General features: G+C 47.1%; 2 protein-coding genes across 2 annotated transcripts; one reads left to right on the top strand and one right to left on the bottom strand.

Moving 5' to 3' along the window:
* Positions 1-31,406: 31,406 nt before the first annotated feature.
* On the top strand, positions 31,407-82,439 carry UBA6 (ubiquitin like modifier activating enzyme 6). The gene is made up of 33 exons (XM_065404743.1): positions 31,407-31,480; positions 39,831-39,893; positions 42,711-42,805; positions 43,968-43,996; positions 45,263-45,357; positions 45,940-46,051; positions 47,170-47,250; positions 49,229-49,351; positions 51,179-51,302; positions 52,862-52,965; positions 54,187-54,249; positions 55,427-55,503; positions 57,319-57,385; positions 59,085-59,228; positions 59,807-59,874; positions 60,268-60,346; positions 61,437-61,517; positions 62,060-62,137; positions 64,445-64,626; positions 65,982-66,087; positions 67,201-67,290; positions 67,423-67,503; positions 69,079-69,207; positions 71,127-71,178; positions 71,282-71,345; positions 72,713-72,782; positions 73,221-73,292; positions 74,297-74,414; positions 75,378-75,571; positions 78,105-78,232; positions 79,165-79,252; positions 79,578-79,672; positions 81,803-82,439. Exons 2-33 carry the CDS (start codon positions 39,853-39,855, stop codon positions 81,936-81,938), a joined length of 3,066 nt encoding a protein of 1,021 aa, XP_065260815.1. The 5' UTR covers positions 31,407-31,480; positions 39,831-39,852; the 3' UTR covers positions 81,939-82,439.
* Positions 82,440-86,714: 4,275 nt separating this feature from the next.
* STAP1 (signal transducing adaptor family member 1) lies at positions 86,715-115,581 on the bottom strand. The gene is made up of 10 exons (XM_065405783.1): positions 115,459-115,581; positions 108,555-108,626; positions 105,423-105,536; positions 103,875-103,931; positions 97,340-97,512; positions 93,622-93,750; positions 92,010-92,079; positions 89,554-89,653; positions 88,950-89,090; positions 86,715-86,791 (listed from the first exon to the last, which is right to left on the bottom strand). Exons 1-10 carry the CDS (start codon positions 115,579-115,581, stop codon positions 86,715-86,717), a joined length of 1,056 nt encoding a protein of 351 aa, XP_065261855.1.
* Positions 115,582-118,917: the final 3,336 nt, after the last annotated feature.

Here is a 118,917-nt window from a genome sequence, read left to right as displayed (position 1 = left end):
ATCTAATGGTCCCCAGAGCCCACAGTCAGAGGTCCGAAGGGGTAGTCAGAGTCTGGGGAAGTCACAAGAATCAGGACTAAGGGCAGAGCCTAGCTAAGATGAAGGAGGATTTCAGTGACTCCAAAAGTAGATTCCTGGGGGGGGGAAATCTGTCATGCGGGTATAAAGTATATTTTTAATAGCAACTCAATGGACTCAGTGAAGCACAGATTATCTTTAATTTTTTAAAAATCTTTATTACAGTTGGATGCTGCTGCTCCATTAATGTATCTCTAGGCTGACTTCTCTCAGTCTGCACAATGTTCTTGAATTGCCTCAAACACACGATATATCCTATTTTGGTGCTTATTGTGCAATAGCAATGCAGTTTATTTTTTTTAAAGAATGGGGAGGAAAATCGGATCGCGGAAAAGATCCCCCACCCTTTTTGTTCAGGCACTCATCTAGATGTTTGTGAAAGGGGAACAAATGCTCACCATAAATTAGAGCTTTAAGTAAAGATATCATGGACAATTCTGAGCCTCCGGCTCACTGAAAAGAAAGACCTGGGTGCTTTGCTTCCTACTGCACTGGTGGATTTATCCCTGCCAAGGATGACCATTATCCTGACTCAGAAGGCTACAACTAAAGGGTCATTTTAAACATTAAGAATAGGCCAGAGGGGACATTCAAAAGGAAATTCCCTGGGGATGACTCCTCTGCCCCAGCACGAGAACTTTACCACCCACCCCTTCAAATGATAATACACTTTTAAAAAAATGCCATGATGCATAACACTGGTAGTAAAGGATCCCAGGTGCATAATGCTCGCCTTCCCACCTCCAAATCCCCCTGGGACTCACCACTGCCATGAGGCACCAAAGTAAGTCTGGTTGCTCCTCCTCCTGTCTCTGGTTGGCCAGGAGAAGCAGCTGGTGGTGTAAAATACAGAGGATCAGCATGGGGATTGAGAGAAGCTGCAAATCTCCTACTGCTGAAGAGCTCTTCAAAGTTCCCTGCTTTCTTTTCTGCCCACATCTTCTCACCCAAGCATCCCAGTGGCCCTTGATGACTGAAGCTGGTGGGAGTTGCAGGGTGCTCAGCACTTTATGATAGGTCAAACCACTCACTTGGGTGTCTAAATATGGATTCAGGAGCCTAACTCTAGGCCCCCATTTTTTGAAAATCTTGGCTTATTTTCAGATATTTTTCACAGTTAATTAGTGTTGAGAAGGTTTTCCTGTCTCTTGAGCCATTCTACTTTGGTCTGAACAAAATGGGTGCAATGAATCTCCACTTTTTAAATGGCGGCATTTCTATTCTGATTTGCCATGTCATTTTAAATTATTTTTCTTTCTCTGCCAGTAAACTACAAAAGATATCTTGGGATATTCAGGGTTGGGTCAAATCCAACAGGTCTGTGACCTTCACTTATTGACAAAGGTTGCTAATCATGCACTTTTCTGTTGCGGCTCCTTTTCAGCTAAGATGTCATTCCGGGCCAAATCCAGTACTCAAGGAAGATATCCAATGGGATTTTGATCAGGATCTCTATGAACAGTGTTCTCAGTCAGTGTGCCCTGACCACATTATTGATAGGGAACAAGGGAGGGAAGGAATTTCTCATCTCCAGAAGGAACATCAGGTTATACAATAAAATAAGGTGGCTAAAAAATCATGAGCCACATTTTCCAAAGGGCAGCCTTCCTTGTCCTTTTTGTGCCTGCAAAATTGTCACCTATTTTTATGGGCTTGTAATTGAACTGCAGGTGCAAATCAGGGTACTTGTCCCTGTAACTACTGGAGTGCAGGTGAGAAGAAGGTGGCTAAAAGGGCAAGGGCTCTGACTTGTACCTGAAAAAAAAATTTTTTTTTTGCCTTCAAAATGGGTGTCCAAGCTCAGCTTATATAACCCATAACCAACTGGTCCCAAACGTATACTGAACGTGACGTGTGTGTGTGTGTGTATCTTTATCTATATCTATATATATTAGGGCTGTCAAGCAATTAAAAAAATCACAATTAAGCACATTATTAAAAAGATTAATTGTGTGATTAAACAATAATAGAATACCATGTATTTAAATATTTGTGGATATTTCTAAATTTTTCAATATATTGAATTCAATTACAACATAGAATACAAAGTGTACAGTGCTTGCTTTATATTTATTTTTATCACAAATATTTGCACTGTAAAAAACAAAAGAAATAGTATTTTTCAATTCACCTGATATAAGTACTGTAGTGCAATATCTTTATCATGAAAGTTGAACTTACAAATGTAGAATTATGTACAAAAAAACCTGCATTCAAAAATAAAACAATGTAAAACTTTAGCGCCTCCAAGTCCACTCAGTCCTCAGTTTCTTCAGCCAATCGCTCAGACAAACAAGTTAGTTTACATTTGCAGAAGATAATACTGCCTGCTTCTTGTTTACAGTGTCACCTGAAACTTAGAACAGGTGTTTGCATGACACTTTTGTAGCCGGCGTCGCAAGATATTTACATGCCAGATGCACTAAAGATTCATATGTCCCTCGATGCTTCAACCACCATTCCAGAGGACATGCATCCATGCTGATGACGGGTTCTGCTCAATAACAATCCAAAGCAGTACGGACTGACGCATGTTCGTTTTCATCATCTGAGTCAGATGCCACCAGCAGAAGGTTGGTTTTCTTTTTTGGTGGTTTGGGTTCTGTAGTTTCTGCATCGGAGTGTTGCTCATTTAAGATTTCTAAAAGCATGCTCCACACCCCGTCCCTCTCAGATTTTGGAAGGCACTTCAGATTCTTAAACCTTGGGTTGAGTGCTGTAGCTACTTTTAGAAATCTCACATTGGTAGCTTCTTTGCGTTTTGTCAAATCTGCAGTGAAAGTGTTCTTAAAATGAACAACATATGCTGGGTCATCATCCGAGACGGCTATAACATGAAATATATGGCAGAATGAGGGTAAAACAGAGCAGGAGACATACGATTCTCCCCCTAGGAGTTCAGTCACAAATTTAATTAACACATTATTTTTTTAACGAGCGTCATCAGCACAGAAGCATGTCCTCTGGAACGATGGCCAAAGTATGAAGAGGCATATGAATCTTTAGCACATCTGGCACGTAAATATCTTGCGACGCCATCTACAACAGTGCCATGTGAATGCCTGTTCTCAGTTTCAGGTGACGTAATTAAGAAGAGGGCAACATTATCTCCCATAAATGTAAACAAACTTGTTTCTCTTAGCGATTGGCTGAACAAGGAGTAGGACTGAGTGGACTTGTAGGCTCTAAAGTTTTACATTGTTTTGTTTTTGAGTGCAGTTATGTAACAAAAAAATACATTTGTAAGTTGCACTTTCATGATAAAGAGATTGCACTACAGTACTTGTATGAGGTGAATTGAAAAATACTGTTTCTTTTGTTTATCATTTTTACAGTGCAAATATTTGTAATAAAAAATAATATAAAGTGAGCACTGTACATTTTGTAGTCTGTGTTGCAATTGAAATAGATATCTTTGAAAATGTAGAAAAACATCAAAAATATTTAATAAATTTCAATGTGTATTCTATTGTTTAACAGTGCAATTAATCATGATTAATTTTTTTGAGTTAATTGTGTGAGTTAACTGTGATTATATATATATATATATTATATATATAATCTCACTTTGGAAGTGGGAAAGGCAACATTTACTTCAGATTTTCCCTGTGAGAAACCAAAGCACCCGAGGGGAGCATGACTCTCCACCTTACTCAGGGACTTGCAAGCCAGACAGAAGCATTGTTCTTCACATGCTACTAGTGAACTGTCTGGCCTGGTTTTGTCTTTACTGCATGCCAGTGTTTTATTTATGAAAGCAGAGTTTATTAGCTGCAGTAGAACAGAACAAAGAGAACCTTGTATAAGTGAAGGAAAGTAGATAAGACCCCTTATAGTATTGTTAAAATTAAGCTATGTCAGAGATTTAAACATGGTAAAATGGTTATATGTCAAGTGTGATTAAATATATTTTAAAAATTCTCTTTTGGTTATTGTCCATTTTTGGTTTAATAGTAACCAAGCCCAAGTTTTCCTGTTTCCAATATTTCACATTAATCTGGTTTAGTCTAGTTTTCCAACTTTTTGTGGCAAAACTAGAGCCTTTATTTTTCTCTCACTGATCTCAGAAAGGTTTGACTTGCATAATGGTTGTCCAACAGAGATTTCTGCAAAGACATAGCCACATAGTCCACAACTCAGCTCAAAAACTAAGAGGTGGATTTGTGGGAGAGATGGAAGAACTACATACACTGAGACTCAACCTGAGCTCCTGTCTGAACTTAGAACATTTTTAAGGTTTGAACAAGTTCAAGTTCAACATATCTTGCTTCTGAGCTTGGAAAAAGCTTGTCCTCATTGTATTTCCAGCTACTCTGCTGTAGGGAGTTTCAAAATTTCACAAGAGATTTCCCAGTTTTACAGTTCCAAGAGGTTTGGCTAAGCTTCCAAACTTTGTGTTGTCCTCTCTGGAATCAAGTACAGAATCCTCCAGCATACACATTGGCCTCCAGCCAACTTGAAAGGGAGCTGCTTCGACACAGAATTTCACCCACGGTGGTGTAAAGGATATTTGCACAGCATCAGCAGAAGTGCAGTATTCTTACAAACCAGCCTTCAGCTATCTCAAAGCAGATTTGCTCAACCCTAATGTGCTGTAAACAAGACTGTACAGTACCTTAAAGTTCTGTTACGTTACCTCAGCAGCTGCTTGATTGACTTTCCAGCAGATGTTTTTATTTACTTTCATGAAGCCAAGCAGGGCCGGCTCTAGGTTTTTTGCCGCCCCAAGCAAAAAAAATTTTGGCTGCCCCCCGTCCCAGCCCTGGGCTCCTCGCCGCACCCCCCTGCCGCCCCAGCCCTGGGCTCTCCCCCACCACCCGCACCCCCCTGCCTCCCCAGCCCTGGGCTCTCACCCCCTGACCCGCACCCCCCTGCCTCCCCAGCCCTGGGCTCTCACCCCCTGACCCGCACCCCCCTGCCTCCCCATCCCTGGGCTCTCATCCCCCTGACCCGCACCCCCCTGCCGCCCCAGCCCTGGGCTCTCCCACACACACACCCTGCCGCCCCAGCTCTGGGTTCCCCCTACCTCCCCACCATTGCCCCCCACACACACACCTCCTGCCGCCCTAGCCCTGGGCTCACCCCCCCCCCCCACCTGCACCCTCCTTCCGCCGCAGCCCTGGGTCACTGGTAACTCGCTCCCACGGCAGGTCATTCAGCAGGAATTTTAGATGTGCACAGAACACAGACAGGATTGGTTCCCATATGGTTACAGAACTGCAGTAAAGTGGAACAATTTTCAGCTTGTGTGATTGGAGGATATCTGGATGCATATTATAAGACTGTCCTACATAAATGAGGAAAAGTTGAGGTGCCTTTATTATTCTTTTGTTCCACTCTTTCTTTCTATGGGGAATTTGCCAATGCAATATCACTGTCTTCCTTTTAAACAAACAAACAAACAAAAGGCAATGGCTGTTGAAAATAGCAATTCCAGTCCTAATAACCACTGAGAAGCATTTCTTGCTCAATTTTATCCTACTTTTTCTACAGCAAGTTACAGTGGATCAGTATAGTTGATTTGGGAGAAATGAAGTAACAGCTGCCCAAACTGAGCTTGAGAACTCCTGAATTTTGAAGTGTTCAAATCTGGAAGGCAGGTCCTGGGGGGGGGGGGGGCAGCCTGTGGCTCCGCAGGGGAGCACGGCAGCATGTATGCAGCAGCGTGTCTGGCGCTGCACGAAGCCAGACACGCTGGTCTGAGTGGCACGGTAAGGGGGCTGGGGGGTTGGAGAAGGGGTAGCGGGTTCCGGGGGGGCAGTCAAGGGACAGGGAGCAGGGAGGGTTGGATGGGGCGGAGGTTCGGGGGGGCAGTCAGGGGCAGGGAGAAGGGGGGGTTAGATGGGTCAGGGGTTCGGGGGGCAGTTAGGGGACAGGCAGCAGTTGGATAGGCATGGGAGTCCCAGGGGTTTGTCAGGGGACAGATAGGGGGTGGGGTCCTAGAGGGGAAGTTGGGGGGGGGTCTCAGGAAGGGGGAAGTTGGGGACAAGAACCAGTGGGGCTTAGATAGGGGGTGGGGTCCTGGGGGGCAGTTGGGGCAGGGGTCCCGGGAGGGGGTGATCAGGGGACAGGGAGCAGGGGGGTTGGATGGGTTGGGGTTTCTGTGGGGGGCAGTTGGAGGGAGTGGATGGGGGCAGGGTGGGGCTACCTCCCTCCCCGTGGAGTGTCCTATTTTTTGAATGTTAAAATATGGAATCCCTACTCACAGCGCAGCTCTCCATTCACGGCAGGCTGCAGCATGAGGTCTCAGCTTCCTCACTCCCTCCCCCTCTTTCCTGTTGGTAGTGGCCAAGGGAATGCTGGGAAATGTAGTTCTTTCCCTGCTCCAGGGCTGGCTCTATAGGCAGGGAGCTAACCAAGGAACTACAGCTCCCAGGGCCCCCTGTTGGTTCTCAGCTCCCAAGCTGGATCCCTGCCGCCCCTGCAAATGGGCTGCCCCAAGCACGTGCTTGCTTTGCTGGTGCCTAGAGCCGCCCCTGAAGCCAAGTGTCTGTTTTGTTGTGTTTTTAAATTAAAGCTAGTGCTAGCCTGTGAAACATTAGCACTTATGTACAAGGATTTTTATGACTATATCTGCTACAGGTTGCATCACCAAAAACATAACATGCTCCACCCCACCCCAGCCCTGCCACCCCAATCCTTTCTGGCATGCCATCCAGGACAGGGCAGTGGTATATAAAGTAACGGGAGGAAAGTCCGATATGTACAGGGTTTTATTAGATCAGTATCAGAGAGCTATAGGAAATACATGTGCAAATGGGATGTAAAATAAAAATGATACAAATGAAGCAGTAAAATGTGTGATGTTTATATTTCAGGCCACACTTGGTTAGTAAATTCTTACAAATGACAAAGGTTAGTGTAATATAATCTGACAAGGATTAGACATAGATCCCTTTCTGAGTAATCAAAGGAAGAAATTAAAGAAAAAAAATGCTGATATTAATGATCTGCTACTTGGTAAATATTCATGCAATTGTCTCTACATGCAAGCGCAGTGTTGCCGTTATATTATTCTCCCATATTCTTTTATTCCCCTTCCACTTAGGGTATGTCTATACTGCCCGCTGGATCGGCGGGCAGCGATCGATCCAGTGGGGGTCGATTTATCGCGTCTAGCCTAGACACGATAGATCGATCCCCAAGCGCTCTCCCGTCGACTCCTGTACTCCACCAGGCCGAGAGGCGCAGGCGGAGTCGACGGGGGAGTATCAGCCATCGACTCACCGCAGTGAAGACACCGCAATGAATAGATCTAAGTATGTTGACTTCAGCTACATTATTCATGTAGCTGAAGTTGCGTAACTTAGATTGATCCCCTCCCCTCCACCCCCCAGTGTAGACCAGGGCTTAGCCATCACCTCGTGTCTAAAGCACTCCCTTTGCACTCTCCTCCCATGCTTGCTTCACCATAGGCCTGAACCCTCCCTGAGGAGTGGGAAGCATCCCAGACTCTCTTCCTTTAAAAACCTCCTCCACTCAGGGCCGGCTCCAGGCCCCAGCGCAGGAAGCAGATGCTTGGGGCGGCCAATGGGAAGGGGTGGCACGTCCGGGTCTTCGGCGGCAATTCGGTGGCGGGTTCCTCAGTCCCTCTTGGAGGGAAGGACCGGCTGCCAAATTGCCGCCGAGGAGTGGAGCGGCGCGGTAGAGCTGCCGCCGATCGCGCCTTTTTTTTTTTTTTTTCCGCCGCTTGGGGCGGCAAAAAAGCTGGAGCCGGCCCTGCCTCCACTTACACTTCTGTGAACGCCACCGGCACAAGTGCTCATATTATAACTTTAAAATCCTGCCTCTCTGGGTGAGGGTTCCCACACTTTGTCACCCAGTGCTTTGTGTGTCTGAGTCATTCATCTCTGGTGTGCCTGTTGCAGTTTGCACAAATGGCACTGACAAATTGCAGTGATGCAACTTGCATCATTTTAAACCAGTGCAACTTTTGTGCGTGCACTTCCTTATATCAGTTTAGAACTGGTTATACCAACGTAGCTGTTGCCGGTAAAATTATAAATGCAAGCTAAACCACTACAAGCCAAGTTTAACCTGATCTGAGTGCCCACACACAAAGTTTCAGCCATCTAATTAAACCAGTATAAAATCACACCTTCAGTTAAACTGGTACAACTTTGTGTGTAGACCAGGACTTAGATTTTAGCATGTTCAGGAGAAGGACCATGTCTCTTTCATTGTGTATATATAAATATATTCACAGTGAGGAAGAGCACCCTGGTTCCAATCCAAAGAACAAAATGTTTTATCCTTGTATTTTCCGTTTTTTAATATATACTATTTGAAGCAAGCAAATATAATTCTTACGTGTACCTTTCATTTCTGAACCTCATCCTGAACAGCTGCATTGCTCTCTCCCTTGCTCTCACCAACCAGTCACACAATTCAGAATTTTGGTGTCCTCTAGTGGTCACACGAAACTTCCTTTCATCTTCCCATTCATTTTGCCTGAGAAATAAAGGGTTTGGTGGCAGGAACTCTGACCCCGATCCTGCAGACTTATTCATGTGCTTAACTGTATCCATTGTGAGTAGAGCAGTTGCAGTCATTGGGATCACTTACAGTGCATAAAGTGAAGAACGTGTAAATCTTTGCAGAGTTGGAGCCCTGGTTTCCCCAGTGGCCCTCTTTAATGTGCCTGCCTTCCAGGCAACCCACTAGAGAAGAAGATGACGACAACCCAGACAGGAAGGGCAGCAGGGGGTCCTGGGCCTCCGGGGAGAGAGCGGTATAAGGTTCCCACTGACTGGGGAAGGTGGATGCCCTGGCCCGTGCTGGAGTTAGAATCATAGAATATCAGGGTTGGAAGGGACCTCAGGAGGTCATCTAGTCCAACCCCCTGCTCAAAGCAGGACCAATCTCGAGACAGATTTTTACCCCAAATTCCTAAATGGCCCCTTCAAGGATTGAACTCACAACCCTAGGTTTAGCAGGCCAATGTTCAAACCACTGAGCTATCCCTCCCGGGTTGGGCTATCATATGTGTTGGGGATTGCAGCATGCCCCTGCTCGCTCCCATGACCGTGTTTGGCCTTGCTGAGCCTCGCAGCTGTCTGGGTTTTTAGACCCTTGGGTGGGCTGATGGTGCAGCTCGGCCTCGCTCAGCAGAGATATCGGACAGACACCCCACCACAGGAAGAGCCGGGCGATCATGCAATGGGTCTCTGCATGGGCCTCATTGCTGGACGAGGGTCTTAGCCCTGGTCTACACTACGAGTTTAGGTCGAATTTAGCAGCGTTACATCGATTTAACCCTGCACCCGTCCACACGACGAAGCCATTTTTTCGACTTAAAGGGCTCTTAAAATCAATTTCTGTACTCCTCCCCGACGAGGGGATTAACGCTGAAATAGACCTTGCCGGGTCGAATTGGGGTAGTGTGGTCGCAATTCTACGGTATTGGCCTCTGGGAGCTATCCCAGAGTGCTCCATTGTGACCACTCTGGACAGCACTCTCAACTCCGATGCACTGGCCAGGTAGACAGGGAAAAGCCCCGCGAACTTTTGAATCTCATTTCCTGTTTGGCCAGCGTGGCAATCTGCAGGTGAGTGCAGATCTCATCAGCAAAGGTGACCATGATGGAGTCCCAGAATCGCAAAAGAGCCCCAGCATGGACCGAACAGGAGGTACGGGATCTGATCGCTGTATGGGGAGACGAATCCATGCTATCAGAACTCCGTTCCTAAAGACAAAATGCCCAAACATTTGAAAAAATCTCCAAGGACATGAAGGACAGAGGCTATAACAAGGACCTGCAGCAGTGCTGCGTGAAACTTAAGGAGCTGAGGCAAGCCTACCAAAAAAACAGAGAGGCAAACGGCCGCTCCGGGTCAGAGCCCCAGACATGCTGCTTCTATGATGAGCTGCATGCCATTCTAGGAGGTGCCCCTACAACTACCCCACCCCTGTGCCTTGACTCCATCAATGGAGTAGCACGCAACAGGGATGCAGGTTTTGGGGACGAGGAAGATGAGGAGGAGAGGTTGAAGATAGCTCACAGCAAGCAAGCAGAGAAACCGTTTTCCCCGACAGCCAAGAACTGTTTCTCACCCTGGACCTGGAGTCAGTACCCCCCGAACCCACCCAAGGCTGCCTCCCGGACCCGCCAGGCAGAGAAGGGACCTCTGGTGAGTGTATCTTTGTAAATATTATACATGGTTTAAAAGCAAGCGTGTTTAATGATTAATTTGCCCTGGCATTCGTGGCCAGTACAGCTACTGGAAAAGTCTGTTAACGTGTCTGGGGATGGAGCAGAAATCCTCCAGGGACATCTCCATAAAAATCTCTCCTGGATGTTCTCCCAAAGCCTTTACAAAAGGTTTCTGGGGAGGGCAACCTTATTCCGTCCTCCATGGTAGGACACTTTACCACGCCAGGCCAGTAGCACGTAGTCTGGAATCATTGCATAACACAGCATGGCAGCGTATGGTCCCGGTGTTTGCTGGCATTCAAACAACATCCATTCTTTATCTCTCTGTGTTATCCTCAGGAGAGTGATACCATTCATGGTCACCTGGTTGAAATAGGGTGATTTTATTAAGGGGACATTCAGAGGTGCCTGTTCCTGCTGGGCTGTTTGCCTGTGGCTGAACAGAAATGTTTCCCGCTGTTAGCCACACAGTGGGGGGAGGGATGAAGCGATCATCCCAGAGAATTGGATGTGTGGGGGGGGTTAGTTGGATTTGTGCTGCACGTTAACCCGAAAACCGCAGCCCCTCCTTTTAAATTGCCAACCCATTTAAAATAGTCTACCCATTATTCTCTAAAATGTGTCTTTTTAATTACCACTCTCCCTTTTTTTCCCTCCACCAGTTGCAAATGTTTCAACGCTCACACTATCTTCTCATTCCCAGAGGCTAGCGAAGATTAGAAGGCAAAAAAAACGCACTCGCGATGAAATGTTCTCTGAGCTCATGCAGTCCTCCCACATTGAAAGAGCCCAGAAGAATGCATGGAGGCAGACAATGTCAGAGTCCGGGAAAGCACAATATGAATGCAGGACAGGTGGCGGGCTGAAGATGATAGGTGGCGTCAGCTTGGTGACCGAAAGCAAAAGGCAATGCTGATGCTACTGGAGGAACAAACTGATATGCTCTGGCGTATGGTTGAGGTTCAGGGAAGTCAGCATGAGCACAGACTGCCGCTACAGCTCCTGTGTAACCAACCGCCCTCCTCCCCAAGTTCCATAGCCTCCTCACCCAGACACCCAAGAACGCGGTGGGGGGGGCCTCCAGGCACCCAACCACTCCACCCCAGAGGACTGCCCAAGCAACAGAAAGCTGGCATTCAATAAGTTTTAAAGTGCAGTGTGGCCTTGTCCTTCCCTCCTCCCCCACCCCTCCTGGGCTACCTTGGCAGTTATCCCCCTATTTGTGTGACGAATTAATAAAGAATGCATGAATGTGAAGCAACAATGACTTTATTGCCTCTGCAAGCGGTGATTGAAGGGGGGAGGGGAGGGTGGTTATTACAGGGAAGTAGAGTGAACCAAGGGGGGGGGTTCATCAAGGAGAAACAAACAGAACTTTCACACCGTAGCCTGGCCAGTCATGAAACTGGTTTTCAAAGCTTCTCTGATGCGCACCACGCCCTCCTGTACTCTGCTAACCATCCTGGTGTTTGGCTGCGCGTAATCAATGGCCAGGCGATTTGCTTCAACCTCCCACCCTGCCATAAATGTCTCCCCCTTACTCTCTCAGGTATTGTGGAGCGCACAGCAAGCAGTAATAACAATGGGAATATTGGTTTCGCTGAGGTCTATCCAAGTCAGTAAACTGCGCCTGTACGCTTTTAAATGTCCAAATACACATACTACCACCATTCTGCATTTGCTCAGCCTATAGTTGAACAGCTCCTGACTACTGTCCAGGCTGCCTGTGTACGGCTTCATGAGCCATGGCATTAAGGGGTAGGCTGGGTCCCCAAGGATAACTATAGGCATTTCAACATCCCCAACAGTTATTTTCTGGTCTGGGAAGAAAGTCCCTTGCATAGGCGTGCGCAGCCCATTTAATTAGGGTGTGCACCCAGGGAGCCCTGCCCTAGCCCCGTCCCCACCCTGCGCCCCATCCACTCCCTCCTACTTACCACCCCCTGACTGCCCCCCTCAGAACCCCCAACCCTCCCTGCTCCTTGTCCCCTGACTACCCCATCCTGGGACCCCTGCCCCTAACTGCCCCCCAGGACTCCTCCCCCTACCTAAGCCTCCCTGCTCCTTGTCCCCTGACTGCCCCAACCCTTATCCACCTCCTCGGCTATCCAACCGCTCCCCGCCCCTGACAGGACCCCCAGAACTCCCAACCCATACAACCCCCCCGCTCCCTGCCTCCCCCAACCCCTCTCCACACCCCTGCCTCCTGACAGCCCCCCCCGAACTCCCAACTCATCCAACCCCCCCAGCTCCTTGTACCCTGACCACCCCCTCCAGAGTCCCCCCCACCCTAACTGCCCCCCCAGGACCTTCCTTGCTCCCTGTCCCCTGACTGCCCTGACCCCTATCCACCCCCCGCCCCGACAGACCGCAGGACTCCCATGCCCCATCCAACCCCCCCTGCTCCCTGACTGCCCCCTCCAGAGACCCCCTGCCCCTAACCACCCCCCCAGGATCCCACCCCCTATCCAACCCACCCTGCTCCCTGTCCCCTGACTGCCCCCACCCCTTATCCAACCCCCCTGGCCCCAGACCCCTTACCATGAGATGAGGCTCCTAGCCTCCCCGCAGAAGCGCACAGCCCCAGCTCCACAGGGGGGATGGGAGAGAGAGGGGCTCAGGCCAGCTCCACACAGAGTGGGGGCAGGGCTTCAGCCCTGCAACTTTTGCCACTAGGGTGGCTGGGGCTCCCAAGACGGGGACTTCAACCCCACATCTTCTGCCAGGGTCCAGGACTTCTCCTCCCTGCCCCAGTGTGGCTCCTCTCCCCCTCCCCGGCCCCCCAGTGCAGCTCCTGCCGGGGTCCAGGCTTCTCCTCTTCCCCCCCCCCCCAGTGCAGCTCCTGCCGGGGTCCGGGCTTCTCCTCCCCCCCCACTCCCTCCCCCCACATGGCTCCAGCCCCGTCCAGGGCTTCTCTTCCCCCAGCCCCGCGTGGCTCCTGCCAGTATCTGGAGCTTCTCCTCCCATTGCACCCAGCCCTAGCCTAGTTGGGCTCCCGTGGGTCACCTGCTGCCTGCTGTGGCCGGAGTGGAGCCTGGCTGGCAGGGAGCAGCCATTCACGTGGCTGCCATGGCCATCAGCCCAAGAGGTGCGGGGCGGCCCTAGGTAAGCAGGGGCTGTGCTGCTGCTGATAGCCCCGCACTCCCGCCCACTCCCGCTAACCCTAAGGCTTTTTTTTTTTTTTTTGAGACTCACTCAGCCCCTGCTGGAGCAGGGAGCAGTTGATCTGAGCCTGCCCCGCAAACAGCTGAGGAGGGGAGGAGGGAGGAGCAGCCTTCCCAGCTGGAGTGCAGGGCATTAGGGTGTGCCTAAGCACACCCGGCACACCCCGTGCACAGGCCTATGGTCCCTTGCTGCAGCTTTTGAAACAGACCAGAGTTCCTGTAGATGCGAGCGTCATGTACCTTTCCCGGCCATCCCACGTTGATGTTGGTGAAACATCCCTTGTGATCCACCAGTGCTTGCAGCACCATTGAAAAGTACCCCTTGCGGTTTATATACTGGCTGCCCTGGCGGTCCGGTGCCAAGATAGGGATATGGGTTCCGTCTATCGCCCCACCACAGTTAGGGAATCCCAGTCCAGCAAAGCCATCCACTATGACCTGCACATTTCCCAGAGTCACTACCCTTAATATCAGCAGCTCTCTGATTGCATTGGCTACTTGGATCACAGCAGCCCCCACAGTAGATTTGCCCACTCCAAATTGATGCCCGACTGACCGGTAGCTGTCTGGCGTTGCAAGCTTCCACAGGGCTATCGCCACTCGCTTGTGAACTGTGAGGGCTGCTCTCATCTTGGTATTCTTGCACTTCAGGGAAGGGGAAAGCAAGTCACAAAGTTCCATGAAAGTGCCCTTATGCATGCGAAAGTTTCGCAGCCACTGGGACTCATCCCAGACATGCAACACTATCAGGGCCGGCTCCAGGCACCAGCTTAACAAGCAGGTGCTTGGGGCGGCCAAGGGAGAGGGGCGGCACCTGCGGCAATTCGGGGGCGGCAGGTCCCTCACTCCCTCTAGGAGCGAAGGACCTGCCGCTGAACTGCCACCGCCGATAACGGCTTTTTTTTTTTTTTTTTTTGCTTGGGGCGGCAGAAATGCTGGAGCCGGCCCTGAACACTATGTGGCCCCACCAGTCTCTGCTTGTTTCCCGAGCCCAGAATTGGCGTTCCACGGCATGAACCTGCCCCATTAACACCATGATGTCCACATTGCCGGGGCCCGTACTTAGAGAGAAGTCTGTGTCCATGTCCTCATCACTCTCGTCACCGCGCTGCCGTCGCCTCCTCGCCTGGTTTTGCTTTTGCAGGTTCTGGTTTTGCATATACTGCAGGATAATGCGCGTGGTGTTTACAGTGCTCATAATTGCGGCGGTGATCTGAGCGAGCTCCATGCTTGCTGTGCTATGGCGTCTGTGCTGAAAAAAGGCACGAAACGATTGTCTGCCATTGCCCTGACGGAGGGAGGGGCGACTTGGCTTACAGGGAATTAAAATCAACAAAGGGGGTGGGTTTGCATCAAGGAGAAACACACACAACTGTCACACAGAATGGCCCCCTCAAGGATTGAACTCAAAACCCTGGGTTTAGCAGGCCAATGCTCAAACCACTGAGCTATCCCTCCCCCCCACTATTCAAGGAGGGAGGGAGGGAGGGAGGGAGGAAGGGGGGAGCAAATGAATACAAAACAAATCTGGTCTCTTTCTTGTTTTGATCCACTCCATCTCTCTTTTATACATCTTAGGCTGGCAGCAGACGGTGCAGTATGACTGCTAGCCATCGTCGTCTCCTGGCTGCTCGCCAGAAGACGGTGCAGTACAACTGCAGGCAGGACTGAATCTCCATGAGACGACACTTAAAAAGAGAAATACCTGGAGTCACTCCCATTTATGTCCAGGTGCCCCTGACAGACCTTACCAAGGTCTGCCAGGAGCACCCATGTCTGCCCAGGCGCCCCGATCAACCTCACCGAAGTCGGCTAAAAGAGCACCCAGGAGACGACGACGACGGCTACTAGTCATAATGCACTGTCTGCTGCCAAAAGGCAATGAGCTGCTGCTGTGTAGCAATGCAGTGGCACGTCTGCCAGCACCCAGGAGACGTTCGGTGATGGTGAGCTGAACGGGCTCCATGCTTGCCGTGGTATGGCATCTGCACGGGTAACCCAGGAAATAAGGCTCAAAACGATTGTCTGCCATTGCTTTCACGGAGGGAGGGTGGGGGGGCCTGACGACATGTACCCAGAACCACCGGCGACAATGTTTTTGACCCATCAGGCATTGGGAGCTCAACCCAGAATTCCAATGGGCGGTGGAGACTGCGGGAACTGTGGGATAGCTACCACAGTGCAATGCTCTGGAAGTCGACGCTAGCCTCGGTACTGTGGACACACTCCGCCGAGTTAATGGTCTTGGCGTGGGGACACACACAATCGACTGTATAAAATCAATTTCTAAAAAATTGACTTCTATAAATTCGACCTAATTTCGTAGTGTAGACATACCCTAAGACTCTAAATTATTCTATTTTTAAAAGTACTTACTATTCCTGCTGGTACATACTCTAAATTCCAGCCTTGCATTTCGGTCAGAAGTATCTTTAAAGGCTTACAGCTAGTATGTAACTTCACACTTTTATGCAATATATTCCTTAGACGTATATGTGCAAAACTAGTTCATGGGAGTTACATGGCTCCATCAAGGGTGAACATACTTCTCAGATTCAGCCTCTTCATCTACATTGGCATTTTGGACCTGATTCTCCAGTGCCGTACACCTTGCGCAATCATTTACATCTGTGCAAATGAAGTACAAAGTAGGGTTATTCAATGGCCTTTCATACTCACGTTACCAAATTATGCCAGGCTACACAAAGGGCCAAACAGTGCAGAACAGGATCCCTGCATTTACAATACCCAATTGTAGCAGGGTGTATTTCTTGCCCTGGAAATAGGTCACAAAAGGAAGAACGATTTCAATCATTAGACAACTTAATAATACTTTAACTCATCTGCAAATAAGCTGTCATGCTCCGGGGCATACTCCAACCACTAATTGATGGGGTTTAGAAAGAACTTCTCCTACGGCAATTATTTCTAAATTATTTGCTATGTGGCATTTTGCAACTTCCACTAAAGCATCTGGTCACCGTTAGTCACAAAACAACAGCCTAGAGTGACCACATGTCTGATATGGCAAAGCAATTCCTATAACCAGTAACTTCAAAGGGAACTCAAACTCCATAACATGAGGGAAGGTGTGAAATCAGCAAGTCTCTCAACTCACTAATACTTTTTCGTTCTCTACACTGTTGGGGGGCTGATGGCTGCTAATACCTCTAAGCAATGTTTTGATTAGACTTACTCTGAGAAGGTCCAATCCAACAAGATGATTAAAGCTCCAACTCAACAAGGTAATTACCCACAAAGGTGCTTAGGTACTGCTGAACCAGAGCCTAAAATAATAGCAACAGCCTGTCTACATTAGTGCTCCCAAAGTTGTTAACAGCACTGGAGGTGAACTGCTGTTAGCAAGCAACAAAGGGAACTTTTTGAAAAATAGACCTAATGTAGGTGAAGACAAACTGAACATGCATCGTGTGTTTATTGGGCAATCCCAGCTCAGCTGTGTGAGAAATGTGTTTTAAAAACCACTATAAATCAAAACAATAATATTGCTATCACTTTTGCTATCTAGGCCAGGTCTACAGTACAGACCTATATCTACAGAGGATGAAGATAGGTGAAAGTACATAGGGGCTCTATGGAGATTGGAAGGTAGGGTATCTCTATGGGGAGGAAGTGAAATGTGTAATGGTGGGGGCTGTAGGGTTGGGTGACGGAGTCTCTGAGGGGGTAACAGATGGGTATCAATGAGGGATGGAAGAGATGAGAGTGTTGGACAGGGCATTTCTATGGGGCAGGAAGGGTAAGGATAGTTCTGAGGAGACAGTGGCTGTGTATTGTTATGGCAAAGCGTAGCAGCTGGGGCGTATCTGTGAGGAGGAAGCTGTGGGATTCAGGTGGCTGTGTAGCAGGTCAGGGGAGGTGTGGCTGGTTCTCTAGGGCAGTGGTTCTCAACCAGGGGTACGTGTACCCCAGGGGTACTCAGAGGTCTTCTGGGGGTACATCAACTCATCTAAATATTTGCCTAGTTTTACAACAGGCTACATAATACACACTAGCAAAGTCAGTACAAACTAAAATTTCATACAATGATTTCATACAACTGCTCTATATATTATACACTGAAAAGTAAGAAAGATATTTATATTCCAATTGATTTATTTTATAATTTTATGGTAAAAATGAGAAAGTAAGCAATGTATCAATAACAGTGTGCTGTGACACTTTTGTATTTTTATGTTTGATTTTGTAAGCAAGTGGTTTTTAAGTGAGGTGAAACTTGGGGGTACACAAGACAAATCAAACTCCTGAAAGGGGCACTGTAATCTAGAAACACTGAGAGCCACTGCTCCAGGGAAAGGCTGATGAGAGGTGATGGCAGCTGTGTAGGATGAGATGGGGAGGTGAGGATGATTGTATAGGGGAGAAGCAGGGACAAGTGTGGCTCTGTGAGGTAGTAGGGATGTGGGTGGTCGCTGTGGAACGTAGACACTGGAGTTCATACACAGGGCTATGATGGAGCATAGGGATAGGGGTTAGGGTTGCCAACTTTCTTGTTGCAGAAAACCAAACACCCTTGCCCCGCCCCCTGCCCCTTCCCTTCTCTGAGGCCCCACCCTTTCTCACTCCATCCCCCCTCCCTCCATCGCTCGCTCTCCTCCACTCTCGCTCACTCGCTCATTTTCACCAGGCTGGGACAGGGGGTTGGGGTGCGGGGGGTGAGGGCTCCAGCTGGGGGGGTGGGCTCTGGGGTGGGGCTGAGGTGTTTGTAATGTAGGAGGGGGCTCTGGGCTGGGGCCAAAGGGTTTGGAGTGTCGGATGAGGTTCAGGGCTGGGGTAGGGGTTGGGGTGCAGGAAGGGGTGAGGGGCTGGGGAAGGGGGTTGGGGCACGGGAGGGGGTTGGGGCACGGGCTCCGGGTGGCACTTATCTCAGGCGGCTCCTGGAAGTGGCCGACATGTCCCTCTGGCTCCTAGGCGCAGGGGCGGCCAGGTGGCTCTGTACTCTGCCCCTGTCTGCAGGCAGCACCACCACAGCTCCCATTGGCCCTGGTTCCTGGGTGATGGGAGCTGCGGGGACGGTGCTTGGAGCCCCCCGGCTAGAGTGACCAGACGTCCTGATAAAATCGGGACTGTCCCGATATTTAACTCTCTGTCCCGCATCCTGAACGATATACAATCGGGACACCATTTCTCCCAATATTGTAGGGTTGCCAGGCCTCCGGTTGGCATGGGGCTGGCAGGCTCCCTACCCGGCTGGCTCTGCGCAGATCCCTGGAAGTGGTGACATCTCCCTCTGGGTCTGAGGTGCAGGGACAGCCAGGGGGGTTCTGCGTGCTTCCCCCGCCATGAGCGCTGGCTCCGCAACTCCCATTGGCTGGGAACCACGGCCAATAGGAGCTGCAGGGGCGGCACCTGCGGGCGAGGCAGCTCGCAGAGCTGTCTAGCTGCGCCTCTGCCTAGGACCCAGAGGGAGATGTTGCCGTTTCAGGGAGCTGCCTGAGGTAAGCGTGCCCAGAATCCCCTCCCGCACCCAAACTCCCTCCCGCAGTCAGCACCTTGAACTTTCCGCTCCCCAACCCTGAGACCCCGCCTTGCAGCGGGGGCCGTAGCCGTATGTCCGACCCACAGCCGTATGCCCCCGACCCACGGCGGGCCTGGAGCTGGGGCAGTGCACCCCCGACCCACGGCTTCTTTCAGGGACTGCAGCCAGGGCCATACGCCCCCCCCCCACCTTGCAGCTTCCTAGATCTGGGCACCCCCTCCCCCATGGCTCCGGTGGGGGCTGTGAGCCTATGGCTCCCGCCCGCCCCCAGCATGTGTCCCGATATTTTACTCTTGCGATCTGGTCACCCTACCCCCGGCCATCCCTGTGGCTAGGAGCCAGAGGGACAGGCCGGCTGCTTCCGGGAGCTGTGTGGAGGTGGCCGCTGCAGCCAACTGGACTTTTAGTGGCCTGGTCAGCAGTGCTGAGCGGAGCCACCAGGGTCCCTTTCCGACCGGATGTCCTGGTCGAAAACCGGACGCCTGGCAACCCTAAGTGGGGTGTCTCCCTGAGGAGGGAGCTATAGACTACAGGTGTGGGAGGAAGATGACAAGGGGGATATAGAGGATAGGCATGGCTGAATAGTGAATGGGAGAGGCAAGGGCAGTTCTCCAGGGTGGGGCTGGTGGGAAATAAGGGTAGTTGGGTGGGGCTGCAAAGGGCATCTGGGGGTGAGAATGGCTCTGTATGGGCTGGTGGGAGGCCAGGGGACTCTGTGGAGTAGGGCTGGCTGTGTAGGGTATCGGGCTCTGTGCCTGGGCTTACATGGAGGGGCACCTGGGGTGCGGCTGGCTGTATGAGGTAGGGGGGTTTCTGTCACTGGGGTTCTGTGTGGGGCTAAGGGAGGCGGGAGGACTCTGGGAGATCCTACTGCACGATGGACTGTAGGGGCTGGGGGGCCCGGTTGTATTGGACTCTGTGTAGGAGTTGGGCTGGCTACAGGGGCCGAGGGGAAAGGGATGCACAGACGCTGGGGCACTGTACAGGGCTGGGTTGGGTAGCTCTGTGTGTGCTGGGCTGGCCGGGAGCTCTGGACAGGGCTCTGTGTAGGAGTGGGGCTGGGTGCAGGGCCCGGGGCTCTGTGCGGGGCTGGGCTGGGTACAGGGCCCGGGGCTCTGTGCTGGGCTGGGTCCAGGGCCCGGGGCTCTGTACGGGGCTGGGTGCAGGGCTCGGGGCTCTGTACGGGGCTGGGTGCAGGGCTCGGGGCTCTGTACGGGGCTGGGTGCAGGGCCCGGGGCATTGTGCAGCGCTGGGTTGGGTTGGGTTGGGTTGGGTTGGGTAGCTCTGTGTGTGCTGGGCTGGCCGGGAGCTCTGGACAGGGCTCTGTGTAGGAGTGGGGCTGGGTGCAGGGCCCGGGGCTCTGTGCGGGGCTGGGCTGGGTACAGGGCCCGGGGCTCTGTGCTGGGCTGGGTACAGGGCTCGGGGCTGGGTGCAGGGCCCGGGGCATTGTGCAGCGCTGGGTTGGGTTGGGTTGGGTAGCTCTGTGTGTGCTAGGCTGGCCGGGAGCTCTGGACAGGGCTCTGTGTAGGAGTGGGGCTGGGTGCAGGGCCCGGGGCTCTGTGCGGGGCTGGGCTGGGCTGGGTGCAGGGCCCGGGGCTCTGAGGCTCGGTACAGGGCTGGGTACAGGGCTCGGGGCTGGGTGCAGGGCCCGGGGCTCTGAGGCTCGGTACAGGGCTGGGTGCAGGGCTCGGGGCTGGGTGCAGGGCCCGGGGCTCTGAGGCTCGGTACAGGGCTGGGTGCAGGGCTCGGGGCTGGGTGCAGGGCCCGGGGCTCTGAGGCTCGGTACAGGGCTGGGTACAGGGCTCGGGGCTGGGTGCAGGGCCCGGGGCTCTGAGGCTCGGTACAGGGCTGGGTGCAGGGCTCGGGGCTGGGTGCAGGGCCCGGGGCTCTGAGGCTCGGTACAGGGCTGGGTGCAGGGCTCGGGGCTGGGTGCAGGGCCCGGGGCTCTGAGGCTCGGTACAGGGCTGGGTGCAGGGCTCGGGGCTGGGTGCAGGGCCCGGGGCTCTGAGGCTCGGTACAGGGCTGGGTGCAGGGCCCGGGGCTCTGTGCTGGGTTGGGTGCAGGGCCCGGGGCTCTGTGCGGGGCTGGGCTGGGCTGGGTGCAGAGCCCGGGGCTCTGAGGCTCGGTACAGGGCTGGGTGCAGGGCTCGGGGCTGGGTGCAGGGCCCGGGGCTCTGAGGCTCGGTACAGGGCTGGGTGCAGGGCTCGGGGCTGGGTGCAGGGCCCGGGGCTCTGAGGCTCGGTACAGGGCTGGGTGCAGGGCTCGGGGCTGGGTGCAGGGCCCGGGGCTCTGAGGCTCGGTACAGGGCTGGGTGCAGGGCTCGGGGCTGGGTGCAGGGCCCGGGGCTCTGAGGCTCGGTACAGGGCTGGGTGCAGGGCTCGGGGCTGGGTGCAGGGCCCGGGGCTCTGAGGCTCGGTACAGGGCTGGGTGCAGGGCTCGGGGCTGGGTGCAGGGCCCGGGGCTCTGAGGCTCGGTACAGGGCTGGGTACAGGGCTCGGGGCTGGGTGCAGGGCCCGGGGCTCTGAGGCTCGGTACAGGGCTGGGTGCAGGGCCCGGGGCTCTGAGGCTCGGTACAGGGCTGGGTGCAGGGCTCGGGGCTGGGTGCAGGGCCCGGGGCTCTGAGGCTCGGTACAGGGCTGGGTGCAGGGCTCGGGGCTGGGTGCAGGGCCCGGGGCTCTGAGGCTCGGTACGGGGCTGGGTGCAGGGCCCGGGGCTCTGAGGCTCGGTACAGGGCTGGGTGCAGGGCTCGGGGCTGGGTGCAGGGCCCGGGGCTCTGAGGCTCGGTACAGGGCTGGGTGCAGGGCTCGGGGCTGGGTGCAGGGCCCGGGGCTCTGAGGCTCGGTACAGGGCTGGGTGCAGGGCTCGGGGCTGGGTGCAGGGCCCGGGGCTCTGAGGCTCGGTACAGGGCTGGGTGCAGGGCTCGGGGCTGGGTGCAGGGCCCGGGGCTCTGAGGCTCGGTACAGGGCTGGGTGCAGGGCTCGGGGCTGGGTGCAGGGCCCGGGGCTCTGAGGCTCGGTACAGGGCTGGGTGCAGGGCTCGGGGCTGGGTGCAGGGCCCGGGGCTCTGAGGCTCGGTACAGGGCTGGGTGCAGGGCTCGGGGCTGGGTGCAGGGCCCGGGGCTCTGAGGCTCGGTACAGGGCTGGGTGCAGGGCTCGGGGCTGGGTGCAGGGCCCGGGGCTCTGAGGCTCGGTACAGGGCTGGGTGCAGGGCTCGGGGCTGGGTGCAGGGCCCGGGGCTCTGAGGCTCGGTACAGGGCTGGGTACAGGGCTCGGGGCTGGGTGCAGGGCCCTGGGCTCTGAGGCTCGGTACAGGGCTGGGTGCAGGGCCCGGGGCTCTGAGGCTCGGTACAGGGCTGGGTGCAGGGCTCGGGGCTGGGTGCAGGGCCCGGGGCTCTGAGGCTCGGTACAGGGCTGGGTGCAGGGCTCGGGGCTGGGTGCAGGGCCCGGGGCTCTGAGGCTCGGTACGGGGCTGGGTGCAGGGCCCGGGGCTCTGAGGCTCGGTACAGGGCTGGGTGCAGGGCTCGGGGCTGGGTGCAGGGCCCGGGGCTCTGAGGCTCGGTACAGGGCTGGGTGCAGGGCTCGGGGCTGGGTGCAGGGCCCGGGGCTCTGAGGCTCGGTACAGGGCTGGGTGCAGGGCTCGGGGCTGGGTGCAGGGCCCGGGGCTCTGAGGCTCGGTACAGGGCTGGGTGCAGGGCTCGGGGCTGGGTGCAGGGCCCGGGGCTCTGAGGCTCGGTACAGGGCTGGGTACAGGGCTCGGGGCTGGGTGCAGGGCCCGGGGCTCTGAGGCTCGGTACAGGGCTGGGTGCAGGGCTCGGGGCTGGGTGCAGGGCCCGGGGCTCTGAGGCTCGGTACAGGGCTGGGTGCAGGGCTCGGGGCTGGGTGCAGGGCCCGGGGCTCTGAGGCTCGGTACAGGGCTGGGTGCAGGGCTCGGGGCTGGGTGCAGAGCCCGGGGCTCTGAGGCTCGGTACAGGGCTGGGTGCAGGGCCCGGGGCTCTGTGCTGGGTTGGGTGCAGGGCCCGGGGCTCTGTGCGGGGCTGGGCTGGGCTGGGTGCAGGGCCCGGGGCTCTGAGGCTCGGTACAGGGCTGGGTGCAGGGCTCGGGGCTGGGTGCAGGGCCCGGGGCTCTGAGGCTCGGTACAGGGCTGGGTGCAGGGCTCGGGGCTGGGTGCAGGGCCCGGGGCTCTGAGGCTCGGTACAGGGCTGGGTACAGGGCTCGGGGCTGGGTGCAGGGCCCGGGGCTCTGAGGCTCGGTACAGGGCTGGGTGCAGGGCTCGGGGCTGGGTGCAGGGCCCGGGGCTCTGAGGCTCGGTACAGGGCTGGGTGCAGGGCTCGGGGCTGGGTGCAGGGCCCGGGGCTCTGAGGCTCGGTACAGGGCTGGGTGCAGGGCTCGGGGCTGGGTGCAGGGCCCGGGGCTCTGAGGCTCGGTACAGGGCTGGGTGCAGGGCTCGGGGCTGGGTGCAGGGCCCGGGGCTCTGAGGCTCGGTACAGGGCTGGGTGCAGGGCTCGGGGCTGGGTGCAGGGCCCGGGGCTCTGAGGCTCGGTACAGGGCTGGGTACAGGGCTCGGGGCTGGGTGCAGGGCCCGGGGCTCTGAGGCTCGGTACAGGGCTGGGTGCAGGGCCCGGGGCTCTGAGGCTCGGTACAGGGCTGGGTGCAGGGCTCGGGGCTGGGTGCAGGGCCCGGGGCTCTGAGGCTCGGTACAGGGCTGGGTGCAGGGCTCGGGGCTGGGTGCAGGGCCCGGGGCTCTGAGGCTCGGTACGGGGCTGGGTGCAGGGCCCGGGGCTCTGAGGCTCGGTACAGGGCTGGGTGCAGGGCTCGGGGCTGGGTGCAGGGCCCGGGGCTCTGAGGCTCGGTACAGGGCTGGGTGCAGGGCTCGGGGCTGGGTGCAGGGCCCGGGGCTCTGAGGCTCGGTACAGGGCTGGGTGCAGGGCTCGGGGCTGGGTGCAGGGCCCGGGGCTCTGAGGCTCGGTACAGGGCTGGGTGCAGGGCTCGGGGCTGGGTGCAGGGCCCGGGGCTCTGAGGCTCGGTACAGGGCTGGGTGCAGGGCTCGGGGCTGGGTGCAGGGCCCGGGGCTCTGAGGCTCGGTACAGGGCTGGGTGCAGGGCTCGGGGCTGGGTGCAGGGCCCGGGGCTCTGAGGCTCGGTACAGGGCTGGGTGCAGGGCTCGGGGCTGAGTGCAGGGCCCGGGGCTCTGAGGCTCGGTACAGGGCTGGGTACAGGGCTCGGGGCTGGGTGCAGGGCCCGGGGCTCTGAGGCTCGGTACAGGGCTGGGTGCAGGGCTCGGGGCTGGGTGCAGGGCCCGGGGCTCTGAGGCTCGGTACAGGGCTGGGTGCAGGGCTCGGGGCTGGGTGCAGGGCCCGGGGCTCTGAGGCTCGGTACAGGGCTGGGTGCAGGGCTCGGGGCTGGGTGCAGGGCCCGGGGCTCTGTGCGGGGCTGGGCTGGGCTGGGTGCAGGGCCCGGGGCTCTGAGGCTCGGTACAGGGCTGGGTGCAGGGCTCGGGGCTGGGTGCAGGGCCCGGGGCTCTGAGGCTCGGTACAGGGCTGGGTGCAGGGCTCGGGGCTGGGTGCAGGGCCCGGGGCTCTGAGGCTCGGTACAGGGCTGGGTGCAGGGCTCGGGGCTGGGTGCAGGGCCCGGGGCTCTGAGGCTCGGTACAGGGCTGGGTGCAGGGCTCGGGGCTGGGTGCAGGGCCCGGGGCTCTGAGGCTCGGTACAGGGCTGGGTACAGGGCTCGGGGCTGGGTGCAGGGCCCGGGGCTCTGAGGCTCGGTACAGGGCTGGGTGCAGGGCCCGGGGCTCTGAGGCTCGGTACAGGGCTGGGTGCAGGGCTCGGGGCTGGGTGCAGGGCCCGGGGCTCTGAGGCTCGGTACAGGGCTGGGTGCAGGGCTCGGGGCTGGGTGCAGGGCCCGGGGCTCTGAGGCTCGGTACGGGGCTGGGTGCAGGGCCCGGGGCTCTGAGGCTCGGTACAGGGCTGGGTGCAGGGCTCGGGGCTGGGTGCAGGGCCCGGGGCTCTGAGGCTCGGTACAGGGCTGGGTGCAGGGCTCGGGGCTGGGTGCAGGGCCCGGGGCTCTGAGGCTCGGTACAGGGCTGGGTGCAGGGCTCGGGGCTGGGTGCAGGGCCCGGGGCTCTGAGGCTCGGTACAGGGCTGGGTGCAGGGCTCGGGGCTGGGTGCAGGGCCCGGGGCTCTGAGGCTCGGTACAGGGCTGGGTGCAGGGCTCGGGGCTGGGTGCAGGGCCCGGGGCTCTGAGGCTCGGTACAGGGCTGGGTGCAGGGCTCGGGGCTGGGTGCAGGGCCCGGGGCTCTGAGGCTCGGTACAGGGCTGGGTGCAGGGCTCGGGGCTGGGTGCAGGGCCCGGGGCTCTGAGGCTCGGTACAGGGCTGGGTACAGGGCTCGGGGCTGGGTGCAGGGCCCGGGGCTCTGAGGCTCGGTACAGGGCTGGGTGCAGGGCTCGGGGCTGGGTGCAGGGCCCGGGGCTCTGAGGCTCGGTACAGGGCTGGGTGCAGGGCTCGGGGCTGGGTGCAGGGCCCGGGGCTCTGAGGCTCGGTACAGGGCTGGGTGCAGGGCTCGGGGCTGGGTGCAGGGCCCGGGGCTCTGAGGCTCGGTACAGGGCTGGGTGCAGGGCCCGGGGCTCTGTGCTGGGTTGGGTGCAGGGCCCGGGGCTCTGTGCGGGGCTGGGCTGGGCTGGGTGCAGGGCCCGGGGCTCTGAGGCTCGGTACAGGGCTGGGTGCAGGGCTCGGGGCTGGGTGCAGGGCCCGGGGCTCTGAGGCTCGGTACAGGGCTGGGTGCAGGGCTCGGGGCTGGGTGCAGGGCCCGGGGCTCTGAGGCTCGGTACAGGGCTGGGTACAGGGCTCGGGGCTGGGTGCAGGGCCCGGGGCTCTGAGGCTCGGTACAGGGCTGGGTGCAGGGCTCGGGGCTGGGTGCAGGGCCCGGGGCTCTGAGGCTCGGTACAGGGCTGGGTGCAGGGCTCGGGGCTGGGTGCAGGGCCCGGGGCTCTGAGGCTCGGTACAGGGCTGGGTGCAGGGCTCGGGGCTGGGTGCAGGGCCCGGGGCTCTGAGGCTCGGTACAGGGCTGGGTGCAGGGCTCGGGGCTGGGTGCAGGGCCCGGGGCTCTGAGGCTCGGTACAGGGCTGGGTGCAGGGCTCGGGGCTGGGTGCAGGGCCCGGGGCTCTGAGGCTCGGTACAGGGCTGGGTACAGGGCTCGGGGCTGGGTGCAGGGCCCGGGGCTCTGAGGCTCGGTACAGGGCTGGGTGCAGGGCCCGGGGCTCTGAGGCTCGGTACAGGGCTGGGTGCAGGGCTCGGGGCTGGGTGCAGGGCCCGGGGCTCTGAGGCTCGGTACAGGGCTGGGTGCAGGGCTCGGGGCTGGGTGCAGGGCCCGGGGCTCTGAGGCTCGGTACGGGGCTGGGTGCAGGGCCCGGGGCTCTGAGGCTCGGTACAGGGCTGGGTGCAGGGCTCGGGGCTGGGTGCAGGGCCCGGGGCTCTGAGGCTCGGTACAGGGCTGGGTGCAGGGCTCGGGGCTGGGTGCAGGGCCCGGGGCTCTGAGGCTCGGTACAGGGCTGGGTGCAGGGCTCGGGGCTGGGTGCAGGGCCCGGGGCTCTGAGGCTCGGTACAGGGCTGGGTGCAGGGCTCGGGGCTGGGTGCAGGGCCCGGGGCTCTGAGGCTCGGTACAGGGCTGGGTGCAGGGCTCGGGGCTGGGTGCAGGGCCCGGGGCTCTGAGGCTCGGTACAGGGCTGGGTGCAGGGCTCGGGGCTGGGTGCAGGGCCCGGGGCTCTGAGGCTCGGTACAGGGCTGGGTGCAGGGCTCGGGGCTGGGTGCAGGGCCCGGGGCTCTGAGGCTCGGTACAGGGCTGGGTGCAGGGCCCGGGGCTCTGAGGCTCGGTACAGGGCTGGGTGCAGGGCTCGGGGCTGGGTGCAGGGCCCGGGGCTCTGAGGCTCGGTACAGGGCTGGGTGCAGGGCTCGGGGCTGGGTGCAGGGCCCGGGGCTCTGAGGCTCGGTACAGGGCTGGGTGCAGGGCTCGGGGCTGGGTGCAGGGCCCGGGGCTCTGAGGCTCGGTACAGGGCTGGGTGCAGGGCTCGGGGCTGGGTGCAGGGCCCGGGGCTCTGAGGCTCGGTACAGGGCTGGGTGCAGGGCTCGGGGCTGGGTGCAGGGCCCGGGGCTCTGAGGCTCGGTACAGGGCTGGGTGCAGGGCCCGGGGCTCTGAGGCTCGGTACAGGGCTGGGTGCAGGGCTCGGGGCTGGGTGCAGGGCCCGGGGCTCTGAGGCTCGGTACAGGGCTGGGTGCAGGGCTCGGGGCTGGGTGCAGGGCCCGGGGCTCTGAGGCTCGGTACAGGGCTGGGTGCAGGGCTCGGGGCTGGGTGCAGGGCCCGGGGCTCTGAGGCTCGGTACAGGGCTGGGTGCAGGGCCCGGGGCTCTGTGCTGGGTTGGGTGCAGGGCCCGGGGCTCTGTGCGGGGCTGGGCTGGGCTGGGTGCAGGGCCCGGGGCTCTGAGGCTCGGTACAGGGCTGGGTGCAGGGCTCGGGGCTGGGTGCAGGGCCCGGGGCTCTGAGGCTCGGTACAGGGCTGGGTGCAGGGCTCGGGGCTGGGTGCAGGGCCCGGGGCTCTGAGGCTCGGTACAGGGCTGGGTGCAGGGCTCGGGGCTGGGTGCAGGGCCCGGGGCTCTGAGGCTCGGTACAGGGCTGGGTGCAGGGCTCGGGGCTGGGTGCAGGGCCCGGGGCTCTGAGGCTCGGTACAGGGCTGGGTGCAGGGCTCGGGGCTGGGTGCAGGGCCCGGGGCTCTGAGGCTCGGTACAGGGCTGGGTGCAGGGCCCGGGGCTCTGAGGCTCGGTACAGGGCTGGGTGCAGGGCTCGGGGCTGGGTGCAGGGCCCGGGGCTCTGAGGCTCGGTACAGGGCTGGGTGCAGGGCTCGGGGCTGGGTGCAGGGCCCGGGGCTCTGAGGCTCGGTACAGGGCTGGGTACAGGGCTCGGGGCTGGGTGCAGGGCCCGGGGCTCTGAGGCTCGGTACAGGGCTGGGTGCAGGGCCCGGGGCTCTGAGGCTCGGTACAGGGCTGGGTGCAGGGCTCGGGGCTGGGTGCAGGGCCCGGGGCTCTGAGGCTCGGTACAGGGCTGGGTGCAGGGCTCGGGGCTGGGTGCAGGGCCCGGGGCTCTGTGCGGGGCTGGGCTGGGCTGGGTGCAGGGCCCGGGGCTCTGAGGCTCGGTACAGGGCTGGGTGCAGGGCTCGGGGCTGGGTGCAGGGCCCGGGGCTCTGAGGCTCGGTACAGGGCTGGGTGCAGGGCTCGGGGCTGGGTGCAGGGCCCGGGGCTCTGAGGCTCGGTACAGGGCTGGGTACAGGGCTCGGGGCTGGGTGCAGGGCCCGGGGCTCTGAGGCTCGGTACAGGGCTGGGTGCAGGGCCCGGGGCTCTGAGGCTCGGTACAGGGCTGGGTGCAGGGCTCGGGGCTGGGTGCAGGGCCCGGGGCTCTGAGGCTCGGTACAGGGCTGGGTGCAGGGCTCGGGGCTGGGTGCAGGGCCCGGGGCTCTGAGGCTCGGTACGGGGCTGGGTGCAGGGCCCGGGGCTCTGAGGCTCGGTACAGGGCTGGGTGCAGGGCTCGGGGCTGGGTGCAGGGCCCGGGGCTCTGAGGCTCGGTACAGGGCTGGGTGCAGGGCTCGGGGCTGGGTGCAGGGCCCGGGGCTCTGAGGCTCGGTACAGGGCTGGGTGCAGGGCTCGGGGCTGGGTGCAGGGCCCGGGGCTCTGAGGCTCGGTACAGGGCTGGGTGCAGGGCTCGGGGCTGGGTGCAGGGCCCGGGGCTCTGAGGCTCGGTACAGGGCTGGGTGCAGGGCTCGGGGCTGGGTGCAGGGCCCGGGGCTCTGAGGCTCGGTACAGGGCTGGGTGCAGGGCTCGGGGCTGGGTGCAGGGCCCGGGGCTCTGAGGCTCGGTACAGGGCTGGGTGCAGGGCTCGGGGCTGGGTGCAGGGCCCGGGGCTCTGAGGCTCGGTACAGGGCTGGGTGCAGGGCCCGGGGCTCTGAGGCTCGGTACAGGGCTGGGTGCAGGGCTCGGGGCTGGGTGCAGGGCCCGGGGCTCTGAGGCTCGGTACAGGGCTGGGTGCAGGGCTCGGGGCTGGGTGCAGGGCCCGGGGCTCTGAGGCTCGGTACAGGGCTGGGTGCAGGGCTCGGGGCTGGGTGCAGGGCCCGGGGCTCTGAGGCTCGGTACAGGGCTGGGTGCAGGGCTCGGGGCTGGGTGCAGGGCCCGGGGCTCTGAGGCTCGGTACAGGGCTGGGTGCAGGGCTCGGGGCTGGGTGCAGGGCCCGGGGCTCTGAGGCTCGGTACAGGGCTGGGTGCAGGGCCCGGGGCTCTGAGGCTCGGTACAGGGCTGGGTGCAGGGCTCGGGGCTGGGTGCAGGGCCCGGGGCTCTGAGGTTCGGTACAGGGCTGGGTGCAGGGCTCGGGGCTGGGTGCAGGGCCCGGGGCTCTGAGGCTCGGTACAGGGCTGGGTGCAGGGCTCGGGGCTGGGTGCAGGGCCCGGGGCTCTGAGGCTCGGTACAGGGCTGGGTGCAGGGCCCGGGGCTCTGTGCTGGGTTGGGTGCAGGGCCCGGGGCTCTGTGCGGGGCTGGGCTGGGCTGGGTGCAGGGCCCGGGGCTCTGAGGCTCGGTACAGGGCTGGGTGCAGGGCTCGGGGCTGGGTGCAGGGCCCGGGGCTCTGAGGCTCGGTACAGGGCTGGGTGCAGGGCTCGGGGCTGGGTGCAGGGCCCGGGGCTCTGAGGCTCGGTACAGGGCTGGGTGCAGGGCTCGGGGCTGGGTGCAGGGCCCGGGGCTCTGAGGCTCGGTACAGGGCTGGGTGCAGGGCTCGGGGCTGGGTGCAGGGCCCGGGGCTCTGAGGCTCGGTACAGGGCTGGGTGCAGGGCTCGGGGCTGGGTGCAGGGCCCGGGGCTCTGAGGCTCGGTACAGGGCTGGGTGCAGGGCCCGGGGCTCTGAGGCTCGGTACAGGGCTGGGTGCAGGGCTCGGGGCTGGGTGCAGGGCCCGGGGCTCTGAGGCTCGGTACAGGGCTGGGTGCAGGGCTCGGGGCTGGGTGCAGGGCCCGGGGCTCTGAGGCTCGGTACAGGGCTGGGTACAGGGCTCGGGGCTGGGTGCAGGGCCCGGGGCTCTGAGGCTCGGTACAGGGCTGGGTGCAGGGCCCGGGGCTCTGAGGCTCGGTACAGGGCTGGGTGCAGGGCTCGGGGCTGGGTGCAGGGCCCGGGGCTCTGAGGCTCGGTACAGGGCTGGGTGCAGGGCTCGGGGCTGGGTGCAGGGCCCGGGGCTCTGTGCGGGGCTGGGCTGGGCTGGGTGCAGGGCCCGGGGCTCTGAGGCTCGGTACAGGGCTGGGTGCAGGGCTCGGGGCTGGGTGCAGGGCCCGGGGCTCTGAGGCTCGGTACAGGGCTGGGTGCAGGGCTCGGGGCTGGGTGCAGGGCCCGGGGCTCTGAGGCTCGGTACAGGGCTGGGTGCAGGGCTCGGGGCTGGGTGCAGGGCCCGGGGCTCTGAGGCTCGGTACAGGGCTGGGTGCAGGGCCCGGGGCTCTGTGCTGGGTTGGGTGCAGGGCCCGGGGCTCTGTGCGGGGCTGGGCTGGGCTGGGTGCAGGGCCCGGGGCTCTGAGGCTCGGTACAGGGCTGGGTGCAGGGCCCGGGGCTCTGAGGCTCGGTACAGGGCTGGGTGCAGGGCTCGGGGCTGGGTGCAGGGCCCGGGGCTCTGAGGCTCGGTACAGGGCTGGGTACAGGGCTCGGGGCTGGGTGCAGGGCCCGGGGCTCTGAGGCTCGGTACAGGGCTGGGTGCAGGGCTCGGGGCTGGGTGCAGGGCCCGGGGCTCTGAGGCTCGGTACAGGGCTGGGTGCAGGGCTCGGGGCTGGGTGCAGGGCCCGGGGCTCTGAGGCTCGGTACAGGGCTGGGTGCAGGGCTCGGGGCTGGGTGCAGGGCCCGGGGCTCTGAGGCTCGGTACAGGGCTGGGTGCAGGGCTCGGGGCTGGGTGCAGGGCCCGGGGCTCTGAGGCTCGGTACAGGGCTGGGTGCAGGGCTCGGGGCTGGGTGCAGGGCCCGGGGCTCTGAGGCTCGGTACAGGGCTGGGTGCAGGGCTCGGGGCTGGGTGCAGGGCCCGGGGCTCTGAGGCTCGGTACAGGGCTGGGTGCAGGGCTCGGGGCTGGGTGCAGGGCCCGGGGCTCTGAGGCTCGGTACAGGGCTGGGTGCAGGGCTCGGGGCTGGGTGCAGGGCCCGGGGCTCTGAGGCTCGGTACAGGGCTGGGTACAGGGCTCGGGGCTGGGTGCAGGGCCCGGGGCTCTGAGGCTCGGTACGGGGCTGGGTGCAGGGCCCGGGGCTGCGCAGGTGCAGGGCCGGGGGCTCCGTGGCTCTGTACGGGGCTAGGTTGGGCTGGGTGCCCGGGGCATTGTGCAGCGCTGGGAACCGGGTCTGGGCGCCGGGCCGGGGCGGGGCGAGCTGCCGGGCCGGGGCGGCGGGGATTGGCGGCGGCGGGAGCCCGGCCCCTCTGTCGCGCAGGCGGGGAAGCGCTGGCTCAGGCACCGGCCCTGCTGCTGCTGCTTCTGCTTCACCTCCCGGTGCAGTTGGCGGCGCCCAGGCCTCGCAGCCGCGGCTGCTGAAACCCGCCACGCGGTGAGAACCGGGCCGGGCAGCGGGCCCCGTTGCCGGGGAGCTGCGGGCAGTGGGCCCGGCCGCGCCGGGGGGTGAGGCGAGGCGAGGCCCGGTCGCATCCGTATCCTCCCCCCGCCGTGCTGCGGCCGGCCTAGGGGAGGGTAGAGGGGTGGGGTAGGGTAGTAGGGGTAGGTGGGGTGGAGTAGGTGGTGGGGTGGGGGTAGGGTTGTGGGGGAAGGTGGGGTGGGGGTTGTGTGGGAGTGGGGGTAGGTGGGGTGGGGGGAGTGGAGTGGGGGGAGGGAGGGTGGGGTGGTAGGGGTGGGTGGGGGAGTGGAGGGAGGGAGGTGGGGTGGGGGTAGGGTTGTGGGGGAGTGGGGGTAGGTGGGGTGCAGGTGTGGAGTGGGGTGGGGGTTGTGTGGGAGTGGGGGTAGGTGGGGTGGTGGGAGGGAAAGGGGGGTAGGTGGGGTGGAGGTAGGGTTGTGGGGGTAGGTGGGGTGCAGGTGTGGGGGGAGGGGTGGGGATAGGTGGGGTGGGGGTGGATATGTTCTGAGAGGTGCAATTGTGGCCCCACGGGAAATATGCTTGACACCGCCCCCCATGGTGGTGACTCAGGAGTGGGGTGGGGGTGCGGGATGGAGGTTCTGGAGGGTGTAAGAAGGGGTGTGTTGGGTGGAGGGACTTGTGGCTGGAGTGTGTGAGGGGTTTTGGGGGGGTGAGTGTTGGGGTAGGTGTGGGGGGTAGAGAGGGAGGAGGTATGAGCTGAGAGGTATAAGAATGAATGGGTGCTGGTGGATGGTCAAGGTTATAGGAATATGAGTATGGGGGATATAGGGAGGGATATGGTTGTATGAGGCACTTATTTAGGTCTCATCTTTTCCATATGGGACATGTGAAGTCATTTATTTTCCATATAAAATATCACAACAGTTGTAGTCCTTTCTCGCTTTTCGTTTCCCATATTTCCCTCCCCCTCCCCCCAACCCAACACTGGTGCTCTTAAATCCCATTCCGTCAGTGGTAGCAGAAATCTTACCAAGTGTTTTACTGTCCTTACAGGTGTGTGCATTACCTTTACAGTCATTGGTCATCTCTGAGGTGTTTCGTATTCATACAAACCACTTTCCCCTTCATCCTTCCTCTCCTTCTATTTCTTGCTGCAGCGAAGCCCTTCTGAACTCTTACCAGCAACCAGAAGTGGCTGAAACAGATCCTGCTGACCTCCCAATATATCCGAACTAACCAAATACCAGAATATTTGTGTGCTCTCCCTTTTGAGTAAGTGCCACAGTTTCATACCACAAATCTTACATATCATTTTTCCTACCAAATGATTAGGATTTCAATCTAATTTGTAGCACATATGTTCATATAGGAAGTGACAGCATAATTGTCTCTGCCTTGAAGTTAGGGTGGATACCTGCAGAAGTCTTTTAAACATTAGGCAAATAGGGTGCTGTTGGGGTGTGAGATTGTGAGCTTAATGGGGCACACATTTCAGTTGTGTAGGACAGCAAAAATCCTGTAACTGGAGTTGACTGGCACCCTTGGTGATCTCAACAAAATGTTCAGATTATTAGACATAGAGACTGAATTACCAATCCTGCCCTGGATGTGATCTAGAATGCGTTAAGGCAAACGGGCTGTGACTTGGCTGTAGTTTTTGTGAAATGGTGTCATTGTTGGTGCATAGCACTGATGCTAGCAATGGTGGGGGCACTAGTGTAGACTAGCTGCAGGTGTTTTTATAAGTCAGGCTGGCCATACCTCTAGTCTGTCTAGTCTAGATGATACGGTGATGATAAACCTAGAAGTCAGTATGTGTTATTGCTTCTACTGTTAGCGCTGGTGTAGTTCTCTTGTGCTGTAATGACTAAGGGAGATATTCACAGCGTAAAAAAAGCCCATTTGTGCAGTGTGAGGGGGAAACATACCAGAGGCAGAGCATTTGTTACAAGTGCCATGTGCATTTATAGTTCTGCATAAATAATAAATGCTCTATGGATTAGATGACCGTAGCCTCTAGAGCTGTCACTCTGACAACTTTCAGGATTGCAAAAGTCAGAGCTGAACTTCTCTCAAAAAAGCATCAGTACTGAACATAAGAACGGCCGTATTGGGTCAGACCAAAGGTCCATCTCGCCCAGTATCCTGTCTACCGACAGTGGCCAATGCCTGGTGCCCCAGAGGGAATGAACCTAACAGGTAATGATCAAGTGATCTCTCTTCTGCCATCCATCTCCACCCTCTGACAAACAGAGGCTAGGGACACCATTCCTTACCCATCCTGGCTAATAGCCATTAATGGACTTAACCTCCATGAATTTATCCAGTTCTCTTTTAAACGCTGTTATAGTCCTAGCCTTCACAACCTCCTCAGGCAAGGAGTTCCACAAGTTGACTGTGTGCTGTGTGAAGAAGAACTTCCTTTTATTTGTTTTAAACCTGCTGCCCATTAATTTTATTTGGTGGCCCCTAGTTCTTGTATTATGAGAATAAATAAATAACTTTTCCTAATCTACTTTCTCCACATCACTCATGATTTTATATACCTCTATCATATCCCCCCTTAGTCTCCTCTTTTCCAAGCTGAAAAGTCCTAGCCTCTTTAATCTCTCCTCATATGGGACCCATTCCAAACCCCTAATCATTTTAGTTGCCCTTCTCTGAACCTTTTCTAGTGCCAGTATATCTTTTTTGAGATGAGGAGACCACATCTGTACGCAGTATTCAAGATGTGGGCGTACCATCGATTTATCTAAGGGCAATAATATATTCTCAGTCTTATTCTCTATCCCCTTTTTAATGATTCCTAACATCCTGTTTGCTTTTTTGACCGCCTCTGCACACTGCGTGGACGTCTTCAGAGAACTATCCATGATGACTCCAAGATCTTTTTCCTGATTCGTTGTAGCTAAATTCGCCTCCATCATATTGTATGTATAGTTGGGGTTATTTTTTCCAATTTGCATTACTTTACATTTATCCACATTAAATTTCATTTGCCATTTTGTTGCCCAAGCACTTAGTTTTGTGAGATCTTTTTGAAGTTCTTCACAGTCTGCTTTGGTCTTAACTATCTTGAGCAGTTTAGTATTGTCTGCAAACTTTGCCACCTCACCTTTTACCCCTTTCTCCAGATCATTTATAAATAAGTTGAATAGGATTGGTCCTAGGACTGATCCTTGGGGAGCACCACTCGTTACCCCTCTCCATTCTGAGAATTTACCATTTATTCCTACCCTTTGTTCCCTGTCTTTTAACCAGTTCTCAATCCATGAAAGGACCTTCCCTTTTATCCCATGACAACTTAATTTACATAAGAGCCTTTGGTGAGGGGCCTTGTCAAAGGCTTTCTGGAAATCTAAGTATACTATGTCCACTGGATCCCCCTTGTCCACATGTTTGTTGACCCCTTCAAAGAACTCTAATAGATTAGTAAGACATGATTTCCCTTTACAGAAACCACGTTGACTTTTGCCCAACAATTTATGTTCTTCTATGTGTCTGACAATTTTATTCTTTACTATTGTTTCAACTAATTTGCCCGGTACTGACGTTAGACTTACCGGTCTGTAATTGCCGGGATCACCTCTAGAGCCCTTTTTAAATATTGGCGTTACATTAGCTATCTTCCAGTCATTGGGTACAGAAGCCGATTTAAAGGACCGGTTACAAACCATAGTTAATAGTTCCGCAACTTCACATTTGAGTTCTTTCAGAACTCTTGGGTGAATGCCATTTGGTCCCGGTGACTTGTTAATGTTAAGTTTATCAATTAATTCCAAAACCTCCTCTAGTGACACTTCAATCTGTGACAGTTCCTCAGATTTGTCACCTACAAAAGCCGGCTCAGGTTTGGGAATCTCCCTAACATCCTCAGCCGTGAAGACTGAAGCAAAGAATCCATTTAGTTTCTCCGCAATGACTTTATCGTCTTTAAGCGCTCCTTTTGTATCTCGATCATCCAGGGGCCCCACTGGTTGTTTAGCAGGCTTCCTGCTTCTGATGTACTTAAAGAACATTTTGTTATTACCTTTTGAGTTTTTGGCTAGCTGTTCTTCAAACTCCTCTTTGGCTTTTCTTATTACATTTTTACACTTAATTTGGCAGTGTTTATGCTCTTTTCTATTTACCTCACTAGGATTTGACTTCCACTTTTTAAAAGATGCCTTTTCATCTCTCACTGCTTCTTTTACATGGTTGTTAAGCTACGGTGACTCTTTTTTAGTTCTTTTACTGTGTTTCTTAATTTGGGGTATACATTTAAGTTGGGCCTCTATTATGGTGTCTTTAAAAAGCATCCATGCAGTTTGCAGCGATTTCACTTTAGTCACTGTACCTTTTAATTTCTGTTTAACTAACCCCCTCATTTTTGCATAGTTCCCCTTTTTGAAATTAAATGCCACAGTGTTGGGCTGTTGAGATGTTCTTCCCACCACAGGGATGTTAAATGTTGTTATATTATGGTCACTATTTCCAAGTGGTCCTGTTATTATTACCTCTTGGACCAGCTCCTGCGCTCCACTCAGGACTAAATTGAGAGTTGCCTCTCCCCTTGTGGGTTTCCGTACTAGCTGCTCCAAGAAGCAGTCATTTAAAGTATCGAGAAATTTTGTCTCTGCATTTCGTCCTGAGGTGTCATGTTCCCAGTCAATATGCGGATAATTGAAATCCCCCATTATTATTGAGTTCTTAATTTTGATAGCCTCTCTAATTTCCCTTAGCATTTCATCATCACGACCACTGTCCTTCCGATATATTTTGTACCCCGGAATGATTGTGTCCCGTTGATTGTCCTCAGTCCACCAGGTTTCTGTGATGCCTATTATATCAATATCCTCCTTTATCACGAGGCGCTCTAGTTCACCCATCTTATTATTTAGACTTCTAGCATTTGTGTACAAGCACTTTAAAAACTTGTCACTGTTTATTTGTCTGCCCTTTTCTGATGTGTCCGATTCTTTATGTGAATGTTTCTGGTCTGATCTGGCCCTTACATTATCCTCTTCCCTCCTCTGCTCCTGACTATAACCTAGAGAATCTCACCAATACTGCTTAATAATTAGCCACGAGTTTGTTGAGCATGATGGATGTTCTGAAGACAGTATGTTATTTCTGTCACATCCTCTTCTTTTAAATATGAATGTATGCTGGAGAAATTTTTTCACTTGACCAGAGCTCAAAACCTGAAGTCCTCTATCCACAGGGAGGAAGGATAGTCTTTTGATTATCACCAGATTGGTTCTCGGGAGATCTGGGTCCAGTTTCTGTTACGCTTCAATTCATGTGTGGCCTTGGGCAAGTCACTCAGGGTATGTCTTCACTACCAGCCAAACACCAAATATGCACATCTTCGAGAGGCTTGCAGAAAGTAATCTTGGTCCAACTGTCCCGTAAGCTTATTTGTCCTTTGAAAGACATTCAAATGAAGACAGGATTTAGTTACAGGAAAATATTTCTCGGTTTGCTTGAAAGCCAGTTTAAGAAGAACAGTATCCTTAAGGTTTCTTATTGAATAAGAGATGTATCTGCTGCTAAATATAATGGGCTTACTGGCAGCGATGTTTTTGCATGGCTGTACAGAAGACACTGGAGGGAAATCTGGAATTTATATGTACACTGAAGGAACAATGTCCAAGTGAGTTGTGTCTGGTATACGTAAGCTTGGCAGAATTCGATTTTTTTTATAATTTTGATGGATAATATCAATGTTTATTTTCAAGCATTTTTTTCGATTATCAATTTAAACTTTCACAGTTGTGCAAAATTAAGGGTTTTTTTATTTTTATTGATTTAAATGTTCATAGTTGCAGAAAATCATGGGGGGTCAGACTATACTTACTTTAGTAATAGATGTTGAGATTCAAAAAATTAAAGCTTTATAACTGTTAAAACACATTGTCAGCATCACATGTCAAAATATATGAAGTAAATATCCTTAAATCGAACTCTAGTAAGTTCTCAAGCAGAATTTTCTTACTTTGCCTATCTGTAAATTTTGATGATTATAGATGGAAATATTTTTTGGCCGGTTTGGGTGTGTATATGGTTAAATTGATGTTCACCTCCATTTACTGATAAAAATTGAATCCTTCCAAGCCTGTATATATGATTCATGTCTAATTCAATCTTACTGTTCAGACAAGACTGGGAATTTACAGGTGGTAGTACGTTCTCAGTTGAATGGTGAGTGACAGGGAGGTGAGTCAGCCACCAGCAGCATACCACTACAGTACAAGCAGCTGGGCTTTCTGTAAAGGAGGAGAATATGTATATATGTGACATCTTGTCCTTAAGGGCTGATACATGAGCCAGCAGGTATAAAGTTGCATGAAAATGGTCCCTGTATACATAAACTGTGGAGCACAGTATACATAAACTGTGGAAACACTTTAATTGGTAAAGCATTGTAGCTCATTTTCCACTATAAACATAGTTTTTACCTCTGTATCTACCCCTGCAATTTCTTAACTTTCAGTAAAAATTCATTCTGCCTGAAATGTGACATGAGTTGTAGCTGGCTATGGGAGACATTTTTTTGGAAAGTTTGAATTGATCAGGCTATTATTTTCTGGGATACTAGATTTTATTTTGCTGGTGTGAGGGGAGAAACGTTTTTTCATTTGAAAAGTCTAACAGTTTTTTGAAAAACAAATATCAAAAAAGGCTTGGCCTAGAAACTTCTTATTTGCTTTATTCTTAGAGGATATCTAGTTTACAGTATCAGAGGTGAGGTAGACATCTTAAATATTACTGACCACTGAACTAAAAGGCCAGATAAAATAGCATTAATGTATATTAGAAAAATAAAAAGCATGAATCAAGAAATGTCTGGATGTTGCAAACAAATGTGGTGATGGGGAAAATAAAAGTTCTGTTTACCTTTTAAAGTATAGTGTGATGCTCATGTATTCTCAGCTGTTTGCTTGGGGGGTTTGGAGCAGTTGGTTTGTTTTTTGAGCAATCTTTTTCTTTTTTTAAAGGAGATATAAGACAGAGTATATGATTTTGTTTGATTTACTTTTGTTAGATGTCATGTTAGGGTGCATTTGATGAGTCAAACAAAAATTTAACCTTTGAACCTAACAACCGTGACAGACATTTCTTTAAAATGAAGCTGTTTCTGCAGCATTTGAATTCTCATCAGGAAAACTGTTCAGACCTTCTGGGCCTCTACCTTCAATGTGTTGATAGAAAGGGCTTGTAGCCTTTCTGTTGGACCCCCTTATCACGATATTCACATCTTGCACTCTTAAGTGCAGTGCACTTTAATCACTCTCAGAGCTTAGGAAATTTGAATTGAATGTGTCATCTAATGACAACTATAGGAATTGCCATTTTGGATCATACCAGTGGTCTATCTAGTTAAGTATCCTGTCTCTTCTAGGAACCACTACCAGATCTTTCATAGGAACATGCCTTGATTCCCAAACTGGACAATTATGGAATAACCTGCCCAGAGGGGAAGTTTCTTCTTAAATTCATCTCTTAGTGGTGAACTTATGCCCCAAATCCAGTGTATTTTTGTTCTGTCTAATGTAACTACATGTTTATATTCATAAAAATGTCTAATCCTTTTTGAATCCTACCAAGTTCTTGGCCTTTACCTTGTGGTTAAATGTGATATTATTAAAAAAAAAACAAAAAACCCTGTCATAAACTTGAATTTATGTAAAGGCATTCAATTTTCAGTATTTCCTATTCCATTCTTTACACATCCTAATATTTTGGGGTTGTTTTTTTTTACTTCTGCTGAGTATTGGCTTTCATTAAGTGGTACAGTATGTTTCCCAGCAATGTTAATGAGGGGTTCAGATAATTCCTTCCAATTATTCTTTCTTATTCTTCAAATCCATCGAACCTACTTTCACAACAAAAATAAAACTGTAAAGCTATTAATATATAGTGAAATTTTACATGCTCAAAGCCAGGAAATTCAAAGTTGTCTCTCTCATCTGGCATAACTTGGACATGTTGCACTAAGTAAGTTAACATGTAATTCTGCATTATGAAGATGTCAGTTTCAGCTCCATAGTTAGGGTTGAGTTTTGCACTTAAAGCAGGGATTTTGTCTCTATTATAAGAGGACAGACTTAAAACGGCATTGAGATCCTTAACTTTTGGTTTCTTGACTCTTGTGTGTTTCAACTTTTGGGTATATAACACTGCATCCGTTCATAGCTTTATTTTTTTTAAAAGCTGGAAGGAACCATTATTATCTTGTTTGACCTTCAAATCAGTATTGTTTTTTGTATTTCATCTATACCTAATTTGTTTCTGATGTGACTAAGAAAACAATAGTAGGTATTTATAAAGTTGCTTCATTTGTAAGCGTGCTCTATTCATTTTGTCATCCTTTTTTTCCCCCCAGCACAAACGAATTATATCCTATCATGGCAACAGACTCTATGGAGATCGATGATGCTTTATACAGGTAAGAATGTCATACCTGAAATATCTTTGATATTACTGCAAATAGATACACTTTGCTGTAGCATTAATACCCGGATTTGAAAAATATATTTGCTGTCTATTAGCCAGAGTGAAAATATATCTCCTGCAGTGTCCTCTGCAGTTTAAAGGAATAAAACATTTCAAAGTACAGTACGCAGAAGTAACATTGTGACTCCACTTTCTATTTAATAGTCTTTCAAAACTTGTAACTTGCTGTTGGGCTAGCTGAATGGCAGACTATTTTTTGTATACTTAATTAATTTTACTGGTACTTGCCATATAATACATTTGTCCAGCTAAAGAACTGATCAGATACTGCAGAGTAAGTGCCAAATTATCTGAACAATACTAGTGAAAATTATTTAATAATAATTGTCAAATTACTGTATGACAGCCATACATAATTACACCCCTTATGTTTTGTAAATTTTCTCTTCCTTCCTGATGTCAATCCACAGTCACTGTTTCTTTCCTAAATAGACTATAGTGTATCTTTTCTTCAATTGTTTTCTATTTATTTCCTCTTCTCCTTCTCTTTCCCTCCACCCCTTATCTTTCTTCTGGCCTTTTCCACATTGTATTCTGTGTTCTCCAAAACATAATTTCTGTCTCTCTTTATTTCTTCCCCCTCCAAACCTGTCTGTACTACACTTCTCTTTTTTCTAACTTACCCAGTCAATCACTGTGCTGAACCCTGCTTGGGGATTGCTGACTAGTTCAGGGTCTGATAAACTTGAAACTCCCTGCCCACCCTGGCTGTTTCAGCTCATGGAGTTTTTTCATCATTCTTCCAGTAGAAATGTGCTCCCTTGGAACAGGCTGGGAGTCTAGTGCACCCAAAATCCTTGTGATCCTTTTATCCAAAGCTTCCTGAGACATCTTAACAAGATGAACAACAAGGAGTCTTTAAGGTGCCACCAGACTCCTTCTTGTTTTTGTAGATACAGACTAACACGGCTACCCCCTGATACTTAACAAGATGGTGTGCTGATGGGCTCATTGAATTTTGCTGTCCCCAAAAACCTCAGCTGTGCCACTTCTTTCTTCCTTGGAGATGAAACTTCTATAATTCTATTACAGAGAGACACAAAGCAAGATATTTGAATTTGATATGTTAGAAGGGTGGGTTCAGCTCCATCACATATACTGTAGAAATTAAAATCCTTCTACTTCATGTTTGTAAATCATGACAAATGTGTTTTAACTAAACAGTTGGTAGATTTTAATATCTTGTTATATATTTTATTATTGTCTTTCACAGTATTTGGTGGAAGTGCTAAAAGTCAAACTTTATCCTCAAATGGCAGAATTGGACTCTAAGACTTCCATTTGCAATTTGTAACTCATAAGTGACTCCTACAGTATGACAATAACAGGACCTGTCTATATTGGAACACCATAGCCCTGAAGATGGTGAAGTAGGGAGAGATGTTTCTTTGGCCTGGTCTACACTAACCCCCAAATTCGAACTAAGGTACGCAACTTCAGCTACGTGAATAACGTAGCTGAAGTCGACATACCTTAGTTCGAACTTACCGCGGTTCAGACGCGGTCCACACGCGGCAGGCAGGCTCCCCGTCGACTCCGCGGTACTCCTCTCGCCGAGCTGGAGTACCGCAGTCGACGGCGAGCGGTTCCGGGATCGATTTATCGCGTCCAGACCAGACGCGATAAATCGAACCCGGAACTTCGATTGCCAGCCGTCGAACTACCGCGGTAGTGTAGACCTGGCCTTTGTTGGAAAGATATAAGTTCTCCGTTAATGATGTTCCATGCACCAAACTTGATACTCTAAACATACTGAATTCCCTTACATTTTAGTGGCATGGTATTTTTGCACATCGTATACACTGACATATTTGCCTTTCTTGTGATCTCCTGCTCATCCCGTCTCCCCCAGGACTTCTCCCTCCTCTTCACCCTACCCAAAAGAAAATGTACGTGACAAATCTTTGGGTAGACTAATTACTGTAGTACTGATATTCGTAGAAGCATATCAAACAAACTTAATTTCTCTCTCTTGCTTAATCATTTACAAAATAAGTCACTGCTCTTGATACAGTAAATGAAATTTAAAATGGTTTAAATAAATGGATATACTGAGTTGAAACCAGATGGTTGGAAACTTTAGAGAGCTGAAGGTCTCTAAAAGTTCAGCAGTTGGATGTACATAAGCTACTTTGAACTCTGATTTGATGAGGAAAATTTCCGGTTCTGAGCATGCTTGTGCCTGCAAGAAATGTAGTTCCAAGTATGCCCTGATGTATCCTGAAGAGATAAGTCTTGAACTACATTACAATGAATACAGGCCCCACAATGCCAGATTTTAGGGCAGAACAGCATTAATTTTTCTTTGTATTGCTCAGATTTCCATATCAATTATGCTGAGTTTGCAACTAAAAATATTTTCTAACTCCCACCCCACAAACTTGCCTTGGCCTCTGAAACTCAGGAGAGCTTTTTTCAATTCATGCATCATTACTAATACTTTGGCTTGCAGAATCTCTGTGTCATTAAACTACTCTGCAATCCCACTGTTTTTAGAATGTCCTTAGTTACATATGTGCAAATCTTCGAATGGCTAATGGGGTTGTATACGTTTTACTGATGGCATCATTTGGTCTGCAGAGCTTTTATCGCTGGTGACAGTGTGAGCGTTGGAAACAAGCTGGCTTGGCTATCAGAATTTGCAGGGCTGGCAATTTGCACGTGATAATACCTGCAAATTCTTAAAATAGTGTGTACTTATTCTATTTGTGTGTTGTTTTGTTACTTATTTTTTGTTTCTTGCTTGTAGTCGGCAGAGGTATGTTCTTGGAGACACAGCAATGCAGAAGATGGCCCAGTCCAATGTGTTCCTGAGTGGTATGGGTGGGCTTGGTGTGGAGATTGGTAAGTTTGGGTAGCACTTATATATAAATTATTAAAGGTATATTTAAAAAAATTAAATTTAGTGTACATGAGTGAATACATGTACAATTTATGTACATAGAGCAGAACCACAATGTGTAATATAGAAATATTTTTGTAGCTAGATGTTGTAAAGCATTTTGAAATACATTTGTAAGGCTATTTATGCTGTTAAATTGATGCAGAAATTGAGTGAAATTCTTTGGCCTGTGTTATGCGGGAGGTCAGACTTGATCATAATGGTCCCTTCTGGCCTTAATCTGTGAATTTATACAATTAAATAATCTGAAACTACAGGCCGTATTCTCACTCGATGAGTGGGGTAAAGTTGTTAGAATTTGGCCCTAACTGGTCATCTGAGAATTCCCCTGGCATAGGGGACCTCTGACCTGGTACCTCTGCTTTGGATGGGAAGGGGCATGTCAGCGGAGTGCTCCTGTGCCTGTCAACTTTTATCCGGCATATGGTCCCTTCTAGTGACTATATTGGGAGTTTTATCTGACACCAGAATTGGGTGCATGGTCTTTTGAAATGGTAATGATAGCCCTTTCTTCGATTAGAGTTCCTGTAATGATGCTTTTTGGGTAGAGGGTTGCCAGAAAATAAATGCAGTTCACAAGTGAGGGATAAAAAGCTCCTTCTGCGTTCTCTGAGATTTCCATTGAGGAGCTGAACTGACTTTTTTTTTAAAAGTTATTCAGAAAGAGATGTGACTGCTGCAAGCTGTTAAATTTTTATGTAAATAGAAGGAATGAGCGATTTCACTCCTGGCAGGTAACTTTTCAATCACTTAAAGCAGGGGTTTTCAAACTTCCTTGCACCACAACCCCCTTCTGATAACAAAATTACTACATGACCCCGGGGGCGAGGCATGGAGGGAGAGGGGGCCAGAGCCCGAGCCCCACTTCCCCGGGTTGGGGGAGAAGGGGCCGGGGCCAGAGCCTGAGCCCTACCACCCCGGGTTGAGGGAGAGCTCAGGCTTCAGCTTCAGCCCTGGGTCCCAGCAAGTCTAATGCTGGCCCTGGCAACCCCATTAAAATGGGGTCGTGACCAACTTTGGGGTCCCGACCCACAGTTTGAGAACTGCTGATTAAGAGCTTTACGTTCAATCCTGTAAATGTTCTTTTTTTTTTTCTTCTTTCAGCTAAGAACATAGTTCTAGCTGGAATAAAGGTATGTAATTTTTTGTTGTTGTAAAAGGAATTGGTATAAATTTCCTTTTAGTTCAGTAACATTTTCATTTTTGCAGTGACTGGGAATGTTCTTGTTCAGGGATCAAATGATTGGGGAGTCGATAGTTTTATCACACAGTGCTGATAAGACAGGCTATACTTGTTCCAATTCTCTCCTTAGTCGTCTTCACATAGAAGGGCCCTTTTGAAAAAGAACTCTGAAATACATACTCCTGGGGGCATTCTGCGCCAGAAAATAAAAAATTCTGCGCACAATATTTTAAAATTCTGCAAATTTTATTTGTCAAAATAACATTACATAATCACGCCAGTTTCAGTTATGTTGGTAATTTATTTCAAAATACAAACATACTTGCTGACAGGTAACAATACAGGCACACACAAAAATTCCCCCAGAAGTATCGAGTTAAAGGAACCTCTTTGACACCCCAGTTCCTGTTTCTCTGTCCCCTTCCTCCCCCAGAGTCCAGCTGGGGGGCCAGACACTCACAACCCCTTCCCTCTCCCAGAGCCCAACTGCTGGCCCCCCCAGCCCAGATACCCGCATCCCCTCCCCCGCCAGAGCCCAGCTGCGGGGCCTCCCCTTGCCCAGACACTTGTCTCCTTCTCCCCCCTCAGGAGCCCAAGGATCCAGAGGGAGAAACAGCCTGATGCTGGGTCCCAGGCTTGCAGGGAGTTTCCTGCGCACCACCCCCTCCTTCTCTCGGGGCATGCTGGGAACTGCAGCTGCCAGGAACCCTCTAGCTCCCTCTCCCTCCCTCTGGAAGTGTCTTCTGTGTGCAACTGGGCTCTGCTGAGTCCATGGCTCCTAATGGCGGCTAGCAGCACTGCAGCCCATTTCTTGGGCGGGGGGGGGAGGGAATCTTCCATTTTTGCAGTGACAGCTTTTACGTATTTTTTACCAGTTACAGTTAGTGGCTATGAATAATCAAGTTTCATACCTTAAACAAGCGTCGTTGTTGCCATGTTATATACTGAGCAAAAAGCTGAAATGCAGACATATTCTCTGATTGAATTATTTATTCAATAGCAGTAGGAAACGGTGTGGAGTCTAATGTTTTTAATTAAAGCAGTACATCTAGCACTTCTATTTAGCTCACTTGGTTTTACTGCAGTATTAGTTCTTCAGAATCTCCGTATTGAACATGATACCTAGGCTGGAGTATATCATGACTATGTGAATTTCTTTCCATTAATGTTCCATGATTTGTCGATTTTAACACTCCCCTCCTGAACGTCTTTGAAGGCTCTTACAGTTCATGATACCAAGCAGTGCAAGACATGGGATTTGGGAACCAACTTCTTCATCTGTGAAGATGATGTTATAAATCTAAGGAACAGGTCAGTACAGTTATTTAGATGTATTTGAGCTATCTACTGTCTGTCACTTGTGTGTAACAAGAATGGTAGTTTTCCACTGGCGGTGACATATATTTTATGTTGTATATTTAGTGTGCATTACATCTTGTTCTATTGGAGTCATTGCCTTTGAGCGCAGTGCCCAGGTATAAAGGGAGAGCATTCTGAAGTGGGATTGAGTCCTATTTGCTCTGCGCGTCTTGACTTCCCATAGCTAGCAGCATGTAAGCAGTGATTGTTTCCTTGTAGATAATGAAAGAGCAGAAATGCATTTATTTTCCATCTTTCCTAGGTTGGCTGAAGAAAGCCAATAAACACCTTATTTGTAGGCTTTCACTCTTCCAAAGCAAATATTAAAAAGTGTTAGCGGTCAGACTCTAAATCTTACTATCTGGTTGATGGAGCCAGAGTTATCAGAGCACATGTGGTAGATTATTTTAAATGTGAGGAAGCATGAGTAGTCATTTGCAGTAAGTGTTTGTCGTAAAAGAAGACTATAAAGAAATAAGCGTTTTGGGAATTGATTGGAAGATGCCATTGAAAACCAGAACGCTATTGTTTCAGAGCTGAGGCCACACTTGCTCACGTCGCAGAGCTCAACCCATACGTCCATGTTTTATCATCGACTGCACCACTTGATGAAACCACAGACATCTCCTTTCTAAAAAAGTATCAGGTATGTAGTATTTATTTAAAGTAGCTGTGCAACATTCTACCTGACCAGAGTGAGTAGTTTCTCCTTTTTGTCTGAAGTGAAACAAAACCCCCAAACTCGTTTTTTCATCATGTTAAAAAGAAGACGAATAGGTATTGTGCCTGGGCTGGTAAAAATTTTAACGATAATTTTGCAAGACTGAAAGAACATGTTCCTGACATTGAAATTAAAGCTATCAGTTCATAGTTAAATGTCCGATTGTTTCACGATTTAAATTCAAAGACAGAGAATGGCAAAGATTACAGTTTCTACTGTAGCGCTGACCTGGCTGTATTGTACAACTTGTATTATATTTGTATACAAGCTGTTATATTTATAACAAGCTGTGATATTATTGAGCTTCATATTTAACCTGAAAAACAGAGGAATGGAAAATGCTACATGTATGCAATGTGATCAAATTAATGATATAGTGGCAACAAAGTAGGTTAGATAAATGTCTATCAGGGATGGTCTAGACAGTATTTGGTCCTGCCATGAGGGCAGGGGACTGGACTCGATGACCTCTCGAGGTCCCTTCCAGTCCTAGAATCTATGAAAGTCCTACATTTTTAAAAGCATGTTTGCATGTTGGTGTGAGTTTGCAGCTTGGACATTCACCAACACTTGAAGTGTGTACAAGTCATTTGTATTAGAACATATAAGACAGTGCACATTTTCTTAATTTTTTTTTAAGCCAATATTGTTTGCATTTCCTAATTTTATGGCTTTAACCTTAAATATTGTATTAACATGGTTTACTTGAATTTGTCTTTTTTCCCCTTTAAAACAGATATTCCTTGTGACTAATACAAGCATTTAAATTGTCTGAGTTAGGCTTTGAACCTCACTACTTGCGGGAGGGGTTATTTGACTGTGCAGGAGGAGTGAATTCTCACCTTTGCTGTCACTGTTTGTCTGGAGACACTTCTGTAAGACTGTGTTAATAGAACAGAAGCACATCTGTTCAAATTGTGATGGTTAAATCTGCACAATAGAGGCTTTCTTACACATGCACTCTAAAAGGAAATGTGCATCTCTATTTCTAACTGGCTTTCAGCAACACCTAGACATTATTTCTTGTACCTTTTTGTCAACAGTGTGTCATATTGACTGAAACGAGGCTATCGCTGCAGAAGAAGATTAATGATTTTTGCCATGCTCAACACCCCCCTATTAAGGTAATGCTAAACTGTGGTGGGCTTATTGGTTCAGATCAGGGGTCGGCAATCTTTCAGAAGTGGTGTGCCAAGTCTTCATTTATTCACTGTAATTTAAGGTTTCGCGTGCCAGTAATACATTTTAACGTTTTTAGAAGGTCTCTTTCTATAAGTCTATAATATATAACTAAACTATTGTTGTATGTAAAGTAAATAAGGATTTTAAAATGTTTAAGAAGCTTCATTTAAAATTAAATTAAAATGCAGAGCCCCCCAGACCGCTGGCCAGGATCCGGGCAGTGAGAGTGCCATTGAAAATCAGCTTGTGTGCCGCAGGTTGCCTACCCCTGGTCCAGATCATCCTGTGTTGATCCATGTGTGGAGGATTCTTCCTTCATCCTCCTCTTTACACAGAAGTGTGAAGGGGGGAATGCTACCTTCACAGCCAGGGCTTTGAAGCGGAGCCCGGAGCTGGAGCGCAGAGCAGCTCCGAAGCAGTGGAGCTGCAGGTTTTTGCCTGGAGCTGGAGTGGAGCTGGAGCACAGCTCCAAAGCCCTGTGTAACACATTGCCTTCCACAATCCCCTTTTGCTGGCATACTATGGGTGCCCCGGAGATGTTACTTTTAATGGTACCATTCCTTGCCCTGCTCCTGGATTTTTGGATAGATGCCCAAGTGGGAGGTAGAAGAACTTGTAGCTGTATTATCTCTTTCTGGGTACACTCCACAGCTTGGTGGAGAGAGCTGCTAGAAAAGGAGTACAAATGTTTTACAGCTTTAAAGTGAAGTGGATGGATATAGACTGTTTTCAGTGGTACCAGATGACAGAACAAGGAGTAATGGTCTCAAGTTTCAATGGGGGAGGTTTAGGTTGGATATTAGGAAAAACTTTTTCACTAGGAGGGTGGTAAAGCACTGGAATGGGTTACCTAGGGAGGTGGTGGAATCTCCTTCCTTAGAGGTTTTTACGGTCAGGCTTGACAAAGGCCTGGCTGGGATGATTTAGTTGGGGATTGGTCCTGCTTTGAGCAAGGGGTTGGACTAGATGACCTCCTGAGGTCCCTTCCAACCCTGAGATTCTATGATTCTATGGTGAATCTGATCCAGAATGAATGTGCTAAGATGAAGTACAAGAGATGGAAAATACCTGTTTCATTAGTTTTGTTGTGTGCTGATGCCATCTCTGGTTCCAGCTGTATGTGCTCATTTAGAAAGATTGATGTAGGGTCAAATTCTGTCTTTTGGCACAGTGTTTGTTGGATTCTATACAGTACACAGGGTGGAATTTGCTCCTAAATTAACAACATTGGATAGGTTTCAGAGTAGCAGCCGTGTTAGTCTGTATCCGCAAAAATAACAGGAGTACTTGTGGCACCTTAGAGACTAACAAATTTATTAGAGCATAAGCTTTCGTGGGCTACAACCCACTTCTTCGGATGCATATAGAGTGAACCATATATTGAGGAGATATATATACACACACATACAGAGAGCATGAACAGGTGGGAGTTGTCTTACCAACTCTGAGAGGCCAATTAAGTAAGAGAAAAAAAACTTTTGAAGTGATAATCAAGATGGCTCAGTACAGACAGTTTGATAAGAAGCAAGTGTGAAAATACTTACAAGGGGAGATAGATTCAATGTTTGTAACGGCTCAGCCATTCCCAATCCCTATTTAGCCCTGAGTTGATTGTGTCTAGTTTGCATATCAATTCCAGCTCAGCAGTCTCTCGTTGGAGTGTGTTTTTGAAGTTTTTCTGTTTTAAGATAGCCACCCGCAGGTCTGTCAAAGAATGGCCAGACAGGTTAAAGTGTTCTCCCACTGGTTTTTGAGTATTATGATTCCTGATGTCAGATTTGTGTCCATTAATTCTTTTGCGTAGAGACTGTCCGGTTTGGCCAATGTACATGGCCAACATTGGATAGTATCCTTAAGTGACAAGAACACTTCTGTTTTGTGCACCATTAAGAATGTTCATAGTTTTCCCTTCTTTTATAGTTTATCAGTGCAGATGTGTATGGAATATGGTCATGTTTGTTTTGTGACTTTGGTGATGAATTTGAAGTGCTGGATGCTACAGGAGAAGAACCAAAGGAAATCTTCATTTCAAACATAACACAAGTAAGAGCTAGTAATCATACTGCCATGATTTGACTTGGTTTTTTATGATCTACACTTAACTTGATGTCGTCTGTCTGTAACATGGTAAATTTTGGATGCTGCATCTGATCAGTTCCAGAATTTCAGGGAATGGTTTAGGCATCAGTGGACAGAATCCTAATTTGATGAAAACTGAAAGGGAGAAGTAAGGGACACATGGAGCCCCTGGCATGTGGTTAGCAGACTGAGCAGTTTCAACTACCTCTGTAATTGTGTATAGATCACAGAACGGGTTGATGGCAGCCACTAACAATGATACCTCCCATCTTAGCTTTGCTCATCATACCAATACAGTTTGAAATGCATGACTGCATGACTTTTCTCCCAGACTGAAAGAAAAGAAATACGAGGGGTGGGGGTAAGGAATGGGAGGGGGAATGGAGGATCCTACTATGGGGGTGGGAGGAAGGAGGGGTGCACAGAGCCCTTGGCATAGAGGAGAGGGTGGGCAGGGATTGCAGGCAAACCCTGAAGTAGAGGGACATGGGAGGGTAGCACGCAGGGAGCTTGTTGCGGGGAGGGGGAGGCACAGGGATGCAAGGAGCACCTGGTGTGTGCAAAGAGCTCAGCCTACAGAATCTATGACCGCCTAGTTGTTTGTTAGGTGTCTGTATTGTGGTATCACCTAGAATCCAGAGGGGCCTCATTTTGCTCCTAGGCACTGTACAAACGTACAGTAGAAGACAGTCTCGGCCTAAGAAAACTTATGGTCTCAATAGCCCAGCAGACAAAGGGAAAAGAATATAATGTATAAGCAGGATGATGGCTTGGCAGTGTCATGTTAATGCCACAATTGTTTTCCTTTTGTTTTGTTTGTTTAAAAATTTGGGGGTTCATTTCTTTTTGTTTGTTTGTTTTTACTTCTCAAACTCCGGTTACGGACTTGATCTGGCTAGAGTTCTATTTTCCAAGTTTTGTTTTTACAAGTTTAAAGAACAGTGAACAATGGTGTTATATAGTGCAACAGAGGTTCATATTGGTGTAATACATATGTTAATACTAGTCCTTATCTTGCAGATGCACCCCTCTAAATAACATAAGATTTCCTGGGGATATGTAAGGAGGAGGAATAAAATTAGTTTGGCCAAGGGAAAACTACATACATTTAAATAAAAGCATTCTGTTTGACCTGGCCAGCGTTCTCTTTCATCTAGTGAGGGTGGAATAGATCCATAATTCTCCTTACATTGTCCATCAGATTAATGCCTTCTTGGACAGGAATTGTTACTTACAAAGTAGAACAGGTAATTATCTTTACATCTGAATGTTAAAAATGGTATGGGTGCGGAGACCAACTTCTTCAAGGAGTCTTTCTGGTTTCAGGAGTGCAGAACTGAAGAAATGAATTAGGAGTGTGGTATGGAGAGGGGCAAAGACCAGGGATTTTTTTAAAATGATGTATTGGTTCCCCAGGTTTATTGAACTCAAGTTTCTGAAATACTGTACTTCTCTCCAGGGATCTCAAGAATTTTTTCCAGCATCTGTTAGGGAATAGTATTTTGATGAATTCAGATAAGTGGTAGTAAGATCAGTTTTGGATACAGAATTCTGGAATAAAGACTTTTTTTAGGGAAAGGAAGGAATGTGTAACAGGTGTCTTTCACGAACTGCTTTAAGACATGGCTCGCACTCTGTAGCCAGCCCTCTTTGCAGTTTGTCTTTAGTAACAAAGATATTAGCAGTAAGGTAACAGAGCCCTGCTCCTACCTCTTCTACGTGTTTAGTTGCTTCTGAGGTTACACTTTCAGGACCGTTCCTTACTAACTTTGCAGTCGATTCCATTTTCAGTCAAACCCTGGGATTGTCACTTGCCTTGAAAATCATCCTCACAAGCTGGAAACGGGACAGTGCTTAACCTTTCGGGAAGTTAATGGAATGTCTTGTTTAAATGGATCCATGCAACAAATAACAGGTAGGCCTTGTATCTATTGTTTTACTTGTGCAAAAGGAACACTTTTTGTTGGTAGATATGTGCATTTTCCCTCACTACAATGCCAGTATGCTTGCAGCAGGAAGAATGTAGATACACTGGTGTAGATCAATACTGAATTAAAGGATCTCCTGTTTGTGGAGCTCTGGTTGGTGGTCTGCTAGATTAGAACACACTGAGATGGTGTGAAAGGATTTTTTTATAAAATGAGTATGAAGAGGTCAGAACCACTGGGTTTGGGACCATCTACAGAGTTTGGACACCTGATATTTTTAGCATTCAGTCATTGATAGTATCCTAGAAACATGGAACTCATATCGCATCTAAATCTCAGCCAGTCTCTCAAATTTAATTATACTGTAAACTTGTTAAAGTAAATTTTGAGGTAAAATTTAAATTCTGAAGGGGAAATTTACTGCACAATTGTGCCAAATTATTTCAAGTCAGTTCTGTGTTCTTTATCACGGACCTCCAAATGATAGTACTTAATTTTTTTTGGTGACATCTGGCTATGTTAATGTCATCATGTAGGTTTTGTAGTGCAAAATTTCTTGGGTAACATCTTATCCTAGCTGTGTTGGAGGTAGGAACTGTAAATCTATAGCACAGAGTCCAGTAATGCTGGTGATGAAATGTCTGTCTTGTTTTGAGCTCTTCTGAACTGAACACTTCTGTTCTTTCCTCCTAACTTCCCTGGTTCTCCCCAAGTCCCTCTTCCTGCCTTTGTTTTCCAGTTTGCTAAAGTACCCTGATGCTTAGGGCTACAATTTTGGCATGGAGGTCATGGAAATCGTGCATTTGAATTAAGTCCTTGAAATCTTGGAAATGAATGTAAAACTACATTTGATTAGGTCCCCAAACTGAGTGGCATTGCTACCTGATGCATGGGGTCATAGCACCACTCAGGTTTGGCCCATCAGCCCCACGGAGATGGAGGGGTAGACAGGCCAAATCTGAGTGGCACTGTGACCCCATGTGCCAAGTCTCAATGCCCCTAGCAGGGAGCCAGGCCCAGCCCTGCAGTGAATGCAGGGTGGGTAGGTTTGCCCTTAAGTGCTCCAGCTGCTTTGCAAAAGTTCCTGCCTCTATTTTCATGTTATTCTGCTATGGTGCTGAGCTTGGTTGATAGTGCAAAAGTGAGTGAGTATTGATTGGGCTAAATTGTGTTGCTCTAATTGTCCAGTCCCAGGGGAAACTAATACTTCATATTTCCTGTTCCTTTACGGCCAAACTGATAACAAAAGTTCCTTACACTTTAAAAGGGTGTGTGTGTGTGTATAACAAATTATTTTAAACTAATGCTATAGGCCCATACCCGGGAGAAGACATGAAATCTTGAAAAATGGGTAAACTGCACTGACCATCATGGTTTTGTCATAGGGTTGAACTATAGCAATTACAACCTGAAAAGAAGCAATGAGAGAGTAGAAGTATTAGCAGAAATAATGTACATTCCTGAGAAATGGAATAACTGTATGTACCTAAGCTGCTTATTACATGACATTGTCACCAAAATAATGGTTAACCTTTTATCTTTTCAGTGGTGTCACCTTATTCTTTCAGCATTGGCGATACTTCAGATATGGAGCCTTACTTACATGGAGGCATAGCTGTCCAAGTAAAGACACCCAAAATATTTTGCTTTGTAAGTGTTCACTTGGTGCAGCATGTTTTTCTTCTAAATGGAAGCGTGTTTTTAAAAAAGTGGAATGAGAATTGAGTGGTTGCGTATAAAGGTATATGTAGAAGGTATAAATAGGATGAATGGACAGGTAACTTTTTGGCTAACGTGGTACCCCATATGCTCAGAAAAATAGTAATTTCATTATTCAATTGCAGAGAAGCCTGAAAACTTCAACTTAAATTTGTTATTCATCAGTCCAGTAAATCTGAATGTTTGATAAGCCTCCTTCTAACCCTAGCACAAGGGAATGCTGTAAGAATACCTCTTGGCTAGGATGTTGGAGAATATGTAATGCTTTCAGCGGCATACTGAGAGAACAAGACTATTGGATTACATTTCACATATGTGAATATGTATAGCATTTCCACTGTTAACTCTTCATGTGGTCGCTTGTATTGTGGCAAGCCCAAATTACTACCCCATGTCTCTAGAAGTGAAAGGTTAGTGCCTTCTCCCCACTGCACTGCCGACATACACACACTCTTCCTTTAAATTGTTTATTTAGTCTGGGTTCTACACCAGATTTTTTGCATATAATCTTAACTGCTCAACTGTTCTCTGATTTTATTGTTTCTGCTCCTATCATTAAGTGTGAAGTGGTAGCTAGATGGTGCAATGGAACAGTGCACTGGCTTATCACCTCTGGAGACCTGAGTTCAAATTTTGGACTTTCCGTTACTTTAAAGTGTTGTTCCCAGGGGATTCCAAGAGCTCCTAATGGACAACCAGAAATAGCATTTCATGTGGTGGGAGGTCCATCCTGTAAGCCACCACTCAATGATACGCAAGTGCATTTATCTAGTCTCTCCTTGTGCACTTACAAAACCATCACAGAACTGGCCGCTGGTGTAGAATCACCAGTAATTAACAGGCAGAAGTATTGCTGGAATAGGTATAGCCAGTTGGATATCTAACGTAGCTGAAAATGTCATTTGTAGGAACTCTTTGAGCAAAAGTAGAAATACATTAACTTCTGTAGCATTAGTGAAATGAAGAGTAATAGAGATGAGAACACCGAAAAGAAGGTATGTGCAGATTTCAGTGCGTCATGTGTGGGGTTAGAGATCAGTTACCATTGTTTACTTACTATTTTGTTGTCCCATTCATTGCCCCACAATAGAACAGGATATGTATGTAAATAGGTGTAATACATTCTGTTCAGGAGATCTTGTTTTCTTCTAGGAACGGCTGGAGAAGCAGTTAAAAAACCCAACGTACCTTCTTGCAGATTTTAGCAAACCTGAGGTAATTAGCATGTGAATTTTTTTAAGACTAAATTTCCCATAATTTTGCAATATGAAGTTGCATATCTATCTAATTTTGTATTGGTTAAATGTGAGTGTACTGGAAAGTATGGAGTAGGAAGGTGAAGGGGGTCTCAGTGTGAAAATGTAAAATGTATGTTTTGTCTTATTGTTGTAAAAGCTCTTGACCCAGAATCCCTGTTCGGGGGTTTGTGGGAAAATATAAGAGCCAAATTCAGTAACCTGTTAAGAATTCTCATTTTTCATATATATAATCTAACTGTAAGGTATATTTTGTGATTGGCTAGGGCTACTAACCAATGATTTCTGCTGCTTGAAATCTGAGAGCTCCCTGGTGAAAATCTTTAATTTCTACCTAACTGAGATATTGAATGTTAAAAACTGCCTTACTAATACTTGAATCTAGTGCTGTTGTCTTCCTACCACTGATTTAGTTACATACTATGGATCTCAGACTCACACAACTGTAATCCCATTTAAATGTTGAATTAAAACGTTTGAGCTGTTGATTCCATCCCACACTCATTTTTTCCCTCTTTTCTTTTGGGGCTTTCCTTTCCTGACAACTAGTGTTTGGCGGTTGTATTGGAGAAAGTAACTATCATTTGCTTTATTAGGTATTGGAAAGCCTTGCATTCAAACTCTTTTTGTTAGGGCTGTAGTGTTAACTTTGACCTTCACCTGTGCTCCAGCAAGAAGATAACTAACAAAACTTTCAGAACACTGTGGGAAAATATTTGCCATCTAGAAAAAGGACCAAAATGTGGGGGGGAAAGGGAAGTTTAATCTTAACTATAAAAAAGTATTTGGCAGTGTCCTCTGAGGGTTTGTGTACACAGTGCGCACCAGAGAGGTGTAAATTCTAGAGTGCTTTAAAGTGCTGTGCTCGAACTATTTTGGGTGAACCCTGCTGATGTGCTCTGAAAGGTTCCTAGTGCATGTTAACGTAGTACTTTTTCAAACGGGACTACATCAACGTGCACTAGGTACGTTTTAGAGCGCATCAGCAGGGTCTACCTAGGGCAGTTAGAGTGCAACACTTTAGAGCATTCTACAACTTATATCCCTCTGGTGTGCATTGCTGCACTGTGTAGATGAGCCCTGAGTTAGCCATGGATTAGTTCCGTGTAAAGCAGACATCTCCTCTTCCTTAACAGGCACCTTTGCAAATTCACGCTGCCATGCTTGCATTGAACCAGTTCCAGGAAAACTTTGATCGCATGCCGAACATTGGGTAATGTGATTTTAATACCGTGTTTATTTTCTGATGCTTAATTTGTTTCATTTCCAATATCAGACTATTGCCGGGGAATGTGATGGATTGTGTTACTGGTGAGGTACCTGGAGTTTTTCATCTCTAGATCATGAGTTCAAATCAAGGCCAGTTTGTTACTTTCTATCATTACTAATCTATGGATATGCCACTGAACAGTCATTAATTAGTTTCGTCTTAGTCCATGACACACTCAAAAACCACCCCGCTATCTGGCACCTCATTGTCAGTCTCACCAGGAGAGGCCAGATCTCTAACTACTTTTTCTTCAGTGGCCATCCCTTTATGTCATGGGGGTTTCCCATTGATGGAGCAGTGTGCAGAAGCTTGCACTGCCACCGCACTATGTGATCCCGTAGCTCTTGCATGGATAAAGAGAGAATTTTAGTCTTCACTTTTCACCACCAATAAATTCATATAATTAAGTCTCTGTACACATACAAACATAAGTAGCCTTTAGGACAGGGATGGGCAAACTGCGGGCTGCATACGACCTGTCAGACCTTTTAATCCGCCCCTTGAGCTCCCGCTGTGGAGCAGGGTCAGGGGCTTGCCCCACTTCGGTGCTCCAGGCGGGGGTCGGGGGCTTGTCCCGCTCCGTGCATGCTGTGACTCCACGCGGCTCCCAGAAGCAGCGGCATGTCTCCCCTCCGGTTCCTACATGTAGGGACAGCCAAGGGGCTCCGCATGCTGCCCCTGCCCCAAGTGCCAGCTCTGCAGCTCCCATTTGCTGGGAACTGCGGCCCATGGGAGATGCGGGGGCAGTGCCTGCGGACGGGGCAGTATGCAGAGCTGCCTGGCTGGCACCACACCTCTGCATAGGAGCTGGAGGGGGGACATGCTGCAGCTTCCACGAGCTGTGGGGGCAGATGGGGCAGCATGCAGAGCCACCTGGCCATGCCTCTGCGTAGGAGCCGGAGGGGAAACATGCCACTGCTTCTGGGAGCTCCAGGGGCAGCACCTGCAGACAGGGCAGCGTGCAGAGCCGCCTGGCTGCGCCTCCGAGTAGGAGCCGGAGGGGGGGCATGCCGATGCTTCCGTGAGCTGCTTGAGATAAGCCTGCACCCCTGACCACCTCCTATGCCCCAACCTCCTGCCCCAGCCATAATCCCCCTCCCGCCCTCTGAACCCCTCGGTCCCAGCCTGGAGCTCTCTCCTGCATGCCAAACCACTAACCCCCCCATCCGCACCCCAACCCCCTGCCTCACCCCGGAGCCCCCTCCCATACTCCAAAACCCTCATCCCTGGCCTCACCCCAGAGCCCACACCTACAGCTGGAGTCTTCACCCCCTCCCACATCTCAAGCCCCTGCACCAGCCCGGAGCCCCCTCCTGCACCCTGAACTCCTCATTTCTGGCCCCACCCCAGAGCCCTCACCCCCTCTTGCACCCCAACCCCCAATTTCGTGAGCATTCATGGCGCGCCATACAATTTCCATACCCAGGTGTGGCCCTCAGGCCAAAAGGTTTGCCCACCCCTGCTTTAGGAGTTTGACTTCAGGTATTGTTCTAAGCTTATATTGTCAGAGCTAAAATACCAACATGAAAACCTTTTGTGTAGATATATCCAGTAAAGACACCTATTTTTGAACTAAATATTACACTTTTAAAACAGATTTTAAGCTGTATTTTCAACACTTTTACAGTCAAAAACTAGACACATTTCTTGAGTTTGCTTCCTGGCTTTTTGCATAGAGAATTGTTCTTCTATGTCCATATTCATGGGAAAAAATCTTTACTATTAAGCTTTCATTGCTGTTTTTGTCCTGGGATTTAGATGCCTTCAAGATGCTGAGGAGATGTTGAAAATAGCAGTATCCATAAGTGAAACACTGGAAAGCAAAGTGAGTAGCTCTTAGCTCAGTTGCAGTTACTCTACAGTGTTATGTAGGTGGTTATAGTATGAATGCTATTAATACTCTTATTATAGATAATTTTAAATACAGGTATACCTGCCTTGCTTTAGTTTCTGGCCCTTGATCCAGCTTTTGTTGTTGTTCTTTTGATGGATTTTAAAAAGAAGAACCTACAACTCCTGCTGCAGGAAGACATGCAGGAAAAGAGGACTATGCATCCTTTCCTCAGGGAGGGTTTGGCCTCATACAGGCTGGACACTCCCTGGAGTCTAATATGAAAACCAGGCTCCGTTGCCCCTGGATCTTGAGTCTTGTGCGGTTCTGGGCTATGTAGGATGCTCTCTAGAAACCTCCTTCCTTCCATCCTGTCTGCCGTTTGCTTTTGCCTGCATGTTTTGACCATGCCCTGTTTGAGGGTAGTGGTTTAGGAAGCATAGCGAGAGAGAGCTATTGCTGATTAAAACATGGTTAAATCCAATAAGGGTTTCCTTTTGGAACTCTGGGTGGCTATTAGATGAACTGGCCTCCCAGTGGCTGTTCCCCTTGGCCCTGGAATCCCCACTTAATGTTCCTGTAGGCTCACTAGGGACACTTACCACAGAACTGCTACTCCACACCTTAGTTGCATCTGTTTTTGCTCCCCTGTATTCATGAGCAGGCAAGGGCTCAAAACCAGGACCATTTAGGAGGGGCTATTGGGTCTGAAAAATGTCTTAGCCCAAGGTCCAGTAGACCATCTATCCCAGGGGTCGGCAGCCTTTCAAAAGTGGTGTGCCAAGTCTTCAGTTATTTACTGTAATTTAAGGTTTCGCCTGCCAGTAATACATTTTAACGTTTTTAGAAGGTCTCTTTCTATAAGTCTATAATATATAACTAAACTATTGTATGTATGTAAAGTAAATAAGGTTTTTAAAATGTTTAAGAAGCTTCATTTAAAATTAAATTAAAATGCAGAGGCCCCCGGACCGGTGGCCAGGACCCGGGCAGTGTGAGTGCCACTGAAAATCAGCTCACGTGCTGCCTTTGGCATGCGTGCCATAGGTTGCCTACCCCTGATCTATCCATTACAGCTGCAACTTGGAGCAGAAAATAAAAGGAAAGCAAAGGAGCAGACAGACATTGAGCAAATAAATCCAAAACTGACAAGCACCTTTTCAAATTCTGTGCACTTTCTACTTTTCAGTCCCTCAGAAAAGTTATCTCATTGTTCTATCCAGACACTTACACTAGGCTTCTCAAAACCACTTTTAGCTCCAAGCAGTGCAGATTTCTTAGCCTTTGAACAAATCAGTTAAAACAAAACTTCTAGCATGTCATGTCCCTTCTTGATGTTGTCTTGACTAAGAGTGGCAGGCCTTCTCCCAGGATTGTAGGGCATACTTCCTTAATCTGTAGAGTTTTAGCCACTTCAGTGTCTCTTCCCCCATAGGAAAACCACATCTGTTGGCTCCATTGTCAGATGAGTTGGATGATGTTAAAAGCCAGAGGTTGAATGGGTCTGAAGACTTGAAATACTGTCACTTCTAGAAGTGCTGGTACCTTCGGGTCAGGGTTGACTGCCGTTCCTGTTTTCTGGATAAAAAGTGCATGTCATTGCCGGATTGATAGCACTATCTCACAAGCACAGAATATTTGTAATTTCTGGGAGAAATTGGTAAAATTGTTTTTATTGTGGATTATCTTTCAGCCTCAGGTGAATGAAGACATAGTGAAATGGCTCTCTAGGACTGCTCAGGGATTTCTAGCTCCCCTTGCTGCAGCAGTAGGTGGTGTTGCTAGCCAAGAAGTCTTGAAAGCAGTAACGGGAAAATTTTCGCCTTTGCAGCAGTGGGTAAGTTTTTTTTTTCTCTTTTTTTGATGTTTAGCTTTATTAATACATAGTTGTTTCCACCTGCTGAAATTGAAGGCAAGCATAGACACTTATTGTTGTCATTGTCTGTGTGACGGTATAATATATGGTGTGTGCTAACTTGAGCTACTGTAGATAAGAATGGTGCTGCCAAGGGTGCTGGGACTGGCCTCTAGAATGCAGTTAGGTTCAAAACAGTCCAAGACTCATTGGGAACTACTTTCAAAAGGACTGGATAAGCGATGTAACTGTCATGGATCAAAAGAGACATCGGAATGCTAAGAACGTACCAGCTTTTCCTCTGGCATAAACGTGTATTTTCAAATTCGTTATAAACTTTTAGTAGCTAGGAAAAATAACTCCCAAGTTAATGATGCTATTTAATCGTATATTGACAGTAGAGATTTAGCTTTTGTCTTTCATCTTTAATTTTCCTAATTTTCATGGCTACATATTGTACACAGAAATTGTGCATTCCTAATTGTCTCCTTCTAAATCAAATACATTTACACATTAATCCGAAATATTTTCACGTGATCAAATTATTTTTTCCCCCTTAGCTGTATATTGATGCATTGGATATTGCTATATCTCTAGACAAGACCAGTTGTGAAGAATTCCTCCCAAGGTAAAGCTGAAATTTTCTAAATGTAGTAGTGTTTTATGTACTGAATCACTTGTGGGCATGCAATCCAATTTTTAAGATTTTAACCTAGTAATACTTCAGTAGATACTTTGCGCATTTTTTTTTAATCTGTTAGAGGAAATGTTCCCTAGGTGGGCATATCGTATTGTTAAAATGATAGGACTGGAAGGGACCTCGAGAGGTCATCTAGTCCAGTCCCCTGCACTCAAGGCAGGACTAAGTAATGAGTCCTGATTCTGTCTGAGTTGTGGGGAAGTTTTCATCTCGTTATCTTAGCTAATATTGAAGCACAATCTATGCCATTTATCATATGTAGGTTAGTATCACTCTTGCCAGTTTACTGTTTTCCCTCTTTACCTGAATGTGTCTGCACAGGGGAGATAAATATGATGCCTTGAGGGTTTGCATTGGAGAGTCGCTGTGCCAAAAGCTGCACAAGTTGAATGTTTTCCTGGTAAGTTTGGCTTATGATATGAAGTCATGTGTTATGTGAACTGTCTTACAATATGGCGCAAGTAATTCTAATTCTCCTCAAATTAGCCAGAGCTGCAGTGGTTACATGAATAACTGGCCAGATAACCATTCAAAAGTAAAAGTAGATTCTCAGTAAAACACACAAATGTCTAAGAGACCCATTGTAAATTACTGAATTGTGTAAATGATGCCTTGAACCTGCAAGGAGCTATGTACAATGAGACACTGCTCATGTGGACTTCCTTGAAGATCAGGGTCTTAATGAGCAAAGGAATAAAAATAAAGTATACAAAGAATGCATTGCAAAATTATAGTTTTTAGAATGACAGTTTGGTTCCCGCTGTGGTGCTTCATAATGTCCTAAATGAAAAGGAACTGTGTCTGTATATAGAAAACAAGTCTTATTAATACAAGATGTATTAAATCTTCGGAGAAAATCTTGTAGCAAGAAGTGAACAGTGATTTGGAGAAAATCTATTTGTAGTTGTCCAAAAAGGTCATCTAACTAGCCTAACTGGGTAAACTTTAATGGTAGTATTTATAAGATGTCCACTGCTTTGGTTTCTGGTCTACTTTTCATAAAACAGCTCCGAACATAGTCTTTCCTGCTTTGCAGTCCATCAAAGCAGCCAACCTAATTTTCCTCAGAGAATCCATGGAAGTAGCTAGAAGCTAGTATAAAAAATGTCAGGCAAGTTAGTGAAAAGCCTGATCAAACAATGTCTTGGATCTCACTCAGAGAGCGACTAGGTTAGGATTTAGTTGTATAATTGGCAGTGAGTTGATGGTGGCTTGCCACGAAGAACATCCTCCCCCTAGTTGTTGAAGGCTTCACCCTTCATTTACATGGTTGGAGCATTCCCTCTGAGTGAAATTGTTGTGGCAGGTCATATGGTGTCTCTGATAATTAGGACTTTTGTAGCTAAACATCTGAATTTTGAATTTCACCTCGATATATACTGTAATTTATATACTTTTTCAGCTAATCTTACGTTATGAAGTCCCCTCCTATTTTTTGAAGTGATAGAAATAAATGATGGCTTTGACCACTTTAATTGTATTTTCTTTAGGTTGGGTGTGGAGCAATAGGCTGTGAAATGTTAAAAAATTTTGCACTTCTTGGTGTTGGTAGTGGCCGAGACAAAGGCATGGTAAGTTTTATGCACACATTGGCTTGTCATTACGTATCTAAACAATAACACAAGACGGTTTATTGTAAATATGGCATGCTTTGGATGTATTGGAGACTATGAGGTGAAAGCGATGATGGTTTACAGAGATGTGTGCGCGTGTTTCATTTTTCCCCTGGTTTAAAGAGGATTGTTTATAATGAAAACCAGTTTAAATACCCTCTTACAGATACATATTTTAAATAAAAATTGTATCCCATTGTAGTCTTATTAAAGAGTTAATCTTGTTTTGGATTGAGTTCTTGGGTAGGAGGAAGAGAGGTACGTGTAAATTGGGATGTTCATGTGTAATTTGGAAGTAGAACTCATGAGCAGCGCTCTTGGGAAATAGTTCGTTTTAAAATCTAAGATGTTAAAATAGATTGTTGTAACAGTCTTAATGCTCATGTTACCATCTGTCAATCTTATTTTGACACTGGAAACTAGATTTTACAAAAAGAGCAGTGCTGAACAGCACACTTAATTTATAATTTCAGCTATTCTCTTTTTCCTTCTTGCTGTAGGTCACAATTACAGATCCAGACTTGATAGAGAAATCCAACTTGAACAGACAGTTTCTTTTTCGACCCCATCATATACAGGTAGACTTTCTTTTTGCATCATAGTGTCTCCCGGCCAGAGTATGTGCTGCTGCTTTTACTCACCGTGAGACCTTAGCTTAATCATATAAATATTTGTGTGCAAAGAAAGGAGTCTTTGAGAAGCCTTGGGGGAGGGGAGGAGGAAATGGACTTTAACAATACTAAATCTAATATTTAGACTTATTCATACATCTAAATTTACTGTTTATATTGACACCAGTTTAATGGACTCAAAGGGCCTGATTCTCCACTCATATACGCCAGTGTCACTCCATAGACTTCGGTGAAGCTATTCCTCCTTTACGTAACTGTGAGTGAAGAATCAGAACCAAGAGCTTTTGCAGGCCACTGAGAGTGATGCGAATTATGAACTTACAAGCAGTAAACGTCTTGCATCAGGTTGCTGTGAGTTGACAATTGAAATGTCAGAATTACTTAACTGAAAACTGTGGTAAAGCAGTATAAAAATAATAGCAGGAATCGTGTGAGCAGACATATTAAAACAGCATTTATGGTAAAATGTTAGTCTGCTTTAAATACTTCAGCCATGACTTTCTGAAATATTGGTATGGAGACCCTGGAGTTATGATACTAGATGTTTTAATTTGCTGTTCATAATAGTCAAATCAACTTGCTTGCCTGTGTGCACCCTTGCTATAAATATACGCTGTCTTAACTAGTCTCTTTTCATTAAGTAATTAAATATTTTGAAAAATGCATGTAATTAATCACTGGGCAACACAAAGCAATAGTTCATTCTTTGAAAGCTACTAAAAGGAGACAGATGGTTGACTTTGCATTGCAACCTGCAGTAGTCTCAAGCTTTGGCAGACCAATGGGAAAAGCCAATTCCATAGCCCAAAGACCTTCCCCTCAGTAATTCAGATGTAGCTGTTGCTAGCAAAGACGGAAATGGCAGCAAATCAGGGGAGAGATGGTGTCTTGCATGGCTAGAACCCAGCTTATATAGGGCTTTACAGACCAATGTCAGCATTGAATTGCACTTATTTCTAGGTGCAAGTCTTTGGAAAATTGGAATAACATGTTCCCCCAGTTAATACTGTCAATTAGGTGGATTATGGCATTTTACTGTGACCTTTGAGGTCAGCCTCATGTAAATGACATTTCAATAATTCAGTTTTGAAATCACAATGCTATTGGCTATTGTTTGAGATCTACTTTGGGTAAGCACTGGTCACATTTTTCTGCCTATATACAATTGAAATAAACTTTTAGCCACAAAAGCTACCTAGGGGCAATAGGGGATTCAGAAGCACCACAAGCAGAAAGCCTACTGGAATAATAGGGGCAGACACCATCTCTACCCTATCCTATAGATCGGGGTGGGCAAACTTTTTGACCCGAGAGCCACATCTGGGTGTGGAAATTGTATGGCGGGCCATGAATGCTCACAAAATTGGGGGTTGGGGTGCGGGAGAGGGTGAGGGCTCCGGCTGGGGGTGGGCTGGGGATGAGGAGTTGGGGGGTACAGGGTGCTCCGGGCTGGGACCGAGAGGTTCAGAGGACGGGAGGGGGATCAGGGCTGGGCTGGGGCAGGGGGTTGGGGTGCTGGAGGGGGTCAGGGGTGCAGGTTCCGGGCGGCACTTACCTCAAGCAGTTCCCAGTAGCAGTGGCATGTCCCCTCTCCAGCTCCTACGTGAATGCGCGGCCAGGCAGCTCTGCGCACTACCCTGTCCACAGGTGCCGCCCCTACATCTCCCATTGGCCGCAGTTCCTGGCCAATGGGAGCTGCAGGGGCGGTGCTTGGGACAGGGGCAGCCTGCAGAGCCCCCTGGCTGCCCTTACGCGTAGGAGCCGGAGTGGGGACATGCCACTGCTTCCAGGAGCTGCGCGGAGTGGGGCAAGCCCCCGACCCCACTCCCTGGCTGGAGCTCAAGGGCCGGATTAAAACGTCTGCAGGGCCGGATGCTGCCCCCGTGGCATAGTTTGCCCACCCCTGCTATAGATGCTTTCTCTCCAATGTCCCCGAACCACTAGTATTGCATCTTGTCTGGATTGGGTTTGGCCAGGCACTCAGAGCAGATCTTTCACAGCCTGTTTTGGATGAATAGGATGATTAAAGGTGAAGTACTCATCTCTTGAGTAACCATAACTTGGTTTCCTGTCTAACTTTTTATTTCCTCATTTTCAGCAGTGGGGTTTCAGATTTATACATTTTATACGCTGAATGGTTGTTTAATCTGCAATCCTGGAGGAACTTTTGTGACCTAAATCTAGCCACCTTGTTTCACTCTTGGTTTTAGAATGAATATTGCAATAAAAGAAACATATTTTTCATTTGATTAGAAACCTAAAAGCTATACTGCAGCAGCAGCAACCCTGAACATCAATCCTCAGTTAAAGATAGATCCGTATCTTAATAAAGTGTGTCCAGCCACCGAGAACATTTACAATGATGAATTCTACACCAAGCAAGACATCATTGTTACAGCTCTAGACAATGTGGAGGCAAGGCGATATATAGACAGGTAAGTGTGGTGAGGTGGGAGTCATATCTGCTCTTCTGGTTTTTCCCCCCCTCTGTTGTTGTCCCCCTCCTCCCCCCCAATCTTTTTTTAAATATGGCTTGACAGTAGTATCCTCAATCTTGTCTTTCAGACCTTGAGAGAAATGTAGGCCACAAACTGGATTGCCTTTAAAAAAAAAAAAAAAAAGGCAGCAAAATCCATCTGAGAGGTGTTGAGAATTGCTCTAGTTACGGCCATCTTTGGCCATCCATTAGTGTAGCTGCACTAATGGAAACACTTAGTGTAGACAAGCAAGGCCTCAATAAACTGATTTGTTCTAGTGTGGCTTCCCCTAGTTTTAAGCAGGAATAAGCTACTCCAGTGCAAATCAGTTCATAATGGCATTGCCTTTATGATGGCATAAGTGATTGAAATCCCCAGTGAGACGAGGCCCAAGACAAGTTCAGGAGCCAATTTCAGTCTTTTTTTTTTTTTTTTTTAAGTCTTTCCTATATCCTTAAAATCCATTTGGACTACTGGATACTTGTGACATCACTGGATAATGCATGACCTTGGAGTTCCTGAAAATGGAGGGAAGCGAGGTCCATTTCTAGTTGCACACGGAATGCCCATCTAGCCTGGATAATGGAAACACTGAGCACAGATATTAGAAACTTGATTCTGGTCTGAGAAGTGACTCTTTTTAAATGTTGCATCATGAGGTTCCCCCTTTGTTGTGGCTCAGTGACTTCCATATTGAACTTGCTATGTGTTATTACCGAGATTATATAACTCCCCGTTCAGCAAAGTATTTAGTGTTGGGATAATAAATACAACATAAAAACTTAAAATACAAAGGGTTTGAGGGTAGCAACTTTAAAGGGAAGTGTAATTGGGAGAGAATAGATAATAAAGGGCCAAGAGTAGACATTGTGAAAACACCTTTATGGGGAAAAAACATGGAGATGCTTTCGAAGAGTGTAGAGAAACACAATGAGATAGGACATGAGTTCGATCATGAATGGTCCACCATAGGAAAAATGAGACCTGCCAACTCCAGGACACTATGAAGGAAAACTCAACCAGTAGATGGTTTGCAAGCACAGAATCCCAGCCAGAGAATGGTCAAAAGAGAGGTCTTGAATGTAGTCAGGGCAAACACTGTCAAGGGCTAAAACATCAGGTTTGACAGCAAACCTTGTTTTTGAGTTATAATGAAACTATCCTTCATTTACGAAACATTCAGAAGCAAAACGAGTATCCATGAAGATTTTTTTTTAAGGGCATTTGGCTTGATTTCAGATAGTCCAGGGTCTCGCTGACCTCTCCGAATGATTTGTTCCCCTGATATCTTTTATGTTGTATTTCCACTTTAGTCGTTGTGTAGCAAACCTGCGTCCTCTCTTAGACTCTGGAACAATGGGAACTAAAGGACACACAGAAACGATTGTGCCTCATCTGACAGAGTCCTATAACAGCCATGTAAGTGTTCTTTTCGTAACAGTAACTTACCATGTGTGGTTGATCCTACAAGCTCCTTTTTTCTTATACTTTTTTTTTTGTGTGTGTATTTTAAATACAAGTTGTCACGGAGTGTGGGGGAGTCAGGGCCCTGCACCCCTCTTCCTGAGATTCACCGTGACTCTCAGCCAGCCAGTAAAACAGAAGGTTTATTAGATGACAGGAACACAGTCCCAAGCAGAGCGTGTAGCTACAACCAGAACCCCTCAATCACGTCCTGGGGGGTTTAGGGAGCTTAGACCCCAGCTTGGGGTTCCCTGCGTTGCACCACCCAGCCCAAACTGAAAACAAAAAAACTCCTCCTCCAGCTCTCTCCTGCCGCCCCTCTCCTCCCTCTCTCCTTTGTTCAGTCTCCCGGGCAGAAGGTGTCACTTCTCCCAACCCCCCTCCTGGCTCAGGTTACAGGTCAGGTGGCTTCCTTCCCATCCCCATGTAACTCCCCTGCAACATTCCCAGGTCAAATCTGCCCCGCTCCCGGCTCTGTCACACAAGTGACCCGTTGGAGTCACTGAAGGTGCACCTCCTGTTGTTGGAAAGTCAGATTTAAAAATGTGGCAAAAATCATTTTTCTAAAGACGTTCGCAGAGGAGAACCCAAACTAATGTTTTAAGGGTTTTGTTTCCTCTATTTAACCAGCAGTTACAGTGGGATCAGAAATTAAAAGTAATTCTGAAATAACTTTTTAAAATGTTGGCACCTGTTCTTATTTGAAAGTGGGGAAGTGCCCTTACATAAATGCAGTTCACTCCATTGTCCAATAGCGTTTCATGAGTCAGTTTTGCTTTTGGAGCTCCTATCCTCTTGCCTTTTAAGTTTTGTTTTTCAGTTGTAGTGAAAACAGTTCTACTTATAATATCCCTCTTGCCTGTAAAGAGACGTCTAATGCCACTGTGGCAATTGAGCTTTGTTCTGGCAATCTAATTGTAATGCTTTTATAAACAACCCCCAACACCCTTTGTTTAATGTCAGTTGAAGTTCAACCTACAGATAATACAGACATTTACAGTGCACTGGTAATAATATACTTTAATGTGTCTGTCAGTATACGCTGCTCTTTTTTTTTTTTAAATTTAGCGAGATCCACCAGAAGAAGAAATACCTTTTTGCACTTTAAAATCTTTCCCAGCTGCCATTGAGCACACAATACAGTGGGCAAGGGATAAGGTAAGTGTATTGCCTGGCAAGGTACACACATTCATTCTATATTTAGAAATGTGTGTGTGGAGGGGGTGGGGGGGAAATCAACTTAGAGAATAGTGACCTGCACAACACCATGTTTCTGCTTTTGTTTTTTAGTTTGAAAGTGCGTTTTCTCACAAACCTTCATTGTTTAACAAATTTTGGCAAACCTACCCATCCGCAGAAGAGGTCTTGCAGGTAGGAATAAATGTTGTGATTTAAAATAAGGGCCTTAAAGTAATGGCTCTTATTTTAAGATCAAGATTCAAGTTCAGTTCTGTTTTCATTCCTAATACAGAATCTGTGATCTGATGATAATCATTAAGGCTGCAGGTTTGTAACGGAAGTCACGGATTCCATGACTTTCCGTGACTTCTGCAGCAGTCGGTGCGCCATGGCACGCGCACGCACACCCCCCCCACCCCCCCCCGCAGCAGGAGCGGTTGGGTGTGGGAGGGGGTATGGGGTTGGGGCACGGGATGGGGTGAGGCGGGCTGTGGGCGGCGCTTACCTGGGGGGCTCCCCAGAAGCGGCGACATCCCCCTCGCTCAGCTCCTAGACAGAGGTGTGGCCAGGCAGCTTTGTGTACTTCCTCCGCCCAGAGCCCTGGCTTCGCAGTTCCCGCTGGCCGGGAACCACAGCCAATGGGAGCTGCGGGGGTGGTACCTTCAGGCGGAGGCAGCGCGCAGAGCTCCCTGGCCACGCCTCTGCCTAGCAGCTGAGCAAGGGGGATGTCGCCGCTTCCGGGGAGCCCCCCAGGTAAGCATCGCCCAGAGCCTGCCTCACCCTGTCCCATGTCCCAACCCCCTGTCCCCTCCCACACCCAAACTCTGCTGCTGCTGGGGGCGAGGCGCGGAGCCAGGTAGGGAGCCTACTGGCCCCGCTAACCCAACACCCCCTCCCCCAGCACCCACGGGGCCCCAGGGCAGCCCGCTGCACCTCCGCCTCCCCTACCCCCCCCCAGTTTTATTCACTGGTATTTGTAGTAAAAGTCACGGACAGGTCACGGGCAGTAAACAAAAATTCATGGCCCGTGACCTGTCCGTGACTTTTACTAAAAATACCCGTGACTAAAACGTAGCCTTAATAATCATTGATCACATTGGGTGCAAAATAAGATTAGTTATAAATATCCACAATAGCCTTATCATCAGGAACACCTCTACCACTTCCTGAATTGCCACTGTCTCAGTTAGTAGCCCAAAGCTGAGTCAGTTGTGTGTAGAAAGCTTCTCTAGCTGATATGTACCTGTACACGTGCGTGGGAGCAATGAGGAGTTATACTGCCCTCTGGTATTAAGAAAATATTGAGCATCTTCCTGAGAACTGGTGTAACAACTAATCTGAAGAAACTAGAAAGAAAAACGAACTTGCTTCCAAGTAAATAATTTCATTTTTCTGCATGGTAAATTAATATGCAACTTCCAGTAAGAGGATTTGCACACTCATTCTCTATACTGAACATTGATTATCCCATGGTAACCAGGATTGAGGCTGATAGAAACAAAATGGAATAAACATCTAACAAGCAGGTAACTTCAGAACTGCTATGTTAGGCAATAGTGTTTGGAGAAATTGCAAAGCTGAAGCTGCAAAAAGGGTGGCATGAAGTGAAATAGTGAAGCCTAGAATAAAGAATATTTCCTAAACTAGACTTCCACTTTCCCTTTTCTTAGTAAGGTAACAAAGTTTAATTTACTCTTATTTTATTAAATAGTTGTAACTGAGCTTGTCCAGTCTAATACTGTTTTCCTATTCTCCTTTTCTGTTCAGAGAATAAAGTCGGGAGAGAGTTTAGAAGGCTGTTTTCAAGCTATCAAATCACTCAGTAGAAGACCCCGAAATTGGTCTCAATGTGTGGAACTTGCAAGAATAAAATTTGAGAAGTATTTTAAACATAAGGTTTGTATATAAAACCTGTTAATGTTGAGAAATGGCTTTTGATTAATTGAGGCTTACAAAAGAATTTATTTATTTATCTCATGGATAAAATACCAAAATTATTTGCAAAAAGTTTCCTGTCACTTTCCTCCAGAATTACCAGACAGTGAATCTTTGCCACAAATGCTACAATTAAAAAACGCAAAACCCAGCTCATCTCTTGAGAAGGTTTCACATTGGGTATAGTCTTGCATAAATTATTAGATGTTTTTAACTTAATTTTATAAATCCTCACATTATCTTAGTGTCTCTAGACTGAAACTTCGGGTGGGACTTACTGTATTTTTTGGCAGTGTCTCCACTGAATAAATACCATAGTCCTGCTATCCCACAAGGTTGCCCCTCTATTAAAATATGGTTTATGCTTTCAGTGAATTGACTTTGAAGAGCTCTGTGTAAGCTCGAAAGCTTGTCTCTCTCACCAACAGAAGTGGGTCCAATAGAAGATACTACCTTACCTACCCTGTCTCTCTTTTGTTCCAGTAGACTGTTTTAATATTGCACTAAGCTTGCTGTCATCTTACTTCTTGTGTCCGTGTACTTATTCAGTCTTCTCAAATATATAGCAGACAGGATGATTAAAACATGCCGATTGTGTCGATGTAGTTTTGAAAGTGTGATATGTAATGTGCTTTAATTATGTGTACACAAATGGGTGACTGTGTTGAAGAAAAAGTACTAATTGCATGCACAGTTCCTTGGTTGCTAGTGTGTACTTCACATGTTAACCAACATTTTTGGATGAAGACTGGAGAGTGCCATATTCAGTTGGCACCTATATCTTCTGATATGCACGAATACTTTCATTACTTCAACCCCGTGGTTCTGAACAATTGGGAAGGAGCTCCCTACATCGGGGTGGGCAAAGTACGGTCCACGGGCTGGATCCGGCCCACGGGATTGCCACCCCCCTCCCAGAAGTGGCCAGCACCACATCCCTGCGGCCCATAGGGGAGGGGAGGGCAGAGGACTCCGCGCGCAGCCCTTGCTTGTGGGTACCTCCCCCGAAGCTCCCAGTGGCCGGGAACGGGGAACCGCGGATAATGGGAGCTTCGGGGGACGTACCCCCAGGCAAGGGCAACGCGCGGAGCCCTCTGCCCCCCTTCCTCCGGGGGCCACAAGGACGTGGTGCCGGCTGCTTCCCGGAGCAGCGCAGGGCCAGGGCAGGCATGCAGGCAGGGAGCCTGCCCTAGCCTCGGTGCACACCGCTGCCACCCCGGAGCCGCTCCAGGTAAGCGGCGCCAGGCCGGAGCCTGCACCCCAACTCCCTGCCGTGAACCCCCTGCCTGCACCTCAACCCCCTGCCCTGAGCCCCTTGCTGCACCTCGCACCCCCTGCACCCCAACCCCCTTCCCTGAGCCCCCTCCCTGCACCACTGCCTTGAGCCCCCTCCCGCACTGTGCACCCCTGCTGCACCCCAACCCTCTTCCCTGAGCCCCCCCTACACTCCGCACCCCTCCCTGCACCACTGCCTTGAGCCTCCTCCCGCACTGTGCACCCCTGCTGCACCCCAACCCTCTTCCCTGAGCCCCCTCATACACCCTGCACCCCTACTCCTTGCCCTGAGCCCCTTCTTGCACACCGCTCCCCCTCCCACACCCCGCACTTCCTCCTGCAGCCCAACCCCCTGCCCCGCATTACATTCTTGGCCCTGCATGCACTCGGGCCAAAAAGTTTACCCACCCCTACCCTACATGAACATAAATTTCTTTTATTTTCATAACTGATTAGAAAACTTTCCCTCTATCAGAGGGAAATATGACAAAGCTGGATCAAGACTTTAGAGCACCACAATGACATCTCTTCTTTTTCATTCATATTTTGAAGTGCTGATTTGTGTATGATGGAGTATAAATAGTCCTCTGACATTTCTTCTCTAGGCTCTTCAACTACTTCATTCTTTTCCCCTTGATACACGATTAAAAGATGGAAGTAAGTATAAATAGCCACTTTGATGTGACTTTATATAGTAAATCATTGCGTCACTATGTTATTAACTACTTAGAATTTCACTTTAAATTCTTCCCACTACCAGGTTTGTTTTGGCAGTCCCCAAAGAGGCCACCTTCTCCAATAAAGTTTGAATTCAGTGATCCTTTGTAAGTATTGTACCTCTATGATATTTTGTATATACATGGAGGAAGGGAGGGATATTATGTAATAGGCTTGTGTAGCAGAAAAACTGTCGTCTATAGAACTTGAAGTTTTGAACTGAGCTAAGACCACACAAACTGAAGTGAAAAGAACAGGAGTACTTGTGGCACCTTATGTGTGTATATATATCTCCTCAATATATGTTCCATTCTATATGCATCCGAAGAAGTGGGCTGTAGCCCACGAAAGCTGATGCTCTAATAAATTTGTTAGTCTCTAAGGTGCCACAAGTACTCCTGTTCTTTTTGCAGATACAGACTAACACGGCTGCTACTCTGAAACTGAAGTGAGGTTTGCATTGGATACACTGCCGCCTGCACCTTCCCCTTAATAACAACCTCAGTGTAACCAAGGCTAGACTTCAGTGTTGCAAATAACTAAACTCAAAAAGTTTTATTGCAAAAGAAGCATGTCAAAGTCTTGAGGTTTGTCAGATGAAATATCGACTTCTCCTTTGGGAAACTGCTCCCCACTCTTGGGGAAACACTCACCTAGTTTATGAACTCAGAGTCCTAAAAAGTGGGATAAAATGGGAATATATGGCAGTGCATTGGATGTAGTTTGAGCGTGTGAAAGGTATGCAGTTCCTGTAACAAGCATTTCACTGAATTCTCTCTGGTGTGACGCTGACAAGAATAAGGGGAAGACTAAAAGTAAATCACACAGGCCTTGAAGTTGTGCAGTGTCAGGACTTGTCTTCACTATGCTGCTGCACTCAATGCAGCGGGTGTCGATTTAGCAGGTCTACTGAAGACCCGCTAAATCTATGGCAGAGCGCTCTCTGGTTGACTCCGGTACTCCAGCTCCCGGAGAAGATTAAAGTAAGTCGACCGGAGAGCGTCTCCCATCGACGCAGTGCAGTTCTTCACGTAGCTGGAGTAGCGTAACTTAGGTCATCTTTCCCCGGTAGTGAAGACAAGCCCTCAGTGAGGATTTTAAAATTTTGACAAGATAGTTTTTGATTGTACTCAGCTGTGATTAGCCAAAATCCTCCTTTTCTCGTGTGTTCCATCTACTTTCTTAATGATCCTGTCATGTAAGGAAAATTATTCTTGGGCAATAGTTCCCTGATGTGTAGAAGCATCCCGTGATATGTTGTTGTTGTTAGTACTTTGGTAACACATCCTCCTTCATTTTTAGATCAAAGTACTTCAGGGCAGGAACCTTACCTTCTTGTTTTTTCTCCGAGCCTGACCCACTGGCGCCCCAATCCTGATTTGAGCTACAGGGTGCTACTGAAACACAAATATTATTTTAAAATCTGAATTTAGATTTTGGTACAAAAACAATTGCCTTCTCTTTTTTTCAACAGACACTACAGTTTCATAGTGAGTGGTGCAAAACTCTTTGCAAGAGTATACTGTGTCCCTGTCACAGAAAAGGTAGGTAATAATTCAGTTATAGTTAGAGCAGAGGTTAGATGCACTTGATACTCGCTATGCATTCAGATGCTACTGTTTCTGTTCGGTCTTCAGTAATAAATTGTTGAGAAACAAAATACTCTTAGAATTACAACTGATCCCTCAAGTGTTTTAATCTTCAGCATGATGGTCCAGTGCCACCAATGCTGCTCTTTATCCATATTAATCCATGAAATGCCTTTGTGTCCCCCAGCCTGATAGTTTATGATGATTCTTCAATGTTAAGTAAGTGCAGGGTACCTGGCCCATAAAACTGTAATTCTGCTGTAAATGAACTATAAATTACAAATATTTTTTAAACTTTTTTCTTTGCTTTTTTAAAGAAGTGTAGTAGATCTAATAAGGTTTTGTCTATTTCTTATAAAAGTAAGCTGCAGTTATCTTTATTTAAAAAAACAGGATTTGTCAGAAGAAACTATTTTGAAGATAATTTCAGGAGTAAATATACAAGAGTTCAGACCTTCAAATAAAGTAGGTTTAATATTTTATTAAGCTCTAAGTTAAGCAAACACCTTTCTTGTGATGTTGGTAATTCTCCCCTTCCCGTTATGTGGAGGAACTCCTGGTGAGAATATGGTTTGTGTAGCATAGGTTCTTGTTTTGTTTCCCCATGTTGTATAGTCAAGATTTTGCATTTAAATATCCCAGCTAAATCGAGCCCAAATGAAGCTGACAATGATCTGGACTCTTCAAAATTATTTTTTGTTTTTAAATTGAATCCTATAAGTGCAGTGCATGACCTTAAGCCTCCAGGCTTTTTTTATACCTGCACATCAAAGTTTTTTAGTTAACTTTTAATTACTGTTACAGTAAACGCTCCGGGTTACATTATTTTAATACTAGGCAAGAGAATGGGATTATTTTTCTCCATGACGTAAAGCTAATGTTTTAGCGCTGTATTAACCAAAAAGATTTCAATGGGTCGGATCAGGCTGCAACCACTTAAAATACATGGCAGCAAACTGTCTCTTGTAATGTTTTATGTTGCAGCTCTGTGGAGAACGGAGTTTTTAATTGTTGAGACTATAAATCCTGTTCGTGTGTAGTACTGTTATGTTGTTGGTGATCTTGATAGTTTGGCAGAAAGCTACATGCCAGGGCTTCTCTACCTTTGAAATCCAGCAGCGGCACAGTTGCAGTTCTGCGACTGTAGCACGTCAGTGGAGACACTGCCTAATCCGATGGGAGGGGTTCTGCCCGCACAGGTAAGAACACCTCCCTGACAGACAGCTACGTCGACAGAAGAATTCTTCTGTTGACTTAGTGCTGCTTACACGGGGGTTAGGTCGGCTTAACGATGCCGCTCAGGGATGTGGATTTCTTCCGTTTTCCTAGACGTTGAGAAAACATCAGCTTTTTGGTTCGATGTGGTGATAGTGCAAGACAAATGCCACATTTAATCAGTTTGGGCAAACCTGGCTCTTGGGCTAAGGGTAATACCATGCTACATGTTCAGTTGCTGCATATATTCATAGGTTGTGCAGACAGATGAAACTGCAAGGAAACCAGACCATATTCCAGTAAGCAGTGAAGATGAGAGGAATGCTATTTTCCAGCTGGAAAAAGCCATATTATCCAATGAAGCTCTGAAAAGTGAGTAACTTCCTTTGTAAAATACTCCACTACTTGTTGAGTTTTAGCTGCTACCGTAGTGCCAGCAGTGTGCAGCTCAAGTCTTTGGAAAAATAGTTCAGTATCTCACCAGCTTTTCACTTTGGTGAGGGCTTGTAAAGCTTTCTTGTTGTGTATCACCTAAAAAACTAAAACTTTCTTTTAAGTGATAATAGCTATCCATAACGGGTTGTTTAAAAATATAAAAAACGCAGAATGGCTTCCAAGGGTTCCCTAAGAAATAAACATCTAAGTCCTTGTGGCTTTGCCATTATGACTGTTGTATCTCTTGAAGTACAGGTTCCCAACCTGGGCGTCACAAATGGGTGTCAGAGCATTGTGACCACCCTGCCCTTTCCCCATTGCTATGCGTGTGGGGGGGTCCTGGCTAGATCTCAGCCAGATTGGAAGTGGTCCTGGTATGGAAAAAGGGTGAATTACTTTCTAAAGGGGAACTTGATTTGTAATTGCTCTAATAGTAAAAGGGTGCCTGGTCAGGTACTTCAGACACATGAAGATTTTGATGCTTAAAAAAGTAACTCTAGCCTTAGTGAAACTAACACTTAGTAAGGCTAACACTTACACAAAGGGGATCCATACAGTACAGGGTGGGGAGAAAAACCCCGTGCCTGGGTGGGGAAGAATGCCCACAAAACAGTCCAACCCTGATTCCTGACACTGCAAAGGAAATGAAATGCTTGGTGTCTCTGTTAATATTAAAAAAAAAAAAAAAAAAACCCACCCAAATGCAATAAACTCAATCATCAAATATAGCAGCTGCTTCTCTTTGTAGCACAGATACCCCGTACCAGGACCTAATACTCCCTAATCTTTATAAAGCACATAATTGAAACTGTATTAATAAAATAGACCCAGAACAGCAGTCATTTATTTTAGAATTCATTCATCTTATTGATGAACATTTGATTTTTGTTTCGTGAACAGATGACTTGCAAATGAAGATGCTCTCCTTTGAAAAAGATGATGATGCTAACGGGCATATAGACTTCATAGCAGCAGCATCTAATCTGCGAGCCAAGATGTATAACATTGAACCAGCGGATCGGCTCAAAACAAAGCGCATCGCTGGAAAGATTATTCCTGCTATTGCAACTGCTACTGCTGCAGTGTCTGGCTTGGTGAGTGAGTTTACATATTGAGGAATCTTTATTTTGCAAAACCACCTCTGATCTGCGAGAAGCAAAGACCCTCTTTTCTGCCTGTTCTTCATTGTTTGAGTGCTGGTTAATGCTAATACATCCCTGCTGCAAGACTTTTGGTAAAACTGATCCTAATCTAGGTATAACTTTACAGTGGGCTCTTGCTTCTGTGATCCTGTAGCATAGGCTTTATGGCATTGTGGAAAGACTGGGAAGGGGATATTAATTACCAGTATAATATACTTGTCTTTAAACAAGTAGAAAACTTAGAAAGGCAAGAAGCAGTGTTTTCTGTGGTATAGAATGTGTGTGTGAAAACTCACCATTTTGAATGTGATACAGTATTTGATGTTAGCAGTATGAGAATCCAATAGCATAGTTTATAAACCAATTTCTATCATGCTTTTAATGCTAGTTTGGCAATTAGAAGGAAACCTTAATGTGAAAACATTAAGGGTAACTACTGCATTTACAAAAGATTTGATTAACTAGTATTAAAATAGGATAAACCGGTATTAGTGTTAACATCAGTGTGAGTGTGTCCTGTCTTAGCAAGAAGGTGTCAACTACCAGACTTGAGGTAAAATGTCAGTTTGCAATCCTTTATTTTCACTTACATTCCTCACTTTATATTTGAGAAATGTTGACTCCATTGTGATCAATACAGGCCATGTGCTGTCAAGGAGAGAAGCAGTTGCCACTGAGTTTAATCTTATGTAATGTAAGAGTAGGTGAGAGTCTCTTTAATTACTTGAAATTAAATCCATGCCCCTTCCTTTTTCTGTTGCAAAGAGGTCATGTATTTTTAGCAGTGGAATAGCAAAGAAATTGTTTATAGTCCAGGAGAATAAAGGCCTGGACTGTGTCTTGCTGATCTGTGTATGGATCTCTAAATTTCCACAGGAAAAGTAGGACACTGTCACCTCCACACAGAGGGGTAGGCATTCTCTGCAGCACCATCCCTTGCTCTGTGCACCAATTTCTACATAGTAATACAGGTGGAAGTGTCATATTCCCTCACTTTGGGTCCTTTCCACTGCTGTTGGACAGCCAGTGTTGGCATGGCACCAACAGGAGCAGTAACGCTGTGGGAGAGGGGGACTAGCAGAGCTAAGAGTGCCTTTCAGTCTGCTGGGTTTTGGGGTGGGGTGGGGTGTTTCAGCCTTCAAAGTATACAGTCTCTTAACTTCTTCCACCAGAGGGAACCTTTCCAGAGGAGGGTGTGAGCCAGCCCATGTTCATGATTGCTGCATATCTGGGTTATGATAATAGAACTTCATTTGTAGCAGAATAAAAACAAATGTCAAGGTCTAAAAAAATCATTAATTTTGAATATAAAGCAATAAATATATTACCAACGAAGGAGAAAAAACCCGAAGATGCTATTGGCATTTTTGCAGAAAACATCAATCTTAAACTGGAAAATCCATTGTAATGTGAGTGCTCTCAAGGTTTAGCTATTTATACCCAGCTCCATTTTTGGCTGGGAATTTCCTCATTTTCCAAAAATGATGGCAAAGTTTCAGTGATGGGACTAACTTTTATGCTATGCAGTGACTGAGGAAGTTGCAACTTCTGCAGGGATAGACTCCACCCCCTTCCCCAGACGACTCTTAAGCCTGCTGCTCTCCATATCCGAGGTGCTGCAAACTTTGCTGTATTGGAGTTCAGAACTCTTTGCAATACCAATAACCCAGCCTCTCTTCCCCTCTCCCACCAAAAAACAGTCAAAGCTCTTAGTCCTTGCCAAAACCAGCAGAATAAAACATACTTGGAATTAGTAGGCCAAGATGTTGGGTTATTACTAACCAAAATATTTAAAATGTTTAAGATCTGAGATCACCACCTTATTTTTTCTGAACCCGTCTCTCCCAAGTTCCTTGTCTGGTTTGTCTCAGGGCATGTCTTCACTACCCGCCGATCCGGCGGGTAGCAATCGGTCTATCGGGGATCGACTTACCGCGTCTAGTGAAGACGCGGTAAAATCGATCCCTGATGGCTCTACCGTCGACTCCGGAAATCCACCGCGGCAAGAGGCGGTAGCGGAGTCGACGGCAGCGGTCGACTTGCCGCCGTCCTCACAGCCAGGTAAGTTGACCTAAAATACGCCACTGAAGTTGCGTATCTTAGGTCGACCCCCACTGTAGTGTAGACCTAGCCTCAAGCTTTCCAGAAAATTCTATTCTACTGTAAGAACACATGTGCCTGGACATAGAATTAGAGATATTAGGGAGGTGTTTGAAATTGGGCACACTGAAAGGTTAGCATTAACCTTAAGTATGCCCTGCCATGCTGACACTGTCCTCTTTCTCTGACAGTGATTCTGTTGTTCCTATTAATATTAATGGAAGGCCATACCAAATGTCTTCTGCATACCAGTCTTAACCTGCTGTAAGTCCTTTACTTGAATCGACGTGCTGCTGATTACATAAGATTTTATGTACCAGCTTTATCCCAAGAAATCCTGTAATTTGTAAAGAATTAAGTAGCTCTGTCTTTGTGTTTACCCTAGGTTGCCCTGGAACTGATCAAAGTTGTGGGCGGACATCCATTTGAAGCATATAAGAATTGTTTTTTAAATCTAGCCATTCCAATAATAGTGTTCACAGAAGCTGCTGAAGTAAGAAAAACAGAAATAAGGTAAGGAGTACAATGACGGTGTGTTGTCTAGGAACTTACATTTGATATTTGAGAGGGGTGTAATGTTACATCAGGATCTGGAGACACACGGTTAGTATGTATGGGAGTTGGAGGGAACCCATACAACCTGGCGACGTGTTGTCCTTCGGGCTTCACACAACAACAATATGAAGAAACCACAGTTGGGTTCCAAGCAACCATGTTAATTTTGTACAGACATAAAAGGCCTCGCTACCTCCTACAGCTCTGGCTGGTTTCTAAACCACAGAACACAGCGAGCACTTGGAGGGGTAGTACCCAATTCCTGTCACTACACGAAGCATTACTAGTATCCTTAGATCTGGTGACGCTGTTCTCAAATGTACAGTGCCAGGGTTTGGAAAGCCAACATAAACATTCTGACCTATACGAACCGGAGACCAGATTTTCCTAAGTGGTCAGCATTGTTCTCAATGGGAGCTGCTGATTACTGAACAATTCTGAACGTCTGGCCCCTACTTAACTGCCTTTTTAACTATTATTTCAGTTAATAAATGTATTAGTCAAACATTGTTCAGTCTGCATAGTCTTTGGTTGCAAATATACATATCTATGCAGTATAAAAATACAAGTTTGCCAGTATCTTTCTTCACCTTATTTGTTTTACAGTAGTATGTAAAGGCCTAATCTGGATTCAGGGCTTCATTGTGCTAGGTAATGTGTACATGCATACTGAGGGATGGGCTCTACCTCAAAGAACTTAGTCTAAATAGATAAGACAGACAAAGGGAGGGAGGGGAAATAGGGGCAGAGAGAGGAGGAAAGTTAAACAGTAGATTAATAGCAGAGCTACTGATAATGACAATATCGGTTTCTGAAAAAAATACTTTGAATCCACACTTTCAGGGTGCAAGATCAAATGAATGTTTAGCACTCTGTTCTTTTTCAAACAGAAATGGAATATCGTTTACAATCTGGGACAGGTGGACTATTTATGGGAAAGAAGATTTCACTCTGCTGGACTTCATAAATGCTGTCAGAGTAAGACTTCACTTATTGTAACGGTTTAGTAGAGATGTGGGGAAAATGGCTTCATTTTTTTTCTGGCTTGTGTCAAGCACCTATTAATGCCAAAATAATTTTTAGGACTAAGTGCATTTTGTGTGGCTCCTGATCCGTGCTGTAATTGAATATATAAAAAGGTTTAATCAAATCAATTTCAATAAACCATTGGTCAATTTTATATTTAATGCATGGAAATTTTTCTGTCTGGGATGTTGACTTTTAAAAATGGTTCCATCATTTGGAACTAATTGTCTGTCTGTATGGTGCAGTCTGCTAACATGTTTGCATTCCTGAATTGTAGGAGAAATACGGAATAGAGCCAACAATGGTTGTACAGGGCGTCAAAATGCTGTATGTTCCTGTGATGCCTGGTCACATCAAAAGATTAAAGCTGACGTAAGTATTAATAGGGTAGTAAAAACGAACTGTGGATCCAGGGAGGTGACCTGGTATGTTGATTCCTTTTACTTATTTAATGTGGCTGGCATCTAGATACTATGGTGATAGGCCCAGCGTACATACATGAAAGCTCTTGATAGCTCCATTCCCTCAAGGGATTCTTGAGCAGCAACTTGGAGTTCTGTCCATCCATTCACCAGACACTACACTCTAACTCAAGCCACAACTGTAGGGATGGCAGTACTACAAGCATCTCTGCCGACAGCTTCCCTACGTCCTTCTCCACTCTGAACACGGCTTGCCAGTCACCCGTATGGGGAATATACATAGGGACCAGCACTCAAAGAAGAAATGGAGGTTACTTACTGTAACTGGAGGTTCTTTGAGATGGGTGGTCCCTATCTGTATTCCACTACCTGCCCTTCTTTCCCTCTGCTTCGGATCCTGTTGGATTGTGCTAAGAGGAGGAACTGAAGAGGCATCGACCCGCACTGCCTCTTATACCCTTGGTCCGGAGCACAAGGGAAGGTACTGCGCATGTGCGTGTCAATGGATTCTGCTCTGGGAAATCTCTAGACTTGGGCACATGGCGTGCATGCGTACCCACGTGTGGAGTACAGGTAGGGTCCACACATCTTGAAGGACCTCCGGTTACAGGAAGTAACCTCCATTTCCAGAGTACTGAGTGCTGGGGGCACAAAGCTGCAGTTTATAGCTGGCTACCAGCAGGCGTTTCCACAGTGAAAATGGAGTCCCCCATAAGTTTGATTATATTTTATTCACCCTACAACATTGTTTTCTTTGGTCTCTTGAAGTTTAGTTTTTAGCTGCACTAGTGACTAGTGCATTTTGAATTACCTTATAAAGCCGAATTTGTTTTTATTTCCAAGGTGCTGCACATTTTTATTCTTCCTTTAAAAATAATTGCAACCACCAAATGGCTCAAATGTGCCAATGTAGGCGTTTTGATACCGTCCTGGCATTCAGAATGATGATCTGCTGTATGAGTTTGTCATTCTGTCTTATGAAACTTGCTTTTAAGGATGGCTGGGTAGCTCCATTGAATTTACTGTGGAAGGGTAAGACCCTTATTGTTCAGGTGAGAAGAGACTTACACTTTCAGTGGTTCTTGTCATATAGCAAATAATTTCAAAGAGAGCAAACTTCAACTAAATTCCAAATGAAGACTGCAAAACTCATAGAATCTGACTGCAGAGCACTGATATGTTGTGTCAACTCAATCGAAACAGTCAAAATAGTTTTGGATAACTGGTAAATGTGTAATCTAAACACTGTGTTAGTTGGCTCTCGCAGTTCAGAATTTTACTATAAACTTTTTTTTTAAGAATAAGGTGCTGTGCAGTGAGGCCACTCTTCCAGGGTGGTACTTCAATAATAAAGCCACATACGGGCATGTTTTCATGCTATCTACTGCAATAAGTCTACTAGCATTGCAGCTAGTATTCAGCAAGGGCTCAATCCCGGCTCTTTACCACCACCGCTACCCAACTCTCAAATCCCTGGCAATAGAAGGCCCAAACTGCAGCAGATCAGTCCCATTGCAAGGGGACCCCATAACTTCCTGCACGCAGAGCTCCATGAGAGCCCTTGTCGGTGGACAGGGGAGGTTCTAGAAGTGTGACCATTGGATTTGTTCATACACAGTATAAATCCATTGGTCAAAACCACATGTGAGTGTACAAAGGGCTGTGGCCATGACTGCTGCCCATATGATTGGGGCAACAGCCATTGCATGGATCTGTCTGCCCTATTGGTGGATGATGGGGGAAAGAATTGTTGTTTTCCTCCAGTCTCCCAGCCCTGCACAAAAACGTTTCTTTGCTTTTTATCACAAGCAACATAATAGCTCAGAGGTTTGGCTGCTCTGAGAGCAAAAGCAGAAATACACTAACTGAAACGTGACCTTCCACAACCAAGACAGAGCAACTTTGGGACATCGCATAAACAGAAGTTTCATTGTCTTTAACCAAACTTCTGATGCGTTGGACTTCATTCCTGGTAGAGCTGTGGAAATAAAACAACTTCCCATAACACAGGATAGCTCAGCCCAGCCTGCTCTTTGCTCTTTTTCCTGCTCTTACAAAACTCGGCTTCCTCTCTTTGCAGGATGCAAAAGCTAGTGAAACCATCCGCTGATAAAAAATACGTGGATCTCACAGTGTCGTTTGCTCCAGAAACAGATGGAGATGAAGACTTGCCAGGGCCACCAGTGAGATACTACTTCATCCATGAAGACAATTGATAGTAATGCTCTAGGACCATTTGCTTTGAAGGGAGTGTGCTGATTTCGGCTTAAAACAAGTAATACATATTTCTTTGGTGAAGCCTTAATTAAAACAGGAACAGTTGAAGTCAGTGAATTGCACTGAAGAGGTCTGTCAAACTGGATTTACTGTTCACTTCTCCCTATTCTCTGCATACATCTGTCTGTTCATAAAGAGGATTGGAGGTTTGCTGAAATGGAATGTCATGTATAATGCGTACCACAAAGAAGAGATTTATATTAATTTATGGGGGAGGGGGGGAAATGGCAAACTTAGCATCTTATTTCAATATGCAAGATAAATGTTAAATGGAGGGAGAGAGCAAAAATGGGGGAAATTATTGTTTTATAACATGGTGGTCAGTAATGTTTTATAATCCATTTCTCATGACTCTCTTCTAAAATTGGGGTGCCAACTGCATCATCTGAGCACTGGGCCAAATTCATCCCAAGTGTAATTCGATTAAAAAAGCAAATGAATTTGCCTCATTTACATTGTTGGTGTTCTCTTCTGAGCCATTGCTATTACTGTATGTTGGGGCAGTTCTTTTAGGTCAGTCTGGATGTGGAAACGCAGGGGGCGGATTCTCAGAGGGTGTAAATTGTCAGAGCTCCATTGAAGTCAACCGAGTGACGACAAGTGAGTTCTGCCCCAAGAGCACAATTTGGGAACAGTGAAGTATGGGGAAAGCTGAAATCTGTTGGAGAGTTGTGCCCTTATTCTCCCAGTTAAGCTCTTCTGCTTGATGAAGAGGCAGGTGAAGTTGTGGCTAAAATTTTCTGCCTCCAAATTAAGAGCACAGTAGCAAATTGTTACTTTTTGAAGCGGGAGGGTCAAGAGGGTATTCTGTGTATTTCATATCAAACATTTGGTTCCTTTTATCTCCTCTTAGCGCCATAACTCTAGAAGGAAGCTTTATATAGCGTATCTGTCTCTACAACACAAATCTGAGTTAATCTGAAAATTGAGTTTATATTGGCCTCAATCTATAATTTAGGCGTCTAAAGTCTGATAGATCCATTTAATTTAGTAATAATCAGGAAATCATTTTGGCTATGGCAGTTAGTAGAAAATGCTGGTGCAGTACGACAGCATCAGTGGCAGAATTCTTCAGTATCTATGCACCGGACAGGTGAGCTTCTGTGAATTGTTTCCCTGATTATGGAAAAACTAAAGCAAGTGAGATGGGAACAAAAATCGAATCTACTAACATCGCCCTGAACATTATTATTTTTGCTTTGGAAATAGTTTGCATTTACTGTATCTCCTGCATATGATGCAAAACTTGTTCACCACTATAAAATCAGTGATGTCAATGTGTGATTCAGTTTATTAACCTTTAGGGATCTTTTGGAGCCTAAAATATTGGATAATTGTGCTTGTTCTCATCTTCCCTTTCCTCCCAATTTGTTTATTCAAGAACAAAATATCTGGATGGTTGGGCATTTGGACACCAAATATGTATTGAATATACAAGCTGGAATCCATTAAAATTATTCCAATATTTGGGAATAAGTCTTAAATGTAGTACCTCTTTTGTAAGGTGTATATATTTTTTACTCTCAACATAGTTTATAGATATTTTATAGTTTTAACAGATTTGGTTTGAAACCCAGCTGGTTTATTTAACTTTTTTCTTTTTTTTTACAACTTATTCTTTAAAAAAACAAACATTCTGTAAAACAGGCAAAGAGATGGCAAAGTGCATAATAATTGACATAGGCAAAAGGCAGACAGGGAAGACTATTTGAGAGTAAATATCTGCTTCTGAGTGCTGACTGAAATGTGTGTTTCCCCCCAGCAATAGCAGGGAGTGTAAATCCCAAATGAAATCTGTGATCTGGGTTTTATTTTTTATTTCAGTGTTTGGGGCAAACGTAAAGCGCTGTGAACTCTAAAAGTCAGGGGCTGGGAAACAATAAAATGTAATTTGAGTAACTAACTTCTTTGTTCATTTACTCAACATGAAAGCGGAGTCGGGTATGTTAGCTGGATGTTAATAGCACACAGAACACCTTTGAAAAGGAGTCTATAAAAGTCTGTTAGCCTGGGTGCTTTCCTGACTTACATCTGATGGTCTCTTCAGGGTTAAAAGTCAATATTCAAATGTAACATGCTGAGTGGCCTTTGTTAACAGCTTCTCATTGCCTGACAGTATGTAGTTACATGCAGTGTTGGCACTTGAAAACACTCGTGCACTTTTGTGAACTCTAAATATACAGGTGGCAGGAATTGGGGGCCAAAATTAGCAAAACATAGATACATCTCCACGTCTCACAAACAGTGGGTGCCCTTTGGATGTCTGTTCTGTGAATGATTTCTGCCTAGCTGAACGGATGTATTTCGAGTAGTATATATGCTAGGTCATTGTGCATTCTCTATTTGATATGTATTTCTCTGGATTTGTCTGAACAGAGGTTGACATGAGTAGGTTTTTATTGACAAATGTAAAGAAAACTTAATATGACACAGATATATGTTGCCCAACCTGCCACTAAGAATTGCTCTTCATCTTTTTTCACATTAAAAATAACCTGAACTACTGACAAAGCGAATGAACATGTTTTTAAATGGAGATGTCTACAGTACATCATAGCTGCCAGGTGTGCACTGATTCATATCAATGATAGGTTAAGCATGAGCCCTAATGACAACATGAACTATGCTACTGCTAATCACTTTAGCAAAAGCACAATTTGCACATAGAAAGTACAAGACACACATGTAATGAAGGAGAATAGAAATTCCCAATTATTTCAATTCACAGCAATGTTCAAATTGCAATTTTGGGTATTGCAAACTTCTGCTAAGTGATGCTGCTCAGACAGATTACTTCAGCAGAATGGTCCTCCTCTGTATGTACTGAAATAATCTGAAATGCTTTTTTTATAAACATGAAGTTGCTCTCTAATACTTTGGAAAAATCACTGTTCAGCAAAAAGGATACAACAGTGTACCGTGTGAAAAGCAGTGTGCTCTCCCTTATTTCTCCATGTGAATACGACTGAAGAGGTGGTGGGAAAAGCACCTACGAGAGATGAAGATTATTTCTGCCATATTGAGAGCATCCATCCGCCTCTTTTTACTCAGTTCACAGTCTAGGGCTACTACTGAGCTGCTGTTAGATGCTCCCATAGCAGCAGTGACCTCTGAGCTACGTCTGGCTAGGCAGATGTTACCATTTCTTGCAGAGTTAGGCACTGTCTACAGAAGCACGGTCCATCACCTCAAGATTTTGCTCTACAGCACATTATCCCTTCAGTCGATTCGGAACTCGAAGCTGGTGCAGAGTGGACTAACTTCAACTTAAGTGGGGAAACGTCACTGATTACCTGTTGATTTCTGAGTGGGGTTTAGTTCTGAACTATAAAGCTCTACATGGACTGGAAGCTTCCTAGGTGAGGGACTGTTTTTCTCCCCCGATACAGTGCTGCTACAGTTGCTATTTACTGCTTAAGCTGGACCTACTCAATTAATACACGTGCTGGTGGAAGCAAATCCTTGGGGAGGGCCTCTGACCTTCAGAATTCATTTTCCTCTTTATTGGGCCACAGCAGCCCAAGCCTAGACTTTATGGGGCTCTCTGAAGATCATTTCTTTTGGCAGGGTATGGGGAGGGAAGGTGCATTCATTAAGATCTAGGGCTGAAATGGGTTCACCCCTTCCTGCTTTTGAGGAACATAACATAAATACTGGCCATACTGGGTCAGACCAAAGGCCCATCTAGCCCAGTGTCCTGTCTTCCGACAGTGGTCAATGCCAGGTGCCCCAGAGGGAATGAACGGAACAGGGAATCATCAAGTGATCCATTCCCTGACGCTCATTCCCAGCTTCTGGCAAACAGAGGCTAGGGACACTGTTCCTGCCCATCCTGGCTAATAGCCATTGATGGACCAATCCTCCATGAATTTATCTAGTTATTTTTTGAACCCTGTTATAGTCTTGGCCTTCACAACATCCTCTGGCAAGTAGTTCCACAGGTTGACTATGCACTGTGTGAAAAAATACTTCCTTTTGATTGTTTAAATCTGCCTATTTCATTTGTTGACACCCCCCCCCCCCCAGTGACTTACTTAGCTGCCTAAATTTGGCTTCCAGGACCTCTCTCCTATCCTTCCCTATGCCATTGGTACCTACATGTACCACGAACACCGGCTCCTCCCCAGCACTACACATAAGTCTATCTCGATGTCTTGAGAGATCCGCAACCTTCACACCAGGCAGGCAAGTCACCATGCGGTTCTCCCGGTCATCGCAAACTCAGCTATGTTTCTAATGATTGAATCCCCCATAACTATTATCTGTCTCTTCCTAATAACTGGAGTTCTCTCCCCCGGAGAGGTAACCTCAGTGCGAGAGGATACCACATCATCATCTGGAAGGGGGGTCCCAACTATGGGTGCATTTCCCTCTGCTCCAGTTGGATGTTCTCCTTCCCTGAGACTTTCATCCTCCTCAACAGCACAGAGGCTGTCAGACTGGGGGTGGGACCATTCTACTGTGTCCCAGAAAGTCTCATAAGGCTGCTGAGACAAATGTGCTTAGAGCCATGGAGATGGACTTTGTTTTGTACCAACTGGAAGCCTTAGGAAACAGATATCCAGTTTAATGTGTTGTAATTTATTCCACCGGCTTCTGAGATTTGTTGATACAAGGTGAGACTGTACTACTAAATTTAGCCCACAGGGATTTTTGGGGCTAGAAAGTGACTTTTCCCCCCCAAGAAAACGTCTGTCCCTCCTACATACTCCACTTCAAAGAGGTTGATTTGCACGTTGTCTGTCAGCTGCTTGTCTCTTCACTCTTTCTTTCATCTCTTTGCCAAGAGTTTCTGAAAGAATGGGAAAAACACTTGTTAACATAGAGAGCGAAAGTGTCATGACAGAGCCATTCCAACTGCAGCAGCTTCCCAGCAGGGCTTGCACTCTTCACTGTCACTGCAACATGGCTTCTCAACTCTCACTCTGCTTATTTATATTGTAGGTAGAATCTACAGCCTCCATTGGGATAGGCTCTGTACACGTACGTACACACTTGTTTCATTTTCCATACTACAGTTGCCATAAACACTCCATTCCTTCTGTGTTGGGCTAGCCCTGACTCCTGTCTTAACTCAAGACAATAGGAGAAGCTGGAGGGAGATGATTTAAATATTCAAGGTGTTAAATTGTATGATGGGAGAAGTGCACTTCCAACTCAAGTGCTGCCCTAGCCAGCAGTAGCAGAACTGTGCTTTGTCTACTCTGTCCACCATGATCAGAGGCCCTTTCACATGATCTACTGTACATGTTTTTCCTAGGTCGGTAAGAGCACCTTCGATTATTGCAACAGTTTTTAAAACTCTGTTGCTTTTCACCTTTTTTTTTCAATTTCTCTGAAAATCCTTGAGTCATTTTCTCAGCACTGCATGGGTCTGGATTCCTCCCTCTGCAGAGGAATCAACTGGATTACTTTAATACAGGGAAGCATTTCCCTTGGCTCTAGGTTTTAATAAAGTTTGTTCTTACAAAAATCTAAGATTGGGGGCAAATCTGAAGTCAATGTCCTGCAGCATAAGCAAGGTAAGTGTCCAACAGAGGTGGCTAGTAGTAAATATTCATACTGAAGCACCTAAAGGCCCCAGTTGTGACTGGGGCCCTAATGTACCAGGTGCTGTACAAACAGCTCCAGGCCCTGAAGAACTTCAGTCTAATGATATAAAGAGGATGACGATATAACATGGAAGCAAATCTGGTGAAGTGGCACAGGTTTGTCAATTCAAGGTGGTTTTTTAAATGGGTTAGAGGAAGAGAATTGGGGAAGTGGAAGAGTCACAGCTTGTCACCTGCCTGGCCATGATCAGAATGGCGGTTTTTGGAGGCATCATGGCGAACGTGAGGTTTAAAGAGGATGTACAGTTAGGAACTGTTCAGATTTTCAGAGTTTTGCCCATGTACAAGGGGCAATATGGGGGAGAAAAGGAGCAAAGGCCAGGGGTTGAAATTGTGATTGGTTACTAGAGCAGCTAGGGAGGGTGGGACTAGGTAAGAAGGGCCTCGAAAGATAAAGACAAGAAGCTTATGTTTTTATGAGGCAGTGAAGGAGGGAGCTAGCTGAGGGACTCCGAGGGGATTAACATGGTCAGAGCACAATCCAAGAGAGTTTTAGCAGCATTCTGAATGGAACTTAGAGAGCAAGGATGCAAGTCCGAGAGGTGAATTAAGGGCTTGGATGAGAGTTTCGGACAGACGGACTGATGAAGGGCTAGATGTTAGAGACCTGTAAGAAAAAGCAGCAAGATTGAAAAATATGAATACGTAAAGAGACAAAAGGTGGTGAGGTAATAGCTTTTATTGGACCGTATCTACCTTCTCTCTGAGCCTGGGACCAGCCAGGCAAAGCCACTCAAAGCTGCCATTTGTGTCAGTGCAAATTATGGCTTTGCCTGAAGCAGGGGTTTGCACAGGAATAGCAGCTGTGATGGGCAGGGCTGAAGACAAGTTTCCTAGCCCAGCTGGCAGCAGCACAGTTTCCATGTGCCACTTTCATGTGATCGCGTGTAGGGACAGTGGGGCAGGACAGTGTCCATAGCCCATGCAGTCCTTGGCCTCGTTCCTGAGACTGCCAACAAGTGTCAGTATCAACGGGCTCGTGCTCCACGGAAATGGACAGACCCCACCAATTCATTTAACACAGGGCACTGAACAGGTGTCAGTCGCTGCAGTCCTCATCTGGGTTGAACCAATAAGCTGGAGGCAAAAACCTCCGTCTTCCATCTCTAATCCCTCCCTCTGTTCACTGACCAGATCTGCTTGCATCTACCCCACATCCTGAGAAGCGATGCTGCTTTTGATAGTAGGGTGTGCAGGCTGATAGATCAGGAGAGATGCTCCGAATACTGCTGTATCCCCCACTGCACGTGACACTTCCCTCCCCAAAAAACTCACTTTCCCGTTTTCAAACCTAACTTTCAAAGAAACAGAAGGCCCCCGAAGCTGTCCTGTCCTCACCAGGCACGTATCTGGCTACAGGATACTCCTGAAGTGGTGCTGCTACTTTCTCAGGAATAGGTCTCCGGGGAGGCTTGGCTCTGGGCTGAGGGACAATCGCCGGGTGCATCTCTCTTGGGACATGCTCTAAAGAAAGTCCGGCTGCAGAAAAAGGACAGAAGATGTAATGTTCCCCTGTGTGTGGGAGCAGTCTCTTTCCTGAAGAACCTAGCCCCAGTTATTAAGAATAAGGGTATGTCTACACAGCAAAGAAAAACCGGCGACTAGCTGGTGCCAGTTGGCTCGGGCTGTGGCTCTGTTTCATTGCTGTGTAGACTTCTGGGCTCAGGCTGGAGCCCAAGCTCGGACCCTCCCAGCTCTGCTGAATTAATAGGTGGCTTATTTCCGTTATTTTGTAATTAGAGTGATCAATTTATTTGATAGAATTAACTCCTCTGTTTGTAACATGAGAGGTGTTTGTTCAAAATATTCAATCCATGTTTTATGCCCACACGTTTCAGCCCTGCTTGCAAATTAGCTGCTGCTAGTATAGACACCTTGCAGTAACACAGTTTAAGAGCTGGAATTCAGAAGCTGTGCCGACGTGTAGAAACAAGCCGCATACCCAATTTGTTGTCATACGTGTGTGTGACAAATGGCTTCAAGCTCCCTTGGGTTTGATTCACAAAGTAATCAATGACATCATGAAGGCTCTGGCGTATAACCTAGGTAACAAAAAGGGGTGTGAAAAGTTACTGTGAGCTACATTTTCAGTCAGAAATGTGTTAGCAGGTAGGTACCTAAAGATATCGTCAAGTAGCTGAAACTGGATTCACCCCCAATGCACTGTGTTTCGAGGGCCACCTACTAGAAGTGCAGTGAAAACAGGAGCTTCCCGGAGCATCCAAATACAAGGGCAAAATACTTGCTGAAAATCAGCCTTGCATGTTAGGCACATTGTAGGAGGGGGATGCACCGCAGGCTTGGGCCTTGAACAAGGCTGCAGTTTAGGCTTGCTGCCCAGAAACCCCTCCTGCGATCTCTCTCTCCCTCAGTGCAAAGTGCAGCTCCAGCCAGGCAAAGCAAAGTGCTAGTACAACACAGCGTGGGTTCCTCCCTTGTCCCCAAAGTAAAACATGACACAAACCACTAGAAAAACACTTGTCTCTTGAGGTTTTGGCCCTCTTCAGCTCAAAGCTTTTCTAGACAGGCTATCAGATCCTACAGTGGGAATCTGGGTTGAGTGAGAACTCCTGGGTTTGGCCTTGGATTTTAATCTTGTTGTGGGAGAGGGAGAAAATGAGCTGAAATGTTTTAATAAAATGGCTCCGCAGGATATTCCACCACCCCCATCATGGCACAGCTTCATTTTAGGATCATCATCAAAGGCAGATGTTTGACTAGCAGGAGGAGATGCTCATACCCGAGAGATGCTTCCAGGACAACAGGGGAGTGGAGAGCTGGCCTGATGTTTTCGGGGGTCCAATGCAAAGTACAACATGTGCTCCCTTTCCAGATTTTTTCCCCTCTAATGGCCAAGTCCCCCTAGGTTTGCACACCTATGGCACCCTTGTTTGTGATCCCTGGAAGCTGCTGCAACCTCTACCATTGCTGGTTTGTGAGGCTCCATGGCTTTACTATTTGTCTGGTGTTCAAAATAATTTTCACAGTGCTTTTTATCAGTTGATCTCAAAGTGCTTTACATAGGAGATCACGCTCAGTATCTCCATTTTACAGGTTAGGAAACTGAGGCAGAAAGTGATCTAGCAGAGCCAGGAATACAGCCCAGGTCTCCTGAGTCCTAGTCCAGTGCCCTCTCCACTAGGCAACATTGCCTCTCATTTGGTCTTTTGTTTTAGTTCAGCTTTTTAAACCAATTTCTGTACGTAACGTTTGGGCTCCACTTCTGGGCACTTATAGCAACCCACTGAACTAGTACCAGTTTATTTAACTATCTTTGGTTTAGTCCTTTTCCTCTCTCCTTTCTGTACTAGGTCAATAACATTTTTATTTGAGCTAACAGTCCCCACATCCAATTCCAGTTAATCTGGGGCTATTCAGTGGCAGATGCCTCAGAGAAAAGGAAACTTCTTGTAGATTTCAGGAGACTGAGTTGGAAGGTGTGGTGTGGTAACACCCTTGAGAACCCAGTCAAGGGCAACAGAGGTTACAATTTCCTACTTTGAGCAGTTCCACAAGGAAGCTGGCAAGGGCCAGTATGGGCACAGATATCTAACCAACCTGCAAATCCAAATGAAACCTTAAAAGTCATCCTGTAGTGCCATGGTAATTTTGGGCGAGCAGTCTGATTTCTCAAGTTTCAATTTCTAAATTGTGATGGAAGACCAGGCATTTCAGAACTAGATAGAAGAAAAGTGTGAGCCACCCAGGAGAAAGTTGCACCGATTTAATTTAAGGTGTGAATTTCAACACTGGTAAAAAAAAAAAAAAAAAAAGCTGTATGGACACTTACTTCTGTATAAACCAGGTAATTTCAGTTTAGCTTAAACCTGTTCTTAATTGATTTAACTGAAACAAGCCTGGCTAAAAGCAAAATAAGAGAGTCCACACAGATTTTGCCCTGTTTTATCTAAATTGATTTTAATTCACACTTTTAGTTAAACTGGTACAACTCTGCGTGTAGACAAGTTCAGATACGAGTTCAATTTCCAGGCTGGTCACAGACATAGAATTAACTTCTCAAAGGTATAACATGATCCAATGGCTGGAAGTTAAAGCTAGACAAATTCAGAGGGGAAATAAGGCATCAATTTTTAACTGAGTAATTCACCACTGGAAAAATTTACCAAGGATCCTGGTGGATTTTCCGTCACTGACAATTTTGAAATCAAGATGGGATGTTTCTTTAAAAGATCTGCTCTAGGAATTATTTTGGGGAAGTTCATTGGCCCGTGCTACACAGATCAGACTAGATGATCACAATTGTCCCTTCTGGCCTTAGAATCTATGAACCAGACAAATCCCTGCTTTTTTTTGTTCTACTTTTCCATACTCTTTCCCACTTTCTAACACAGACCCAAGACATGGTTTGATATCTCCAACAAGGAAACACCCACTTACTGGTCTTGCCAGTTCAATGGTGTAACCTTTGCCCATGTTCACCACTCTGTAGTGCTTTATGCATGGACCACTGAAACAAAAAGAAAATACAGTATTAATACATTGCTGTTCATAAAATACAGTGTAAATGAAAATGAATAGTGATGGCTGCAGGTTTCCTGTCTTTTATTTAAGATGTTCATTTGGTGGAAGGTTTCAATACACTAATGTTATTAATCTCTTTTTGAAACAGTTCGTTTAAAGGTGACCAGCTAAGGGGAAAAAATTGGTTTGTTTGCCTTTTTGCTGCTTTGTGATGTATCAAGAAGAAGCTGGAAAGGTATTTTTTAGGTCTCTGTTTTACTTTAGAAATACCAGGAATAGCAAGTTTTGTCTTCCCAGTTTTTGCTCGAGGACGCTAGAAACAGCAGCAGGGCCTAGGGGTGTGGGGTCTCTTGGAATTGTTTTCTGGTTCCAGGTGAAAATCTCATAGAAAGAATGCCAGAAACTTTAATGACTTTAGATTTCAGACTCAGACAGTTATAGAAATGTTCTACATCGTGTTTCAAAACAGCACAGGAATTCCCTAGACCGGGGCAGAGGGACCCTTCTGTGCGCCCAGCAGCCAAAACCCTCTGTGTCATGGACCATCCCGGTCTCCAACCACTGGCACCACAAGGACTGCAAAAGTGTGTGTGGGGGGGGCGGGGAGGGCAAGCAACCAAATGGGCCAAATTTGAGTGATGGTGTAACTCCATGCACCAGGTTACAACACCCCTCACTCGAATTTGGCCTACCTGCCCCTCCGTCATGCCAGTGGGGAAGGGCTCTGTCATTGTCACTCAGCTTCAGACAGGGGACAAAGTGGGGGAGGGGAGATTTGGGCCCCCGTCTCTATTGTGCCGAGTTCAGGTTCTCAAACATGGAGGCACATGGTTCCCTCCCCCCATTTAAAAATGGTTAGCAATGGCCATTTGCCCTTCCCCCCAGTCTCCAGTGCCCATGTCACCAACCCAAACCCTCCTGGGGACTCCTGTCTATGTTGGGGTCCTGGTCCCCCTAGGGAAGAAGGCAGAAAAGGTTAGTCCTTGAGGTGAGTGAGGCCAGGAAGAGGAGAGCAGAAGTGTGTTTGCTACCTACAGCCCCAGAACTTTGTTTTGAGTCTCAGCTGCCTCTGGTTTTGAAGCTCTCCAAACGTTGAAATGTAACAAGTTTTGTGTGGTTTGATGCCGAGTTCAATTTTATTAGCCTTAACTCTGACCATTTGTTCTAGTGTTAGATATGGCTTCAGCGTGTGCACATGTTTTTTGGTGCTTACTCTGGGGTTTGAAAGTCTTAGATTCCATGACGTAGGATAAGACATTTCAAGGACCAGGCTCATGCCCTCTGCCTCATCAGGCCAGCACTCTTTGGCTGATTTGTATCTCATTTGTCGACGTGTCAATCCTCTCCTCCTCCGTAAGCCAATCACACTGTCTCTTGAGCCCATGCTCAATGCCCGATTTACCTTCTCCCGATTATTCTCACAATATGGGACAGATTTCACAAGCGATCCCTGGGAATTCTAAATTAGGCATCATAACGCAGTACATGTCAATTAGCAGTTAGATAATATCTTGTGGATTCAACCTACTCTATCACCTGTCTGATAGTGACTGAGTAGTTCTTACTGTCACTACCAGGCCGCAGGATCAAGTTTCCCCAAGAAGGATTCTTCTCTAACATCTCAATCGCTTTCTGCCGTGACACTGCATAGAAGCACCTGCAAAGAAGGGAGGAGAGAAGCAGCATGAACACACTGAGTTCCACTAGCAGAAGCCGATCACTCTACTATGGGCAAGTAGCATCAGGCTGCCTGAGGATTAGACCAGCCTCATCAGCCTATTTGTAGAGTATCCTGTAACTTAGGTATCCGGGGCTCCCATTTGCCTTTGTCGCTCCAAGAAGTCTCACACCTGAAAGGGTCATTCCATAGAGTGATGCCATGTTAGCCAATCGGCAGAAGTCCAGGTCGCCATGATTCATCCCTTTCAGCGTTTCAGAGTGGTAGCCGTGTTAGGCATGGGGCACAGCTCAAATGGCAGGCTGTGTAACCAACAAGGCTTAATACCCAAAGGAAAGCGAGTGATGTAAACTGACCCATTTTGCTCACCTTACGTGGAATACTTTGACTATCCATCACCAGCAAATAGAATCATAGAATATCAGGGTTGGAAGGGACCTCAGGAGGTCATCTAGTCCAACCCCCTGCTCAAAGCAGGACCAATTCCCAACTAAATCATCCCAGCCAGGGCTTTGTCAAGCCGGGCCTTAAAAACCTCCAAGGAAGGAGACTCCACCACCTCCCTAGGGAACCCATTCCAGTGCTTCACCACCCTCCTAGTGAAAAAGTTTTTCCTAATATCCAACCTAGACCTCCCCCACTGCAATTTGAGACCATTGCTCCTTGTTCTGTCATCTGCCACCACTGAGCTCCATCCTCTTTGGAACCCCCCCTCAGGTAGTTGAAAGCAGCTATCAAATCCCCCCTCATTCTTAGTACAGTATAATTTTCCTAGAAAGACAAACATATGTGACAGTCTAAGGCATGGTTGAAAAAGCTTCCAGGGAAGTAGCATATGGCCCATTTGTACTTTCTCAAAACAAGACAGATTGAAACAGCAAGGACAAAAATCTCTGGCGAGTGGAGAGAGACAAGATGAGGGCAGTGTCCTTTCTGAAATGCTGCTACAGTAACTGGAAGTATCAGGAGTGACGGGGCTGAAATGCCAGAATTCTCTAGTGTTGATAGAGTAATCTAAGTGATTACTGAATTACAGAGATGAGCCTGAACCAAACCCCCATATCCAAATAACCCAAACTCTGTGCACTGAAACCCACAGCTGAATCCAGAGCTAAACTTTGCAAATGATCCCTATCTCTACAATGGGCTAAAACAAAATCTCAGCTCCAACCACCTCTGCCTGAATTTTGATGTGTTCAGAATCCAGATCCTGACATGGTGGCTTTGGCCCATCACTGTGGAAGAACCTGCAGTCTATCATGGCTCCTATTGTTTATGAGGGATTTTTTCTGAAGATAATGACGTGATAGTTCCTGAAACCAAGAATGCACCCATCAAATACACATATACATACCTATAAACATATGCTACAAGGAAATAAGCTAGCAACAGTTGCTCTCAGACCTCTGGCTCCCTCTTCGTTTTATGCAATAGGTATTTTCAAGCACTGGCTCAATAAACCAAAAGGGACAAGTGTAGTACAGTGTTCAGTGGAAGAACAAATACATAAAATTCTATGCTACTCCTGACAAAGTCAAACGTAGACCCCTGACTGCATAATGATTAAGGCTGCGAGTCTGTCATGGGGTCACAGAAGTCGCGTATTCTGTGACTTTTTGGGACCTCCATGACTTCTGCAGCGGCTGGCCCGGGGGCTGCCAACTGCTGCTGGGGCAGTCTCGGGCCACCGTGCCTCTCCCACACAGCAGCAGCAGGAGTTTGGGAGTGGGAGGGGGCTCGGGGCTGAGGCAGGGAGTTGGTGTGCGGGGAGGGGGGGTGAGGGCTTTGGCGGTGCTTACTTCGGGGGGGGGGTGCTCCTCGGAAGTGGCAACATGTCCCTCCCTTGGCTCCTAGGCGAAGGCATGGCCAAGCAGCTCTGTGTGCTGTCTCCGCCTGCTGGCAACACTCCCACAGCTCCCACTGGCCGTGGTTCCTGGCCAACGGGAGCTGCGGAGCAGGCGCTGAGGGCGGGGGCAGCGTATAGAGCCCCCTGGCTGCCCCTCTGCCTAGGGGCTGCAGGGACATGCCTGCTGGTTCTGGGAGCTGCGCAGAGCTGGGTAGGGAGCTTGCCACCCCTCCCCCTGCTTCCCAGCACCAGCGGGGTTCCCAGGCCGTGGGCTGCCCCCCAGCACCAGTGGGGGTCCCGGGCCACATGCTGCCACACACCTCCCCTAGCACCAGCTGGAGTCCTGGGCCACTCCCCCCAGAGCACTCGCAGCGCCCCTGGGCCGCCCCCTGCCCCAGAGCACCCGCGGTGCCCCCAGGCCACCCAAGTTTTAGTCAGGGGTATATAGTACAAGTCATGGACTGGTTACAGACTATGAATTTTTGTTTACTGCCAGTGACCTGGCCATGACTTTTATTAAAAATACCAGTGACTAAAACGTAGTCTTACTAATGATTGATATAAATGATTGGTTTTGTTTGTAAGAACGGCCATACTGGGTCAGACCAAAGATCCATCTAGCCCCGTATCATGTCTTCCGACAGTGGCCAATGCCAGGTGCCCCAGAGGGAATGAACAGAACTGGTAATCATCAAGTGATCCATCCCCTGTCGACCTTTCCCAGCTTCTGGCAAACAGAGGCTAGGGACGCCATCCTGGCTAATACTGATTGATGGACCTATCCTCCATGAATTTATCTAGTTCTTTTTTGATCCCTGTTATAGTCTTGGCCTTCACAACATCCTCTGGCAAGGAATTCCACAGGTTGACTGTGCGTTGTGTGAAAAAATACTTCCTTTTGTTTATTTTAAATCTGCTGCCCATTAATTTCATTTGGTGACCCCCAGTTCTTGTGTTATGAGGAGTAAATAACACTTTCTTATTTACTTTCTCCACACTAGTCATGATTTTATAGACCTCTATCATATCCCCACTTTAGTCATCTCTTTTCTAAGCTGAAAAGTTCCCAGTCTTATTAATCTCTCCTCAAATGAAAGCCGTTCCATACCCCTAATAAATTTTGTTGTCCTTTTCTGAACCTTTTCCAATTCCAATATATCTTTTTTGAGATGGGACGACCACATCTGCACGCAGTATTCAAGATGTGGGCGTACCATGGGTTTATACAGAGGCAATATGATATTTTCTGTCTTATTATCCATCCCTTTCTTAATGATTCCCAATATTCTGTTCACTTTTTTGACTGCCGCTGGACATTGAGTGGATGTTGTCAGAGAACTATCCACAATGACTCCAAGATCTTTCTTGAGTGGTAACAGCTAATTTAGACCCCATCATTTTATATGTATAGTTGGGATTGTGTTTTCCAATGTGCATTACTTTGCATTTATCAACATTGAATTTCATCTGCCATTTTGTTGCCCAGTCATCCAGTTTTTGAGAGATCCTTTAGTAGCTCTTTGCAGTCTGCCTGGGAGTTAACTATCTTGAGTAGTTTTGTATCATCTAAAAAATTTGCCACCTCACTGTTTACCCCTATGTTGAAGAGGTCTGGGCCCAGTACAGACCCCTATAGCTTATACATAGGAAAATTAAAATGCTCTGAAAGAAAAGAGAAAATTCTGATCAGACTTGTATTGACATAGTTCAGTCTGAACTTACTCTGGCATAGTGTTCAGTAGGTTAACGTCGTCTCCATTGTTTGTCTTCTCTGTGCTCAAAGATGCACTGGGTGACTGTTCCATTGCAGTCCTCCTTTTCTTTTCTTTCTCTAGCACGTCATGCAACTTAATGAGCTGTCCAGGTAGCAGTGATATACACATGGGAACGGACAACTGAGAATTAACAACACATCAAGTTGCAAAAGAAATGGAATGGGGAGAACAACGTTGGTGGGAGTTAACCGTGGTGAACCCAAACACCCCCACCCCCACACTCTAATAAAAGACAACGACAAAGCAGAAACCTTTTTTTAATTGCTGGACTTAGTAGATGAGCACTGGCTGGTAAATGGAACTGCCTTGTGTCCAATCCTACCTTTGGATAAAAGCTCCAAAGTGATTCTGAGCAAGTGGAGCTAGATGTTCACAGCAGTGTTGGCGATGGAAATATAGTATCTAGGCCTGTTTATTAGCCTGAGATAGAATTTTGGGTTTTGTTTGCCCGTTTGACTTTTGCTATTCTTATATCCTTACTAACGTGTGACCAAAGACAGTGTGTGTTGCATCTGCCCACAGCCAGCTGGGGTTTATAGCACAATGAGAAAAGATAAGGAGTAGAGTTAAAGCGTTGCTGGGTAGGGTGGGAGTTAAATATATGAACGTACCCTTGAAGGCTGCCCAACTCCTCTCCCAAGCCAAGGTCAAGCAACAAGCAACCAGGCGGGAGGGGTGAGGGAGTAGGTATAAGAAACATAAAAGCCAAAGAAATGGTGATCCTGCCTGAAACACAATCTCACTCCCTACCCCTCCCATGGGGTACAAAAGAGGTGGTACCAAAGCCCCCAGACTCAAGACCCTCCAAAATGGAATATGACCATAAATTGTAAGGGGTGGTACCAGGGGTGAGCACTACAGGTATAATTAAACCTACTAAAAAGGAGAAGGGGGGGGGGAAACAGGAGAGCTCTACTGGTGTAAAGAGCTGGGATATGCTTGCTCGTTCACCCCAATAAACATCGCATTGCCTGCGCTTTGGACTCTGGTCTTCTGCTTTCTGTCTGCGTGACGAGAACCAAGGGAGGGCAGGGGAGCCGTAACAACCAAATGCAGCTGTGGCCTGACTTTCTGAGATGCTGAGCACCCATAGCGTCATTGATTTCAATGGGAATTGTGGATACTTAGCACTTCTGAAAATCAGTCATATGGAGTGTGTCCACACTGCACTGAACCTCAGAGCCCAGGTCACAGGACTGGGGCTGTGAAGCTAAAAACTGCAGTGTAGACATTCAGGCTTGGGCTGGAGCCTGGGCTCTGAGACCCTCCCCCTCACAGGGTTTCTGAGCCCGGACTCCAGCCCAAACGTCTATACGGCTATTTTTAGCCCCGTGAGCTCAAGTCAGCTGGCCTGGGCCAGCCACAGCCATGTCATGGACATTTTATTGCAGTGACGATGAACCCTTAATGGCTGGTCTACATATGAAATTGGCACGTTTAACTAAAATCGGCTTTTAAATCAATTTAATTAAGGCAATGCAAACTCCCACGTGGACATACTCAAATCAGTTTACAACTGGCTTATATCAATAACCAATCATTATCCACCGATTTGGTCATTTGAGCAAAACTGATATACGCCAATTGTGAACAAACAGAAGTATGTCCACATAGGAGTTTGCACCAATTTAACTGAATTGATTTTAAAACTTATTTTAGTTAAACTGGTGTAAATTTTGTGTTTAGATGTGGCTTAAGTCTGAGCCTGGTGAAGAACAATCCCTGGTAAATTGGCTAGAACAAAGTGTTTTTTTCATTTGCGCACCCCTAAAAAATGTTGAATGGTGGTACCAGACCCCTTTCGAAATATTAGACATAGTCTGAGGACCCCTATGGGTCTGTGGACCACAGGTTGAAAACCACTGGGTTGGAAGAAAGAAAGGGAGAAGGCTGTATAGGTCAGGCTGTTGTAGTTAAGACATTTCAAACAGCTTATTTCAGGTCTTTTCTACTAACCCGATAGCATTTGACAAGGCTTGTGTTCTGACCAAAGCAGAATCACACTCCAGTGATTTGGTCTGAGCACAATGGGAGATTATTTGCAAAGAAGCATCTTGTCCACAGAAAAACTGTAAGTGAAGCAGAAGTTATTATATTTAATAATGACAATTAAATAAAACTAAACGGAACAGCCCAGACTTTGTCACAGAGCTAAGAAACTTCAAATTAAGCCAAAAGAAATCACCCTTCGTGGACAGCAGTCTGTCCATAGGTTCTTTTTACAAGAGACAGTATTGCAGCTGTTTCAATTTTAAAGTCCGAAGAGAACAGCACAAGAGATAATGCATGGGTTGTCCTGGACCCTGGGGAGAAACCTCAGTCTGCCAACAGGGGTAAATCCCTTTTTGTGCAATACTGAACTATTGAATTTTTTTAAAATTTAGTATTTTACTAAAAGGGAATATGGCAAACACTGCAACTGCTCAAAATTGTAAAAAATGAACTTGAGTCCACAATCCTGCAAACACAAAGGCACATGCTTAATGTTATGGTACTTTGAAACAGGGTGGTCCTCCCCTGTAAGGACCCGCAGGCCCGGGGCCAGCCTGGTCTGTTCAATCAGCCCACCTGTGCCATAATTAGCTGCATCTTAGCGAGAGAGTCAGGTGACTAATGGAGTCAGGTGACAGCCTGTTAAGCACCCAGCCTCATACTAGGACTGAGAAGGCTCACTTTGCAGTAGGAACTACAGACAGTGACAGTCTCCTGAAGAAGGGCCGAAGAGACTTCAGGAAAAGAGTCTGGGCTCTATTCCAAAGCCAGAGAGTGACTTAAAGGTAACCTAAGAGAGGCTGGGAACTGAGCCTGAAGGGTGGGCTGAAGAGGAGCCGAACTCCTGTAGGACTTTCCTTGCTGAGGGGTGAAAACATTATCTACTAGCTCAGTGGTTCCCAAACTTTAACAACTTGTGAACCCCTTTCAATAAAATGTCAAGTCTCACGAACCCCCTCCTAAAAATGAATATTTCCAGGGATTTTCTCCTTTACCTGAGTATAAATGATAAAAGCAGTGATCTTGGAAATATAAAATTTGTTTTTATGACATGCTTATTACACACTATTAATTATTATTTATCATTACAGAATTTGTATTACATTATGTAAATGGCAACACTCTTCCAAGATCTCACTTTCGTAGCTTGTATCTCTTTGAATAAGCCTGTTATAAGACAAGGCTCCTAGGTTTCATCAAGGAGTATCAGATGTGAAACAGCATGAAGGTATTTAAGAAGACAACTCAAAGAGTGCCTCCAACACAAGCATTCAGGTCTTGAGCAGTCCAGGCAAACAACGCACGTTACAACAAAGCTTAAACTTGTTCTTCATAATAATTTTAAAAACAATACTAGCTGCCTCTTTAATTTTAAAAACAGCAAAAAATATCCACCTCCCTTTCCATTTCTTATAAGGAATCTTGATGTTTAAATCTCCTCAGTGTGATAGAAATGCTTGCTTTGATCTTCTTAGCTCTTGGACGTTCAGGGGCTTTGGGCAGCTGGCCCTGTGCTGCCTGGAGTCCCTAGGGACAGCTCTGTCCGCCATTAGGGAGTTTTTTCCTGAGAACCCCCTGTAACATTTTGCGAACCCCCAGGGGTTCATGAACCCCGGTTTGGGAACCACTGTACTAGCTGGTGGGCAAAGTTGTGGACAGAAACAGGCCTTTGTAGGGCCCAAGAGGCACCTAGGGGGTGCTAGATGCAAAGACCCCTGCAATGCCATGCCCTAACGCTAGGGGTGGTGCGGTGAGTGAAACTACTTAGAGGGCTATGGGTATGTTAAAAGTTAAGCTTGTGCCTAAAGTGTTGGCAGGATCAGTGCCTTAGGGAGCCTAGCTTTACCTCACAGCAGGTTCCCGGTTACACAGCTGTCGGGTGCATTTCCAAGGCAAGCATATGGACTGAGGCCTGGGATCTCTCTCTAACCCAGTACAAAGCATGGGTGTATCTAAGGAAGGTAGACTGAGCCTTCAGTACTAGTACAGCCTGAGGTTTTTGCTGTTAAGAAAGCCCCTGGGTATGACATAACCAGTTACACTGGCTCAGTTTGAATCATGTGACTAGTGAGAAGTACACTGATGGCAGGACTCTGCACAAGTAGGAGCCAGTCCGTCACATACAGGGCATTTGACCAACTCCGGCCCTCATGGAGGAGTAATCTTTTGGCACACAGCTGTGAGTAGCTGAATAACCTCTGAACAAAGGAACGTCTGTTAAATGGATGAACTTTTACTGATATCCAGGAAAGAAGCAGCTGTGATGCAATACTGGCATAGAGAACTCTGTGACCAATGTGTAACCCCCAAGGAGATTACATAGATTCTTGGAGCTCTGTCTGCTGGCAGCTCAGGGAGGAGGAGCCAAGGCAAACTCAGAGTCTGCCCGGCAACCGATAGGGAGTGAGATGCCCCTCCCAGGGAGTTCAGGAGAGGGGAGAAGCCATTTTGGAGAGTGGGGAGCTGGTGAGTCCCAGGCCTGCAAGCAGGGTTCCCCCTGAGAACTGGCCTCTAGGGACCTGACAGCCGATCCCTCACCTGGGTTTTCCTTCCCCACGGATGAGTCCCAATTGGTAGCGTTTGCTGAGAAATTTCCCCAGCCAGGCTGGGTTCACCTCCAGCCCCCTAGGTGAGACTAGTCACCACATGGTCAGCTCTGCTAGTCCAGGGAAGCTGCCTGCTGAGTGTGTGACTGGAGGCTGGGCTAGGAGGCTACAGTTTGAATGTTAGGGTAGTTGTATAACCTACACCTTGAGCCCTGCACCCCTTTGTGGTGAGGGGAAATCCTGGGACCAACGCAGCCTGATTCCTGCTTGAGGAGGATCCCTGACAGCAGACAGCAGCCCCTCTGCAGTGACTGAAGAGTCCAGCGTCGTCTTCCAACCTGAAGATCGTTCATGGAGTTCGTGAGTGCACCGTTTTTTAGTTAGTTAGTCAGGGAATTTGTTTTGGGGACCCCCTACTCCCTGAACTGTGTCCTCAAGCCAGGGAGTGAGGGTTTGAGGATTTTATAACCTGCTGCTTATTATACCTGTGGAGGGATTCACCACCTCCTCCCACTTGTGGGTCTTTTGGGCTGTACTGAACCCAGTCAGCCACACTGCTAAACCACTGCAGAGAATTGTATAGGTCGTCAAGGGCCCCAGCAAAGTACGCGTACCAACAGGACACTAGTTTAACACTTGTTACATCAAGTCACGGGTATTTTCAGTGTGGGCACCGGTGACCCTAAAAATAGTGTTTCACCTTGTTATGTTGTATTTGTTGCCTGTTTAATATAATTATTGTGTTGAATATATTTTTATGTGTTGTGTTATTTCTTGGAAGTCTCCAACTATCTGGCAAGTAAGTGGGGATTACTCTGTAGTTAGAATTTTCCGCCCAAGCTGCCCTGGTGACCCTGCCAGGAAGGAGTGAGGGGGGTGGAGGCACCGCCAAATAATTTCATAGAAAAAAAGAAAAGAAAAAAGATTCACCCTGCTGAGTGGGTGGCGGGATCCAAAAGAACCCAGACCTGTCCATCAAAACCTGGAAGCGGATTGCCATTAAAGGAGGTAACCAGGAGGAGAGGGGCGCTACAAATGTATGCTGGGCTAAACCAAAGCCGCCGTCAGCTAATGCAAGGTTCACTTAACATAAGTGAACAGGATTATAGAATTCAGGCCAAGTGATTGCTAGAAATGTGTGTGATTTTTATTTATTTTTAGATAATTTCATATGAAATCCATATATATATATATATATATATATATATATATATATATATATATATATATATATATATATATATATATATATATATATATAAATAAATGCAATGTTCTAATTGTGTGCTTAATGCATATTAATATATCTTTGAATAATTCATATTGATATAATTAATCACTACCACATTAATATTAAGCTCACTATCAATGTAACTGTGTGTGATATACAAAATCACACACATTTGTAGCGATTTACTTGGCCTGAATTCTATAATCCTGTTCACTTATGTTCAGTATCCTATAACACCTTGCGTTAGCTGAAGTAGGCTTTGGCTTAAGCAGATGGGTGTTGTACCATGGTACAAGCCTAGGAGGTGCCTTCATGACCTTGGTAGTGGTAATGCATTTCTTCAGAACAAAGAGATAAGAGGTACACCTAGTACCATTAAAAACAAGGTGGAAAGATGACTGGCTAAATCTAGCCTCAGCTGAGGCATGTGGTACCTTTTTACTGGTGAACAGATAGGATAGCCTTGGGGTGTTACTTTGGAAGCACACCTCCTATGTAAGGTGAACTTAATACGGCACGAGATGGCTTCCTGAAAACTGGTATTGTATTGAGCTGTTTTTCCCCCTGCACTAGACGATTGATTTTTCCACAATAAACTAGGCTGATATTGGTTATTTGGTCTCGAGTATATTTCATGCAAACCAACATGTGATCAAGCAATTGACGATACAATTTACCATCTGCTGAGAACCAGCACTAAAGAGCTTCCCTACCTGTGTGACTGTGAGGATAAAGCCTTTCCATTCCTCCCCACTGTCATCGTCCTCGACCTGAGAGAATAAAAAGTAGAAACCTAAGAGTGACTCCAAAACCAAGTATTCCCTGGTCTCTCCTGTGTGTGTCCCTCTCACAATCCCCTCTGAGTCTGCATTTTTAAGTTGACTTGAGCACAACTCTCCTAAGGAAACCAGCTGGAACTTGTCAGGTTTCCTCACTGTCACCTCTTATCTACCGCCATTGAGTGTTCAATCTGTACTCTGACTAGGATGACCCGTTTTCCCTTTGGGAAATATGGACACCACGCAGGGCTCTGCCTGTCCCCTGCCCAAGCTCTGCCTCCCCACCGGGACAGGGCTTAAAGGGACTGTCCAGGCCAAAACGGGACATATGGTCACCTAACTCTGACCTCCTCTGGCAGCTCCCCTTCTGATTCAATGCACAGGATGCCATAGTGACTACCTACCTTGAGACTGAAGACAGGTACAATCCCTCTGTATGACACCCTCAAACCCCTTCTCACATAATGTGGAGGGGGTGGTAGGCTATGGAAAACTGATTCCCTTTGCCCAGTACTTAGCAGGGGTGGAGGGTGAGAACAGGCGCTCTAGAGAGAGGCAAAGGCACCAGTACCTCATCACTACACTTCTGCCTCTCAGTGTGTATGGGGAGGGGCACAGTAGGGGATGAAGACCCCCACGTAACTATTTTGGAGGCGGGGGGAGAGTACTATTCCCCCTCATGTACTCCATGCCCCACATTCATCTTCACCACTCCCTCTTGCTTTCTTATCCCCTTTCCCATTCTTCCTCTCCTCGTCCCTTCCCCCTCACCCTCACTGTACGTGAGAGAGAAGGGAAGTGGAAGTGAGCGCTGCACCAGAGGCAGACCTGGGTTCCCTAACTGGCCCTGCCATCGACTTGCTGTGTGACTCTGAGCAAGTCACTTCTTAGCTCTGTGCCTCTGTTTCACCTCACGTCCTGTCTGTCTTGCCTAGCTAGACGGTAAGCTCTTCAGGGCAGGGAGGGCCTCTCTGACTAAGTGTATGTACAGTGCCCAGCACAATGGGGTGCCACTCGTGCTTGGGGTGCTATGGAAGGCATACAATAAGTGAAGGAGATGACATGGGAGGAAGGGAAAGTAGAGACAGGCGGAAGTTGAGCCCTGACACTGGCCAGGAGGAGCGGGGGGAGGAGAAGGAGGAGCCCCCTCGCTTCAGCAGAGAGCAACAGGGCTGGAAAGAGGGGAGTGCCATGGTCCCAGAAGATGAAGCCCTCGAGACCCCTCCCCAGGCCAGGAGTGGCAGTGTTCTCTCCCAGAGGCAGGAGGTTCCATTCTGTGTGCATCTGTTATTTAAACGAACTAGAATGTTTCCAAAATGCCCCTCCCCACCCCCAAAAGGCAGTGGGTATCGTGCACCAACCTTTGGAAAATAACAGCCCTGCCGTTGCTTTCTGCTATGTTATGGGGATCAGGAGTAGCTTGGGTCAAACAGGGCAAATGTGCATAAGTCATGCCTTTCCAGCTTCACTGGGTTCACTCACCTTCAGCTCCACTTTCTCATTTCTCAGCATCAGGATAAACTGTGCACCACACTTTTCATCTGGATAAACGTTCACTACTGATGTCAAATTCGTCAGCTCTAATTTCTCTAAATACTGAGAAAGGAAAGAAAGATGGGGCATGCATTAGAGCACATCTAAACAAGTCAGCTGTTCCCAGCAGACACTAACTGAAACAAGAAAACTCCAGGGTTTTCTTAAATTTCAGATTGGTGCCATTAACATACATGGCAATACAAAGTCCTTCATTGCTTCTTTTAGAAGCTATTTTCAGCTACAATATACATTTTGGGCAAACTTCTCACCACTCTTCAGTGTGGGTATGCAGCACGGATCCCAGAATTCAACAACATTCCCAGACTGATTACAAATTGTGCTAGATTCAGCCCTGGGTTACAGTGATGTGTCCAGGTGTCCCATGTGGAGATATGTAGCTATTTTACTGATTCGCCCTGGCAGCCAAATATGGTGGGTCTCATTAGCTGCAATAGAGGAGCATAAAAAGTTTAGTCTCTTTGGAGCAAGAGATAACTAAATGGTGGGACAGAGGTTGTCCTGCATGGAGAAACTCTAGGAAGAGCCCACTTAGCAGAGAGGGCAGGGTAAAATATATGGGCCCTATCATGCCAATAAACACACAATATGAATAAATGTTATTTATTGGCAGTATAGGGCCCGTCATGGGGTGGCTTGGCCCCTTTTAAGGGAAGTCAGGGTCCACTGTACCCATGACAGGCATCTTTAAGGAGAATGAGCCCAGCTCACCTGTAAGCAGTCAACTCCTTAAGTGGCTGATTGGCGGCTAATGACCACCTGCCTCTGATAAAAGGCAGCAGATGTCCGTTAGGGAGACTACTCCTAAGAAGAGGGGTTCCCAAGGAAAGGAAATGGCTCCTCACAGTCTGGGCTCCCTACAGCCATGTGCCGTCGGGAAAAGAGTTGCAGTTAGCAGGAAAGCCCTGGCTCCAGGGGAAAAAAATCAAGGATGAGAGTTAGCAAAGGGCTTGGCTGTGGGATTGATAAACTCAGACGTAGTCTGTTTCCTGGCTGAGAAGCCTGGGTGTAGTTCAGTCATGCATTTCTGTGAACTTCCCAGTAGTAAATCAGACCCTTGGTAATGGGGATGCTGTGTGACATGCTAAAGCCACTCAGGGAAATCGAGGAAGGGTGCACCTCCACTGCTGGACCTGGCAGCAAGGGGTGCATATGGATGGCACATGCTGTTGATAGGTTCATAAACTTTAGTTTGAGCTCCCCTCATCTGCGCTCTCCCTTCCCAGGCTGCCCCTTCCCCAGGGGGCGTCTGTTGTGGACATCTGACTGCTTTGAGGCCACTTCACTGTGGCTACTTTATACTGAGATGAAGTGGTAAAACTCTTCTCTCTGCCCTAAGGTTCCCCCAAGCATGCCACTGGCAAGAACAGTAGAGCTACAGTGAAAAACAAATAACAAATGTTAGAAAGCCGGGAAATGCAGCTTTAAGGTGACACTTCTTACACAAAACACCCACACAACTTTCTAGCTTCGAGCCCTGTAGACTAACAACAGGAGTTACAGTACTTCACTAAATGTTCCCTCTAGAAGTTCTGTTATGGTTAACTTTTGGGGGCACACGAGGTGTCTGACTATGCATGGATCTGCCGGAGAAAAAGATAAAGGAGAAAACATCTTTCTCCCATCACGAGTCCATCTCAGTATGTACAGCCTGTGGTGGGGAACATTTTGGGGATGTTGCTTGAGTTCTGTGGAAATGTACAGTAAAAATGTGTTAATTCTTTAGGGTAATTACTGGGAATTGCTGGTGTGAGTGTCTTGCTCAGTCACCTTCTGATTTGAAATGAACAGCACTTACAGCTCCATTCATTGAACAGAGTTGTTGCTAATATAACTGAAGTAGTTTCACTGAGCAATGTGGATTGGAGTTTTTGGTTTGAGTCATGTTATAAACCATGCTATAAAGACTGCCTAAAGCAACAGGGCTGATACGCTCTTCATTTGCACAAGTGTAATCAAGAATAAACCCAGTAAAGTCAATGGATCCACAACAGGGTATATTGTATGTGAGAGAAGAACTGGATCCCTTATCTATAAAATGGGTCTCAGAAAAAAAACCCTGCCCACGCTGCTCTGAGAAGCTATACATAAACAACACGTGGTTGTTGTGAGCAGAGTTTCAACCATAGCTCAAACAAGACAGACTATGTCCATGTGGGATATGAAAGAACTTTTGCTTTATGTTGGTCCTCATTTCTGAGGTGCAGATTTTCAGCTAGAAAGGCAGAAGCTCTGTGTTGGAGCAGTTTATTGGACAGACTGGTTTAAGTACCCATATGCAAGATGCAGAGGATGTGCATATTATAACTATACCGCACCTTTCACCCTGACTGATCTCCAAACAGTTAAAAAAGTGTATACACACATACAGCAGCTGCATCTGAGGTAAACATGAGGGAGGGAAAGTCTTTGGCTAGGTCTACACTACCCGCCTGAATCGGCGGGTAGAAATCGACCTCTCGGGGATCGAATTATCGCGTCTCGTCGGGACGTGACAATCGATCCCCGAATCGACGCTCTTACTCCACCAGCGGAGGTGGGAGTAAGCGCCGTCGACGGGAAGCCGCGGAGGTCGATTTTGCCGCCGGCCTTACAGCGGGGTAAGTCGGCTGCAATACGTCGAATTCAGCTACGCTATTCGCGTAGCTGAATTTGCGTATCTTAAATCGACCCCCCCTGTAGTGAAGACCTGCCCTTAGTCAAGGACTGGACAACCCCCCTGCTCTCATAAGTGCCATGTGCAACATGTTCTTGAATGACCCTGTATAGTAAATGGGGTGGCTTCAATTAATTCTCATCTCAAAAGTGAATACACAGAATAGCCTGAAGGAAGGTTCTTAGTCATTTTGTTAGGAGCAGACACATTATTTATTATTTTGTATCACTTTCTATGCTGTAGCTCAGGCTCTCTGTTACAGTGCTTGATACATGTTCCATGGTTTCAAAGATGTGAGAACAGGGGATGGGAGAGGCACTTGCAGTAAATGAATATATACTCAGTGAAAATGACTACTAAAAAGAATCATATATACATACACACAAGCATGTTGTACTACTCACGGTTGGGGTTTTCTTATCACTATAAAAGAAAAGTGTAGTTCCTCTGAGTTCTGTCCAGTACTGTTCAAAATCCTGTTTGAAAAGAACAAGTGTCAGTTTACCTAGAAAATCTTTTTAGCCCCCAAAGAAAAGTGAATGAAATATGGATAAGAAAATTACCATAACCCAGGTGGGTTTATTTCAGTGCTTTATAGTTTGGTAAAGGTCAAAGACCTTCTGCTTCTAACTTCCAGTAAATGAAACAATTTGTAAAATTATTTCATTCCAGGTCAGGAGTTCCGATATATAGACTTCGGGGCTGATTCATTACTGTGTTACTCCAGTTTACGCCACTGTAACTCTATTGGCTTCACTGGAGTTATTCAAGTTTAAAACTAGAGTAGCATCGTAGTGATCCACGTTCAATATCTTGGTTATGGTAACTGACCAAGTATTGGTATCAGTATGGATTATCATCAATAGCCCTGACAATTTCTCAGCACTGATGATCAAGTAGTTTATATTTGTTGACATTTTTGCCCCTTATTTAAAATGTAAGCTCCAGCCTGGGGGAGAGAACTGTTTAATAGCTTTTATTTTTTACACTGCTCTCCCTAAATTGCATAAAAATGTCTAGCAGATCAAGCCTTTTAGAATACCTCACAAGACATACTGTGTACAAAACACACCCTAATTACATGACAGTGGTGAATATTGGGGTGTCAGGGTGTCACACTAGGTACCTAACTAAGTGGGGTCTGATTTTTTTTTAAAGGTCTTATTATCCAGAAGCAATCATATGGAATCCCCATCATTAGAGGTTTTTAAAAACAGGTTGGATAAACACCTGTTAGGAACGATCTAGGTTTACTTGGTCCTGCCACAGCACAAGGGGCTGGACTTGATCCACATTTCTAGGATTCTATCATTGATTTCAGTGGGAGATTTGATATACAGGCTGTGAAATAGTCATCAGATAATGTCTCTACTAACCTGGGCCAAATAGAAACTAGTGGAAGGCAAACAAATTGAGAGATGAAAGCCTCCACATCCTGTCATTGTTCCCCTGAACAATCTAGTCCCACAAAGATTAATATTAAGTGTACTGGTTTGTTTGTTCACCAATATCTCCCTCTACCTAAAGCTAGATTGTTACACTCACAGTGACTCTTTATCTACTTCCCCTTTCAATGACGAAAGACTATCGATCTGCAACCAGCCATTGCCTTATTGTTCTCAATCTTCCCTGTAATGAACATGCTAGTTAGTGATGGGAAAGGCTGTAAGACAATTGCAATTAAACACTCTGCTCTCTTGTCTGAGGATGCACAAGAAGCATATATTATGGGCAAAGCCTTTCATTTGGGGATTTTATTTGTTTAAAATTGCCCAAGTATTTATTGGTGTTCATTACAAAAAATAAAAAACAAGTGAAAATCAGTGCATAAAATTAACGTAATAGTTTTCTGGGTAAATACGAGGGTGGTTAATATTGAGAGACAGGAGGACAGAAAAAAGCAACAAGGAGAAAAGGAAGAGTATTGAATGTAAAAGCAGTTTCAGGCTGTGGTGTATTTCATGAACTCTACATTAACAGTATGTATACATATGCCCATGTAGGCCTGTGTCTCTTCCACTGCCTTGCCTTACTTTAACAGACAACCTCACATTTACACTTAGACTAATTTATTAGTAACCTAAACACATCCACCTAATGTCATGGATTGGATTTTTTTTTAAAATAACCAGAATGGTCACATACTTGAGTGCTCCAAAATTCAGGTGAAAAAATCAGTAAAACCTTTTGTAAAACCTGGGGATTTTTTTGGTAAAATTTGGTTTAAAAAGAGAAACAAAAAAGAAGGGCCTTAATTATGGACTAGTGAATGAAGATAGTAAAACTGTAAAATAGATGTACTTTTTTGGCAAAAAAAGGGAGAGTTTCTCACACAAGGGTAAAAACTGCAAGTGTGCTAGGCCTGACAAACTAAGGCATGCAGGATATTTCCCCCCAAACCTCTACCTGGTGACCTCTCCCCCATAGACTTCAGTCTCCTAATAATTCTTTTCAGGAGTTCTCCAGAACCACTTGTGGACTAGTGTGCTTCTCCCCACAGCATCCTTGTAACCCCTGAACTGATAAACTGAGGGATGTACACTGCACCAAGCATGGAGATGATACATGGTATGTTCCTCTCCAGCCGCGTTGCAAAGCAGACGCAGACTGTGAATCTTTATCTGCTTCTCAAAACACAAGAGGCAGCCCAACCTGGTGCTGCCTCATACAATGACCTTGTGGCAAAGCTACAATTTAGACCAAGGAAATTGGCAACATTTTACGAGAAGAAGATTTACTTTTGAAAATGAGTACTCGGGAGACCTGATCCTCTCATACAGATATAGTTGTCAGGCTCCCCACTTTGGATAACGTGTAAAAGAAGAGGGGTCTGATTCTCCACATGCCACTGTAGCTCCATTGAAGTCAATGAATTGCCCCCCCCACACACACACAGTGAGCTGACACAGGGGCTATGCACCACTTTAATCTCCCATAACCCCCTCTTTTGAAGGCTTAAGTAGTGTATAGTCTTTATACAGACCCTCTGCACAGGCATGAATTTCACCCTAATAAGAATGAGCAAAACCAGTCACTCTACAAGCTCTATGCATTCAGGAATGTCTTTGGGTCACGGGTAAACAACCTTCTCACTGCCTATAAATAAGGTCCACAGACTTGGTCACCTTTATTCCAACTAAAATTAATAAAACTGTGAACCCGTGCTGCCTTCTCAGCATAGCACCTGCTCTGTAACTGGCTGTCCAGAACTGCCATTTCAATTGCATGTAATGTTAGTTTTCCCTTTTCTGCTTTGTTGTGTGATAATGCTGTGGCCCGAGTAATAATGGCCACGTTCTACTCAAGGCGTTATTGCATTTCAGAGGTGGGTGAAGCGATTCCTATTTGTAAAATGCTTGGGGATTAAGAGCAGAGGCATTATATAAATGCACATTTATTAATATTAAAGCTGTTGGTGGGAAAGTGCTACTAAACATGGCTATTTCCATCATGCTAGATAAAATGAAGAAATGTTTTAGAATAAGTCTGATTGCTGCTAGCTATTTGAATAGCAAGGTCAGTAGTTTACTTGTGGTTTCTTGGTTTTTCGGTTTACTGTGCTACCTATTACTATGCATGTGAATCACTGTGCTATTTTTGTCTTTCAGCCGTGTCCATCCTTAGTAGCATGTAACTCCTGTGTGCTCTCTGGCTCCATCTACACTGCAGTTTCCTCCATGTTATGAACCTTTTCTTGAACAAATTTTAATTTAAATAATTCTGATGGCTGGTGCCTCAATTTTTAAATAGGTATTTTTAAAAAAATTATCTTTAAAAAGTAGCTTTGGCAAAATTATGTTCTGTCCATGCCAGCTAGCCTACCAGTGTCATCAGAAGTCATTCTTTAGACTTGGATATAAACTGTAGTGCAGATGGAGGATCCTTGTTTCTCTAACTGATTTTCATGGCTCTGCCAATTATGACATCAACATTGGCATTTATTTGGAGCTGAAAGAAAGGAGAACAGGGAGAGACAGGCAAGGTGGCCTTTAAGGACCCGATTCTGCAAGAAGAACTGTGCAAGTTGACTTTTTGGTTGTGCAAAGCCCTATAGAGGTCAATGGGGAATCCACATGGCACAGAGGTCTGCTCATGCGGTTCTCTTTATCACATTCAAATAGACTTTTAAGGGCAAATAATGAATGTGCAGTATCTAATTTGTTTATTATAAACAGGCCCTGACCGAGAATCATAGATCCGAGCCACATCCTGTCTTTGGGGAAATTTGACTCCAGATCCAACTGCAAACTTCACAGCTTGGTTCCGGCTCTACTTTTTATTAATAGCAGATACACATTTGATCATAAAAGATTGCATGTGAAAGTTTGGAAGAGAGGTGTCCTGTCCTGGTCTTCCTAGCCAATGTTTTCCCCTCCTCAGTCTGTTACATTGCGTACTGTGTGCCAGTGGGTCATCATCTTCTCTCCCTACAGCTGGCTGTCTTTCAGTATGGGACGTTTTGGAGGCTAGTTCAGGATGAAAGGTCCCACATAAACGTTCTATTAAATTATTTTATAGTATGCTCCGTATACAAGCATAACGCCGTTAATGATGGTCGTATCTCAGATTGAAGTTTTTATTTTTCTAATCACTGGTCCAAGATGAGAGCTTCAGTCATGTATTGGTCCTGAAACACCAAGATTTTCAAAAATGAAAGTCTAAAAGTTAGGCTCCTAAACTCTCATTTAGGCCTAAGTAAATGACCTGATATTCAGAGGAGCTGAGCAATGCCATCTCCCCTGGACCGCAACAGCTGACACCATTTATAATATTTCTAGCCATGACAGTTTCTGAGGTATTGCACTTTAAATTTACGCTGATCCCTTGGTGTAGCAGTGGGGGTGTTGTATTTGTCTAGGACCATCTGTAATCACCTCAGTACACATTTTGTCAATGGCTCAGTTTATTTTTATTTTATCCCTTTCACTGCCACACATATTAGGTTTCACATACTACCAGCAATCCCCACTATGTTTATCAACAACGCATACCCCTAGGGGAGCTTGGGGAGACTTGCTAGAGTTTTAACCCCCTGCTGAAACAACATTCTAGGGAAACTGATCTTTTCTGGTGGCAGGCAAAACAATTATGGAGAGCAGAGATGGGCAGAAGTATCTTTATTCCATCCCATCTATGTATTGAAGCTGCCTTCAAATCTTTTGACTATCTTAGCATACCCAATCATTATTATTAATTATATGGCACCATAAATGTGCATGGTGCTTTAAAATACAGATACAGACAGACTCCATGCCCTAGAGAACGCATGGCCGAAAGCCCTGCTCCCGAAAAGGAATCCGCATGGGCATAAGGGTCCACCTATGTGAATCTCTCGGCAGGGTTGAGGGCTAAGTTAAGACCATAAAGAGGGGAAGAGGAATACAGATGGAGTGTAAATGTCTGCAAAAGCCAAACTTTTGGTAATATCTATTGTTATACCCCTGCTTCTGGACACTTTTGACCTAACCTTGATAGCAACCCCTCCCATTATTAAAATTTCATCAGGAAATGCAGTTCTGTAACAAGCAACAGAGAGTCCTGTGGCACCTTTAAGACTAAGAGATATTAGTTCTGTAACAGACCACTCCCATTCCTGAAATGAATAGTCTCACTACAAGTTTCCATGGCCTTTTCTGATGCCCAAGAAAATCATATTGCAGTTCTGAAAAATGATCAGTTACATGTATGATCTCAGTGTTATGCAGTGAACTGCCAGTATGTGAGCTAGTGACTCTGGAGAGAGAGTGGGTTTTAAAAGATTCCACATATGGGGGAACTTGAAAAATATCTGCTGTTTATTTCTGGACTGTTACGCAGCATAATGAAACTTCAACCAATCTTCCATGTTGGGATACATCATTATAGCAATGTTCAAAAATATCACTGTTCTGAACTTCCTCTTGCTATATTGTAGTTAAAAAAAAAAAAAGTAGTAGTTACTTTTCTCTTTGTGAGATAAAGTGCATCTTCCCCCTCCCCCCCCGACTCTACTAAAAAATAATAATGGGGAAATACAAGTTTACCTTCAAACTTATTTTTGAAAAAAATCATATTTGAGCAGTGATCAAGCACAGAAAATATTAAATCTTTTATAGCCATGACTAGGTAGGGGAAAGGATTATAATGGAAACTGTTTTGCAATCTTAACTATAATGATCACTATCGGGAGCTAAAATAAAGAAATGTATACTAAAAAGCAGTCAGTATGTTCAAGGATCTGATCTGTAAATACTTACTAATAATGTTCACACATGCATACAGGATCAGGGCGTAAATGATTATCCTGCCTCAGAAAAATTCCACTGTCCTGTGTTTCCAAAGTAGTCCATAAATAAAAGTTAAATGATTTCAGCATTATATATTTTTAATTATTGTAAGTCATGCTCATTTTAAATGCTAGATGACTGAGAATTTCAGGTTTCAGACTAGTATGGGATATTTCAGAACAATATAAACAAATCAAACTTTGCTCTTGTGGCTTAAAATGTAATCTAAGTGTCTTATCATTATTGCAGCTCTGAAATCAGTCTCAATCAACTTTCCTGTAGATTATAAAAAAAAAAATGATGGGTTGCTGAATAATTATTATGGTGTGTAATGCAGTTGTTTTGATTATATACATTTATAGAATAAAACTGAAATGGAGTAAGAGTCCATTGGAAAACCCAAAATAAACTACAGCTTCAGAAATCAACATCTTTCTCTTGTCTACAGAAAAGGAAATGCATGTCTATAAATATGGAGACTATTATGGTACATTTTATATTTATATTATTTTGTTAAAGAGTCTATTTAGTTGAATATATATAAATACGAATCTGAAAGCAAAAAAAAAGTAATTTCAAGTATGGGAACTATTACTCCCTGATGCAACGGCAGAAAGTGCCAAGAGATACTCAGATTTTATTTACACACAAACTTGACTGAAATAACTAAATCTGTTTTAATTCATACCTTTAGTTATTTCAGTGCAAATCTGTGTGTGGATACTTACTTCAGAATAAGAGTTTCTGATTTTGCTTTTGCTTAAATTGGTAAAAAACTGACTTCAACTAAATTGTAATGGGACACTTTTATTCTGAAATAAAGTGTGCACAGGACTTTCACTAAAATAACTAAAGTGTGATAACTAAATTATCACACCCTAATAATTTAAAGGTGTGAATTAAAACAGATTTAATTATTTCAGTGCAAGTTGGGGTGCTGCAGACCAGCCCTCAGGAACAGGTCTCAACACCTGTAATGAGTTACAACACATTTCTCAGAAAAAGTTTAATTGAACGTAGCTGCTCGGATTGTGCACCTTACCTGGTACCGTGCATGTCTGATAGATAGAAACCCTTCAAAGTACAGGGGCAGAGCAGTAATCCTCTGTCTCTCCTGGAAGATTCGTCGTGGGGCTGGTTCAGGGATTTTCTCAGGCTCAGCCATCCTGCTCCCTCCCTATCCGCTGAATCTTGGCTGTGTTCTTTTCCTCTGTGTATTCTTGTCTGCTTATCTTCAGCCTCTGGCAAAGGAAAGCTCACCCCGGTTTGAGAGAACAAGGTGACGGTACAAAGAGGAAGTCTCGGTAGTTATTTTTAAATAAACAACACACCGCACAGACCCTTGCTCACTGTATAATCCGAAGAGGAACAAGATTAAATGGATTAAAGGGAACTTTCCTAGCACGCTATTTGTATGTTTCCATCCTGCAGACCAAGGTTCACAATCACAAATGATAATTATGCCATTTCTTACCAGGATTATCATTACTGGATTTAGTTGGGAATCTGTCAGAGAAACCTCCCTCTCACAGTTCACAGACTCTGGAATCTTTACAGGTGATCTGCAAAGAAAGAGAGATTGTGCCCGTTTGCTTCTGAAATGTTTGTTTTGGCTTTTTAAAATTCCACTTGGCTTTTTACATTAAGAACGTCTGACAATTGCTTTTGCTGGAGATCTGGTGGAATTCTGACATAAGAGTGATTGAGAGAAGAAGGTATTTTTAGTGAAAACTGCTGTTTTTGTTGTTGATGCATGTGTAACTCAGATTTCTGAAAAACACTTGGGGGAAAAACTTTCGTAGTGAAAAATCCATCATTCCCAAAAGTTCAGACAAAGTGTAGGAGAGCTCCCTTTCCCAGGGTAACAGAGGGTCCTGTGGCACCTTTAAGACTAACAGAAGTATTGGGAGCATAAGCTTTCGTGGGTAAGAACCTCACTTCTTCAGATGCAAGAAGAATCTGAAGAAGTGAGGTTCTTACCCACAAAAGCTTATGCTCCCAATACTTCTGTTAGTCTTAAAGGTGCCACAGGACCCTCTGTTGCTTTTTACAGATTCAGACTAACACGGCTACCCCTCTGATACTTTCCCAGGGTGAAATTCTGGCCCTACCGGAGTCAATGGCAAAATTCCTGTTGACTTCAACAGGGCCAGGATTTATCTTCAGGTTTGTGTCCCTTCCAGAAATTCTCAAGAAAGAACAGGGACAGCAAGACATTGGGATATTTCTATAGGTAACAAACAAGCAAAAAGTATTTGAAAGCGTGCTCTAGAAAAAGGGAACACATTTCTCCCCCTTATTCTTGTGGGTTACCTTCAAGGATCCTTTTCTGCTTCCCTGCAACGTTCACGCAGATCCAATATGGCTTTAATATATGTGACCTGCTTGCAAGGGAACTTTTAGACTGTGCAATTGCTAGGCAAGGATATCAGAAAATCTGGTACTTCCCAGAACTATGTGAAAGTAAAATATCTATTTTTACTCTGCAAGTAATGACTTCTTGGAAAAGTCCATATTATTAACTTTTTGTAAGAATTTATTAGATGGCTTCTCTAAACAGAAGCTTGCTGTGGAAATCTTGTTTTGTCACTGATATTTAAATAACAAGGATTTGTAAACCTCTTAACTATTCCTAAATAAATAATGTTTTTTTTTAAAATTACTTTTTTGGTTGTATTTTAAAGTGACTGTTTGTTCTCAGTGAGTTGCCTTCTCAGCTCTATAGCAGAGTGTGACAGTTTCCTTCTGAAGTTTTCATCTTTTTTTTTTTTTTTGAACACACAAACTGTAGGATACGTTGTACCATTTAAGAGGTGACATTTAGACCTGTTTGAAGCTTCCCTTTCTTTTGAGATGTGCCATTTATGATGAAATGTCATCCATGATACCTTTTCCACTGGGGAAGGTAATTTTCACAACCTGTTTCCAAAAACTTCTTGTGACTTTGTTTTTATAAAACGAAACAAAACAACAACCAAATAAATTCCAGGCACATCTGCAATATTGTTTTATATTTTCATAAAACTTAGATTTTTCACTTGAGGCATTTGGCTCTAGAGGATCCCCTCAAAACCTCTGTTAAGATGCTAACCTATTCTGCATTGCCCTATGGCTCTTTTACTCCACTCCAGTGGAGAAAAGGTACCATGAAGACAGCAGAGCTTTTTACCAGGGAATATCATTAGCACAGATGTTTCTTGGATGGCACTGAACTGACTATAATGGCTCTCTGCCGCTCCCTTTGAACTCCAGTTTAGAAGGAATGCCAGGGCTATCACCACAATGCCATTGACCTCCAGCTATTTTTGGCTGCCGGAAGGACCCCAATGGGCTACTCCAGCCTCAGATAAATTAGAGTATCTCTGAGGCTGAAATCAGAAGACTTCAAAATGTCTTTACTTCTAAATATTTGCAGAGTCTAGTGTGTCTCTATGTACATCTACCTATGCAAATCCCATTATAACACACATTTTTAAGCAAGATGCAATTTTCTGGGACAAGAAAAGTAAAATGTTTGAGAAATTGCCCTTATCTGAATACTTGATGTGATTGTGTGTCAGTTATGCCAATGGAGAAAGATGGTAGAAACTGCCAGAGTCACAGGGCTGATGTCTGGTTGATGTTTGTGGTCAAAATAGTAATGGACTGTTAGACTGCGAATTTAAAAATAAGCCAGGCCTGACCACAAGAGAAGTACACTAGTAAAGAGAATGTACTCAGCAGCACACAGCTGGAATGGATGAACAGCTGGAGCATGTGGCTTCTGCCATAAGCAGACTATGCAGCTTGCTGCCAAAAAGGGACCAGAATGGTCAAATGACAGATCTTCCCTGTCCCTCCAATTTCTATGGGACAAATTTTCAAAAAGGGCCTCTGATTCTTCAATTTTTAGGTGCTCACCTCTGGCACCAACAGCCTAAATTTTAGCAGAGCTAAGCACCAGCAGCTTCAATGAATCTCAATTTGAGTGATGGGTGCTCAGCGCTCCTAAAAAGTCAGGCCCTTGTACCCAGAGCTGGGCACCCAGAAAATGAGACACACATTTTACAGCCCTTAACAAAACAAATAATAATAAAAACATGGGCCTCAAAGCTAGAATAGCACCTGTCCCATGTTAGGCAGCCAATATGCAGGAGTGAGAATCTTGGACAGCGAGTACTGACTGTATCTTTAGAGAATAACGAGGAGTACTTGTGGCACCTTAGAGACTAACAAATTTATTTAGGCATAAGCTTTCGTGGGTTAAAACCTGCTTCATCAGATGCATGCAGTGGAAAATACAGTAGGAAGATATATATATATATATATACACACATACAGAGAACATGGAAAAAATGGGTGTTGCCATACCAACTCTACCCACCTTTGTGAACTGCTTTGGGTTCTACAGATGAAAACCAGTCTATTAACCACATTTCTCCAGGGGGCTGACTCAGCACCCCAGAGATTCTCCACAAGTACACCTGTTCTTTTTACAGCTGGTCTGTAAACCACTGATTGA

This window comes from Emys orbicularis, chromosome 5 (genome assembly GCF_028017835.1).
Source record: "Emys orbicularis isolate rEmyOrb1 chromosome 5, rEmyOrb1.hap1, whole genome shotgun sequence".
Taxonomy (NCBI): Eukaryota; Metazoa; Chordata; order Testudines; family Emydidae; genus Emys; species Emys orbicularis.
Note: the sequence above shows the minus strand (reverse complement) of the source record. Positions and strands in the feature narration are given on the sequence as shown.

Bases quoted from the DNA above. Each gene is read 5' to 3' on its own strand.
- UBA6 (XM_065404743.1), top strand. From the start codon at position 39,853: ATGGCAACAGACTCTATGGAGATCGATGATGCTTTATACAG. The intron at 61,518-62,059 runs GTAAGTTTTATG...TTCTTGCTGTAG, and splicing joins GTGGCCGAGACAAAGGCATG to GTCACAATTACAGATCCAGA. The intron at 71,179-71,281 runs GTAAGTATAAAT...TCCCACTACCAG, and splicing joins TACACGATTAAAAGATGGAA to GTTTGTTTTGGCAGTCCCCA.
- STAP1 (XM_065405783.1), bottom strand. From the start codon at position 115,581: ATGGCTGAGCCTGAGAAAATCCCTGAACCAGCCCCACGACGAATCTTC. The intron at 89,654-92,009 runs GTAAGTGGGTGT...TTTGTTACCTAG, and splicing joins CCATTGAACTGGCAAGACCA to GTTATACGCCAGAGCCTTCA. The intron at 86,792-88,949 runs GTGAGGACAGGA...CCATTCTTTCAG, and splicing joins TGTAGCCAGATACGTGCCTG to AAACTCTTGGCAAAGAGATG.